This window comes from Paroedura picta, chromosome 7 (genome assembly GCF_049243985.1).
Source record: "Paroedura picta isolate Pp20150507F chromosome 7, Ppicta_v3.0, whole genome shotgun sequence".
In the NCBI taxonomy this organism is placed as follows: Eukaryota; Metazoa; Chordata; class Lepidosauria; order Squamata; family Gekkonidae; genus Paroedura; species Paroedura picta.
The window spans coordinates 69,875,788-70,019,966 of record NC_135375.1 but is presented as its reverse complement, the minus strand read 5'-3'; the positions used below and the strand labels follow the sequence as shown (position 1 = coordinate 70,019,966).

At 41.2% G+C, this 144,179-nt stretch overlaps 2 long non-coding RNA genes across 3 annotated transcripts; both read right to left on the bottom strand.

Moving 5' to 3' along the window:
- Positions 1–45,833: 45,833 nt before the first annotated feature.
- Positions 45,834–65,316, bottom strand: LOC143841823 (uncharacterized). 2 transcript variants are annotated; one of them, XR_013232870.1, is made up of 5 exons: positions 65,251–65,316; positions 62,247–62,347; positions 59,876–60,019; positions 58,288–58,414; positions 45,834–46,748 (listed from the first exon to the last, which is right to left on the bottom strand). It is a non-coding gene; the product is annotated as an uncharacterized LOC143841823 (long non-coding RNA). The 2 variants fall into 2 exon arrangements; XR_013232871.1 differs by lacking the exon at positions 59,876–60,019.
- A 3,221-nt stretch (positions 65,317–68,537) lies between these two features.
- On the bottom strand, positions 68,538–122,635 carry LOC143841822 (uncharacterized). Its single transcript, XR_013232869.1, has 3 exons — positions 122,515–122,635; positions 84,662–84,722; positions 68,538–68,574 (listed from the first exon to the last, which is right to left on the bottom strand). It is a non-coding gene; the product is annotated as an uncharacterized LOC143841822 (long non-coding RNA).
- Between the last annotated feature and the right edge of the window lie 21,544 nt (positions 122,636–144,179).

Below are 144,179 nucleotides of genomic sequence, written 5' to 3'. Positions count from 1 at the left end.
ATTTTTAAAATTAAGTTTGTAGTCAGTTTAATAATTGATTTCTAAGCTTTTACCAAGATCTGTATTTGTTGTTCATATCAGTTTGTTCTAAATGGAATTACATTTTTGGCCTTAACATCTTCCCAAAGCTTTTTGAGATAAATTTTCCCATGAATTATACAGCACACTGAAGAATCCTGAAGGAACCTCTCTCCCAAACTTTAAGCATTTTAGAGACAACTAAAACTTCATCATTAACACACAATCATTGGGGTCCAGTTACCATGGCCAGTCTATTACAAATCTACCTGAAGATAAAGAGACACCATTATACAAAGAATCCCAAAAAGGGATCTAAGGGAATGTTATATTGTTATGATGTGATCCTGAAGCAACGCAGAAGTACATATTTTGGAGTAAGTTTATTGCAGAAATTATACAAGATGTGCCATGTTGACAAAATTATGTTAACTATATTTAACCAAAATTTACAAGCCACTGCATTTCCAAAGGATGCCTTTCCTGTCACATAAGATGATCAGTTTCGCCACTGGTTATTCCAAAATAAGATTTATACTGAAGTCAAGCTTTAGAACTATGCCATACCTTTTACAGTTTTACAGTTCTCCTCTCCTTTCTGTCACTAAAATAGAGAGGATTCAGAAGAAAAAATGGGGAATGGAATAAAAAGTAAAGATTCAGATTAGTTTCTAAGTTTTCCCCCAAGTTATCAGTCAAAATTTCTCAATTGGCTGACACTGTGTCAGTACAATGGCCTTTCTTTTATCTGATTGTACAGGAATTGCTAATGATATAGACATGAGTCGCTATCATTTTATTTCAGTGATAGGTAGAATAATAAACACAGTTCTTTGTGCAATTTAAGATGTACAGAATAGTTTGTGGTAGCAGAAAGAAGACATTTATGGTGGCTTTTTTGTTAGAGGCAAAAAGATTCTATGCGGTTAATAAAATTACCAATTAGATTTCCATTTGTATTGTATTCACTCCCCCCCCTCCACAAGTGCAGAATCAGTTCAGCAGAATCACTTGTGGGAAAGAACTTTGACAGCTTTGTAACTGCCAACAATCACATCTGTAAGAGAGCTAAGGAAAGACTTAATAAGAAAGGCCCCATTAAAATAGTTCTCAAGGCCTATTAATAAATGTCAAACAGCAGGTAGGATGCACCTGTGTACTGGACAAAAGGTTTCTCAAAGGAGGAATAAGAAAAGGCTAAGAAAGTCTTATAACAACATATTTAAATTGTATTTAAAATAGGATTGAAACAAGTAGCATACTTAAGCTGAATGCGAACTTTGAATCAAACTTTTCCGGGTTTTGTCTACAATGTCTTCATAATCTTCTTTGCAGTTTGGTAATCTGCAGTTATTTCTTTGCAGAATAGAGAAAGTCATGTCAATTCTCTCATAATTTTGTCTAATGTTATGTTACTCCAGCCGACAACAGTGGAGGGGCTTTGGTAGAGCACATGCTTTGCATAGAGATGCTTCCAGAATCTTTCTCTAGCATCTTCTGGTCCTCAGGAGACAGATGCTGGAAAAGATCCTTCTCTATCTGTGGACCTCGGGGGCCACCTCCAATCAAACTGTACAATACTGAACTAGGTAGACCAATGGTCTGGTGGTACAATAAGTAATTACTCATATCTTACCCTTCATATCTTGCTTCTTTTCCCTGGCATTAGTCAACAAAACAGAGTGACCTTTCAGAGAAAATGTTTTTTTATATGGTTTGTCTTTTCACTTCTGTCTTTCCATTTCAATATACATGGGATATATCTGACATATTATATTCAAGTGCTGGTACCTGAGTATGAATACAATTTATTAAATGTAAAGTTTAAATGTATAAGTTGAACAATTTCCTATAAAAATACACATTTGGGGGCAATCTGGACATGATATTGAAAGTTATTCTCTTAATATTTCAATTGATATTAGAATATTTTATATTATTTTGTATTATTGTGGTTAACCAAGTACTTATATTTATTAAGATCATTTTATCCTGCCTTTCTCCCAAACCAAACTTAAGGTGGGTTATGTTGATGGTGAAAATAACGTGTCTGGCCTCTGATGGTAGCCATGGCAAAAAAGGGAATGCTGAAAAATCGGCATTCCCTTGCCATGGGCCATTGGAGGCCCTACCAACAGCCAGGGCTAGGAGGGGGAAGAGCTGATGGCAACTTCATGCATAAGCAGGGATTAGCACCTCTGCCATGTCGCCACCAGCCTGGCCTTTACACCCTGTGCATAATTGGTCTAGGGCAGTACCTATGGTCAATGAAGTCCTGCTTTAACTTCTCTTAAGTATACTTCACAGGTATGTGCATGTCCCTCAGTATCTGCCTCTCATTGTATCTGAAGTGATTTGGATGGTTCTTCCTCTGTCATTGGTCAATTTAAAGCTCTTACAAGATAATTTCTAGAAACTGATCCTGGGTTCTTCAAGTCACGATTCGGTAATAATATATCAATGAGACAAACATATGAGTGCAACATTTTTAAATCACATCCAGTCTGCTTCCTACAATGTTCATTTTTTTCCAAATTTGAGAGAAATGATAAATCAGAAACATCCTGCACATGCCAGAAATACAATGGTTTCTAACATATATTAAAATATGGTATAAACCAAATTATTTAGCTAGCAGATTCCCAAATGCTTGTGAGTAGGTTATACAAACCTTCCATTTTATTTCCATTAAATTTTCATCCTATGCTTTCAGATATCAGTGAAAAGTCTGCAATTTCTTTTGCATGAAGTATTCTTATTCCCCCCCACCCCCACCCCCACCCCAGTAAAAGAAGGGCTGGCACATGCATGCTCATATTTTAAATGCACAAATGCATGTACAGCATATTGCTGATTGCAGCACAATTTCCATTCTGTGTTACTGCACTGCCTTGATGTGCCAGCATATGTGTAATTTGAGAAAGAGAGAACAACAAAGTGGCATTTGCAAAGACATGCATATAGATTATCCTGAAAAAAATGCTGGCTACAGCTCTTTAACAAGATAATTTTGTTCCTCTGTATTGCACTTAGGATTTTCTCAGTAATACCCACCTCCAGTTCTAGCTGCATATCAGTATATAACTAGTTGCACTAGTAGGCATTTGAATTCAAATCTGAATGCATTGCCCATGGAGAGCAGTGTAGCCTTGACAGATATTTGCACTTGGATGCACAGTGTGATGTGCATTCAGCCTTTATTATTTGTCTAACCAGCTGTTAATTATTCTTTCCACAACAGAAAGTAAATGAGACATAATCAGGCATAAGGAAATTTTAGAATAATTGTACTCACAAAAACATGCCCATGTCATAAACTGAATCTAGGGAATTACCTTGGCATCTCTAGGATCGCTCTGGATCATGCAAGATGAGTTGGGAAGCCACTTCCCTTGTCAACATGTGACAGCTCCCAGACTAGATGTGTTAACAAAATACTCGTAATAATAATAACAAAAAAACTGAGCAGCCTTTCAGCACATGCTGTGAAAATACAATGTTGATAATAATAAGATTGATAGCATGATAAAACAGCCCCAGCATATGTGCCTGGAATGGGAATGCACCAAATGCCATCCTTTTCAGTTTAACTGATTTTCTTCCTTTGTGCCAGGTGGGGGCATAATTTCGTTGACAATTTACAGGTTTGTAATCCTCACAAAGATTTTTTTTTTAAAGCAGTCTGCATTTCTGGAAAAAGAAGTGACTACCCCCCCCCAAAAAAAAAAGTAATAATAAACATTAATCATAGATATCATCACCATGCTTTCTACAAAACAAGGCTGGAAAGATTCTGCAAAAAGTGCTTTTCTCTCCCTCTCCCCTTAACTTGCTCTCGAGAGGTTTAATGCATACCACATTCCAGATGATTATTCCACTACCAGGATACCAAAAACAGTTTTTCAACTACTGTTGTTAAGCACTGCTTATGAATTCTGTCTTTTCAGATTCTAGCCTGCAATGTCCAGAGAGTGATTGGCTTTGATTAACTTTTGCTCATACAGCTTGTGAAAATGAAAGGTTAGGGGTAAAGTTTGGGTTCTCCCCCTCCCAATTTCTCTCCCCTTTTTAAATACCTTGCTTGAGCAGGAAGCCTCGTTATCACTGAAATGAATGGACTTGTAATGGTGCATAATCTGACAGATGACGGCAGGAGGTGGAACTAAGGAAGCTGATTCTTAGAATTAAAAACTGCCCAATCCTGCTTCAATAACAGTGTAATTAATCAGCTGGGCCTCACATTTAATCTGATTAAAACTTCCTTTTTATAGAACTGCATGAGCAAACTTCGAATGAAACTGAAATATAGAACAGGAAAAGAACAGAGAGTGTAGGCCATGGTGGCATTAGTTCATGTTTCTCTATCATTTACTCTAGTGGAAAAGAAGGAGATATTACTTACCTCACCAGAGGAATTAAAAATAGATTTTAAGCAAAATCCATTCTGTTTATACATCCCTGTACTGGATTACGGCTCCCTGGGACTAGTGATTGATGGATTACACTTAATTGTCTGTGGTGCAGAGAAACTTGGGGGGTACACTCATTATACAGGGAAAAGGATCACTCTTGTTGGGAAAGTGCTAGTTTCTGTAGAGCTTCCTGCCATATCAAAAACTGTGTGTGGTTTACTTTGGGTTTGCTTCTGTTTAGGAACTCACTTCCTAAAACAAATATTATGCTCAAGAGCTTGGTACGCTGCTTACAAGGTGGCTGGTGTGCCCTATCAAAAAGCAAAACATCATAGATGCCTCCATGATGGTGTAGAGGCTTATTGGCAGTTTTGAATGCCCTTTAGCCTCCCTACACGAAATGCAGGCGCTGGGGTGGTGAAATAAAATTGAACAGTGGGCATTTTAAAAAACAGAACATAGACTTTACATTTAAACTATTTGGCTGATGGATTCAAAACCATTAAGCTGACAACCAGTAGAGTCTAATGACCAGAACACAGGACCAAGGAACAAAGAGGACCAAGGAACAAATAGTCATTCTACCGTGAAGCTTATTCCCCCAGAGATATTTTGAGATTAAAATGGAAGACGGGAGAATTATGTATGTCACCCAAGTTCCTTGGAGGAATGCTGGGATAAAAGCCTGCTCAAGTTAAATATATTGATTAGTGTGCATAGATTGTTGTGATGTCTAGGCTTTTACACTATGACAGATACATTTATAGAAATGTTTGTTTAGGTCATGTTCCAAAATTTAGGAATTTCTGAATGGTGAAAAACTAGAAGCTTGTGTGGTTTTTACATTTTAGACAAAGTCCAGTTATCAAGGGTATTTTAGCAGGAATATTTTCCAGTTCACTTTATTTGTGAGTGATTTCATGCTGTTTGTAAAAGTACTTTACATACTTTATTATAAGGTGGCCAGATGTTCCGTCTTTGGTGGGACAATCCTGCCTTTGGGGCATCTGCCCTGCATCCTTCAGGATTCTCCAGATGTCCAGTGGCATTTTCCTAATTTTTTTTTTGGGGGGGGGCGTACTCTACATTTGGTTTTGGCCACGCAGGCAGCCAGCAGGCAAGCCACTGGGGAGGGAGCGGGAGGAGGGAGCCTGCTGCTGCCACCACCACCGCCACCACCACCACCACCACCACTGCCACTGCTGCTGGGGAGGGGGTGGGGGGAGGGGGCGGGCGGCTGCCGCATCCTGCCTTTCGGTAGGCACAATCTGGTCACTTTATTATAAACAGGAAGCACTTTTACCTACTATGGTAGGGACACAACTGAACACCATGCCTCTAGCCAGAAATTTTGTGGTAACACTGGATACCTCATTATCTATGGAGGTACATATCATGAAGGTATACATCCAGGTGTTTTATCATCTCTACCAGGTAAGGCTTCTAGTGCCTTACCTGTCTTCTGATCACCTAGCCTTGGTGATCCACATGATGGTCACCTCCAGAATTGACTTCTATAACTTGCTGTACATGGGCTTGCCCTTGTCCCTGACACATAAATTGCAGCTGGTGCAAAATGCAGCTGCTAGGGTAATCACTGGGACACCTAGGAGGGCACATATCCAGACAGTGCTGAGGTAGCTGCATTGGCTACCAGTTGTAACCCAGAGCAGGTTCAAGGTTTTGGTCTTGACCTTTAAGGCCTTTTGTAATCTGGGACCCATGTATCTGAAGGACTGCCTATTGCTCTATGCCCCTTGCAGGGCTGTGGGTAGTAATTTGTTAGTGATTCCTAGCCCCCAAGAAGTTCACCTGGCCTCAACCAGGGCCAGGGCTTTTTTGGTCCTGGCACCAACCTAGTGGCATGAGCTCCTGTAACAGCAGAAACCAGGGGGATTCTGACAGAACGTAGCAACTGGTCCATGGCTGCACACTCAACTATCTTCCCTAGAAATGCAAGATGTGACACAGGGCAATATGTGTGTGTGTCAGAGAGGGGTGAGGGACAGAGATGAGGTCAGGGAAGCAATAGGTAAGGGGGAGAGGACAGGGAACAGTGGGGGAAGGAGTCTGTGTCTTCATGTGTGTGTGTGCGTGTGTGTCTGAGAGAGGAAAGGGGGAGGGACCAGGAAGGAAGTGAAAGGTAAGGGGGAGAGGCAAGGGAGGAGTAGGGGGAAAGGAGTCTGTGTCAGCACCCCCTTGTGTGGATGTGTTCCAAATAAGGGGTAAGAATCCTTGTCAGGAGATATTTTTAAAAAGCAGTGTTGCAATCTTGCACAACAGTGTTATAATGTTATAACCCAGCGTTGTTGTTTTTAAAGTTACATTCAGGACACTTTGGGGCAAGAGGGGAGGTGATCAAGGCTGCAGAATGGTGGGATTATGGGGTGTGATGAAAACAAAGGTGCAGCAGGCACCATTTTGCAAAAAACACATTTTTTGAAAAGAGGAAGGGAGCAATGCATTATGGGAGGCTGCCTCTGTTGGACTTAGTGTGGAAACCATGTTGCAAATTTCAGCCTGGGATATAAGGGGAGGAAAGCCCAAATGTGGAAATGCTAGAGTCGATTCGCAGCATCAAAAGGAAGTCCAAAGCAAGGCTAAAATGTCTCCTAATGTGGATACAATCTCAGGGAGAGGGCAGTGAGAGCTCAGTTTTGGCTCAGGAAACACAGTCCATATGAAGAAACACCGTTGGTTTCTTGTAGAAATACACCCAAAACAAACGAAATCAAAAGGCAAAAAGTTGTGTCTTCTTTAAATTTATTAAATGCAATCCTGAATAATTTTGCAACAAGCTCAGGAAACAAGCGTACAAAGTAAAGGGTAGCTCTGCTTGTCGTGTGGCAGAGTGGTTTGGCTCTACTTCTGACAGAGAATACAGTATTCAATTGTTAGGCCTGTCTCTGACAATGAGCAGACCTTGTACCGTTTACTCTGACTCTTGGGGAGAGGTCAGCTGGTGTGGGTGGAATCCTGTGTGTTTGTTAGGATTCAGTCTACTGGCTAATTGATAAAAAGCCTGTTTATGCCTGGAAGAATTAAAGAAACTACTAACAATTAATGTGCTTCAGTCAGGTTTCTCTTTTGTCTATCTGAAAACCTGTGCTGCTCATTTGTTCCTTGAAACCAACTTGTGAATAAATAAATCTCTGTTGTTGATATATAACTCCTGCCCCAATGACCTCCATATTCTGCTTGTTCACTACAGAATTTACTTCACAGCAGGGAGCGCAAAGCCTAGACATTCACCACAGTTAGAACACCTGATATCTGAATGGCAGGTTTATAGTTTAAAATAAACTTAATTCCCCCAAAATCATAACAGGTTGTGTGGGTCACCACAGTTGATAGAAATGGACTGTCACTCTTTTTGAAAGTATAAATTATGTGGGTTTCTCTTTCTAGCATTTGTGAGAATGTACAAGCCCCTTGCAAGATAGAATGATAAAGTAGTTCAACTCACTCATGTAAAAGTGTACAAATTCTAGGTTACTTTCACAACATGGAACATATGTTCTTTATTATACATCAGTAGATTAACCCAAGTACAATCTGTCAAAGTCCACATGGAGAGAAGAGCAATATTTCCGCAGCTTGCTTACAATAAATGTGTAGTTTGAAGTGTGTGTATGTACCCATACAGGCACCTGAAGACATTCAATATGAATCTTTAGACAGTGAGAATTTGTAATGTATATATCCCTCCCAATCACGATGGAAAGGAAAGTTTTAATTCCCACCACATAATGGTCCGTTTGCCTCGAGTGTTTCAGAATGGTTCAATAATCACTAGCCATGTGTGCAGTTTGTTGAATTATTTAAGCTTATTTCCAGGGGGGAAAAAGACAGGGAGGAAGGCAACTGATTCAATGCAAATGAAAAGCTTTTGAAGCTCCCTATGGTGAAGATGTGATTACAGTCAGACTGTTAATAACCTAGACTTAGAAAAATCTGAAGGTTTTAAAACTGTCTGGCCAGTCAGTAAATGAGGTTTTTCCACACTATCGACCAACTGCCATGTGTCGTAATGGCTTCAGATTTGTTTAGAGTGTTGGTGGACCCACAAATGAAGAAAAGACCCCCTGCTTCACGATTAAGAAAAGTGGTTGATAAACCTCAGAGGTTTTTCTTTTGGATTTTGAATCAGGCCTTTAGTCTGTGCTATAGCATACTTTAAACTCTTTTAGTCGTTGTGAGGGATCATCCTTTTGTGGGAGGGGGTTTATTCTGTACTAATTTTTCTCATGGTCTTTCAGTACTGTCCCCCTCCACACATACACATACCTCATTATCCTGAAAGACATAGTTAGCAACTCATCCATCCTTCTTGGCACATCTACTCCTTGTCACCTATGATCCTCAGAATTGAAAAGATGCTAAGGGAAATCTGAAGTTAGCACTTTCAATGGACTCTCTGTATGTTTATGCCAGGACTTCAAAGCTTCCAAACTTCTACAGTTGGCTAAATGTCCTTCAGTCACACTTTGTTACAGGATTGGGGGGAAATGTTGCTGGACTGAGAGGGTTTATCTACTATTTTCTGTGTTTTCCCTTGTATTCCATTCCCTCACTACCCATTCCAGACAGCTTACGCTGACCGTCCTTAGTGATGAACAGCAGTGTGGAAGGATGTAAAGATGTGCCATCTGTGCAAAATGATAGCATGTAATGCAGATAAACATCCTTCCATATGTTTACTTTCATATTGCAGGCCTTGTAATGTTGTGCTGAACTTTTAAAAGTTAGGCAACATGCAATATCAATCCTAGTGATAAAGTCAAAATTAAAATTAAGGCGTTCAAATTATAAACATAGCTTGTGTGAAAAATATTACCATTTATGAGTCAAGCCCATAAATTCAGGTCCTGCTCACATCCTCCAATAATAATCATCTTCTTGTGACTTTTCCACCCATTTTTGATAACACAAATATGAGTCACAGGAGAAGCAGGAGGGGACTACTGGAAGGACTGTACAAAAATACAATTTTTAATTGTTTTAACTGATTGATTGATTTAAACTATCTTATCTTCTTGATCAGTTAAAAGTTCAGCAGCCAAGATACAAGGACATACATAATATTTATGTTTCTGTTTTTATTCTTCCTCTACTCAAAAAGACTCAGGCTGGATTATGATGTTGATAAAATATATATCTAAAAATATACAAAAATAAAACTTAAAATCAGTTGAATACAATTAAAACATTTTAAAATTACATAGTTAATATTGTCTTCAGTATGGGAAAGGGGGTCCATTTAATGTAGCTCTCACTGGGGAGTACAGCCTGATGGCTACAGGTGGAATACTTGGTGGCTAGATGTTACTTTAGTCCTTAACAATAGGCTTGGTGGAATAGCTATTTTACAGGCACTGTGGAACTTTCCTGCAGGACCTTGATCTCTTGTGGCATAGCATGCCACCAGGCAAGGACTGCCTCTTCCAATATGATACCCAGAGACAGTTGGGATCTAATTATCAGAATCTGCATAGGATCCCTGGCCCAAGAAGAAGAAGAAGAAGAAGAAGAAGAAGAAGAAGAAGAAGAAGAAGAAGAAGAATTAGTTCTTATATGCTGCTTTTCTCTACCTGAAGGAGGCTCAAAGTGGCTTACAGTCGCCTTCCCTTTCCTCTACCCACAACAGATACCCTGTGAGGTGGGTGAGGCTGAGAGAGCCCTGATATCATTTCTTGGTCAGATCAGTTTTATCAGCGCTGTGGTGAGCCCAAGGTGACCCAGCTGGCTGCATGTGGGGAGTGCAGAATCAAACCTGGCATGCCAGATTAGAAGTCTGCACTCCTAACTGTAAGGTATCCCCTGTGCAAGCACCAAGTCATGTCTGACCCTTGGGGTGACGCCCTCTAGCGTTTTCTTGGCAGACTCAATACGGGGTGGTTTGCCAGTGCCTTCCCCAGTCATTACCGTTTACCCCCCAGCAAGCTGGGTACTCATTTTACCGACCTCGGAAGGATGGAAGGCTGAGTCAACCTTGAGCCGGCTGCTGGGATTGAACTCCCAGCCTCATGGGCAAAGCTTTCAGACGGCTGCCTTACCACTCTGCACCACAAGAGGCTCTTTTACTCCTAACTGTAACCCATGTCATAACCACTACACCAAGCTGGCTCTCAAGGGAAGTCAGATTGGTCTCAACTAGAGCCAGAGCTTTCTCAGCCTTGACCCCAGTCTAATGGAATGAGTTCAAACCTGGCTCAGGGTGTTAACTTCCTCACAGAACTCGCCATGCCAGTTTTACATTTTTTTGCATTTGAAAAGCTTATGTTTTTAAAATGGCTGTATGTTTTTAAAAGAAAACAAAAAATGTTATATGTACAGAGTCCTTCTAATTCTCCACTTATGTCCCCAATAGAAGCTTATCATTTTTTAAATGTATGGCAATATGGTAAATTTCAGGGTAAATTTAAGTCCTGGCAAGATATTAGAGACAACAAATTAATATTCAGTGGCTACTATATTATCAGTCAGTTTCGAGATTTAAGAACATCTGTATGGAAAATCTAGTTTTAAGAGTGATGACCAAGTTTGAACAGCTGCTTACAAAAGAAAAAGATTATGATGGATGTATGTTATTAATTCAGCTAGCAACTGAAGAACAAGTGGAAAAAGTATGATTACAAGGATGCAGAATTTTAGAGAGCAAATACCTATGCATCAAAGGGAATGGTTCTGTGAAAAAGAAATTAAATTTACAGCCAGTCAGGCATTAAGAGCAAATTGGTACAAAATGTTTTACAGATGGTATATTAGTGTAAAGGACATTTTTTAAAAGACAAAAAATATACAGGAGGATATTGAAAATATTGAGATATAGATGGAATATTTTATCAAATGAGGTGAATTTCTGAAAAAAGCAAAAGCAAATGAAAAAATTTCTGGAAAAATGCAGAATATATTAACATTTAAATTCTCTATGGAAGCTAAGAGTAAGTTATTAGGAATATTGCCAAATTAATTACCCAAAGCTTTGTATGAGATATATGAATATATGCAGCGAAATGGGAATCAGATGTCCATCCAAGTTTAGAAGAATGGGAAAATAAATATGCAATAATCAAAATAACTAATTTGAGAAATAAATTTCATAATATGAAGAGCATTGGAGTGTTTATTATACAAGCAGGAGATAAACCTAGAATGAGAAACAGTTTAAAAATTATATATAATGTATAAGGCATATGAATGTATTATATTGCAGAAACAGATTGAAAACACATTTTGAATGTAAAGGTATAAGAATAATACATTTTGAACAAAAATATCCTTTTTTCCTATATGAGATTCTTTGTTAACTGTATATTTGACATTGTGGCATATATGGAAAAAAGAAGAAATGTGGATGTGTAGTAATTATGAAAGTAATAACATAACTGTAAAACATATTAGAAATATAAATTTGAAATTTAAAATGCCTAAACGAAAGAAATATTGTATTTTGTATAGAATCTTTTGGTGCATAAATGGTCTAACTGAGCAGCCTGGATATAAAAGAAGATGATGTTAAATGTGGAGGTTAATCCTTTTACCATATTTTTTATTAAACATTTAAATTCCCCCAGCCAGAGTACATGTAGGAATGGTGAGTGCTGCTTTTAGGGAAACAGGGCTTAGATGAAATGCTATACCTTCCCTCATTTAGCAGCCAAAATGTTACCCAAATCAGAGAAGTTGAAATTAGCTTTAATAAGGATGCTAGAAATGAAAAACACAGGACCTTGTCGTCTGTTTATATCAGTTGAGATTTTGTCTTGCAGGGGGATATTGACTGCCTAATGAGGACACTGACAACCATAATTTGGTGTAAAATATTTGGCCACAGCCTTTATTCAACACTGAGCGTAGTAAGCATGGGAAGAGAAATTTGCCCTCTTGTGGTCAGCTGACCACAAGGCAGCCCATTACAGCCTGCCCCTCAACAGGTTGCATTGGCTATCCAGCCCAGAATCCTGGACATAATGGCAGGCTGAAAAGGGGGGGGGGAGGCAACATGGAGTGACCCCTCCGGGCGTCAGCCTCTGCTGGGTTCTCCTGCCTCCCGGAAATGCAAGCCTTCAACCAGGCTCTACATCCACACAGTCCCTTAAGGCCCCCCCCCCAAATCTAGGGGAGGCCAGCGCACAAGCTTGGCTGCCCCAAAATTGATCCTTCCTTGCTACACTTCTGCCGGCTGTGACAATTAAACAACAATACAATCCAACATCTAACAAATAGTCCAACAATTCATAAATAGGGAGGGAGGGTGGGTTTCACGTCTTTGGGCGCCCTGATGGGGAAAAGAGGCCGAGCAATGTCAGGCCATCCGTTTAACTGACACCTAGCTCAGCCACGCCCCCTGTTGCCATGCCAACACACACCCTGCCCAGAGAATGCCAGTGCTGGGAGTTCTCTCCCACCAGCCAGGTCCCTGTCGGTGTTCCTCCCCCACAGCAGCAATGGCCCCCTTTAGATGAGTCTTGGGTGGGGACACCTCAATGAGTGGGGACACCTCAAAATAAAATTGTGAAGAAAGAAAAAGAGGGTGAGTGATTGTAAACACAAATAACCAACTTTATCTTATCTTATCTTATACAAAATAAAACAAAATAAATAAAAATGTAAAATCTATACTTGGCACCTTAGAACTAATTCCTTAAATAACCTCACATGCACACGCACACACACCAACAACTATGAATTTTTAAATTCATAGTTCTCTGTTTAAACACCTATGAAACTAATCATAGATGCATAATGCTTTTTGAATGCCACCCCTTATGGAATCATGAGTCTTGATACTTTTAAAAATTAATCTTGTTCCTGATTGGGGGAGGGAGGACTTTAGAGAGGTGTGCTTTATGTTAAAGGTATGGTATTTGCCAGTTTATCATCCTTAGTGACTCCCTCCGAGCAAGTCAGTTTTCCCTCCCACGGAAGAAGCGAATGCTGTCTTTGCAAAACGTGCATACCTTTAAAACTTTAGGGAAAATTTATTTCTGGAATTGCCTGCATGCTTGTCCAGCTCTTGGTTGCTCCAGGATGTGAGCCATTTTTAAAAAGACATTCCCGTCCCTGGGAAAAAGGGAGAGGGAGTCAGGTGTAAAGGCAAGACAAGGCAGGTGCCCTTAGCACATTTGAGCCTCCACACCTTTCCTCTGCTGGTTGCTTTCCTGTAGCTTGTGCAAAATAGGTTGGGGAATCCACTTTATGCGATTCCCCAACTAGCACTCTAAAATGGAGGATGTAGCCAGCTGGTTACTGCCCAGACGCTGGATGTTGGTGACGTCATATGGAGGGGCAGGAATATAACAACTACATAAGGTAAGCATTTCACTACATTTAACAGGTGTGGAAATGCCCCCGGTGCCTGATTTACAGTTAAATGCTGTTAGACTTTGCTGGGAAGGAGTGGCAAAAATACTTTGATTGGGCTATTGTGAGCCAAATCCGCATGGGCAACATCATTAACATAGTTTAATTAGGTCAAAGGGAGCCAGATAAGTTTGGGTTAGTCAAGATAGTTCCTGAAACAGGATGGAGGGCAAATTAATAACTAGAGAGTCCTTTATGGAGTAAAAAAGGAAGAAGAGGATCCAGACATTGGTTAATCATGAAATAGCAACTTCCTTGTGCTGGGCAGACACTTCTGGGGTATGCCAGAATATTCCAGTGCTAAAAAGTTTTCATTATCGAAGATTATATTATTCTGAAACAGGGGGAAATTGGACTTAGTTTCTGATTGCCAGCACATCCTTCCTCTTCTTCCCTGAGATTATTCAGTGTCATGGCTGTATCCAGGTGCCTTTCAGGCCCACTTGACACTTAGGGTGTAAAAGGGGTGCCTATGAGCACAACTAAGTCTAAAATAAGAAGAGAATTCCACTAACTGAAGAGGTCTCAGCTGGAGGAGAGGGTGGGGTCCTCACAGAGCCTATTGGGATCTCAATAGTGTCTTTATTGGGATGATTCGGGGATTCCTTGTATGTGGTGTAGAAAAAAGAATTGCTATAGAAGTCTAGGCAATATTTATCAGCCATTCTGAAGACTTAGAAGTGGGAATTTAATGACCTGGAGGATAATATTTTGTGCATATATACCAGATATTTGTTGGGTATTTATTCAAAGCAATATAATCATGTTGATAATATAATAATAGTTATATAAAATAAAACTTCAAACCTCAAAGAACATTCCTGACCCACGTGCAACCTTGAAATCTCCTGGAATTGGAGATCATCTGCAGACTATAGAGATCAGCTCCCCTGGGGAAAATGTCTCTTTTGGAGGGGAGTCTCTGCAATGACAACTCATATAACTAATAATAGTTATATAAAATATTATTTAACCAATGTTTACATGACCACATATTCACCCAATGTTTTATCAAATGTAAAATTAAATATGGAGAAATTCCTTATCGCAACATTTTTTCATCAATTGGAAGCATTCACTGTCTTATTCTCATTGAAGTTAGTTTAAGGTAATTATAACTCAGAACGATAATCTGGTCCTGGGGTTAGCATGTTGGACTAGGATTTGGAAGGCCAAGGTTTGAATCCCCACTCTGCTGTGGATGCTTGTTGAGCACACATTCTTGAGCCAATCACACATTTTCAGCCCAGCCTGCCTCACAGAAGTGTTGTGTGAATAGAATGGAGGCGAGAAGAACAATATAAATTGCTATGCATTCCCTTTGGGGAGAAAGCTTGGATATAAATGAAGTAACTAAATAAATTTCAGCATATTTATGGCCAGGAAGTAGAGTACTACAGACAGATAAAATAGACTTTGCAGTATAAATCTGAAGCTGCCCTGTAGCCAAAGTAGATGATTATATGTATATTAGGAATGAAAACTGCTGTTAATATACCTCTGCTTTCTCAAAGATCTTTCGAACTACTTTCCATTGCTTCTTTGCCAGTGTTTGTGGCATGTAACAGTTTGCATGTGCTGTATCTGCAGGTGGGGCTGCTGCCTCATCCTAGTTGCTGTACCATCACCTTGTCCTGGTTTAATTTGTCACAGTTATACAAAGTCAAACGTGGTGACACTGGAATTTTTGTTGCATTCATAATTATGCCTTACCAGAGGCAGAGCCAGTTGCACCCAGGGAAACAATGGGTGCTAGGGTGCACACCTGCATTGTGGCCTTCCTGGGGGCTGGCTACATAGCAGAAGCTCCTGCCCATCCCTGACTCTTGAGGCCCCAACTTCAAACCTCAAAGAACATTCCTGACCCAGGTGCAACTTTGAAATCTCCTGGAATTGGAGATCATCTGCAGACTAGATCAGCGCCCCAGGGGAAAATGTCTCTTTTGGAGGGGAGTCTCTGCAATGACAACTCATCTCCAGCCTCCTAGAAATGAAAGGGCTTGCTTGGGAGAGGGGAACTGCAGCCCTGTGCTCCAGAGAGGTTGCAGGATGCCAATCTCCAGTTGGGCCCTGGGAGTCTGCTGGAATTGCAGGTAATTTCCAGGAAACTGATCTTTGATCCCTCCCTTTTGACGGAGGATCAGGTCACAAAGGCAGCCCGAATGGCATTTTTCCATCTTCGCCAAGCGCAGCTACTAGCGCCTACCTGTCCTCTGACCACTTGGCCACAATGAGGGCCTGCACTTGGTTTTGATCTGCAAACTTCAGCTGGTACAGAATGTGGCTGCTAGGGTCCTCACTAAAACACCATGCAGAGCCCATATCTAGCTGGTGCTTTGCTATCTGCATTAGTTGCCAGTCTGCTTCTGGGTCAAGTTCAAGGTATTGGTATTGATCTTTAAGGCTATACAGTACTTGGGTCCCACTTAACTATGGGACCACTTGGTTGCTTATGCCCCGCACAGGGCTCTTCACTCTGTGGGTATGAATTTACTGGTGGTCCTGGGCCCCCAGGATGTTCGCCTGGCCTTGACCCAAACCAGGGCCTTTGCAATCATGGCCCCAATGTGGTGGAGTGAGTTCCTGGAAGAGCTGAGGGCCCTACCAGAGCTGTCAACTTTCCACAGGGCCTGCAAGATGGAGCTCTTCCGCGAAGCATATGGTTGAAGCCAGGGTGGAGTCCTGGTGTTTACATTGGAGGATCCCCCCTCGATGCCTATCAAATCTGGTTCCTCACTCCCAGCGGAAGATGGATTGGCCTTCTGGCTGAACAGGGGAAGGGATGGATATTAAATAAGTTGAGTGAGAGGTCACCATCTATTTTGTTATTTGCTACTGTGCTGTAAGGAGTGTTTTATGGCAGTGGTCCCCAACCTTTCTGAGGCTGGGGACCGGCAGGGCAACTGCCCCGCCTGTGCATCGCGCATGCGTGGCCAAAAGTGCGCATGTGTGGCACTTTCACACATGCGCACATGCGCAAAAGTGCAGTACATGCGCGATTTTGGCCGCGCATGGCTCATGTGTGCATGCGCAGTGCACGGCGCAGCCCTGGTTCTCTCTCCCCGCCCTCCCGCAGTAAGAAGCTTCCCGGGCCGCAAGCTTGCGGCCCGGGAAGTTTTTTACTGCGAGGGGGGCGGGGAGAGGGAGCCGCAGCCCGGCGCCATGGCCTTCGCGGCCCAGCACCGGGCTGCGGCCCGCAGGTTGGGGACCACTGTTTTATGGGGTTTTATTGTATTTTTACTGTTTTTATCTCGTGTAAACTTCCGCAAGAAGAGTGGCAGTATATAAATAAATAAATAAACAAACAAATAAATAAAATATTTTAACTATTTTGTAATAAAAAACATTTCTTCATATTTGCAGCAAATTATAATTATGTTTTCGCTCTCTTTCCCTATCTCACCCTCTCCAACTTTCTCCCTTTACAATTTTGTCACAACAGGTAGTCAATACATCAATGGACTTCTGAATCATTTAAGACATTATTTGGGTTGAGGTTTCAGTTTTGAGTTAACAAGTGTGTACTCATCAAGATCTAACATAAATCCTGTCCATTTGTAAATATAGTATTACAAAAAGAATCATTTTAAAATCTCAGAATAATCAGATATCTTCCATTCCTTTGGTCTGAGTAGAGAAGGGTATAGAGTCATTTAGCAAACATATGCCATGTGGGGACATTTTCCAACCAGAAAAATTAACTGAACTTTCTACTGAACAGGATGATCTCAACTCATGCTTCTTTTCACATATTGCACCATTGTATTGTCTTGCGGACTTTCAAATGACATTCTGATTTTATAAAACACAGATCTTATTTGCACAAGCTAGTTCATGCTATGTAGGTATAAAAGGTTTTCTTGCATGTGCTGGCTCAGGATTTGCAGACTTCACATTAAACATGTTTGGTTGTCAAACTAATGCTGTCCAGCTGTCTCAGTCAGATGCGAGGCAATCACACAATCTGTTTGGTTCACCACCAAATGATCAGGCTTGCATCAGTTCCCCCCCCAAACTGTGCTTATGAAAAAAGCACCAATCCAAACATATGACTAATGTCACTAAGAATCCTTAGACCAACACAGAACTGTTGGATTTTAATGCACTTATTTATAATTTTCTATTATTTTTTAAACAAATTTAATTGTTTGTTTAAACAATTGCTTCCTGAGCTGAGTGGAAAGGCAGTAAGGATGAGGCAAGGAGAACTCATTTGGTCTGTATAAAAATGAGCATGTGTGAAAAGTTGAAAAGCTCAATTAAAAAGGAACACAGTGAAATGACCTGGCAAACAGCCTTAAATGGGTTGACAAAAAATTGGCTCCCAGGTTGCAAGTTGCATATAGTATGGGTGCCAAACTGGTGGGTGGGCGAGTGTCCCTAGTGCTGACAACCAAATTGAGGGAGATAAATTTAAAGGCTAAGGCTTCCTCTCAGTACTTCCCACAGGATGCTGGGGGATGTACAGGAGCAGACAGAGATGAGGAAAAGATGCAAAAGTTACAGGCTTGGTCCCCTTGCCTGTTGTAGGTGGCCAGCTCATCTGTCATGCTGGCTGGTAGACAATCTTGTAGAGGTCAAGGGGAATAGAGGCAGAAGCTCAGGTTTTGATCCTCCTCTGAGCTGGAGGGAGGGAGACAAGAGGCAGTGGCTTAAGGACCCAAGTAAAGTACAACTATGCAACCATTGTTTGAACTGCATTTTCCAGAGTCTGGTGCTGCAATTCATAACCAAATGAGCAGCCTGCTTCATAGGGTGCCAGCTGCCTAAAGAAAAGCATACCTTCCCTCTAATGAGATGTTGTTTACCACATTAAGTCTCTATTAAACAGACAGGACATTTTCCTCCAGATCAGTTGGCAACTCTACTGTTTAGCATCCTTCAGGGAATGATGAATTGCTTAAAAGCACCCATGCTTTCACTTTTGGCAATGGAAAGCAAATGATCCCCATATAATGAATATATATATATATATATATATATATATATATATATATATATATATATATATATATATATATATCCCTTTTCCAAGACTAACAATAAAAAATCTGTATAGTTATGGCGCAGTGTTGTAGCCTAGGATTTTCCATATAGAAGTCTTGTATGCTATAAAAACTTTAGTCCAATATTCTTGAATAGATTCTTCTCCTATCAGATTCCATGTTAAGTAATCTGGAAGAACTGCACATGCTGAGGCATCCCTCATTTGTTCACAATGACTAATAAAATAAGAAGGAAGAGAAGCTCTTTAATAAAATATGGAGGAAAAGAAACTCTGATATGGTAGTTAAAAAAGGTTGTCAATCTGATTAAGATTGAAATTCTAACTATATTGCAAATGCTATTGAAAATCAAATGTATTCTGAATAAATATATTAATGGTTTATATAAGATTGACAACCTATGATCTGGGGTACAAACCATAAAGGGAATAGTTGTAGGGATAATCTATCAGGTAAAGAAGCAGAAGTAAGGCAAAAGCAGTGATCCATTTCAGGAAAAAAAAGAAGATAAAAGGCCCCCATTTTGGAGAAGGGATTTGAACCCCCATTTGTTTTTGTTTTTTAAAATTAGGGTTGGTTTGACCCAAATTAATTTAGTATATAGTTAATTACCCAAATCCCGGTATCGGTATAGGGATTTCATTTGAGTGATTTGGCTTTTTCAAATTGATTCAGCATCATTATAGCCTATGTAACCATTAAAGTCTATGCTAAATTCAGTGGCCTGGTCAGGAGTGTGTGTGTGTGTGGGGGGGAGCGGTGGTGATGTAAAGGTACTAAATTTGCAGCATAACTGCTGGAGCCTCTCCCCTAAAGAACCCCCAAGTTTCAAAAAGATCGGACCAGGAATCGAATTCTATGAGCACCAACAAGTGGTGTACCCATCCTCTATTGTTTCTTATGGTAGAGAAAATAGCAAGCCTAACAAACCCAACAAAATGTGCCAGAGAATCTCTGCAGTGAAAATGTAGGTGGCCAGCCCAGCAGCAGGATCACTGCAATACTGCTCACCAGAGCCACTGCCACTGTGATAGTGCCAACCCAAAAGGATTAGGTTCACATCTGAGAATCTCTGAAATAGAAACTGAGGTGGGGGACAGAAGAACCCCCGCAATCAATGAACGTCCAAGTGCCCAGTGCCCAGCAGCAAAACCCAGTGCCAGCAAACTAATGCCCAGCAGCAGAACCCTGTGACCTACTGTGGCAAATGCCAGCCCAATAGGAGTCACAATCCCAGCACAGGGGAAGGGGCTTGCAATGACAGCAGACCAACCAGTGCAGAAGTGCTCACCCAGGCCAGCAGCACCAAAATAACCCACAACATAATCCCAGAAGCCAAGAAGGCCTTTGCACTTCCCACTGCCTGCCCCACAGCACCAAGCAGCACCCTCCCAACAGACCCAATTAAAAAATTAAAACCCACAAGAAAATAACAAAAGCTAAGACAAAGTGCAAAGGACTGAGCCTCAGGTCCTTGCCCACAGAGCCCTCCTCTCCCGATTAACACCACGCAGCAGTTCCCAGCCACCAACCCCAAACAATAGTGACTAGAGAAGGAGAAGAAGAAAAAAAGAACACTTGTTTTAAAAAGACCAGTCCCACCAGTAGAAGCCTTGTCCAGTGATGATCAGAACCAGTCCTGAAGTTCACACCACACAGCAGGGTCTCTCAAGCAAGCCAAGCAGCAAAGGCAGCAAAGGTAGGCTCAGAGCAGCAGGGAGCAAAAGCTGCCAGCCACACATCTCCAGCAGCAGCCTCAAACAGCAAAGTATTATTAGCTGCACCCTTACTTGTATTCCCTCTGACCATGCTTGGAAGGATGAAAAAAGATCCGTTTTCACTTACAAAGAAAACATTAGACACCATTGACTGGGGGGGGGGGGTTCTTGATTAAAAATTTGGTCTACATGGAGCAACAAAAAGTTTCATAGAATGCATAGAACGCAAAAATAGTATTGTCCCAAAAGTGGGACAATCTGGTCACCTTACATTAGAGAGACAAACTTCTTCTCAAACTGGAAACACTATCAAGAGCATCAACCTTCTACTCCTGCAGAAATGCATTGAATGCACAGATTTGTTTCACGTAGCCAATTATCACATTCTGATATCAGGCTGAATGTGATACAGATAGTAGCTAGGAGAAAGGCTAATTACAAATACCTGCAAGCTGAAGCAGACCCACTATTATTCATGTTTGCCCTTGGTGGGAGGAGTGAGCCAGGAGCAAGTTGCATTATATTGTGGAAGGATCCAGTGAACAAGCATTCTGACAGGATTCCAAAGACTGCCTGATGTCAGACAAGACACTATAACTGGGCTTCAGACAAGAGGCTAACTTTTGATCCTGTGGGCCAGACACATAAGTTTCTAGCCTGGACACCATAATGTGGATGGTGCACCAGCTAATGCCAGTTATCAGAAAGAAAACTTAGCTGTTCTTGCTGTTTTTCTTTTTTCCTAATTAACTCTAGAGACTATGTGGCCTAGGAATATTCTCAGTTTTATTGGTTCAGTAAATTTTTGCAATTTTGAAAAATTGTAAGTCTCTTTGTGAACATCTAACCTCAGGAACCTATGAGTTTATAGAATCATAGAGTTGGAAGGGGCCATACAGGCCATCTAGTCCAACCCCCTGCTCTATGCAGGATCAGCCCTAAGCATCCTAAAGCATCCTAAGCATCCTAAAGTAGTTTAAGCACTACTTATTAGTTTGAGGGGCAGTGGCTCAGAGATCCCTAGGCTTTGGTTCTAGTGCTAGGTTCCTTTGCCCCATATAAATCTCTGCTCCACACCTCTATCAGTGTGAGAGGCAAGCACTTTGTTAGCATATAACCAATCAGACTGGATTTACCAAATGGATGCTGCAATTGATAGTCATATAATATCTCAGTCAAAAACATCCCTATGGTTTAAATCCTTTAAAATAGATGCCAGAAGAACACCTTATCTAGCTGACTTTACCTCCATGCTATTCTGTATAACTCTTACCTTTTTAAGGTTCCAAGCTCTGGCCACAGCCTTACAGTTTGGCCATTTCTCACGTATACCAAGGGGCTTTTCGCATGCCTTCAAAATCGCACAATGGTTGCCAATTGAAAACGCTATTGATTTGCCGTTATGCACAACGTCGTTGACAATCTGCCACACACCTGAAACCCATCCGCAAAAAGCGCTTCCTTGTAGCGCTTTCAGGGAAATCCCCAAAAGTGGATTCACCCTCCGGAAAGCGCTACACTCCTGCAACCAATCTGCAACACTAGCGGGAAAGTTCTGTGCGTTACCATTGTTGTGGTTTCTACAAAGTCCCTCCCCCTGGCTCTCTCCTCTGATCTTCCGGCGAAGCGATCGCCATTTTTTTTTTCTCCAAGCGAGCGAAGTTCAACCCACCAGCAAGCCTGTTTAAAGGCTTCCCCGGCTTCAGTCCCTCCCCAGAGCTGTTTAGTCACTTAGCACAAACAACAGAGAAGCCCGTTTGCTGATGTATTTTCCCTTTATTTTTTACACTGTTTTCAGCCGAAAATCGGGCCCGTGCGGGGGGGGGAATTTTTTTTTCACTTGGGGGGAGCGTGGCAACGATGAAACGACAGCTCAAACACACCTGCCAGCTGATGGGTCTCTCCGTTGCAACGAATCAACACATATTTGTTGCAATGGGTGTGTGTGTGTTTTTTTTAAATCTTTCTTAAAGGGAAAGGGGCTGTTTGGGAGCATGCTAACGGCTGCCCATTGGCTGCTTGACGGCCAGGGGCGGGACGAGCTCGGCAATAGCGCTTCCTTTCTAGCGATTTTTGCTGAGACCGGAAGCTTGTGGGAAACGATAGAAACGCAACTGGATTCCACTACAAAGTCAGGTATGCATAATGACGAATTGCACTATTTTAAATGGCGATTTTTCATTCAGCAAACAATTTGCTACAAGGATCCCGGTGCGGAAAGCCCCCAAGATTCCAGTGTCTATGTAGATGTAGGAACTTGGAACTTGCGGATCTCTCCCATTACATCTTATCTTGTCCATTATACAGCAAGCCAAAGAAGAAGTTTATTTTAAGGTTAATTCCTGATGTGCCCACAATGTCTGAGAAGGAGAAATAGATGTTTTTATTGTCTGACACTGATCCCTACATTTCCAGCAAATTAGCTCTTTATGCCCTTGCAGCCAGGGAAATAAGAGCCATAATGAGCAAGGAAAATATGGTACCCTAAGAGTTTTAAATTCTCAATACCATACCTGAATCACTAATGGAATTTTATCTGTTATTGTTTTTTTAGCTGAATTATATATCCGTGTATATGTATTTTAACTTCATTGTGAAGGCCTTAGGCCAATACAATAAAATCTTGGGTAATAATAAGAAACCGTTTCATGCATGCATCTTGATAAATGTGTGGGGGATTGCGTATCTATGACACTCTACAATGCAGACACATTTTTTTCAAAAAAAGAATTCCCTTCATCAGAGCTCTTCTCTGCAGCATTGGAAGGAAACACTGGAAAGATGGTGGAAAGGCAAACCACACATGCCTCCACCTAAGATTATGTGACTGTGGTTCTAATAAGCCCTTTCTCTGTCCTCTACCACCTCATAGCTACTGACAGTACAGGACAGAACTATGTTCTGTGTAGTTCTGTGATTACAATCCCTGAGGTGTTCTGAAACACAATATAGCCACAGGCCCTATGATTTAAAGGGAGACTGGGAAGAGGAAGGGGCTGACTAACGCTTTCCTTTTGCAGATAGATTCTGGTGGGTAGCTGTGTTAGTCTGAAGCAGCAAAATGAAGCCTGAGCCCAGCAGCACCTTTAAGACCAAATGTCTCTTGCCTGACTGCCAGGTAATCCTCGGATCGCCTGGTCACACGACACACAACTTATAATAAATAAATATTAATTGCCAGGTCAACATTGTTTTAAAAATCACTGAGGACAATTTATGTGGAAATCAGCATTGCATTAACCCTATAATATAGTTTATTTTGTCTTCTAGGGCAAATTGCAGGGAGGTGTAAATCACACTGAGGAAAAAGAACTTAAAGGAACAGTGTTAGAAATAGTTATCCTGACCAGTAGAGGGAGCTGCAACAAAGACTGTATCTAATCAGTAAGGACCTGGACATGCAGTTTCTGGTCAAAGTGCTAAGGGAAATGCTTGGAATAAAGCTAGACTTCTGTTGTCTTTGAGCAATCTATTAAAATAAAAAGTAAGAATCACCCAGGTCGGGCAGCTGGGACTGTTGCAATCTCAATCTCTTTGCTATTTTTTTTGAGGACAGCGATATTTCTTTAAAGGTGGAGGGGAAAAAAGGAACAAAAAGAAGTCTGGCTATAGTTCTGGCTTCTATTTTGTATGTATGTATAATTTTGGAGGGGAGCGGGGAAGGTAACATTTATATCACAACAAAAATCCCAGCACCAGCACAAATAACAAAGATTAAACCATTCCAGAGATTCGGGGCCATGAATGAAAACGACTGCAGTCTTCCAAGACTGAAAGTAATACCCATTGAGAGATGCGAAGCTGTAGCACGGAATGGCTTACAGTGAATTATGAATGCCATTCTTAACTGAGTTTTTGAGAGAGAGAGAAAGAGAGAACATGGTTTAACTGATAGCAGTACTTTCACTGTATCTGCTAGACACTGTTGAGATGCCAAATCCTTAAAAGAACTTGTTTTAAAACATGAAAAAATCACAATGAAACCCGCACTGTTCTTGATGTACTTTTCAGTTTACTGTCTAGCCCAATGTCTTTGTGCTATTATATTATGCATCAGTACTTATTTAATATTTTACAGTTTTAAGCTAAAGATATCCCTTTGGGGTATGCATTGTTCTCCCTCCCCCACCCCTTCCTCATGCTTAGTGCATTACTGAGACACTTTAGATTAAGCCAAAGGTTAAGCTTCTGCTCTCCAGCAATGGCAACATCAACAGCAACACAATATGTCTCCAGCATATATTGCAACATTTACTCCAAATAGGCCAAGCAAGACTGGAAATACCAGTGCATGATAGGGAGCATGTGAAGAAAGAATATAGACAGCAAATATATGAAAGAGGAGACGGTAACAAGGAGAGGATTGGTTCTTGGGGGTGAGAGCAATCAGGCATTCAAATCCTAAACCCATACCTTGGATAAAAAGAAAGTTACCACCATAATGTGGAATTATTACTGCAGACAATGTATTAACAGCCCTAATCCTTTAAGCAGGATTGAATGTAAAGATTTTTTTTTTAATCAGTGAAGATTGGCTAAGTCGATATATGTACACACACATGGAACATGCTTTGTGACACAGAGCATAACAGTGTGTTGTCTCATTTGGTCGTAAAATAAATTCAGAGTCCGGGTAGTTTGCGTGCACAGTTCAGCCATGAGGTAAGCATGGACGTAGAACCAGCCGGAGATTCCCAAAGAGAAGGTCTTTTTTTATTAGCTAGTAATTAAATAATAGTTCATGTTGGTTTCTTTCACTGGGAATTACATCCTTTTCACCTCTTCTTTGCTACAGCAGAGACATCCATTACGATGAGAAGATACAACACTTGTCAGATCTGATCAGTGCCAAATGGCTGAAGGCCAACTGACTGCGTACTCTCTTAAAGCATGGCTTCTCTTCCCCCCAAAGCCCACTGTCCTTTCACGTGCATGTAACAGTCAGAAGAGATCACATCACACAATGAAGAAAAACAGAAGCATATGGTACTAAGAGGCCCTCTGCAAGAAATGGCTGAAATGGGAAGGCTCACACATCTCAAATTGTGTGTGTTTCAAAAAGACTGGTCTGTGGTCGAAAAAACAGTAAAAAGAAGACTGGGTTTCACAAAGGTGGCAGTGACCCATGAGTCTGGATTTTAGTTTACATGTTTTTTGCGGTATTGAATGATACGCAAGAACCTGCCAGTTCCAAGCTGTTAATTACACATCAGCAAAGTTCAGCTTTGTTGCTGAATCTCAGGTACAAAGTCTTTGCTGCTTTTACACTCTTGCGTCTGTGTGGGCTAGTGCATGGTGACGGTTGCAAAACTCAAGTGGTTTCTTAATTCTATTAATATTTTTAAAGTATATATCAAAGCTAAAGCCCATAGGTTTGAGAAATGATCTTATTCATAATTGACATGCAGTTCTTTAATTCTGACAAGCTGCAATCCTGAGGATACTTTCCTGGAACTAAGCCCAGGAATTACTTCTGAGTAGGCCTGCTTAGGCTTACTGCGTTATGGTAAAAATGGTACCAAATTGCATTTTCTACACTGAAAACTTGTTCTGTGTTTGTTCTCTTGTTATGTCTGATTGTTCCAAGTACCAGAATCAAGGGTATGTGCTTATGTAGTGGTCAAATTACTAGGTATACAGACCAAAAGAGCTGGAAGGCTCATCAGTTTACAAGTCAACTAGAACCCTTAAAATATGACAAAGACTGTTTTTGTTTCTTGTTCTAAGTATAGCATATTTCAGAAAGGAGGGGATTTGTGCAAACAGAATTCTCTAACACAGATGTTCTTTGATCCATAAAATGTAAAACAACAACCCTAAAACTTGAATTCCTAGATATACCAATAGAAATGAGTAACATAAACCCATAGACCTCAGATTAGATCCTTTCATGTCATTTTGAAGTATGCTACAAAATGAATGGCCTGTGGTTCACAACCAATTTGTTTCCTTGAAGTATATAATTTTTGCTACACCTAGTTTTGTTGTTGCTTTTAAAGCACAATCTTTGTATTGACTGAAGTTTGCAGTGATCAACTGCGGGAAAGAAACAATCAAATGTCTGAAATCTTTCAAGTACAGTTCTTTACAACACAGTTTCATCTTGATTTGCCTCTTGAAAAATTTATCCTTTTTTATACATTAGATAGATAATATGTGTATTTTTGTCATGATCTTTTTGGAATATATTTTAATTGAATACACAGAATTAAGTCAGCATATTGCAAAATAGGCTTGTATCGCTTTAGTTATCCTGAAGGAGATTTTCCTTCTTGCAAAAGACATATAGAATTCTATCCCAAAATAGGTTTGCAGCAAAAACACTCAGTGGGTTCATTCTGTTCAGAAAACATCTGGTTAAAAGGCACAAGCCATTATAAGAGAGATGAGCATGGGCAAAACAACTGGCCACATCAGAGTCCTCTTATCATTTTATGATATTGCGAAAATATAAATTTAGATGCAGGAGCACAAGAGCAATTTCTTAATAAGATGTTGATCCTTCCCAATGTAAAGTGGTCGATAATGTCAAAGGGAAATGTTTAACATCAAAAATAATTTGGGCTCCTGTTATGGCTGCTTTTCAGCCATCGTGTATTTAATTTTCAATCTGGTTCAGAGTGCTTTCTGCTTGATGACACGAAGGGTTGGATTTCTTTCCATGAACTGGGCAGCTTTATGCTGTTGGTCAGGTAAGATGTATCTGATGAAGTGGGCTCTTTGGGGTTTATGATATTTTATGCCACCATATATTTTTTGCAGAACATTCTCCTGTTTGACTGAGATCAGAAATGGGGGGGGGGAACTGTTGGGCTCGGCCAGGATTTGACAGTCCAAGGGCTCATGGATTGGGCTACAAGCCTCTTACCATGAAACCAATCAACTTATCACATTTTAGAGATAAAATAAGTATTTTCTTTCAAAACATATAGGGTTGCCAACTCCAGGTTAGACAATTGCTGGAGATTTGGGAAAGGAAATTCTTGGAGAGAGGCGGGACCTTAGTGAGGGTGATGCCATTCAGTTCATCCTCCAAAGGCAGCCATTTTCCCTAGGGAAATGGAGCTCTGTAGTCTGGAGATCAGTTGTAATTCTGGGGGGGGGGGTGTCAGGGCCCACCTTACTCATAGGATTATGTATGCAGGATGGAATCATATGCATACAAGCTTGTATAAAGTTCTGAGATACTATGTTGAACTTTGGTTGCTGCAGACAAACAGCAATAATGTTATACATTTTTAGTTCATTTATATATGGACATAATTTCTGAAGGTTTGGGCAACATTTCTTTGCCTGAAAACTTAATGTTTTGATTACTGAAATTTTGCTGAAAATTATGAAGACGATAATTCTCTTCCCAAGGTTGTGATAATGGGGTGTAGTGGGAGTCCTTTCCAAGGTGAAATGATGAAATTATAAGCCCAGAATAGTCAAGACCCAACTCACGGGTCTCCACGAACCCACAAAATTGGGTGGTTCGTGGCTTGTGAACTTGGCTTGTATGGCCACGTCCCTGAAGACCACGGATGACCGCATATGGATTTTACTTCCCTGTGTGTGTTTGGGGGCTTTTGGGGGCAGAGCTTCCCCCCTCACCACATGTGCATTGAGTGTGTAAAGTGTGCAAAAATCTCTCTTCTGGCATAGATGGGGCTTGCGAGGGTTGTTTTTTGGTTTCCGTGGCAACTCCAACGATTACCTGTTTTGCTTGATTGGCATCCCCATTAGCAAAGAGTACTGCTCCCCTTAGTTTCAATGGGAATTCCTTGGTATATGTAGTCCCTGAGGCCACATGAGAGAGCATTGTGTTCTTTTGCTCTCAGTGGGACTGGGTGGTGGAGAGAGAGAGAGAGGTGCGTAGCTATTTGAAGGGAGATAATTTTATGGGATAGATGGAGTGGTTCTAGAAAGAAGGAGCACCTTCAGCTTTATTTTGGGTTCTTTGGCTGCTCATTTCTGGCTTGCATTCAATCATCCCCCCCAATTTGGATCCCAGTTGGCTTTTGATCAGAGCCTTGCTGTGCCTGTGGCACTGGCTAAACTTCCACAGGCTGCAGGCAGACATCTTGTATTTTCTGGCTTACCTTTCCTAATTTTCTCTCTTAAAGTGGGATGAAGGATCTCCCACAAATCCAGATTTCTAAAAAGTCACATGGGCACTATCAATGAAATGGCTGTATTTGTATTGATGACCTGTTCTAGTCCAGCTCTTCATTTCTGATACTATATTTAAGAGTAAATGGAGTATCAGTTACAAAAACAGCAATCTAGATTGTCCACAGAGAAGGTAGAGGAGTTTACATGCTTGAAGGAGTTCCTAAGGTATGCCAGTTAGGCAGAAGCAAAAAATAATACTGACGAACAGGCAAGAGTTGGTGGATGAGGTGAAGGAGGTGGGGACCCTAGGGGGAAGTGACCATGTCCTCATAGAATTCCTTTTGAGATGGGGAGCCAAGGAAGCTTGTAGCCAGACGCGGATGTTGGATTTTCGTAGGGCAAACTTTAATAAACTCAGAGACATGATGAGTGTCATACCATGGACGAGAATGCTGGAAGGGAAGGGAGCATGTGAAGGGTGGGCGCTACTCAAACAAGAGCTATTGCATGCTCAATCAATGACTATTCCAGAAAGACGAAAACACTGCAGGAGCTCTAAGAAGCCTATTTGGATGAACAGAGAACTTCAAGAGGAACTAAGAAAGAAAAGGAAAATGTTCAGGAAATGGAGGGAAGGACAGAGCTCTAAAGAAGAGTACCTACAGGTTACTAGGCACTGTAGATCAATCATCAGAAAGGCCAAAGCTGAGAGTGAGCTAAGATTGGCCAGGGAAGCCCATTGTAACAAGAAAAGATTTTTCAGTTATGTGAGGAGCAAACGTAAAGTAAAGGAGGCAATAGGCCCACTGTTGGGTGTGGATGGACAAACTCTAACGAAAGATGCAGAGAAAGCAGAAAGGCTTAGTGCCTATTTTACATCTGTTTTTTCCCACAGGTCAAAGTGTTTAGGCACATCTAGAGATGGCCATAGCCAAAGGATAGTGTCTGGGTGGCAGGTTAACGTGGATAGAGAGGTTATCGAGAGGCGTTTAGCTGCACTGGATGAGTTCAAATCCCCTGGTCCAAATGAAATGCACCCGAGAGTGCTCAAAGAACTTTCCAGAGAACTTGCACAGCCCTTGTCCATCATCTTCGGAACCTCTTTAAGGACTGGAGATATCCCGGAGGACTGGAAAAGAGCAAACGTTATTCCGATCTTCAAAAAAGGGAGGAAGGATGACCCAGGAAACTACAGACCAGTGAGTCTGACCTCTGTTGTGGGGAAGAAAATGGAGCAGATATTAAAGGGAGTGATCTGCAAACATCTGGAGGACAATTTGGTGATCCAAAGAAGTCAGCATGGATTTGTCTCCAACAGGTCCTGTCAGACCAACCTGGTTTCCTTTTTTGACCAAGTAACAGGTTTGCTGGATCGGGGAAATTCGGTTGATGTCATTTACTTGGATTTTAGTAAAGCTTTTGACAAGGTTCCCCATAATGTTCTGATGGATAAGTTGAAGGACTGCAATCTGGATTTTCAGACAGTTAGGTGGATAGGGAATTGGTTAGAGAACCGCACTCAGAGTTGTTGTCAATGGTGTTTCATCAGACTGGAGAGATGTGAGTAGCGGGGTACCTCAGGGCTCGGTGCTCAGCCCGGTACTTTTTAACATATTTATTAATGATCTAGATGAGGGGGTGGAGGGACTACTCATCAAGTTTGCAGATGACACCAAATTGGGAGGACTGGCAAATACTCTGGAAGATAGAGACAGAGTTCAACGAGATCTGAACACAATGGAAAAATGGGCAAATGAGAACAAGATGCAATTTAATAAAGATAAGTGTAAAGTTCTGCATCTGGGTCAGAAAAATGAAAAGCATGCCTACTGGATGGGGGATACGCTTCTAGGTAGCACTGTGTGTGAACGAGACCTTGGGGTACTTGTGGATTGTAAACTAAACATGAGCAGGCAGTGTGATGCAGCGGTAAAAAAGGCAAATGCCATTTGGGGCTGTATCAACAGGGGCATCACATCAAAATCACAAGATGTCATAGTCCCATTGTATACGGCACTGGTCAGACCACACCTGGAGTACTGTGTGCAGTTCTGGAGGCCTCACTTCAAGAAGGACGTAGATAAAATTGAAAGGGTACAGAGGAGAGCGACGAAGATGATCTGGGGCCAATGGACCAAGCCCTATGAAGATAGGTTGAGGGACTTGGGAATGTTCAGCCTGGAGAAAAGGAGGTTGAGAGGGGACATGATAGCCCTCTTTAAGTATTTGAAAGGTTGTCACTTGGAGGAGGGCAGGATGCTGTTTCTGTTGGCTGCAGAGGAGAGGACACGCAGTAATGGGTTTAAACTTCAAGTACAACGATATAGGCTAGATATCAGGAAAACGTTTTTCACAGTCAGAGTAGTTCAGCAGTGGAATAGGCTGCCTAAGGAGGTGGTGAGCTCCCCCTCACTGGAAGTCTTCAAGCAAAGGTTGGATACACACTTTTCTTGGATGCTTCAGGATGCTTAGGGCTAATCCTGTGTTGAGCAGGGGGTTGGACTAGATGGCCTGTATGGCCCCTTCCAACTCTATGATTCTATGATTCTATGATAAAATGACCTGATGATGAAGGATGCTCTAAGAGGCATGGAATGCAAGACCTATTAAGGGGGAGACACAGAGGGCAAGGAAAATTGCCCTTCTGAAGGCTCCAAGAGGTTACAAAATCTTAAATGGAAATTTTGATTGCATTCTGGAAATAAATTTCTAATTGTTCCTATTCCACACCACTCTTGATTCCTTGTGAGCCTTGGTTTTCATATAAAGGCAAAGATATAATCTCTGGGGATGACATGAAGCAAACAGCAGTGGTCCAGTTATTTTTGCTGACCAGTTAGAGGTATGTCAAGTACCTAACACAATACAATATATGGCATACGGGCAAGATTCTGCTATGTAGTTGTCAAGTTGTGCAGCCCTGTTCTGTTGTGTTCTTTTGCCACTTTGGCTGTATCTTGCTCCTATATACTTGCCTTAGTACTGTGACTGTAGCTGTTTGTCAAAAATAGTCAATTAATGTCAAATATAAGTTTCTCATTTGCTCCATCAAATATGGGATTGGGTAAGAAGAAGATTAATGATGGTAGAGAAACGGCTTTACAGAAATCAGACAGAAAGCAAGCTATAGCTTTTGCTAAAGTCTTTGTAATTATACATCTTGAAGATCCTGATGAAACTATGCAGATCTAAGCATAATATTTTGACAGCATTCTGGCTTATCAAAAGCTTCCCACGTATTTAATTAAGTTGTTAACATGCTATAATTTCCAAAAAATTGCTTTGAGTTCCCAATGGGGATAAAAGCACTGTGTAAAAGAATAAGTACATATGGCACATGTTATGGGCCTCTGGAAGAAACCATATTTCTCTAGTATCTTTCTTTCATAGGGTTCTTATATAAACGTTTCATAGACCCATTATGCATGGGCTGGAATGCCTACATTGGCGGCAGCAGGGCAGCGGGGAAAATCCCTGATTATGCATGCCCCCACTGCCAGTGCGGGCATGGCCTAGCCCAGGGCCACAGAAGGCCTGCGTTATGCGAACACGGGAAATTGAGTCGCTTCTGGGATACCACGGGTGCCTGCAGGGGCTGGGGAAGGCTGGCGCTGTGCATATTTGACAAGGTGGACCTTTCAGCCTACCCGGCCCTGACCTACGGTCTCCCTGTAGGGACACTGCACACCCCTGCTGGCTCCGTGGAGCTGGCAGGGGCATCCCCCTGCCCCCGCCATAGCGTGTGAAGGGGGCCCAGGCTCTCCCCACCTCCCCCCCCAGCTGCTGCCACTTACTCTGCCTGGCAGCGTCTTGGGCTTTTTGGCCCTGGCACAAAGCACATGTGCGCACGCTATGCCGGGGCAGCCCCATACGCCCCACCTCCATGCGTACACGGGGAACAATAGGGCATGCTGCCCTGCCGCAGTGGCACAAAGGCAGCGTGGAGTAGCTGCCGCCGTGCATAATGGGCTATAGGGTTCTTATATTAGCTACTTGATTGACCACATTCATCATGACAGAACAGTAATTACATTATAATTGGACAATGTGTGGCTGAGACTCACCGGGCCCACTGGTTGATGGTGCAAAGGGCCAGCTGGAAAGTGGATGTGACCATCCCAGCATTCTGTTCACAGCATGTGCTGCATGCTGGCTTCTCACACACTGTTAGGGATGAGATGGGACCCATATCACCTATAAATGGTGCTATGTGCATGGGTCCAGCCTCTTTTGTCCTGGGATGCCATGAGAACAGCTTCCCTCCTACGCACCCTGTTATGTTGGTTTGAAATAGTTTTTGTTATGGTGTCTGAGTTGGAAGTTTCACAGTTAAACAGTTGATGACAGCTGTGGGTTAGCATGGGATGGCGCCTATTTGAGGGCATCCAGTCTGTGTATCAGACTCCCTGAGGTTTGGGGCCTCCATAAGAGGTGGCATGTAAACAAGTGGGGCCAACCCAGATGGGAAGGCATGGGGCTCATTTTGCCAGGTGGCCTGGAGTGAGACAAATAAGGTTGGCACCCTTTGGCCCTCCACATAGGTCACTTCCCTTAATAAGAAGATTCCACTTGGGAAGGGGATCCATGTTCCTGGCTGGGAACTGGTGCTGATCACTACATGAGAATAGCTGTGTTTCACATGCATACATCTCCCAGACTAACCCGATCTTGTCAGATCTCAGAAACTAAGCAGGGTTGTCCCTAGTTAGTACTTGGATGGGAGACTACCAAGGATGTCCAGGGTTGATATGCTGAGGCAGCCAATAGCAAACAATCTCTGAACATTTCTTGTCTTGAAACCCCATGGGATCACATGAGTTGACTAGTGAACTGACAGTACTTTCCATCACCATCTATATATGTGTTGTCCAAGTGCACAGTGAACTGAGAATGAGTAATGTTGTTTGGCTAAAGAAATCCGGATACTCCCTGCCCATTTAAACAAGGATCAGCAATATAGGATTACAAATAAGAATTAGTAACCTGCAAATCAAATCTATCGATGTCTAATCTGTAAACAAGCCCTGAGCTCTCTGTAGGAAGAAATCCCAGAACTAGTTACTCTGTTGTATAATTCTATAATAAATGTCCTAGTGAGTATGGAATTCATTTACATTTTTAATGGTATAAAGTATGGAGTTCTTTTAAATTTGTCTTTATCATACCAGTTATTTTGAAGAACAAGTAAATGTTCCTTGTTTTAGTAACAAATCTCTTGCAGTGTTCTGCAAATAAATAGTCTTTATTTAGATTGAAGGTGCCAAAATATTGATAATCTGTGAACCTAATTTAATGTGCTACTTTAAGAGAGTTTGTGGGTAGGAAGAGCAGTGAAGTGATATGATTTATACACATACACATATTTTAATGAGAGGAAAAAATCTGTAAAAAGTATGGACTAAAATTAGTTGCATTGAAATTAAAACACACACTGAAAAAGAATAGCATTTACTTTTTCAACATAAGATGTCTACAATATTCTAAAGTAGTATGCTGTAGTAATGACTGGTACAAAATTATAGTAAGCCAGCCTTGATTCTCCAGCCTCTCCTCAAGCCTGGTCCAAGTTCAGCTGAACATCCCTTCTATGTAGTTTCTAACTACATTGATGGAATCATCTGATAGAGTTGTAGGGAAACTGCCAGGAATTCTTCATCAGTTTTGATGTGGTTGACCATAAGTTGTTAGTGCTTCACCTTACTCAAACTTGGATTTGGGGAACAGCCTCATAATGTCTGATCTCCTTTCTCCAGAACCAGACACAGGGAGTGACCATGGGGGAAGAACTGTCATGCCCCTGCAAACTCCCTTGAGGAGTGCCACCGGGGGCAAGGCTTTCCCCCAAATTTTTCAACAACTACATGTGCCTTCTGGCTCCCTAGGGGCGGGGGGGGGGTCTATGAATTTCTATCCAAGAAGCCATGTCCCACCTCAAAACTATTTATCAGAACAATAACATGACACTAGTAGTGAGTAATAACTCATTTTCTTCATACTGGATCAAGAAGAAGATGAGAATGGAACATGGAGAATTCATAATAATATCCTGGGTCACCCTTAGTACTTGTTTTGTTTTGGAGATTAGTCTTGTTTGAAGCCAGTCTTGGGCCCTGTGCACTGCATTCCTTAACTTCAGGTGTAGGAAACCGATCTGACAGTAAGCCAAGGGTTCTCCACAAGCATTCACTGTTAGTCTCAACCTGAGCACTGTTAAGGCTCCTTGAGTAATTTGTGCCGAAGTCAGCATTTTTGGATATGTGGAAAGCCAGGGACTTAAAGCTATATTAAAGAGGGGTCATTGCCTCACTCCTTAGTTTCTCCATATGCAGAATGGGATAGTGAAATTTCCCAATATTGGCAAAAAAAAATGCATTTCCATTCCACCCAGCTCTGCTGAACTCAGAGTTCACCTGGGATAGTACTAGCTGGGTGTGCAATAGATGCTGCAAAGGTTTTGCATAGACTTCTGAGGCCTGGGTTTTGTCCCCTAGTGAGATCAAGATGCACAGATGAAAAGTCTGATGTATAATTATAACATATCGTTGTAGTTCCTAATAGTTATGAAATATTTAGAGACTGCTTGCCTTTTATCAATAAAATAAATGAAATTAAGGGATCTAGTCTAATTAATTATGTACCTTTCTTGCCATTTCCCCCACCCCTGCTGCTCTCACTTGACAGGTAAATTGTTGAAGACTGAAGACTTATTATAGATTTTATCTCTAGCCTATGAGGATTTGGACTGATTCCACTGAGCAGGTTCAGGTCAACTCAGTCCTTGCCTTCAAAGCATCATGGGTGTCTCTGAGCATCACTGGAAGCTTGTTCTGGCAGAGAGCCAGGCTTCAAAAGCCTTTTCAGTGTGCAGTCAGTGATTCACTAATGGGCAACTGCAGGCTTTCTGATTTCTTCCTCGTTTCATGTGTTCATTTGACATAAATTTAATTAAACCAAATCTGGTGTTAAAGCACGGAGAGATAAAAGTGATAGGGCACAAATTAAAGAACTGCAAAAGATATAGGAAACATGATGCCCACCCCCACGCCACCCCCGGTTATTTAAAATATTGTCAGTTTTAGTAGGTTTGCTACTTTCTGCCTAAGGAAAAAAAATGCATGGCTATGCATTATTAATAATAATGCACATCCAGGGTTAGATGAAGGTCTTTGCCCCTTATTCTCTGTAGTAAAACCTTTCAGAAAATTCTTAGGTTTCCTTTCATAGCCACACTTCAGGTAGTCACCTCTTCCCAGGATATGAGACAAGTTTGCCCTCTCTCTCATTTGCCCTATCCATAGTTGTTAGCCAGCTCAAAAGCAAGCAACAGCAGACACATGAAAAGAGCATACATTAAATCTTTTTAAAAATCAGCATTTTTGAAAGGTTCCTTTTAGGGTGTTTTTTTTTTAACATGTAAGGCTACAGAGGTGAGCAAGAAAATGAAAAAGCTCGTGCTGCTAAAGAGGTTTCGTTTAATTGCTTTGAATGTTGCATTAAGCTGAAACATCCAACTTGCTCCCCCCATACACATTTTAAACATTTTCATGCATTGTTATTAAAAAAGAAAGCTCTGTCTAGAAACATACAAATGTGAACTGAAAGGGTATTTGTGAGCCACACAGAGCTATTCGGAATCGATAATGCTCAAAGGGCTCCAATGCTATCACTTCATAAGCACTATATTTAAGTTGCTGGTATAAAAGATTTAAGCACCACAGGGACAAGTACTGGAATGAGCCTTTAGCATCACATGTATGGGGTGTTTGATTACACAATTTGGATATTTCCCATCTGTTCCCTAGGACTTGATTCACCTATAGTTAGTAATAAAGGGTGTCTTTTCCTGAACTCCCATGATGTTATTCTGGAACTCCAAATACGGCTTTGATTTATCATGCTTTTCTTCTGCAGCCTCAGGGCAGTGTTAATAGTCCTTGCATCTACCATTCTGCCCTCCTTGGAAATATATGAAGATTACCAGGAGGAACTCATTACCTGCACTTACACATGCCCCTATGACCAATGATGTTGGTTTCTGAACGTTATTGATCATGCTGAAGAGGCATTAATGTGGGCACTTCACCTGTTCAAACTATGCAGAAGAGTTTGTACACAGAAGGGGGCTAACATCCTGATGCCTGCTCTTCCTCCGTGCTCAGTGAGTCAATGTGTGGATGGCTCAACTGTATATGGCTACTGTAACTTAGTATACTGCACGCATTCTATCTCAGTATAGAGCAGACCAGGAAGGTCCTGATCTGTCTTTGTAACTCTGCTGCCCTCCCTTGGGTTTGCGCTATGTAGGGATGTCAGCCTGCATGTTGAGCCTTGGGATCGCCAGACTTATGGCTGATCTCCAGACTACAGAGATCAGTTCCCCTGGAGAAAATGGCTCCTTTGGAGAGTGAACTCTATGGCATTATGCTCCACTGCTCCACATTATGCCCTCACCACCAAATGGTCCTTTACCCCTCACCACCAAATGGTCCATCCTCAAATCTTTGGGAATTTCCCAATCCAGAGCTGGCAACATTAGTACATGACACAGGCTATTTTTTCAAACAGAACCCAGCATTGATTAAAACACACACACAATCAAAAACAGGATTTGAGAAAATCATCTGGAAGTGATTCTGGTTTCTACAATCCATGGTTTCACGTTCATATCTGAACCAAGTGTTATTCTCATTGGTTAGCAGGTAGGCAGTTTTGCCAATGAAGACTTGACATGCTCTTTGACATAAATATGGGTGCAGTCATTTATTATTGTGCCATCCTCCATCGAAGGGTTGGCCCTGCACAGTAAGTAGCCATCCAGCTGCTTAACACAAGGGTCCTTGGACACCTTGGGGCCTTCTCTATCCCAGCTGGGAGAGCAGATCCTCTGCATTCAGAATCCCTCACAGGAAAGAGACCCCATCAAGGCCCACCAGGCGTCCACCTCACTTTGGTGCCCTGTAGGTTGTTTGGCTACGAACCCCTGGCCTCCAAGCCAAGTAGGCCATGCTTGTATGTCTGCCGGTCTTGTTAAGGAGACCCCCACCCCCCCAGGGAGTCCAGTGCACAAACTGGACTCCCTGACAACAGGCTCCTACTGTGCCTAAACTGACTGCGATGAATACACTGAACCACAACAACTCAACCCCAAAACAAGGCCCCAAAACATGGGGTGGGAGGAAGGGAAGCAGTTTGGCTGCGTAGCACGAAGAAGGGCGAGGAGGAAGCACATGGCGCCCATAAAGGCACCTGCGCTCCTGTCTCCTGCACACGCCAAGTGTGGGCCCATCTTCATCTCCTTGGCTGCCCACCTGCATCACCAATGGCAGCCACAGTGAGTCATGGCCGCTAATTATAGTGAATCAATGTTAGGGAGTCTGGGCAGTATAGCTGTGACTGAACACACCAACATTTAGCTGAAAACCCTGAATTAGGACTTGCCGATCGGCACTCCATGAGCAGATATCCTGGTTCAGTATACCATCCTGCACTCCTGTGGGGATCCAGCAAATTTGAGTTGCAACACCCAGTTTGGAATGAGTCCTGTGCATGGACCACCCTTGGTTGGTTGGAATAAATATTTAACATCAAACGTTGAAACCTGTAAATTATGCGGCACTTCATACTACTCTCAAGTAATAATGGGACTACGTTCGTTCATTCATTGATTAACAGTCGTTCTCAGTCTAGCTTGTGGCAGTTTACAACAGTAGCCATAAAAATAAATAAATAACATCCCCAACATTCCCATACAACTTCCACAGACCCATAATCCCACCCGCCAACAGGGCCTTTTTGATGGCCCTCTTAACTGAATGCCTCTGGGAGGGTTTTTAGAGGAGGAACCCAGCAGATCTTCCTTGCCCTGGTGGAAGAGCTGTTGTGCAGAACCTGTAGAACTGTGATAGCTCTGGCAGGGCCCTAAACTCTTCTGGGAGCTCAGTTCATCAGGTAGGGTTGAGGTTTCTATCAATAGAGAAGGCAGTTCTGGTTGACTATTCACCTTTTTATGTACTGTCGCAATTCCTTATCACATGTGGAGTGCTTGAGCATAGGGGTGCTAAACCAACTCCATTCTCATGCTGAGACCCTTGTAGCCCCTTCCCCTCAAGCACCTTTTTCCTCCCTAACCTTACTTCTAGTACCAAACTTCTAAGTGACAAACTTTAGGGAGTCAAGTAATTGGTGTAGTTCTGCTCACCTCTTTCATGCTTTTTGACCTCCATCCTTTATTCATGACTGAGGCAGGACCATATAAAAATAAACAGACGAGTCTGTTATCAGCACCTCAATATCTCTGTGTACAGCTTTATTCAGTGATTTTGAACCAAAATTGGGCTCTCTTGGACTGGGCCACAAAAAACAAAAAAACAAAAAAAAAATCAAAGGGAACCTTAATCAGTAGTTAAAAACAAGGAAAGCTGTTGCAAATGCCAATAGTGAGAAGGAAGAAGAAAAGTTTTCTCCTTGAAAAAAATAGTGTAATGCAGTTCCCAGAACATATGGAAAGTACTGAAAGTACTGAGCTCATTCTGCTCAGTCCATCAGGTAGGGGTGAGGACTGAAAAGGCCCTGGCCCTGGTTGATGCCAGGATCATTAACTTATTCAGATTCGCAGAGAGAAGAGTTCTGCAAGGGACACAAGAAGTTAGATAGTCCCTCAGATGCACTGGGTCGAGACTGTGAATGGCCTTAAAGGTCAGTACCTTCAACCTAATCTGGAATGCAACTGGCAACCAATGCAGCTTCTGCAGCACTGGCTGAATGTGGGTTCCCCAGGATGTCCTCTTGAGAACTCTTGAAGCTATATTTTGTACTAGCTGTCATTTCCAGGTCAAGGACCTTATAGAGTGAGTTACAGAAATCTGGTCTGGAGGTGACCATCACATGGATCACTTTGACCAGGTCTTCTGGCATTAGTAGCCTCACTTGGCAAAGATGGAAAAATGCCAACTAGACTACCTTTGTAACTTATGCATCCGTAAGCATCAAAAGTCACCCCCAGGTTTTTGGCCAAAGGCAAGATCTCCAATGGCACCTCGTCCAGGCAGGGAAGGTGCTTCCTGAAGGCAGTTTCCCCTTCCTATCCAGTCTCAGAACCTCCATCTTGGAAGGGTTGAGTTTCAGGCAACTCTGCTTCAGCCAGACACCGTGTGGATGAGTTGGAGCAGCTGTCCCTTAGGCAATAGAGGGTGTCATCAGTGTACTGATGATGACACAGTCCAAAGCTTTGGGCCAGCTGGGGCAGAATGTGCCTGTAGATATCGGAGGCAGCCCAACCGGCAAGGCCAGCTCATAGGGAACCAAAAGTAAAAGGATTCAGATGTCTTTATACTAACGCCCGAAGCATGGGCAATAAAAAGGAAGAGCTGGAAGTTCTCATGCTGATGGAAAGGTATGATCTAGTAGGCATCACAGAAACTTGGTGGAATGATTCTCATGACTGGAATGTAATGGTGGATGGATATGAACTGTTCAGAAAAAACAGAATAGATCGAAGAGGTGGAGGAGTGGCACTGTATGTGAGGAAAGGGCTTACCTGTCAGGAAATTCTAGTGGAGGAGAGCATATCTACAGTGGAAAGCATCTGGGTGAAAATAAGCGAGGGGAAAACAAACAGTGTGGTGGTTGGTGTCTGCTACCGACCGCCTGACCAACGAGAAGATGTGGATGCTGCACTTTGTGAGCAGCTTGAGAAAATATCCAAACGGCAGGACCTTGTCATCATGGGTGACTTCAATTTCCCAGATGTGTGCTGGGAAACAAACTCTGCGAAGCGTCCTCAGTCATGCAAGTTTCTGACCTGCCTGGCTGACAATTTCATTTATCAAATGGTAGATGAACCCACAAGAGGTTCAGCCATACTGGACTTAATACTGACCAACAGGCAAGAGTTGGTGGATGAGGTGAAGGAGGTGGGGACCCTAGGGGGAAGTGACCATGTCCTCATAGAATTCCTTTTGAGATGGGGAGCCAAGGAAGCTTGTAGCCAGACGCGGATGTTGGATTTTCGTAGGGCAAACTTTAATAAACTCAGAGACATGATGAGTGTCATACCATGGACGAGAATGCTGGAAGGGAAGGGAGCATGTGAAGGGTGGGCGCTACTCAAACAAGAGCTATTGCATGCTCAATCAATGACTATTCCAGAAAGACGAAAACACTGCAGGAGCTCTAAGAAGCCTATTTGGATGAACAGAGAACTTCAAGAGGAACTAAGAAAGAAAAGGAAAATGTTCAGGAAATGGAGGGAAGGACAGAGCTCTAAAGAAGAGTACCTACAGGTTACTAGGCACTGTAGATCAACCATCAGAAAGGCCAAAGCTGAGAGTGAGCTAAGATTGGCCAGGGAAGCCCATTGTAACAAGAAAAGATTTTTCAGTTATGTGAGGAGGCAACAGGCCCGCTGTTGGGTGCGGATGGACAAACTCTAACGAAAGATGCAGAGAAAGCAGAAAGGCTTAGTGCCTATTTTACATCTGTTTTTTCCCACAGGTCTAAGTGTTTAGGCACATCTAGAGATGGCTGTAGCCAAAGGATAGTGTCTGGGTGGCAGGTTAACATGGATAGAGAGGTGGTCGAGAGGCATTTAGCTGCACTGGATGAGTTCAAATCCCCTGGTCCAGATGAAATGCACCCGAGAGTACTCAAAGAACTTTCCAGAGAACTTGCACAGCCCTTGTCCATCATCTTTAAGGACTGGAGATGTCCCGGAGGACTGGAAAAGAGCAAACGTTATTCCGATCTTCAAAAAAGGGAAGAAGGATGACCCGGGAAACTACAGACCAGTGAGTCTGACCTCTGTTGTGGGGAAGATAATGGAGCAGATATTAAAGGGAGCGATCTGCAAACATCTGGAGGACAATTTGGTGATCCAAGGAAGTCAGCATGGATTTGTCTCCAACAGGTCCTGCCAGACCAACCTAGTTTCCTTTTTTGACCAAGTAACAGGTTTGCTGGATCGGGGAAATTTGGTTGATGTCATTTACTTGGATTTTAGTAAAGCTTTTGACAAGGTTCCCCATGTTGTTCTGATGGATAAGTTGAAGGACTGCAATCTGGATTTTCAGATCGTTAGGTGGATAGGGAATTGGTTAGAGAACCGCACTCAAAGAGTTGTTGTCAATGGTGTTTCATCAGACTGGAGAGAGGTGAGTAGCGGGGTACCTCAGGGTTCGGTGCTCGGCCCGGTACTTTTTAACATATTTATTAATGATCTAGATGAGGGGGTGGAGGGACTACTCATCAAGTTTGCAGATGACACCAAATTGGGAGGACTGGCAAATACTCCGGAAGATAGAGACAGAGTTCAACGAGATCTGAACACAATGGAAAAATGGGCAAATGAGAACAAGATGCAATTTAATAAAGATAAGTGTAAAGTTCTGCATCTGGGTCAGAAAAATGAAAAGCATGCCTACTGGATGGGGGATACGCTTCTAGGTAGCACTGTGTGTGAACGAGACCTTGGGGTACTTGTGGATTGTAAACTAAACATGAGCAGGCAGTGTGATGCAGCGGTAAAAAAGGCAAATGCCATTTTGGGCTGTATCAACAGAGGCATCACATCAAAATCACAAGATGTCATAGTCCCATTGTATACGGCACTGGTCAGACCACACCTGGAGTACTGTGTGCAGTTCTGGAGGCCTCACTTCAAGAAGGACATCGATAAAATTGAAAGGGTACAGAGGAGAGCGACGAAGATGATCTGGGGCCAAGGGACCAAGCCCTATGAAGATAGGTTGAGGGACTTGGGAATGTTCAGCCTGGAGAAAAGGAGGTTGAGAGGGGACATGATAGTCCTCTTTAAGTATTTGAAAGGTTGTCACTTGGAGGAGGGCAGGATGCTGTTTCTGCTGGCTGCAGAGGAAAGGACACGCAGTAATGGGTTTAAACTTCAAGTACAACGATATAGGCTAGATATCAGGAAAAAGTTTTTCTCAGTCAGAGTCGTTCAGCAGTGGAATAGGCTGCCTAAGGAGGTGGTGAGTGCCCCCTCACTGGAAGTCTTCAAGCAAAGGTTGGATACACACTTTTCTTGGATGCTTTAGGATGCTTAGGGCTAATCCTGCGTTGAGCAGGGGGTTGGACTAGATGGCCTGTATGGCCCCTTCCAACTCTATGATTCTATGATTCTATGATTCTATATGCAACTGTGTGGGAGAGAGTACCACCCCTTGCGGCACTCTGCACAAAAGTTGGTAACCGTGCAAATGATTTTCCCCCATTGCCACCCTCTGTCTACAGTTCTGGAGGAAAAAGATCATCCATTGTAGGGAAGTCCCTCAAACTCCAGCCCCAGAGAGACAGTGGCCTAGCAACTCATGGCTGACAATGTCAAATGCTGCTAAACCACCTCTGTTCAGCTAGTGCTGGAGGTCATCCATTAGGGTGACCAACACTGTCTCTTCCCCATGGCCAGAACAAAACCCAGATGGAATGGATCAAGTGCTGAAGTATCTTCCAAGTATGTCAGGAGTTGTGGCCCTAGGAGCAGTGGCCCTATTGATCACCTGCTCTAGAAACGTGAGGTGTGAAATGGGGCAATTATTGATTGGGTCCTGTGGATCAAGTGATGGCTTTTTCAGTAGAGGGTGAATGACCACTTCCTTTAGCGACCACTTCCATTACAAATATAGTGGTTACATGGGCAGTATTCTATAGTGGTTAATAAAGTTGGACTAGAATCTTGGAGTCCTGGGTTCAAATCCTCAGTTATGTCATGGGCTCTTGCTGGGTGACCTTGAATCAGTCAAACTGTCTTAGCCTAACTCATCTCATGCAGTTGTTGTGAGGATAAAATGGAAAAGGAGAGAACAATGTAATCTGTTTTGGGTCTCCAATGGGGAGAAAGGCAGCACATATAAATAAATAAACAAATAAGGTGGTGGACTGGAGTCCTAAATTCAAGGATTCATTTAGCTCTGGAGCTCAGTTTTGCAACCTTGGGCCTTATTAACTCTTAGCCAAATCCATTGTAAAGGGTTGTTGTAAGTATTACAGGGGGAACTACAGACACCAATGTGAGCTCCTTGAGTAAGAAGAGGATAAAAAGGTGATTGATTGCAACCAACCAGCCTCAAATAGAGTTTGTGTTTCCAGAGTGTATTCTAGTCAGGGTAGAGTTCTATCTTATCCTTTGCAGGAAACATCAGGTGACTTTGTGATACCAGTGCCAAACATTTGAATTGCCAAAGTGTCACTTGAAAATGTTATTTAACAAAACAGACACACACATTCTCTTAGTGCTCAACATGACTGACTATAAAAAACTGCTAGGAGTTTGTTCTGCTGAAACAGAGGCCGATGTTTTCTGAAAGGATTATTCATTGTCAATCATTTACACAGCTTACAGCATCACCCCCACCATCAAGAGTGTATTGCACGTATTTGAATCTGGTCTTGGGGATGCACCCATCTGACAGATGAAGTAGTTGAACTGTGCTGATGAGCTCCAGAAAGAGCCAAACATCTGTCCACATTTTGCTGCTGCCTGTTCCCTCCAGACATTTATGCATTAAGTCTGTTTATCAGACAATACTTGTCTAAGCCAAGATACAGTCAGCCATCATAATAGGATATATCACTAATATGGGAATATGAATGAATGTTGCTTTGATAAAGACTTTCATAGCAGAATGCAAACACCATTGTTTGGCCTAAATTCCTTGTTAGATATTTTTCATATATTTTATGCAACAATAATATATTTGATGGCCTGCAGAATTAAGAATCCTATAGTATAAAATGTGCTTTCTTCTGTTTCAAACTCAAATTACAGCAATCCTCTTTGATAAATGGCAATGGATTTTTTTTGTATAAAACATTCTGGAACACTAGCTATGTCAACAATACAACAGCACATCATTAAAAAGAAATCTTCCAGAGAATAGATAAATAATTGTAATGCTCTTGTAGTAAAACAGGTTGACTGAGTAATTTTGATTGTAGTTGCAGTAGAAGAAGAAGAAGAAGAAGAGTTGGTTCTTATATGCCGCTTTTCCCTACCCGAAGGAGGCTCAAAGCGGCTTACAGTCGCCTTCCCATTCCTCTCCCCACAACAGACACCCTGTGGGGTGGGTGAGGCTGAGAGAGCCCTGATATCACTGCCCGGTCAGAACAGTTTTATCAGTGCCGTGACGAGCCCAAGGCCACCCAGCTGGCTGCATGTGGGGGAGTGCAGAATCGAACCCGACATGCCAGATTAGAAGTCCGCACTCCTAACCACTACACCAAACTGGCTCTCTAGGGATCATAATCCTGCCACTACTTTAGAAACCTTTTCTCTGGTTGAGGACAGTTGGAAGTCATGGTCCTTTGGAAGATTTCTAACTACCCAGACCTGAGTGTATTCAACCTCACTTTGGCCTGACCCAGCAAAACCAAGGTCTGTGTGGAAACTTTTTTAATGTACAGAAGGGTCAGTCTTAAGCATGTTGTCTCAGAAGGGGAATGAAAGGAGAGAAATTACAAGAAACTTCTGAGCACTTGGTGCTAGAGAATTTTTAAATTCAATTTGCAATTTAACAAATGAAAGAAAGAAAGAAAGAAAGAAAGAAAGAAAGAAAGAAAGAAAGAAAGAAAGAAAGAAAGAAAGAAAGAAAGAAAGAAAGAAAGAAAGAAAGAAGTGGAAGAGGCTATCATGTTCTTGCAATTTTAGGGTCCTTTCACCTCTGTGATTCCTGGAAACTCTATGGTTTTGCTGTACAGTGATTCCTTGAATAGTGTGACATGCTTTGTGAGTTTTCCCTAGACGTGATGTCATGCTGTCACAGACAGGTACCCCCCCTGCCCCTTTGCTGGCTGCCAGGCTTGGCAGGCCTGCTTCTAAAGCATAAAGTTCAATGGGATGTTACCATGTTTTTAAAAATATCTTTTAGAACCAAGCCATTCTTCAAAAAAAAATACTTTGTGCAAACGTTATAAGTGTGCCTGCAGGGTAATGAAATTCCATCTGAATATGAAAACACTCTTATAATAACTTGCTGTATTCAACTAATTTTGTATTGGTTTTGAATAATGTTTTCACAGTTTTCAAACACTTTAAATGTCATGCAAAAATCCCACAGATGTATCAAGAAATCTGCATTTGAATAATATTATAGCGGAATTATTTGATGTGAGAGAGCTTTGAAACAATGAGCCTATTATTGAAACTTATGGTTCAAAGTGTTCAGAGCATGTTGTTACATAGGGCTTATTTTGCCTTTTTATAATTAATAGTGGTTGGTTAATAACGAATAATTGGACATTTTAATGGACATTTTCATATGCCATAATGTGACTTAAGTCTTTATTCCTTGTTTGGTTTTACAGAATTGGTAAGTGGTTTCATGTATTACAAACACATTTTTGGTAGGTATATATGAAATAGCTCAAATTACAAAAGTATGAACCATGTAACACATTTTTTTTAAGTGCAAAAGGCAAGTTCAGATAGCTCTTGCAATCTCTCAATGCTTTTCCAAATTGTCTTGTACTGGATTAACTAGGTATTTTTAAAAAGGTACAGTATGTTATGAATGCCCTAGCTTAAAAAAAAATACCTATTTTAAAATTTCACACAAATACATGATTCTGGCAAATTACAGCCCAGCAACTGGCGTTTCCCCTCCAGGGCAATCTCTGCATCTTTTTAACACAAACACTCTCAGATGGGCTTGTCTTGAAACACTAAAAGCACTTGGGCTAAGAATGTTAGCATTAAAAATACAGCAGTGGCTGGAAATGCTGTTGTGTGTCAACCTTTATTTGTCCTTTAAACCAAGAAAAAAGAACCAATGCATGCCTGAAGGCCAAACGAACAGTGTTTTTACCCTGCTCTCCAACTTCTATGAGATTGGTACAATGAATTCTAATGGAAGGTTTGGATGACAAAAATTACAGTGGTGGGTTCAAGGAAAATATCCATAGGCCTTTTAGCCTCCCTTGTGCCAGCCTTGAACTATCAGATCAGCCTTCTGGACTCAAAAGCAGCACTGTCAATAGGAATACATCATCTTTTTTGTGGTGTAGAAGAGCTGTCGGTTGTAATTCCCATTATTCCAAAGCCAGGATTTTCCATTAGCGTAGCCACCTGCTGGGTTTCTCTACTCAGGTTTAATGGAGTCTGAATTTGAATTTATCACCATCTGTGGGAAGACAGGAAATGAGAGGAGCATCACTAATTCCTTTCTTCATTTACTAAGCATAAGCATAATCTTTATAAGGGGACAGGCAGAAGCAGCAGCAATCGGGGAGGGAGAGGGAGAGAGTATTTTAACTGGTATTGACATCCTTGTTCCAGACCAAGAAAAATGCTGTCTGTTCCTCTGCCAATTCCAGCAACAAAAAGAATGTTTTAATTTCCTATGTATTGTTGTACAAAAACATACCGATATGGGATCTTATTTCTCTTTTGCTTCCAGGAAGATTTCATAATTTATGTACATTTATGATATGATATGAAGTAGAGGCTTGGAAGGTGCATAGGATGTAAGCAAGACACAAAGCACCAAGCTACAGGGTAAATCAGAGAATTTTAAACTGTGCAATTGCACTTTCTAAGAGATCCAACCACCCCCCCCCCCATTCCCCCAAATGAGTTGTTGAAGAATTGGGATTACCCTCTCAGGGATTAGGGGAAGAAAGGGCTCACATACTGTTTTGTACATGTTGCAATTCCAACCATTTATGAATTTATTCAGCAATACTGAGTAAACCGGAGTAAAAATGTTTGTCATTTATTTATTAGTGCTTTTGCATTGTTTTGTAAACGGCCACCAAAGGACACACTGAAAACCTTCTTAGGGACTTTCCCATTGCCCTAGAGTATTATTGATCATTCAGCAGCAGATCATAATAAGAAATGTTAGTCTTTTAACTTAGCATGAAATAATACTTAATAATCCATATGGAGGCATATTGTTTCCCCCATTCCCACTAATTTTTCTTTCCCTTCTGATAAAGCTCCCAATAGCCTCTCCTCTTTCCCTACTTCCTTCCCTCCCACACATACTTACTTTTAACTGCTCTCCTGTCTTCAAATTTCACCACCTGGCACCCTCTATCCAGGAAAACTATGGCTCAGTCTCATGGTGACAGCTACCAGGCCAGAACAAGTTCCCAGGGGGAACCTGCAAGGACTTGCAGGAGGCTCTTCACTTTCCCTTGCCTCTTTCCACCTCCTGGCAACCCTTCTATCTTTACCTTTCTTGGAAAATGTCTATCCCTCTGCCCTTGCATTGTACTGACAGAACCCCAGACTTGAAGGCTAGCAGTTGTCTTGGGGTTGCACAGCAGTGGCCTCTAAAGATTCATTTCTTAAAGCCACAAGTGCTTTACAATTTCTGATTTTTCTGAAAACCTTAGGTTATTTTCTTGCGTGTAGAAAGATCTAACTTGTCAGTTCATAGTTCCAGTTGGGTCACACTGAGAATTAGAGATATTGATATAACCATTATAAGAGTTTGTTTTCTTATAAGCAACAACTTCTGGGACAAATAATGAAGCCTTTTTTTAATTTAAAAGGTATTTCAAGCTTGTACATCATTACTCTGCTTTTAGAGAAGGTTGGCTGGAGTTCAGCCCTTTCTCATGAATTTTCTTCCATATGTATAATGCTTGGGTTTATAATCATGAGCTTCCAGACTGCTTTTTGGTCATGTGGGTCAACCAAAATCTCATGGATAATTAGAGGAAATATTATTTGTTACAGTCAGGAGGAAGGAGGAAGAAAAGCAAACAAGGAGGAAGAAAAGCAAACACATTTTACTAGTAGATTTGACTGTGATATTGGGACTGTGATATTGGGACTGTGATATTGGGATATTGGGACAAAACAAAGAGCCTTAGGGATTTGATTTTTATGGTATGGTGCACTGCATGCTTGTTCTATCAATAGAGAAGGCAGTTCTGGTTGACTATTCACCTTTTTATGTACTGTCGCAATTCCTTATCACATGTGGAGTGCTTGAGTATAGGGGTGCTAAACCAACTCCATTCTCATGCTGAGACCCTTGTAGCCCCTTCCCCTCAAGCACCTTTTTCCTCCCTAACCTTACTTCTAGTACCAAACTTCTAAGTGACAAACTTTAGGGAGTCAAGTAATTGGTGTAGTTCTGCTCACCTCTTTCATACTTTTTAACCTCCATCCTTTATTCATGACTGAGGCAAGACCATATATAAATAAACAGATGAGTATGTTATCAGCACCTCAATATCTCTGTGTACAGCTTTATTCAGTGATTTTGAACCAAAATTGGGCTCTCTTGGACTGGGCCACAAAAAACAAAAAAACAAAAAAAAAATCAAAGGGAACCTTAATCAGTAGTTAAAAACAAGGAAAGCTGTTGCAAATGCCAATAGTGAGAAGGAAGAAGAAAAGTTTTCTCCTTGAAAAAAATGGTGTAATGCAGTTCCCAGAACATATGGAAAGTACTGAAAGTACTGAGCTCATTCTGCTCTGAAAGAAGCAGTCTTCAATTGGCCATCGCATGGACCGTTTATGCACTGGGAACTTCACTGCCCCACCCCCCTGTAAGGAGCACAGATCGGGGGCTGATGAGGTGCACCAGGCCAAATGCTCCCCCATATGGGTGCAGGAAGAGGTGGGGCAACCTGCCATGACTAAAACTCCAGCCTGCAGCCCAGCATGAAACCTCCAGTGCATAAACGGTCATGGGGAGTTCACCCTCTCCTACTGACTTCTAAGCAAGGGACCTTGCAAACCAATGCCAAAAAATGCACTTAACTGTTAAGTGGCCACTGGGGAGGCTACTGAAAAATGCGGCAGGCATGACATTTAAAGTTCTTAGGGTTGCCAACCTCCAGGTGAGGTCTTGGAATTCTCCTGGAATTGCAACTGATCTCCAGACCATAGAGGTCAATTCGCTGGAGAAAATGGCTACTTGGTAAGTTGAGCTGTATGACATTGTACCCAGACTGAGGTACCTCCCCCTCCATTCCCAAACCTCCAGGAATTTCTCAGTCTGGAGTTGGCAGTTTTATCTCTATGAGCAAATATGGAAAATTCCGCATGTTCTAGGTGTAGTTTGGACAGTTTATTATAGAAGTAACAAAATCCCACACCTTATTAGATGTTGATGTCTGATGACAAATATGCAATGAAAATTACTTCTTTTTTAAAATTATATGCAGTGGCTTATGGAAACACCAGTGGTTCTGGTATTTGGTACAGAACATGGTGATGTCAACTTTTTTGTCATCAATGCAAGATATACAAGCAGCCATTAAAGTAGCTTTTGCTTTGTCAGATCTAGCCCTTTTCCTGTACAAAATACTGTGACTCTAGGCTACAAGGCTGCTAAATCTTAATCAGAGCACACTGTATTAATTAATGCCAAAGTACTCCTGTGACAGTGTGAGTGAGCAGTGTGAGGCTGCTGACCAGGAGTCGTAGCAATGGAAGATGTGTTTCTCTATGTCTCTTCTAGATTTGTACTCACTGAAGCTTTACAATGAAGTTTGGTAAAAGGTAATTGAAGAAATGCACCTGATTTACTTGCCTTCAATTACATTAAATGAGGTGCAACTTTTCGCTCCTCTTGCATGGATGATGGTTAAGAAGAAGAGCTGTTTATTACACCCCACCTTTCCTTTCTTCTGCTTACAACAGACACCCTGTGAGAGAGCTCTAATAGAACTTCTCTGTGAAAACAATTCTAAAAGAACAGTGACTAGCCTATGGTCACCCAACTAGCTGAATGTGGAGGAATGAGGAAATCAAACACAGTTCTTCAGATTAGAGTCTATTAGTCTTTAACCACTATATCATGTTGGCTTGCTCAATCATAAATCATAAATGTTATTTTCCCCCAAATAGCTTATCAAGTTAAAACTTTGGTGAATATTCTTGGCAAGCAGGGATCTACTCGTGTTTATTATGTGATAGCATATTTTTGATACCATATTTTTCAGGTCTTCTGTGGGTGTGCTAAGTACAAAGAAAAATAGTTACAACAAAAACAACAGCTCTTATTGGAGATACCTGATTTTAGAAGAGAGAGGACTTTTAATCCTTGAACATGCTTGGACAATCCCAAGTAATATATAGCACAGTTCATTTTGTAGAGCTATGTACATGGATGGGGATACTCATGGATCGATGTGAAACCTGTTTTTCATACCCCTTGTTGAGAAGAGCAGCCAGTGCATTCAAGAGCAGAAGTATTCAAGAGCAGAAGGAATGCTGCATACCGCACAATGACCCATGATGCAGGGGCCGCAATGCCCGTGATGGCGGCGACAGGGCTTTGAGGGATATGCATAACGTTGCCGCCATCTTAGGCCTGGCCCGACCCAGGCCCTTGAAAGACCCATGTTAATGAAATGTGGATTCTTCCGGAGGTCTAGGTCTCCTGAGGGCACAGGTGAAGCCTAAGTCAGGCTAGCCCTGTGCATAATTAGAGGATTTCCCCCTGACCTACAGCATTCCTGCAGGGACACCTATCGCCCCTGCCAGCTCTGCGGGTCCATGGAGCATGCTGCTTCCTACCATCATGCAGTGGGGGCCCCATGCTTCTGATCCCTGCCGCCGCCACTTCAAACCGCTCCCAGCACTTCCAGACCTATGTTGCATGCATGGGACCATTGCGTCGGGGCAGCCAGCATGTGCGAGGGAAGCTCCACCCCCGTGCATACACAGGGGATGGCAGGGCTTTGTGACCCCATCGCAATGGCACGACAGAAGCCCAGCATAGCTACCGCCGTGCATAATGTGTCTATGAGGACTATGCATTGACTTCCTATCCAAGTAATTGCCATGCAGCTATTATGATAATGTGTGCACAACCAAGGACCAGTGCAGGAGGTGGAGGACACAGGTGCTCTATGTCCTATGGAAATTTCTTCCATGTATTCAGTTTTGTGAACATAGGTGTACAGGTTTTGCCCATAACCATAGGATGCTACATTATATGCCATAAAATAAAATATTTTATAAAAGGTAAAGCACACCAAAAAAGGTAATTGTGGTTTGACTGTTTCTGTGATGTCATACATATGGCAATTTATACCAAGGGTGAAACTTTACTGGGTCCAGACTCTAGAGCAGTACAAGAAAATCTGTCAGTTCTGGTTAAAGGAATATGGTTATTACCTGAGGTCAAGCAGATGGAGGGCAAACTTCTCTGCTGGATTCTGCTGCTCTTTAATTAATGTCCACATTTGTTATGTCAACATGATGTATTGCGTTTTGTTTAAAGTTTGGTCCTGTTCTCCAATACAAATGACTATATTACTGAGTTTACTATATTCTTATATTTCAGTGCTATAAATAATTGATTTTAAGGAAGCTCTAGAATGTCCCATGCAGTGCAATTTTAATTGGCTGATTGGCAAAAATGGTGGCCGTAATACTCTCATGAGTAAAATATTAACTATTGACGGTCAAAGTAAAAAAAAAGAAAAAAGAGGACATCAGCTATCATCAGCTGAAAAGTAGAATCATAAAGGAATATGCAGCCACTGAAGGAAAACTGGGAACACAAATACCTGAACTTTAGCCTGAACTTTATTACCTAAATGGTGAAAATGGTGGAGGCTGAGTTGTAGGAAATACCTACCCTGCACACTGACTGAAAAGTCGTCAGCTCTCACCAGGGAGTCCTGAATGCCATGCGGGTCAAAAGCAATGTTAGAACATTAGAATTTTTAACACTCTCTCCAAACTACAATATCCAAGGTGTCATGATAATAGAACTGGTGCAAATTCAATATATATGTGCAGCTTAGATGTACTGGAGCAGAATTATATTTCCAGAAACAACTCCAATTTTGCTTCAAGTATTTAAGGGAAATGCAGTTCAAATCAGTTGTCAGACCAGATGGCTTTTGAAATTCTGAAACTTCAAGACTGTCAGACTAGCTTCCTTTGGCTGAAAATCTATGAAAGTATAATTAGCAGTGGTATACTTTAAAAAAATGTGGATAAACATCCAATGCTGAACAACAGCAACAAAATGTCTTCTGGATGAGAAATCGGCCTGCCTGTACAAATTCCTTAAGGTGGTTGTATCGTTGTTGATCATTATTTTGCTGATCCTGCTACGAACAACTAAGCTATTTTATATTATGGGACTGCAAACTTTGCAGTGCAATACTAAGCAGAATCACAGCCTTCTATATCTATTGAGTTCACTGGGCATAGAAGGGCATTACTCTGAATTGCACTGCAGGTTTCTCAATTTGATTTCATGTTTAATCTTAATCTGCATATGTTGCTTCTATAAATGCGCTCATCATTTCTCAAAGTCAAAAGCAGGACATCGCTTTATTTATATTTCAACCTATTTACGCCCTACCTTGTGCCCTCAGATTCACAAGGTACATATGTATGAATGATCCATCTGGGAAATAAAGTGATTTTAAAACAAACAAACAAAACAAAAAAACTTCACTATGGTCATGATCTTGCTTCCTTCTCACAGGTGTGTGGCACTTCCCGTTCTGTAATAAATCTAGAGTTGAAATTATTGCCCAGTGTTTAGAAAACTTTTAATTCTGCATCTTGCATTCATTTTGCGTAGAGTCCCGTGGTCAGAAAGACTTAAAGAGATGGGAGTCCAAGAGGGCTGGGAGTTTCTTAAAAGTGAAATACTGAAGGCTCAATCACAAACAATTCCCTTGAGAAGAAAAGATGAAAGGAGCCTAAGGAAGCCAAGTTGGCTCCATAAGCAGTTGTCAAAAGATTTGAGGAATAAAAAAGAGTCATTCAGGAAATGGAAGGAAGGCCTTATTACCAAGGATGAGTATAAACAAATAACCAATAATTGTAGGGGGAGTGTTAAAAAAACTAAAGCTCAATATGAGCTTAGGCTAGCAAGAAATGCTAAACATAACAAAAACGGCTTCTTTAGTTATATTTCAAGCAAGAAAAAGGATAGGGACACCATAGGACCACTGTGAGGACAAGAAAGTGAAATTATAACAGATGATGAAGAGAGGGCTGAACTGCTTAACTCCTATTTCTCCTCAGTATTCTCTTGTGAGGGAAATAGTGATCAATGTGGCAAAAACATAACACAACATGGGGGACGGGAATGGTCGCCTAGGATCACTGTTGGAGCAGTCCACAAACAACTAGTTTCTTTAAATGAAACAAAGTCTTCTGGGCCAGATGAACTGAATCCAAGGAGACGAAAAGAATTTGCAGATGTCATCTCTGAACCTCTGTCCATTATTATTGACACTTCTTGGAGAACAGGTGAGGTGCCAGACAATTGGAGGCGGGCAAATGTTGTCCCCATCTTCAAGAAAGGGAAAAAGGAGGACCCGGGTAATTATAGACCAATCAGCTTGACATCTGTAGCTGGCAAAATTTTGGAACAAATAATCAAACATTTAGTCCTTGAGCAGCTGGAACTGAAAGCTGTGATTTCTAAGACTCATGATGGGTTTCGCAAGAACGAGTCATGTCGGACCGACCTTATCTCTTTTTATGAGAAAGTGACTACCTTGCTGGATCAGGGGATTGCCGTGGACATAGTTTATCTGGATTTCAGTAAAGCTTTTGATAAGGTTCCACATGATATTCTTGTTCATAGGTTGGTAAAATGCAGTATGGATCCTAATTCTGTCAAGTGGATCAATAACTGGTTGACAAATCATACCCAGAGGGTATTTGTTAATGGTTCAGCATCTTCTTGAAAAGAGTGACAAGTGGAGTACCCCAAGGATCCGTCCTGGGGCCTGTGTTGTTCAATATATTTATAAATGGTTTGGATGAGGAATTAAAGGGGACACTTATTAAATTTGCAGATGATACTAAACTGGGAGGGGTAGCAAATACAAATGAAGACAGCAACAGAATACAGGATGAACTTGATAGGCTTGAGAAGTGGGCTAAAATGAATAAAATGAAGTTCAATAGGGACAAATGTAAAGTTCTGCATTTAGGTAGGAAAAACCAAATACACCAGTATAAGATGGGGGAGACTTGTCTTGGCAGTAGCATGTGCGAAAAGGATCTAGGATTCTTAGTAGACCATACATTGAATATGAGTCAGCAGTGGCTAAAATGGCAAATGGGATTTTGGGCTGTATCCAACGGAGTATCGTGTCCAGATCATGGGAGGTGATGGTACTGCTTTACTCTGCTCTAGTTCGGCCTCACTTGGAGTACTGTGTTCAGTTTGGGGCACCCCAGTTGAAGAGTGACATTGACAAACTGGAACGTGTCCAGAGGAGAGCAACAAAGATGGTGAGGGGTTTGGAGACCAAGACATATGAAGAAAGGTTGGGAGAGCTTGGTCTGTTTACCCTACAGAGGAGATGATTGAGTGGGGATCTGATAACCATCTTCAAGTATTTAAAAGGGTGCCATATGGAGGATGGAGCAGAATTGTTCTCTCTTTCCCCAGAGGGACAGACCAGAATGAATGGGATGAAATTAATTCAAAAGAAATTCCATCTAATCATCTGGAAGAAGTTCCTGACAGTTAGAGCGGTTTCTCAGTGGAACAGGCTTCCTTGGGAGGTGGTGGGTTCTCCATCTTTGGATATTTTAAAACAGAGGCTAGATAGCCATCTGATGGAGAGGCTGATTCTGTGAAGGCAAAGGGGTGACAGGTTACAGTAGATGAGCGATTGGGATGTGAGTGTCCTGCATAGTGCAAGGGGTTGGACTAGATGACCCATGAGGTTCCTTCCAACTCTATAATTCTATGATTCTATTTCCAAACTACAATATCCAAGGTTTCCTGATAACAAAACTGGTACAAATTTTATATATATGTGCAGCTTAGATGTACTGGGGGGCAGAATTCCATATTGCTTTATATAGACTGGCATTATAGCATCTTGGCAATTTGTTTTTTTCTGAGATTTAGCTATACCCTAGACAGAAAAGACTCTTTCACGCATCCATTTAATTTAATAGGATAAAAAAATAATTGATTTTGTAGGTATTTTATAACGCTGATTTAACCTAAAGTGAAATTCCATGCATTGAATTCATGAACATATGCTTATGTAGTCATTCAGTGTGCTATCTGTTTCCAAGAGAATTTGCTCATTTGCAGCTTTCTATGCCAGGTATGCCTTCTCCCAAAACTAAGTATTGTCAAGCTAAGTAACTACCATGTTAAATGTGAAGAGAAATCTCAGAATGTTTCCTTTCAAGCTTTCCAAATTACTCTGGGGTTCAAAAATATTCTATCGCATTCTGAGAGTTGGTAACTCTATCAATAAACAGCCTGGGGTGAGAAACTGGGATCTGAGATAAGTGCATTATTTGGACCTGGAGTTAGACGTTCCCAGCTTAAAGAAGAAATCTAAAAGCTTGTGGAACAAAAATTGTTAGGGAAAGAAATTATTGCCTGGAGATACAGGAGGAGTATAACAGGAAAAGATCAGAGTATGCAAAAAAGAGGGAGTAAGAAATTGAAAAAAAAATATTATGTGCCTGGGGAGAAATGCTGGACTTCCACAAAGTAAGGGAACTATGGAGCAGTACATTTCACACATTAACAAGTAGGATGTTAAGAAACCCAAATCAAACAACTCTCCCTCAATCACTATAATTTATAAGACGAATGCTAGTTGATCAGAGGATAGCACATGGCTAGTTTCAGATTTTATTTTTAAAGATCCACATATTTACTCCCTCTCTCATCTTTCTTCAATACACTCATACCTAAAACTCATTCAGATTTCATTTTCATCAAACTTTGCTCCTTAGGTGAGGATTAGGTTAAAAGCAGAATTCTACTTTCAGACTTATGGTTTTATCATACTTACAGTGCAGTCCTAAACAGAATTACACACTTCTAAATTCATTGATGTTTGTTGGGTTAGAAGGATGCAACTATGGCAAGGATTGCACTGCTATTGTCTTAAGTACTGTGAAGCTGTTTAACATAAGTGTGTGTGAGAGAAAGAGGAGACATTTGCTCCAAATGTGACAATTCAAGATCTGCAACAGGAAAGAATATTGAAACTATTCACTGCACTTATACACGTAGATTGAGGCAGGCAACATTTTAGTTTCTAGGGAGAGTTTAGATCTGATTTTTTGTAGAGCAACTCTCATCTTTCATCTCTACTATGCTAACTTATGCAAATCACAACACCTATTCAGCTGAATGCCAGTCCACCATGCTGACAGACCCCAAGGGAACACATTCAAGGGGCAGAAGAGGTCTGATTGCCAAATGACACAAACAAGGTACAATAGGAACACTGTAGTACTCAGTGAGGTCTAGGGTTGCCAGCCAGTGTTTGGTAATGAGCAGGATGTGGGGAGAGGGATTTGTGGCTGGGGCACAATCAGGAAAATCCAGACCTCTTTGGATTCAGATGAACCTGCCTTGGACCTTATAAGCTCAGCTGAAGCAGCTGCTTTGGCCAAAGCTTCAGCTGGAGCACTTTGGACTTCTCTGAAGCGCTTCACCCATTAAAGTCTCTCACCTCTCCCAGTCCCGCTCCACCGGGCAGGCTGAAGCCGTGCTGCTGAGGCAGGCCTAGCTTGCTTTAGGGAGCATGAAAAGCAAGGGCCTGCCTCCCCCTCCTTGAAGCCCGCCCTCTCTGGCTCTGGGGCAAGCGAGCTGGTACAGCTTCACCTGGGCAGCAGGCACGGTGATGCGCCTCGACGCATGGATGCTGCCCTCCACAGTGCACTTACCCTGTGGTGCTGGGGGGAGGTGGCAGCCATGTAGGCTGCTGCTTGCGTCACTCCTCCAGCAGGTGGGCAGAGACCCGGGAGCGCTTCCCTCCCGATCTGGGGTGGGGGGACCAGCTGCAGGTAAGTGAGGGAGTGAGTGGTGGCGGCAGCCCAGATAGGGAGCGGGCCAGAGTGGGACTCTAGCTCTCTTCCCTTCAGGGCATGCCTCATGAGAGGAACATCGCTCCAGGTGGGCAGGCAACGAGGCAAGCTGAAATGCACCAAAGTGTGCTGAAGCATGCTTCAGACAGCTGCTTTGTCTCCCTGTAGGATTTTACGCTCTGGACTGTATTCGGTCGATTTGTCTTGGAAGCAACCCTGCTTTGGAGATTTTTCAACCAAAGGAGTCCGAAGTGCACATCCCTAACAGCATCCCCAGTGCAAGGGGAAGTCAGAAACGTCTGGTGCTAAGTGAAAGTCAGATATTTCTGCCAGGGCTGAAACTCTAGCATAAAAAGGTTGGGGACCACTGCTCTAGCACTTACCCAAAGTTCTATAGTTTAAACATAGAGTTTGGGCAAATGCTACAGTGTCATATGGTACAATGATGCTGCTTACAGTTTTTGTCAGAAACAACCTCATCATGCCAGGGTTGCTGATCATGCCCTCCCTATTTTGGATTACCATTTCTTTTCCACCACCCAGATGAATGGTGGCAGGTAGAAGCTGGAAGTAGGAAATTGGCATCACATTACTTATCTATTGTACCAATACTGAGGGTCTAGGGATGGCCATGAACCGGCTCAAGAAGGGAAGTTCATGATTAATTTTGGCTGGTTTGTGGTTCCAGCTTTTTGTGGTGGTTCATGAATGGATACATTTCTAGACAGACTGTCTCCACTCAATCAAAATGTTTTGAAAACTTCAAAGCAACTGGGGAGGGGGCAGAACTTGAAAGGTATGTGGATGAGCATTTAGAGAATGTCTCCTGTGACTTTGATGTCTCTGTCTTGCAAAGTCTCTCTTATGGTTTATTGATTTAAAGCTGGAATTCGTTATGGAGTACTCACTATATATGTTCCAAGATAGCTCAGTGTTTCTGGTCTCCATCCAAAGGAATATACTCTTTGATGTGAAGTGTCCAAAGGCAGTTACTGCCATATCTTGCTGATTTGTTTTCAGAAGTACACCTTATGGCTAGAAAGAGACAAACTGGTTTTCAGTAAGGAGCTAGTTGCATGAACAATCTGGAAATATGTAATATGAAACAGTAATGTAGAACTCATTTAGATTATCATATGTTCACACAGTCTAAACCACTCTAAGTTCAAAACTGTATTGATATTGTGGACCAACGTTTTGAGACTTTGGGAAATGGTAATGGACACCGACACAAAATGGCTACATTGGGGAAGGGCAAGCCACAAATGTCTGCTGTTGGGGACGTCTATCATTAAAATCGTTCCCATTGGGAAGAGGATCAGCTCTTTGCATTGCTGTTTAGTATCAGTTCCTAAAGGTCCTCTACATAGCCACAGGGAGAGGTTGCCAAGCCCAGAAACATGAGGAAGTCTATTGTCTATGGCCAAGCCAAGTACACAGGCTGTAACTTGCCAAGATAAACGCAAAACTTTGCTGGTCAGTCTAGTGGTAAGGCACAATGTGAACTTCTTTTGCCCTTTTCTATGCTGTGGGTTTCCCCCCAAGGTTCAAAGACCCAGTGAATACCTGCAAGGATGAACTCCACACAGAGAATCACTGGTCTAAACTTTCCATTGGTTCTTCCATATAGTATTTAAATAGTTCCCATTTGAAAATAAAAGTATTTAATTGGTTATGCTGTTCTTGCAGTATTAATTTGCTATGGTCATCACTACGATTCTAGGGCATTTCTACCCTCTACCAAGTCCTATGTGAATGCTAACTTAAAGTGCAGGGGCTAAGATTCCAGGGTTCCTTGCACAACAACAGTACAACAAATCATGGTGTAATATTGGTACTGAGATTCCCAGCATAACTAATACTGGAGTTTAGATTTCTTACAACAGTGCTGCTAACAGTTATAAATCTGGTTTTGACCCATGAGTAGATTGCTGGTTTTGATTGCTGGTATCTTCTTACCAGGTTTGCTGAAGAAATTATGAGCATTTACTTGTCTGGAATCAAATATGCTCTATTTATGAACACTTAACATGATTTTCAAATTTGCATTTTCAGATAGCTCTTTCCAGATTCATTTTCGTCTGACAGCTTGTGTATAAGAGGAGGTTTAGGCTGTCAGAGGATTATGGGACATATTGTAGGGTAGACAATCAGTTCATAAGAGACATTGGCCAATCATGTTGAACTTCATTATTGCTCTGTTCCAATGTCCTCTGGAATAAAGCCAGCTCTTCACTATGGCTGTGCACTATCGGGAAGAATCTAAAGTAATGGACAAGCTGGTATTTGTCCAGTATTATTGCTAATTCCACTGAGGACCCACTGAGGAACTGCAAGGTTCCATTGAACACCTTTGAAAACCACTGGCTTTGTACTTTTTTAAAAGTGTGCTAAGAAACAAACAAAATTAACTTGTCACTTTGGACCTTTGTAAAGCTTAAGCGTTATAAAGGATAGCTATCCTAGGATCTTATACTTTCATTTGAAATTTCCTACCTTCAGCTGTTGTCCAGCTTTAATTACATCTCTTGCTGTTCCTCAGAGTACAGGGAATCCCTCTAGGTGCTCATTACTATTTTATAGGCTTTACTCCAACTTTGTATTTAGGGCTATCTGAGTTCTTATGCTCGGTTTGTGTCCCTGTAAGGTATCAGCAAAATTCTACATGTAAATGTAATCAGAAGGAAAACTCATATAAGCAAGGCAAACTTTCTCACTATGATTCAACAGAATTAACAAGGTTGTCCACTTAACTATACTTTTGCTCTTGCTGATTATGTTTGCTGCTTCCAATCGACCTCAACATCATTAAGATGGAATGCTCAGGCTGGCAATCAGGCAGAATAAAGTTCTCAAAATATCATGTTATTGCTACACAATAGTGAAAACCTCCTCCCTCCCTCCCTCCACATTTTTCCTCCTGTAGTTGCTTGTAAAGCACTGTTTTAGATAACTAAGCACTGTATTAACTTCCTGTTCTTGCCAGCAGGAAAAAATGGATATCTGAACTATTCAAAGACGTGCATAGACAAAACACTAGAAATGATGCGAAAATTCTTCCCCTCTTCCAAAACTTTTGCATTCCTACATTTATGCATCTTTCGCTTACATTGTGCATCAACAAGGGCAGCCAATTTAAGTAATTTTGCCTTTTTCTCTCAGCGTACAAGGTCATTAATTGCTATTGGGACCTTCGTAAACTCTACTCTGCTGATGGGGTGAGAACTCTATTGTTAAATGTATTATGGCAGGGCTGTCTTTGGAGATTGCCTGCTTGATTGCTTTGTAAAGGCCCAATGGCACACAGCAATTAAAATCCATAGACCTTTATAACCCTACTGATGTTTTATGGGCCTTTTTGTGTCCTTTGGTATAGTTTACCATTTGTGTGTTTCCCAATGGGTCTTCTTTTCAGAACTCAGAGTGGGATTTTCTTTTTCCAGAGTGATAAAGCTAGTTATACATCATGTGAAAGGTTAATGACTATTTTCAAAAAGAGCATATGCTTAAAGTCATAGGGTGAAAGTTATAGGAAATAACCATTATGTAAAATCATATACTACTTTCTAATATTCTGAATTATAGGGTACAGACGCTCGTCGCATGTGGAGCAGGTAAATTAAAGAGCTACATTTAAACAAATCAATAGTGGAAAAATGAGATGCAGCTACCAGCATCTTAGACAAACACAACATAATAAGCCCATTTTGAATGTATTGAATATGATCAGCATCATCTACATATTCATGTTGCCTTTGCTCAGGAAATTGTGATCGCTTGCAGTTTTTTTTTTTCTGGGTGGGGGTGTTTTCAGTGGACTTCCTAATAAAAGGGATTCTGCAGAACCAGAGGACTGGATCAAAGGTAAATAGAGTTGACAACCAGACTGTAAACAAATACTGAAAAGTCAGGAAAGTCCAGGTTATCCCATTGCTTCAATTCAGGGTCTATCAGTCAGTGGTAAAGCATGTTTTACATATCAAAGGCCTTGGGTTCAGTCCCTGGTATCTCTAATTAAAAGTTATGAAATATATTTCCCTGCCTGAGAGGCTGAAGAACCAAAACCAATCTGAATATGCTACACTGTACTAGGCTGATTCTGCACTTTGTTTTTTCCCGGTGTGAATCCTGCTGAATTCAGATCGATTTGAACTCAGTCTTCCTCTCTCCCCCCCAACATGGAAACAGAAAAGTGTTCAGCACTTGATTGGGAAAGCTCAGAAGGGAAGGGGGGGAGCCAAGCCCAGACAGAGCTTCTTTCTTTCTTTTTTTCTTTTCTTGTATGGGGGGGGGGAGAGAAGATTGAAGACAACAGAGAAGGGAGAGAAAAAAAAACATGAGGCAAATCTCTATCCACAGAAGTGAGGGCTTCTGCAGTTTCTACAGAAAGAAAATTAGGGCTTCCTCTTTAAGAAAAGCTAACAGCCTTGGCTGGCTTGGCAGGTTTGGCCAATCAGGGCTTCTGTACCATGGAGTCAGCTGTCCAATTAGAACTGCTCTACCACGGAGTCAGCTGTCCAATCAGAATTGCTCTACCACGGAGTCAGCTGTCCAATCAGTGCTTCTCTACCACGGAGGGAGTGCTTTCTCATCCCGAATCTTCGAATATCAAGGATTAAAAGCACTCCTGGATATCACGAAGAAATGGTAGGGTAACTCCAGATCAATCCTGCTTTGTGCAGAGGGAAAATTAAAATCGTCCAAAATCAAAACGGAAATCGCATTCTGTGTAGACGGCAGGGACTGAATCGACCTGGGATTGGAATAAAAGCTCCATGCAGTTTACACCCTAGATGGACTGCTGTATAGGCTCCACCCAGTACTTACAGGGCATTTCCATACATCATAAATGCAGCTTAATGCTTACCTAATGAAGACTCTATATTTCGGCCCCTCCACATGATGTCACCCACATCCAGCATCCAGGAAGCAAACTGCTTGCTACTTCCTCCATTTTAAAGAAATTCTCTGGAAATTCCAAAAAGTGGATTCACCACGCTAAAAATTGCTAGCTTACAGAAGAGAGCAACCAACAGGCAACCAGCAGAAGGAAGGTATGGAGGCATCTGCAGCATCCCGCCCTCACTCCCGCCTCCCTATCCCTTGTTCCCAGAGAGGAGAATTACTTTTTAAAAAATGGCAAACTTCCTGAGGCAACAAATAGACAGACCCGCATGTAAGTGGTGCCAGAAATAAAAGAATATTTAATTCAACAAAGCAGGCCTCTCAAAAGTTTTCTTCCCCCCAAAAATCAGGAACTATATTAATTTACTCATTTATCAAAGGACTCAGCCGCCTCGGCTTCGGCACCCATGAAAGTCAAAGGCACCATAGACTATAATGAGAATTTTGCCATTCCTGCCTTCCCGGGGCCTGGGGGGTGGGGGTTTGTGGTACAGCCTCCAAACTTTCAGGGTAGCTCTGGAAGGCTCTTCCAGAATGATTGGTCCAAGGGGTCTACATCTAGGGGTTCCTGAACAGGGTGCCCCCTCCGCTCCATTATGTCCTTTGGGCCAGACTCTCCATTGGATATAATGGAGGGATGGGGGCACCTTGTTTGGGAGCACCTAGAAGTGGAACCCTTGGACTAATCATTTTGAAATTTGGAGGGGAGTCAGGGAAGAGCCTCTTAGAGCGCTCCTGAAAGGTTGAAGGCTGTACCTCAAACCCACAGCCCCCCAGGCCCTGGGAAAGGCAGGAAAGCCAAAATTCCCATTATGGTCTATGGTGCCATTGACTTTTACGGGCACTGAAGCCGAGACAGATGAATCAGGCCCTTGGTGCACAAGCCTACTTGTGATCCCATAAGGGGTTGCATTCAAAAGCACTATGCATCTATGATTATATGCATGGGCATTGCAACGGATCAGTATGATTTTAAAAATAATAGCGGGCATCGCGGGACCTTTAAATGGTTGGAGAAAGGGGATTGGTTGCTTGAATTGATTGACAGGCAGAAGTGCGACATGAATAAGGCTCATTGCTCTCTTCCACCTCTTCCAGCAGCAGGTGAGGAGGGTAAGATGTGCAAAAAGAAAGCAGACAAAGGTGAGACAGCAAAAAGGTGAGGAAGGCGATATAATGTCATATTTTGCCATTCTGCAGGTATGGCACTATTTTTACTAATCTGCAGAAATGCCCACAGTTTCAACTTTCATTCTGCCACCTTCATTAAAGGAGCCAATACCTAACTTCAAAAGTTGCCAGTTACAATACTGTAGAGAATATATTTTGTGGATATATGGGTTGAGAATCACAGGGACTATGAGCACAGGGACTATGAGCACTTGTTTGGGTTAATAAAGAGATTAAATTCTTCATGTGTGAGAAATATGGATAAAGGGCCACAGCAGCAGGAGGGAGATTTTTTAATGTTTTATCCACATTCTAAAAGGCATAAAGAAGAATGATTGTGTGGACAGGAATTAGAGTAGACATAGGATATTCATAGAGGGCTTTAGGGTTGCCAAATGCCTGCTAGGGAAGGGCAAACTCCTGCCCCCATCATGCCAGCAAGAGAAACAAAAATAAGTGCTATTGGTGATAGCATGACATAATTTCCAAGAAAACCTGGAAGTGATGTCATGACTCTGTATGAATTATCTATGATAAAAAAACAGAGTCCTCTCTAGAAGACAAAGAAGAGTTGGTTCTTATATGCCACTTTTCTCTACCAGGAGTCTCAAGGCAGCTTACAATCACCATCCCTTTCTTCTCCCCACAACATACACTTTGTGAGGTAGGTGAGGTTGAGAGAGCCCTGATATTACTGCTCAGTCAGAACAGTGCTGTGATGACCTCAAGATCTCGGAAGCATCAAAAATATTACAATTTTACCACAGAGTTTCTGGCAATTCCTACAGAGACATGTAACACTAGTGATTCCTTGCTTTATACTCTTTGATTAGTTTAATGATCCAAATGATCATGATCCTGCAGAATATTGCCTTTTCTCTAATAAATGAGATGGGTGAATTTTTGGGCTTCGCAAAAGCAGACACAGGCTGCAATGCCAAAGTAGCTGCTCTGCAGACAGAGTATTGATTAGCATGGTACTGTGCTCCCAACAAACTCAACAGAAAACACTGAGCCATTAAGTCAAGAGGTTATTTTGCATATAACTAAAAGAGATCAAAGGATGATGACTTGGACCTATTATGCACGGTGGCCACTACACCGGGTGGCTACTATGTTGTTGTTCCCCGTGCATGGGGGCAGGGCTCTCCAGCATACACCAACACCCCAGTGTAGTGCATGCATATGTGCTGCGCTGGGGCCTGGAAGCTGCCCTCAGTGTCAGTGGCCATGGGGGAGTACGAAGGGGCTGGGCCCCCACAACACTCTACGGTGGGGGCAGGGAGATGCCCCTGCTGGCTCTGCGGATCCACAGAGATCACAGGGGCATGCAGTGTCCCTACACGGACACCATAGGTCAGGACCGGGTGGGCTGAAAGGACTGGCGCTGGTGAATATGCATGGCGCTGGCCTGCCCCAGCCCCTGTTGGTGCCTGTGGTATGCCAGGACCACAGAAGTTCTCACATTCAGATAATGTGGGCATTCCGTGGCCCTGGGCCAGGCCATGCCTGTGCTGATGGCGGGGTGTGTGTGCATAATTGGGGATTTTCCCCGCTGCCCTGCCGCTGCCAGTGCAGGTATTCTGGCCCGTGCATAATGGGTCTTGGTGAACATATTCACTATGGTGTTTTAGCATGTCCATCTGGTACTGGCTGCAGCGATTCAGGAACTTTGCCTGTCACATATGCATAAATTTTCTGGCTTTCTATAACAAATTAATTCTAATCATTAACCCAACATTTCAACTTGCTTTTAATAGAAAATATAGTTATCATCTAGTGCCGTATATACTCACATATAAGCCGAGGGAGACAAGTATACTTGCTTGAAGAGCAGAAGCAGAAACAAAGGAGAGACACAGCAAGCCCGGGAGGGAAAGAATAGTCTCCGCCTCCTCCTCTCCCTGCCTTAAGGGGGCCAGCAGGAGGCTAGCATGTGCAGGAAGCTGCAGGAAGCTCTGAAGCTCTCTGAACAGAGAGTAGAAGGTGGAAATGCCCCTAGAGAAAGGCATGGAAAGTGGAGAAAACAGAACTCTGAGCTAAGAAGAAGGAAAGTAGCACAGGATGGGATATCAAAAGGCAAGACTGTTCAGAGGGAAAGAGGGAGGAGGAAGGTGGGAAGAGAAGGGGGGGGGAGATCTTGCCCAAAACAGGGGCGAGGGGAGGAAAAGAGGAAAAAACCACTATCCAAACACCACCCTCAGCTTATATGCGAGTTAATACATTTTCCAGCATTTTGGGGCGTAATTAGGTGCCTTGGTTTTTATGCGAGTATATACGGTATGTTAGAGAATTGTGGGTTACACTTGGATAGAAGATCTTCTGAGAATGAGATGTTATGTAAGCCTTGAAGGGACAGGAGAGTATAAGTGTAATACATTAAAGAATCATTTTAATTCCCTTGGGATCAAGCATGAAGCTGGCTTATACTAAATCAGACCATAGGATCATCAAGGTCAACATTGTGTACTCAGACTGGCCACGATTCTCCGTTGTCTCAGCCAGAGGTCCTTCACCCTGTTTCTTTCAATGTAGATGCTAGGGATAAAACTTGGGACCTTGTGCATGCAAGGCAAATGTTCTACCACTGAAATACTATCCATCCTTAAAGTAAGATTTTTATGTTTATCCACAAATCTCTTAATTGATGTGCCTTTGGTAAATAAATAAATTATAATGATTTATCATAGTGTCAAAAATTCAGAAAGTAAACAAAAGTAAGAAAGCATTACATCCTTTCATTTTCAAAGCAGAATAATACAATAAAAGAACAAGTGTTCCTTTTGTCATGAATTCATGGGAACAAAAGGCAATCTTAGTTATTGTGCACTACTGAGAAGCAAATAGGTTATTCCCATCTAACAAACCAAAACAATCTTTTAAAGGGAGTTCTTTTTTGAAAAGTGACTTTGTGAAAGTGGCGTCATACAGTTCCACATTTATTGAGTTGCAATGATTTCCATATGAGATTTTTATTGTTTGCAAGGAAATAATAAATGTTGTCTCCCTAAATGTCAAATATATAACCCAACTTGGACATTGTAGGCCCAGCTGAGATCTGCCTGTTTTATGAATCAACTTCTGTAAAAGATGTTCTGGTTAGATTAGTTTCTAAGATAAACATTCCCACTGAATTTACTAACGCAAAGTATATTCCTACAAAAAGCATATTCTAAAGGCAATGACATTGGTAATGTGTAACCAAAAGGCAGTATGCAATTGTATAAGACCCCCAAATAAGGACATAAGAACTGATATGTAGGCTAACTAGGAAAACAGGTGTGGTGTAGTAGAGTCAGAAAGAATTCTGTAATCCACTTTAGATCTCCAGGGTTACAAACAAAGTAAGTACATAAACTGGATTATTAATGGGTGATGATCTACATCAAGTAAAGATTTGTGAATTAATCTGCTATTGAACATTGTACTGCTGTGACCATCATTTTGAGAAAACACAAGTTTGGCTTCAAATTTTGCTAGAGTTACCACTGGCTTCATTTTTCCTGACCTGCATGTCAAACAATGTAAAGAGATATTAAGCCTTATCCCCCCTTCTCTTAGTAGAGAATACTGCCACTAATGAGGATACTATGGAACAGGTAGAGAACAGCCCTATTCCAAGCCAATTTGAAGGAGGCCACAAAATTCCTCCCTAGGCCCTCAAGCAGGCCCTCAAGCCAACTCCATGTCTTTGGGATAACTCATCTCCTCTAGACCCTTTTCAGTCTGACCAGGCTATGGGACAGAGATGGCTCTGCTAGCTTTAGTTGACAACCTCCATATGAGTCTAGAAATGATCATGACTCATTGTTGTTCTTGTTGGACCTATCTACAGCCTTTGATTTAGTAGGTCAATTCATCTTGCTGAGGCATTTGGAGGCAGAAGTAGGTATCAGTTGATACACCACTTCAGTAACTGGTTAAAATAATTTCTTATGGATCAGACTAAAAAACCTGGTGTTGAAGATCAGTTGTCATCAGTGTGGAACCTTTCCTGTGGGGTTCCATAGGTGCAATTCTATCCCCCATGCTTTTCAATCTCCATATAAAGCCTTTAGGATAAATTATATATACAGTATTTGCTGGCGTATAAGACTACTTTCCCCCCTGAAAACATGCCTCCAAGTGGGGGGGTCATCTTATACGCCAGGTGCACTTCAGGTGGGATAGACATAGCTGCCCATAGTGGCCCATAATACTGTATTTTGAGTGGAAATGTTGGGGGGTCGTCTTATACGCCCAGTCGTCTTATACGCCAGCAAATACAGCAGCTTTGGGGTTGGATGCCATCAACCTATGGATGATATCCAGCTCTATAGTTCCTTATCCAAATCCCCTGGTGGTATGGTAGAATTCAGAATTGCTGCCTGCTTGCTTTGGTTAGCTAAGAGTTAATAAACTGAAACAAAATCCTGAAAAGATATATTTATTTTTTTATATTTATAGGCTACCTGTATTGAACCAGACATTTTGGGGTGGCTTTCAACAATATGCTCAATAAAACCATAAAATCTGTAAATAGATTAAAGTTCAATTAAAGCAACCATTAAGTTGGTTAAAATACAGTTATTTTCAAAAGTTGCTTTACATAAGGAGGTTAGAAGGAGAGCCCAAGACTGAAAGGGGAGGCCTGTATGGTGTTCTAGTTTGACTATACATACTGGCCTCAACCATATGCCTGGTGGTAGAGCTCCCTCTTGCAGGCCCTCCAGAACTATGCCAGCTTCATCAGGACCCTGATGTTCTTCAGGGATTAATTATACTAGGCAGGGGCTAGGGCAAGTCACATTTCTTTGGGGCTGGGGACTACCAATTGTTTGGGGGACATATTCAGACAGGCAGTCTCCTGCAGGTTGGGAAGGTGGAGAACATTATGCCCCCCACTTTTGATGGACCATCTGACCCTTACTGACTTTGTTAAGGAACTTTGTGTTACGTTGGACTCAACTTTTTTACTGCAAAAACAAAAAGGCTTTCTTCCAATTCATCCTAGCCCAAAAAATGTTCCCTTACCTCGATATGTCTGATTTGGTTATCTGGATCCATGCTGCAGGAACCTTGAGACAAGACTACTGCAATGCACTGTACATTGGTTTACGCTCGAAATCATTTGGAAACTCCTGTTGGTGCAGAATAGAGCTGGTTAAAATAATTTCTTATGGATCAGACTAAAAACCTGGTGTTGAACCAGCAATCATTGTGAGCTAGAGGAAGCATTCATATGACTCCTATCCTTCAGGCACTACACCGACTGTCCATCAGCAACTGGGCTCAATGTAAGGTAGTGGTTATCGCCTAAAAAGCCCTTTCATGGCCTTGGTCCATATTTGTGAGACCGCCTCTCTTCCTATACATCACTCATTGGAACAGGCTCTTCTGCAAGTGCCTACATGCAAATGGACAAAATTAACAACTGCCTGTACATGTATCTTCTCCATTGTGGCCCCTACTTTGACCTACCTGAGGAGGCCAGGAAAGCCCCCACTCACCTGGCTTTCTGCAAATAATGCAAAACTAAATTATTCAAGAGGCCACTGTACTAAGTGTTTCACAAAGTTTCTTGGATAATTTGTTAGGGACTGTGATCTGTACTTCTGTATATAGCTTGCTGAAACTCGGATTCTACTACAGAATTTCTGTATCATTAATGTGTCATGATAAAACTTATGCTTTGCTTCAGAGTTCTTTTTGATGTGCAGGAAAGGATTTTGGCCTGGAATAAGATGCAACACACAGTTGTTGGATATAAACAAGGGCACAGCTTTATTACCTCGCGATGGAAGGGTTGGTGCAGCATGGGAGAGGGAGACTGACCTAGCAGTCAGCAGATTGCACCAGATTGACTCACATGAGAATGCACTGGTGACTGAGAGCCGTGCAAAAGGAGACAGTGGTGGACTCCAAATCAGATACCTTTACATTAGAGCAGCTTTTTACCAGATTTTTGCCACCCAGCAAGGCTTTTGATTTTGATTTGATACATGAGTACATTCCTCACAATAATTTGACCACTGAGAAAGACCCCTATGTTGGTCTATTCCATGTACAGTTACAAATGTGATTTAAAAAAACATTATGATGAATATGTTCTTAATTAGTTAAATCAGCACACTTTATGAAATAAATATTTGTAAACATTTTTTTAAAAAATTGCAGCTCAACCTTTGGGTTCCTAACTTCTGGTTAGGTTGGGTTTTGGTTTCCCTTTTTGGTTCTGCACTGAGAAATATTAACCATGAAACATCTACCTCAGACACAACCTCAAGGCTGTTTAGATATCACAAGGGTAGGAGGGAGGAAAGCTGCTTCATGGCATGCAGGATGAAGAGGCTTGGACCCATTTATAGGCCCTGTGGGTCCCATGAGAGCCAGTTGGGTGTAGTGGTTAGGAGTGCGGACTTCTAATCCGGCATGCTGGGTTCGATTCCGCGCTCCCCCACATGCAGCCAGCTGGATGACCTTGGGCTCGCCATGGCACTGATAAAGCTGTTCTGACCGAGCAGTGATATCAGGGCTCTCTCAGCCTCACCCTTCTCACAGGATGTCTGTTGTGGGGAGAGGAATGGGAAGGCGACTGTAAGCCTCTTTGAGCCTCCTTCGGGTAGGGAAAAGTGGCATATAAGAACCAACTCTTCTTCTTCTTCTTCTTCTTCTTCTTCTTCTTCTTCTTCTTCTTCTTCTTCTTCTTCACGTGCCTTTTACCACATTGTGCGTGCTGCATAAGCACAGTTGAGGTTGAGAGAGCCCTAATATAATTCCATGGAACATCAGCACAACAGGTATTGTGCCTCAGTGCCCCCCTCACACCACCTGATGCACAGGTGGCCAGGTGAGGGGAGGAAAAGAAAAGGGGGGCACCCGCCATGCCTCCTGCCCCCTTCTCCCATGGGCCTGAGCCCCAGCCTTGTGGGAAAGCCAGCAGTTGTTAAATTTTGCTTGCCCTCTGGGCCCGCCCTGTGAAGCTGGGAGTGTGCTGTGTCTTGGAGCGATCCCTGAACCACATCACAATGAGCAGGGAGGTCTGCCCATAGTCCACCATTCCTGCCTCCCTGACACTGGGGCCCTGACTGTGGGCAGGGAGGAAGCAAGCTGCCCCCAAGAATCAGTTGCTGGAGCCACCCCTCTTCCCTGTTTTTTTCAGCTCTTCCCAGTCCACCTTTCTACGCAACTCCATGTATGAGAGCCACCTGCTAGCCAGATCCAGGACTGACTTGAATACAGCTCTGGGCATGCATGGTTCCCCTTACCCGCTGCAGCTGGTCACTCCCCCCCCCCCAACAGAAAAACCTTTCCTGCTGCTTCAGCCACACATGGGAGTGGGAAGTCAGTGCACCACCAAGCTGCAATTTCACCTCCATCCTGGCAAGTACACAGTGGAGGAGATTCAGCCAGTGGGCTCAGCCTGCTGGGCTCACTGCATGCCAGCCACAGCTACCAGCTGGGCTTGCTGATGCTCAGTCCTGGCTCTTTGCTCTGGAGGCCTGCAAGCCACTGATTGCCAATGTGGGTAGGGGAAAGGGGCTGGCCTCTTGTCCCAGGTGCCATGGAGACAAGCTGTTCCATAGCATGCATGGTAAAGAGGCCAGGACCCACATGCATGGTGCCTTTATAGGCAATGTGGGTCCTGTGTGCCTCTTACCACATTGTACATGCTGCATAAGTGCAGCACACATACTGCATGTACCACTGGGGTGGTCATGTCTGCATCCAGACCGCCCTCCACAGTGTCAACCAGAAGCTCTGCTCGTTGTTTGCCATGCATTTCGCTTCCAATGGTAATGTTAATTAAATATCCCATCTTGTTATTTCTACTGACTCGTTATGTTGCACTCTGTATTGAGTCCAAGTGAGAGAGGCAAACTCTAATGCAAGGAAATAAATAAATAACCCTATATTATTGATAGGAACAATAAGCAGCAAAATCCTACTGCAGAGAGCAGGGCAGAGGCCAAATATCTCCCCCAGTCACCATTCAACTGGCTGCTCTACACAATGTTGCAGTCAATTGGGACTGGCACAAATCAGTACTCTAGAAACTAAATGCTGTAGAACTTGTATTTTATGGTTCATTTTTTTAAAAAAACTTGCAAATTGGGACAAGTTGAGGTAGGACTCAGGTAGTCTGTGAATAAGAACGATGCTTTGTGATCCTTACAAACTGACTTTTGTGATTCAGAGGTCACAAATGAAGATCCTGAGACAACCAAAAGGTTACCTGGGATCAAATTTAGCTCAATGTGCTTTTGAAAAGCTTTAGTTCTGTGACCCTCAGCATGCAGTCAAGTGTCCAAGTCACCTCTGTCTTTCTTTTAGCTGTTATTATTCAAAGTGAAGTCAGCTGGTGAGGATGCTTCCTAGAGCCAATATATTTCAGGATTGTGGATTTTGCAAAGCGGAGCAGTGGCCTCTAGCCCCTTCCTGAAGCAAGCCTTTCTTAACAGCATTTAGGTCTCTGGGCTTGACCAACATATAGTAGTAATTGGGTCCATGCAAGGAAAGAAACTCTATTGACCCTCAAATGCAATATGGCTTTTGGCCCTGACAAGCTTTTGTAATTCAGATCTACTCTCTGAAGCCTGAGAAGGAGTCATCTGCCCATGTTCTAGTCAGAAAGGTTTAGCCAGAAATTCAGCACTTCATTAGCAATCCGTCTTCTGCAGATAATATAAGTGGGTGGGTTGTAGGACAATTGGATTAACACATTTCTCTCCAAGGATAGTGTGACTGAGAGATACAATTTAAATGTACTAGGAATACTGGAAATTTGAAAATACCAGAAGAGGTGAGCACTGTGAATCTTTTTAGTTTTATGGAAACTAGCATTCAGATCTTTTTGAAAAAAAATAATTAGGTTGAATTAAGGTGTTCAGCAGAGCTGTGTAAAGATACTGAGACTTAGATTCCACAATCAGTAAAGAGGAATGATTTTGCTAGTGTGTTTGTAGAAGTAAGATTTATGTGTATATGACCACAGGTCTTTACAAAATAACAGTGTAAATGATTTTGCTAGTGTCTACCTGCCTCCGGTTGCACAGTATTGACTACTTCTAGTTTCCTTTCATCAACATTTTAGGAATCAGTGAACTAAAATGGACAGGAATGGGTGAATTTAATTCAGATAACCATCAGGTATACTACTGTGGACAAGAATCTCGCAGAAGAAATGGAGTAGCCTTCATAATCAATAAGAGAGTAGGAAAAGCAGTCTTGGGATACAATCCCCAAAATGACAGAATGTTCTCAGTTCAAATCCAAGGCAAACCATTCAACATCACAGTAATCCAGGTCTATGCCCCAACCACTGCTGCTGAAGAGGATGAAGTCAACCAACGCCAAAAAATGATGTGCTTATCATCATGGGGGATTGGAATGCCAAAGTAGGAAGCCAAAAGATAACCAGGATAACAGGCAAGTTTGGCCTTGGAGTACAAAATGAAGCAGGCACAGGCTGGTAGACTTTTGTCAAGAGAATACAATGGTCATAGCAAACACTCTTCTCCAACAACCCAAGAGACAACTCTACACATGGACATCACCAGACGGTCAACACAGAAATCAGATTGACTATGTGCTCTGCAGCCAAAGATGGAAAAGTTCTATCCAGTCAATAAAAATAAAACCAGGGCTGATTGTGGTTCAGATCATCAGCTTCTTGTTGCAAAATTTAGGCTTAAATTGAAGAAAGTAGGGAAAAGCACTAGGCCACTCAGGTATGAACTAAATCATATCCCCGACGAATTTACAGTAGAGGTGACAAATAGATTTAAGGAATTAGATCTGATAGACAGAGTGCCTGAAGAACTATGGACGGAGGTTCACAACATTGTACAAGAGGTAGCAACTAAAACCATCCCAAAGAAAAAGAAATGCAAGAAATCAAAATGGCTTTCTGAGGAAGCTTTACAAATAGCTAAGGAGAGAAGGGAAGTGAAAGGCAAGGGAGAAAGAGAAAGATACACCCAATTGAATGCAGAATTCCAGAGAAAAGCTAGAAGAGATAAGAATGTCTTCTTAAATGAACAGTGTAAACAAATAGAAGAAAACAATAGAATGGGGAGGACCAGAGATATTTTCAAGAAAATTGGAGATATGAAGAGAATATTTGATGCAAAGATAGGTATGATAAGGGACCAAAATGGTAGGGACCTCACAGAAGCAGAAGAGATTTTTAAAAAGTGGCAACATTATACAGAGGAACTATACAAGAGTGAGCTTAACATCCCTGATAACCACAATGGGGTAGTTACTGACCTGGAGCCAGACATCCTGGAATGTAAAGTCAAATGGGCCTTAGGAAGTTTGAGCAACAATAAAGCTAGTGGTGGTGACAGCATTCCAGTTGAACTATTCAAAATCTTAAAAGACAATGCAGTAAAAGTGCTACACTCAATATGCCAGCAAATTTGGAAAACTCAACAATGGCCACAGGATTGGAAAAGGTCAGTTTACATTCCAATCCCAAAGAAGGGCAACTACCGCACCATTACACTCATTTTTCATGCTAGCAAAGTTATGCTCAAAATCCTACAACCTAGGGTCCAGCAATATGTGGACCAAGAAATTCCAGAAGTACAGGCAGGATTTCGAAGAGGCAGAGGAACTAGACATCAAATTGCCAACTTACGCTGGATCATGGAGAAAGCTAGGGAGTTCCAGAAGAACATCTACTTCTGCTTCCTTGACTATGCTAAAGCCTTTGATTGTGTGGAGCACAACAAATTGTGGCAAGTTCTCAAAGAGATGGGAATACCAGAGCATCTTATTTGTCTCTTGAGAAACCTATATGCAGGTCAAGAAGCAACAGTGAGAACCGGGCATGGAATCACTGATTGGTTCAAAATTGAGAAAGGAGTTCGGCAAGGCTGAATACTGTCACCTTGCCTATTAACTTGTATGCGGAGAACATCATGGGAAAGGCGGGGTTAGATGAGTCAGAAATTGGGATCAAGATTGCAGGGAGAAATATCAACAACCTCAGATATGCAGATGATACCACGCTAATGGCAGAAAGCGAAGAAGAACTAAAGAGCCTCTTGATGCAGGTGAAGGAGGAGAGTGCAAAAGTTGGATTGAAACTCAACATCAAGAAAATGAAGATCATGTCATCCAGCCCTCTCAAATCCTGGCAAATAGATGGGGAAGAAATGAAGGTAGTGATAGATTTTATTTTCCTGGGCTGCAAGATCACTGCAGATGGGGACTGCAGCAAAGAAATTAAAAGATGCTTGCTCCTGGGGAGGAAAGCTATGACAAATCTAGAGCATCCAAAAAAGCAGAGACATCACCCTGCCAACAAAAGTGTGTCTAGTCAAGGCTATGGTATTCCCAGTTGCAATGTATGGCTGCGAAAGTTGGACCATAAGGAAGGCTGAGCGTCAAAGAATTGAGGCTTTTGAACTCTGGTGCTGGAGAAGACTCTTGCGAGTCCCTTGGACTGCAAGGCGAACAAACCGGTCAGTCCTAGAGGAGATCAGCCCTGACTGCTCCTTAGAAAGCCAGATCCTGAAGATGAAACTCAAATACTTTGGCCACCTCATGAGAAGGAAGGACTCCCTGGACAAGAGCCTAATGCTGGGAGCAAGGGGACAACAGAGAATGAGGTGGCTGGATGGAGTCACTGAAGCAGTAGGTGCAAACTTAAATGGACTCTGGGGAATGGTAGAGGACAGGAAGGCCTAGAGGATTATTGTCCATGAGGTTGCGATGGGTCGGACACAACTTTGCACCTAACAACAACAACAAAGTTTCCTTTCTTCTGGTACTCCTATGTCCCTCTAGCACTATTTTATGCCATACATGCTTTCTGAGAGAGTTAAAGCTCCCAATCTGTTCCACTTAATATTTCTGGTAAAGCCTAGGAGGAGGAGTGGGTGGTTTGCCACTCAGCACTAAACACCCACTCAGGGCAGCTGTCCTATCCCTGAGGGCCACCTCCTCCAACCGGCTTGCCTGTCAATTCAACAGCCAGCCAATTGCCTTCCATCCCCCACCCCTGACCACCCCCTCCTCCTTCCACTTCCCTCCAAGGTTCAGAGACTGCAGATCCCTGCTGTGTGAGAGCTGCCCCTGCCAGTGAGTTCCATGCCTGGGGGCCTCCAGCCTGCAGCCTTTCCAGGTCCTGGGGGGAGGAAGGGACCATCTGCAAAGTTCTTCTACCACACCCCACCCAATCTAGCACCCATTGTATTACTGAATGCAATGGGCTTTGCCCCTAGTGTCAGATATGAGGAGAGTTTTGACGCTTAAGTATCTTCTTGATCTCTAAATACTACTGGATCCAAAATAGCTCTGTCTCTGACAGAACATTAATTCACCAAACAGGGAATTCAAATCAACAGTCAATCAATTAAATAATAAACATATTTTATACTGCCTATATAGTCTTTGGCTATCTTGCTGGCTCACAGTGCTATAAACATAGTAATTTAAGAGTTCTTGCTCTCCCAAGAAAGTATACCTTACCATTTGAGTATCATTACTCACATATCTGGAGGACATGGTAAAGGATCCTATATATCCTATATATCATTCTATGATATTGAAGAGGGACATCAGAGTGGCCTAGACTGGGCAGGGGAGGTAGATGGAGAGAAATACTCTATACTTCTCATTTTGAAAACAACAGACTTAGTATTATCTAAACTAAAAAGAAAAATAGGTAATGTCACGCCTGCCAGTGTTGATACAAGAGATCTATCAATTGTTTGCTTGCTTCATTTATATACCCCTTTTATACCAATGAGACCTAAATCAGTTTTTTATATTATCTCTTCCACTTATTCTCACAAAAACCCTGGGAGGCAGCTTAGACTGACAACATGTGACTAGCACAAGGTCATCCACTAAGTGTATATGGTGAGTAGGGATTCAAACTTGGTTCATCCATATCCTAATCATCAACCACTGTGGGTATAGGTATCACACTGCCATTCTTAAGCCCCATTCTTAAACCCCTACTGAATGACTGGTTTGGAAAATAAAAGATTAAGGCTGGTGGACAGAAATAGCAAATCTATGCTACTTCTCCAGTGTGATATGAATTTCAATGCTTTGAATGCCTTTAGGACCTAAAGAGCCATCAAATGAGCAAGAGGAAGGAAAAAGACATCATTAATAAATTTTCTTTGCCCAATTCATTCCTGAAATTTAAGAATGATATTTTTAGGACTTTGGAGTCTGGAAGTTCTACAAAATTTCAGAATTTTACTCTATATATGCTCAGAGGCAAGCAATCATTCTCAAATTTTCTTGTTTTCCTACTAGATCATTGCCCTGTGGTGTGATACATAAAATAACTGGAAGGGCTGAATTTACAAAAGGGCACATTGATTTCTCTACAAAGAGAAATGAAAGAGGAATTCTTCTTTTAAAAGAGGAAAAAAAGAATAAGAGGAATCAATGGCTATATCTTAAAAAATGAATTTCAGAAAAAGAAATTCCTTTCCCCATAACAATGCTAGAGACAAACAGGTTGGAAGAAAGGAAAGCAGCAGGTACAAATCATGGGGACCAAGAGCTATAAACACAGAGTTCTCAGGTAAGAATTGGAAGGTGATATTTATAAATGGACAAGGATCAATACAGAAGCCAGAGACAGGGTTATGTTAAGAGAAGAGGTCATTCAGCATCTAGTTTTCTGATCAGAGAATGTGCTAACAAAGGAAATGATCACCTGTGTCAAATTTGTTGGCTTTAACGCAGCAAGCCTTGATAGGCAAACTATCAGGCAGAGCATACACTGTTCTACCATGAACTGGGTCATTTGAAGAGGAACTTAGATATGCAAGATTGTCCTATAACTAAGGCTTTTTAGCATACTTGAACACATGGATTCTCTAGTGCAGCCAGTATATGTGATGAGACCAAGGACCCCAGCTGGCTGCATATAGAAAAGCAGGGAATCAAACCTGGCTCACCAGATTAGAAAACACTGCTCTTACCCACTATACCACGCTAGCTGTCTAACTAACCCCAAACTGCTGTTCTGAAAAACAAATCTTTAAACAATTGAATACTGACAGCTATACACTTGAACTGATAAAGAGGTTAACTTTATCAGCTATCATGCACTCATCAATAAATATATGGACAGAATATAAAACACTCTATTCCTATATACCTGATTCCCCCATGATGAGTCACTAGCTCTCAGTCACTATTGACCTTAAAATACTTCTCTGAAATTTAGAAAACCGAGCTTTTATAGCTCAGACACAATTGCATAAGCACAGTGAGAACCGCTTCCTAGATGCCAGGTGAAAATGTAACCTATCCTGCTAACTCTCAACATAGAATAAGTCCTGGGGAATCTAATATCCATCTACTAGAAAATAAGCCTTCTGTGGGATAAATACAGCGGGCGCTAGCTGGGGCATTGAGTGTGGTGGTGCGGATTACTGGCTCGGCGGGTCCCTCCATGGCTGCGGAGGACGTGCGTGGGGTGGCATCGGGCCGGTGTCCTGGTCTTCTGTCTGCTCTGTGGGGCCGCAGCGTGGTCCAGCCAGCGAGGTGTGGCGGGCACGGCCGGTTTGGGCGGCGGCGACGGCGAAGGCAATGTTGCTGGCGGTGGCGGGTGGTGGTGCGGGCCACTGCCGGCTGCGCGGGCGTGCGGGCCGGTGGCGAGGCCTGAAGTGAGTGGCCATCGGTGGAGGCGGTGGCGGCGGCACGGGCGCAGGGCCCTCCTGGGCGCGCGGGGGGAGGCAGCAATGTCCGGCGGCATGCGGGCAGATCGGGAGGTGGTTAGCGGCTCCAGCGTTGTTGGGGCAGCGGCAGAAGGCGGCCACTGATGTCGCGTCCGCCGCAATGGGCAGGCTCCCCGGGCTTCACGGCTCCTGATTGGGCCCTCTGAGTTTTTATCCCAGACAGGGCCCGCCCTAACTCCTCCCCAACAGCCCTTAGCCTTCTATTTAATCTGCTCCGCAGGAGCGGTTTAAAGATATTCTCTATCCTACATGCACCTGTTTCTCTCCAATCCTTTTCCTCAGTCTCCTTATTTATACTCACTGCTGCAGGACATTTAAGACTGACAATGCCATGTCAAACCTGTGAAGTACATCCACATCCTAAGCCAGAGAAACTGGGTTTGGTTTACTAGCCTGGGTCAGAATTTATAGGCACTGACTCTATTGTCATGTAATTTTCAGCAACCTGGATAGCTGACACCAAAGTTTTGGGTCAGCTGCCCATTATCTGCATCAACTGTCCCACCACTACCTTCTTGGCCACCTCAGAGGATGTGGTAGACATGCATGCAAAATGATCTATGCCTAAAAGAGTATACTTTCAGTACCATCATAAGCAATGGTCTTTAAAAAGTATATCTCTGCTTAGTATGGCACCATTAGAACACTAAACTCTAAACTGATACTATAAAATACTTTGGGCTGAGATCAAAAACTTATTGTCAATGTAACTTGCCAAAAAAATCTTTTGGATTAGGGCAAGTATCATAGTCTAGCCTCAAGGGACAGGATGCATAAATCACAAAGATATCCTGCAAAAAATGTTTCAAGAAAAGAAGGTAAAGTTAGACAACAATTTTGACAGGACATTTTGTACTGAAACAAAATGAAATAAAAACACCTGACATAGTTTATTTGTGAGTTCCATAACTCACTGTCAATAATCAAATACAAGTACCTAGTTTTAAAAATGCACTAATGCCTCAGGGACACTTTGGTTTTATAGAATACCTTGTAAAGAAATTCAGGTTTGTAGGCTAATGGACTGATATAAGTGAAGGAGCAGAATCCTTCATGAATTGAATGGGGGAACCAAGCACTACAGAGTAAGACTCAACATATGATCAAGACCCATCAGTATGCACATTATAAAATACTATCACTGGGTTAACCAGTGTTGTTATGCCACACTTTTTGCATTAATAAAGTTATTTTAATTATTTTTAAAATGCACATAGGTTCATTACAATTATTCAAGTACCCATGGAGATGTACACATCGTACACACAACATGCCATCCATATGTCCAATGTGAAGTGTATGGTCCCAAAAGCTCGGAACATCTCTGCCTCCATGTGGCACCTGGCTGCCCCATAAAGATAGGGCAACACTATCCTAGTAATCATGGTACGACTAGGAGGTGTGTACCAGGTGGATATGCAATGGCATATGCGGTGGTAGTAGAAATCATCGGCCAGACAAAAGGGGTACCCACCCACTGCCATGAGCATAGCCAGGTCATGGTTAATAGCCCTGCACCTGCCTCAAAATCCCCTTTAGGCATGCTGGCACCAGACTGAACAAGCATCTCCAACATGGTTGCTTGCCTTCCTCTCACTCCCCCCCCCCCCGCTTAGAACGCTTTGGGAGAACTCAAGAGGTAGAGGTCCCAGGGGGACTCTGCCTCCTGCTGAGAGCTGGTGGTGCCTCTTCAGGTGCTTCATGAGAGCACTCATTGAGTAATGATGCTCTTGTCTTCCTTAACTGACCCTTTACCTACACAGCTGGCACTCTATATAGTGGGTTCCCTCCACTATCTGGAAGTGCTCTCAGACCTTGGAGGTTTGGGACCCCCCAGGCTGCCTGGCAGCCTGGGGAGTCCTGTGAGCCACCTCCTGTGAGAAGCTCTAGGCAGACACAGTGTGTCCAGGGATGGGGTCAGAAGGAGGTAAAAGAGGGGAAAGGGGTCAAAATGGCAGGACAGGAGACTCCACCTCCTTCTCTTGTTCCACCTCTTCTCTCTGGTCCTGGTCCCCCCCCCCTGACTCAGGCCTGCTGGATCCTGAAGGAGAAAGGGGAGTTGACTGGTAGACCAGTCCCTCCCTAATCTCTGCCAGGGCTCTCTGTACCCCCAGGGTGATGGTCAGAGACATGAAGGACACACCACTCAGGTAGCCAAAACTCACCCTGAGGGCAATGTGCTTCAGTGGCAATGACAGCCACAGAAGGTGTTGCCTGATCAGCAGGCCCTGCAGCAGCACCAGCACTTGCACCTATCTGCCCCTTTGAAAGGGGTGCCCCAGCAGCTGCTTCAATAAAGAGACCCTTGCAGGCACTCTTTATTGCACCACTCCAGCCAGAGGTCAGAGTGGTGGAAGGTCGAGCAAAGACAGGCCTCTTCACAGGTGGGGGGGGAAGGAAATGGCCATCCGCCTCTCCCTCCCTTTAGTCTTCTTTGTGGCCTTGCCCCCAGGGCCCCTCTGGCCTTCCTGTCCACCTCTCAGCACTGCAACCATGGCCAAACTATGTCTAACTTTAGAAACAGGGAAATTATTGGCCCTGAACTAACTGCATTGACACCTGTGTCTAAAAGAACCCAGAAAACATATGACACCTCCCCCAATTTTTTTTCTTTTTGCTTGGTTAGAAAACCCTAACCTGACAAGACTTCTAAGGAGACATTTGCTCCTGTCTTCAGTTGAGGGTTTTAAACAACTAGAGGGTCCTGATGCTAAACCTGGCTAGCTTTAAATGACCCTAGCTAACCTTGAGCAGGAAAGAATGATGAAAATATTTTTAGAAAGTAAGTCTAAGGTTTCTAAAAACTGCACTGTTGCACAGCAGATCCCCATCTCTGCCCCTAAGAATCCCAGAAACCGGTAGCCTTGAACGAGTCCTTTCTTTACCCAAAAAGCTTGCATTCAATGGCACAATGAAGAGGTGATGCCTTTTCTTTTATAATTCCCAATCCTGAGCTGCCTAATTAGGAAAGGAACTGAAGGTCTGTCCTAAAACATTAGTAGGTAGGATGTTAAACTACTCTCTTTTACTGCCTATTTACAAAGTTATTCACAGAAGAGTAATAATGGTCCTGTTAGAGCTGTTATCACAGAGCAGTTTTGTCAAGAGTTCTCTCAGCCTCACCCACCTCACAGGGTGCCTGTTGTGAGGAGAGGAAGGGAAGGCGATTGTAAGCCACTTTGAAACTCCTTTGAAACCAATTATGCACGTGGCGATCCCGGCGCCGCTTCTGGTTGCGCCCCAGTCACCCGGAAGCTGCGCTTTCTTCTGCGTTTCACTAACGCGCCTTTTTTGGTGGCATGCACCGAAGCTACGGCCGGTTGCAGCCGGCACCGTGCGTTATCGGTGATTTTAGTCGCCGCCATTCCACCCCAAATGTGCGTTATTCCCCCCATGCATAATGGGTCTTAGTGAAAAGTGAGGTATAAAAAACAACTCTTCATCATCATCATCATCATCCAGGGCCCTGCATCTACTAATACTGCCTGGAGCCCATTGTGTTTCTTGCTGTCATAAGAATATAGGAAAGCCATGTTGGATCATGCCAATGGCCTATCCAGTCCAGCACTTTTGTTACATAGTGGTCAAGCCCAGGACCCACCAGAAGGTTCACCAGACCTTCCACTTTTGCCTCCCAAGCACCAGGAACCACTCCACCAGACATAGTGATTGATATAAAACTTTGCTCCATATATTTCTCCAGTACCCTCTTGAAGGTGTCTGTGCTTGTAGCCACTAACACACCTTGTGGCAGTGAATTCTACATTTTTAATTGTTCTTTGGGTGAAGTACTTCTTTTTATCTATTATAAATCTACTATTCATTCATTTCATTGAGTTCCATAAGTTCCTATATTTTCAAAAAGGGATAAAAGTGCTTATCTTCTTTATCCCAAGTATAATTTTGCAAACCCTTATCATCACCACATCAGTTATCATTTCTCCAAGCTAAAGACCCTAGTCTCTTCAACATTTCTTTATAGAGAAGGGGTTTTATCCCCTTCATCATTTCAGTTGTCCCTTCCTATACTTTTTCCAATGTTATAGTATCTTTTTTCAGGTGTGGTAACCAGAACTGTACATTGTATTCCAAATGAGGCTGCACCATAGATTTGTACAAGGGCATTATGATACTGTCTGATTTGTTTTCAGTCTTCTTCCTAATAATCCCCAGTTTAGCATTTTCCTTTTTTATTGCAGTTGAACAAAGAATCAACATTGTTAGGGAGATATCGACTACAACTCCAAGATCTCTCTGCTGTTCAGTTACTGCTGGTTTGGCCCCCATTAATGCATATTTATAGCTAGAAATTTTGGCTCCAACATGCATTGCTTTGCACTTGCCCACATTGAACCTCATTTGCTATTTTAATGGTAATTTGACTAATCCCTCTGGAGCTCCTCTTAGTCATCTCTGATTCTCACTGCTCTGAACAACTTAGTGTCCTCCAAAATCTTAGTCACATCATGACTTACTTCCAACTCCAAATCATTAATGAACAAATTAAAAAGCACCATACTTAATATCGAGCTCTGCTGTTACCAGAAACGTACACATATACATGTATCCTGTGACATGTAATGGGGAAGTAGTGGGGAATTTGCTTTGCGAGGGATAGCAACTTAGTGAAATGGATCGTTTGCCAATCATTTACGAGGTGATTACACCCTTAAGAACTCAAGGCAGACAACAGATAGTTATAGTAAAATAATAATCGTTATTGGAAGGAAAATAATAAACAGGAATAAGCAAAAATATCTCTAGCACACCAGCAGTCTAACGGATAAGAAACTAAAGTGGGAAAAGTTTTGTAAATATATTTACCAGTCTTGCAGAGGGTAGAAGTAAAGGAGACGACACGGCCAGTGTGTTGGATGATCTGGATGGATCCAAACCAGATGCACAATTTGGGCTTGGTATAGCCCCTGTTTATATATGTTTTGGGGGAGAGGAGGCTGCACTGTGGATGTGGCCGAAATATGATGGGATTATCCAGGGGCAGGATATTATTGGGGTTGGGGAACATATTCCCAGAGTCATGTTAGTTGGAATGTTGGCTCAGCATACTTCTATTATGAGTAAATCAAAAGTGTTTTCTTTTATCATGTCCTAGAAACTGATTGCAGTATTTATTTATTACATTTTTAGTCCACCTTCCTCCTTAGACTCAATGCGGATTATAGAATAAAACCCTATAAAACCCCAATCTTAAAAATCTTCATGGTGTACGGTACAAAGCCCTACTGAGACTGTTCTTTCACTGTTTGTTTGTTTTTTGCTCATTTCTTTTTTGCCCATGTAAACTGAGGCCAAGGTATTTGCCATATCATGGAAATACAATGGGCACTAGGAAGTGGTTCCAGGTGAGTCATCAAACCTTCCCTTTGGAAAAGTGGACAGGTAGATTGGCAGATAGTATGCCACGGTCAAGCAAGTCATAGGACTTATATGTTATTGTGTGTAATCTTGCCATACAATAAATCAAGAAAATCATCCTAATTTTATCCTGACAACATCCCTGCAAGGTAGATTAGGTTGAGCAATTGGTTGACCTAAGGTCAAAGTCCAGGAGATCTCCAGGCCTCACTTGGAGGTTGACAGAAAGGCTACAGAAGTTTATCAACAAGTTTCTCTTCTTCAAGCAAATAATTGAGTTATGCAAAAACACAGACTATATATTAAGCATGTTCAATGAAGTTTTCTTCAGTTACACAACTATGAATAAAACATTTCATGTATAAATTTAAAATAAAGATAAATTACAAAAAGCATTAATGGTCATTATTATGAGTTACTTACTCCAATCAATATGAAACAATCTAAAATAAATAAAGAGAACCAGTTACAAGGAATCAGAACAAGTTCATATGTATTACAAGCAAAAATAGTGTATGTACAGAAGCAAAAGCATTTTGTTATTAGACCATACCTTAACCCATTTATTCAGTAGACTCTTTCTCAATAGTGAATGGGGGGGGGATCAAGTAAACGTGGCTCCAGCCTACTATTCTGATATGTCCACCAAATTAAAAACAGTGAAGCAGCACTTAAATACAGAAATTTCTGAATCATTCTTAATGGAACACTTACAAAAAGAAAGTCAAATCCATAGTGAAATTCAAAACCTCATAATTCATATCTTAAGTAGTCTGGTGGAAATACCTACGTATACAAGCTGGCATTTACAAAAAATGTAATACATGACATTCTGAGTATTACAATTGATAAAAAATCAGTAATGCGTACTGATTTTGTACTGATAACATACTTAAAGTGTTAGGTATCAACTTCCATTAAAAGTTTACAGACCTGGTGTAAGGAAGTTGGCAACTTCCTTTAGGGCTTGACAGTTGTTGCAATGGGCACCCTGGAGTCTGAAAGTTGTGTAAGAATTCTCTTCCTGCCTACATGGGCTCTTTCAGACTGATTAGTAAAAAGTTCGGCACATTAGTAAAAATAGCTTTACGCCAGTTGAATGGCAAAGCGCTTCCCAGCCCATGCTCACCTTTTTGCTGTCTCGTCTTTGTCTGCTGCCTTTTTGTATGTCTCACCCTCCAAATCTGCTGCTGGAAATAGTAGAAAAGAGAAACATGCCTTATATGTGTCGCACTTCCGTCTGTCAATCAATTCAGGCAACCAATCCTCTTTCTCCATTGACTACAATGGGAATTTTGGCTTTTCTGCCTTTCCTGGGGCCTGGGGGGGGGATAAAAGAAAATTTTGAGATAAAGCCTCCAAATTTTCAGGGCACCTCCAGGAGGCTCTTCCCTAACTCCCCTGCAAATTTTAGAATGATTGGTCCAAGGGACCCACATCTATGGGCTCCCGAAGAGGGTGCCCCAACCCTCCATTATATCCTATGGAACAGACTCTTCATTGGATATAATGGAGGGATGGGGGAGAGAAGTATTTATTATGTATTTCCTGTGTTTTGCCTGACTAAATGTTACGGGTTTTCTTCATATGCCCTAGCATCCTCTCTCTTCTGAATAATTTTATGAAGTATATTGTAATCCTGTACCTGAAACTTTTCTTTTTATTAAGAGCTACATCACAGAGATGAAGGGACCCTAAAATTGCAAGAACAGGATAGCCTCTTCCACTTCTTTCTTTCTTTCTTTCTTTCTTTCTTTCTTTCTTTCTTTCTTTCTTTCTTTCTTTCTTTCTTTCTTTCTTTCTTTCTTTCTGGTACATGCAGGCCCCACAATCATCCATTATAACTTTACTGGGTGGTCAAAGGGAATCCCTCTTTTTCTCCAGTAAAAAGGATGGCTGGATCCAAACTGAATGATCATTTTATATTTCTCTGAGACCTCATGGATGTATACTTGTAGCTGAAACAAGAAGCTATTGCAAGTCTGTTTCTTATTCATGTACTACATAGGGACTGTCTTGATTACAATACAAATGGCCCATTTGTGTTTCCAGGGAAAGATGTCACTGTTAATAATTTTGTATTGTCTGTTTTCAGGAATGTGATGGTCTATTGCAATGTACATATGTAGGCATCAAAAGGCCTTAGACTGTTTGGGCTGTAAATTTAATAGTGGGGTGCTGCTCATTCTCCCATTTTACAAAAAACTCTGTGGCTAATTTGTCACTGAAAATTAAGAACATATTATCCAGAAACCATACAGAAAAATTACCAAAATGATAATACGGATTAATTTCTAAATTGCACGGTCAATTAAGTTCCAATTCCAACATAAATAAATTAGCAGCTACTTTATGACTTGTGAACATGATCATATAGGTTTAAGAGACTTTGATCTGAGGATAGTTTCTCACAAGATAAATCAGAAAACCAACATTGCTAAGATTGTGCTGTAACGCAAAGTGTTTTTAATTTTTCATTTGCATTCCTTAATACCTGGGGGTTTGAATATCATCCATCCATCCATGCATCTCACTAATTAGATGACAAGGCATTTGGCTATGTATACTAAGTCTTTCAAATTAAAGGTGTTGGTCAGATCCCGATGGTTGGCCCATCATATTTTAAAAATCATGACATCTTACTGATGATATCATGACTGTGATATTTTGCACAAGTTGGTATCTGCAATATCTATAGATATAATTATGAGACTCCCACCTACTGGGCTTATCCGCACACAATTTAATAATGAGGCTAATCTGCAGTGATTGCCAGTTAGCCCAATTAGAATTAAGCATGATCTTAATTAAAACATTTTAAACCTCATATTATAAAATTTAAAACAATGTAAAATTTATTAAACATATTATATAATATATACACTATATACAATTTGTGATTTAATATCTCAAAATAGTCAGTAGGTACAGTCAAGTTTTGCTACTCTGTATTCACCACTTTTATCGCCTTGCTATTTATTATCATAGACTGTACCATCACTCATGAATGAGTGAATCATATCTACTGAACTCTGTAGGGCCCCTGTACTAATTCTCTGAGCAATATTTTTCTGCTGCTTTTTGGGATATCCAAGATCTCCAATACTGTACAATTGTCCTCCAGCCAATTAGCATGAGTTCCCACAGGAAAGCCATAGAATTCCACTTCTTTGGTGTTGATCAGTAATTTTAACTGTTCTTCCAACTCTCCGAAATATTTTCTCTCTAGCTATCTTACTTAATCCTTCTTCCCTATACTCAAACCATACAGTGATATCCACTACTATTGCCTTTCTCTGCTGCACAAAAAACAAATCATGTTTTTGCAATTCTCCATCTATTTTCTTAAAATATGGATTCAGGATGAATTCATCCTGCCCTGCTTCTTAGCCTCATTTGCCAAAATATCACAGATTTCATTGTGTCTGTTGATTCTCATCTCTTGAAGGATCGGGCATTGACCTAAAATGTGAGAACATAACCCATATCTTGCTGGATATTTTCTACATGTTCTATTCACTTCCTTGATTTCTCTACCAAGAAACTATCTTGTAGGGATCACATTAGATCTTAACTTCAAATCTGTTATAAACTGTGTTTCAAAAAATCTAATCCTACCCATAATCCAGATATTACTAATAACATAATCTTTAAATGTCTCCATTTTGCTACCCTGACAAACTAATGACATCCATCTTTCAAATTCTGAATCACTATAATCTCAGGACCTTTTGTAATTTCTCTTTAACTCATTATTTATGCTACCTACTATCTTCACCAATCTCCTTACCCTCATCCTCCATTCTCTTCCATAAATCCAGTACCTTTTCTGGAATTCCTCCTAATTCTATCCATAACTCCTTATCTTTATTCTGCACTTTCCCAATTCTACACACTTCCTGCATCACATCATCATCTACGTGAGCTATTCTATGCAGTCTAGTCAATCTCATCCTAGGCACAACGTTTTCCAAACAAGCTATTTTGAGGCCTCCATCTTGCAAGTGACAATATAATAAACAATTGGTTGCTGATTCTGGCAAATCATCTCTTTAAACAGACTCAAATTTGTCTTGCAAATCTCAACTTGATTTGAGACATAGCATTCTATCCTTCATACATTTTACCTTCTGTCTAGGCTTTAAAGAAGCCCTCTCAGTCTTCTTCAACCAGTCATCCACCTGTTCAATAACACTTCCTCTAACTAATCCTTTCCATGGATCCATCTGTATCCCAATATACATTTCAGTCTATCTTGGATCAATCATGTGAAGCTTCTCCTCGCCAAATCTCCAAATTGGACAGTTATTAACCACAAATCTTACTACGCAAGCTGATATAAAATTCATAATTTTTAGCTTGCATCCTTAATCCAGTGATCATACCAAAAGCATTTACTACTATCATATTTTGTTCCAATCTTTGCTTAATTTCTCTAGGTCATCAGCAAAAGCTAAAGATAAAGGCTCCTGGATCCTAATTTATATCCAGTTTCTAATCTGTCAAATTTGTCAGTCAATGGATTCATAGTGATATTTAACAGTATAAGGGACAATGGATCTTCTTACTTAACTCCAGACCGCAACCTAATAGTGTCTGTCCTCATATCCTTCGTTTGGAACCTTGTGCTAGCTCCTTCTATTGTACTTCCTATTAATCCTAGTACATGATCATCTAATCTTCTTATCTAATTCTTAATGTCCATAAGGCATGGTCATGTGACACTGTTTCAATGGCCTTTGCAACACCAAGTTTACTAATTTTTTTCTTCACATCCTTAATAACAGTTCTTAATACTTTAAAATTTTTGGAGCAGCACAAAGGTGTAAAACCTCATTGCTTAAGATTAATAGGGCATGCTTCCTGTCATCATGAAGTTAAAATTCTAGAAAACAATCTAAGTACCACAGAACCAATAGCAAGTGGATGCCCATTTCCAGCTTCTAAAATCTTTCTCATCAGTCCTTAGGAACTAATATTGATTTACATTGTTTAACCACTGAGGGAATAAAACCCATAACAAACCATTTATTAAATAATTCAACTAACTTCTCCCCTGGTCCTTTTGGGGGGGGGGCTATCTTGATTTAATCTAGTCCTGCTGCATTTTTTTTTTGCATGTCTTCTAAATTTTGCCACACCTCTCCAGAACAAATCAGATCTCTAAAACAATATTATCATCTTTTCCAAATGGTTGAAACTGTCCTAAATCTCCAAACTAGTTAACACTCTTCTATTTTGTCCAATATGTTTAAAAATATCCACCATTGCTATCTGGCACTTGTGCACAGTAGTTCTATCCAACACATATTCAACTGCCTTTTCCCTATCTTTTGTATACAATCTTGCAGCTTATAACTGTATTTTCTACCAATCCTTCTCTTCTTCCAACTCTTTTCCCTACTCTTCCAGAACAAACACTGGGCCAACTAGATGCCTCAAATTTGCAGTGCCTCACCCAAGAATGCGAAGCTTCACAAGAAACTTGCTGAGCATCCACAGAAATGGTGCTGCAAGTAAGTTTTTTATGCCTGCATTTAGAGAACCAAAATATTGTTGTGGAGTCCCTTTAACATGTCCCACTGCATTTTGCAGCACCATTATTTGCTTAATATCTGTTCCACCCCATTCTGGGGTGTTCTAGACATATTTTGCCCTAGAAAGGCAAGTGTAGGAGTGGGAGTTCCATTTTTCATTTCTAAAATATTTTCCTTGAATGCTTGTGATGCATTCCCCTGATTTTTCCAGTACCCCTGTTTGTTTAATGCACATTCTGGGATGATCCAGGCATTTTGGTCTGGAACAGGTTAATAAATGGTGAGAGTTACACTATTTCATTTCTAGAATATTGTTCTTGAGTGTCTTTAATGCATCCCACTGGGGTTTTTGGTACTGACCTGGAACAGGTTAATAAAGGGGTGAATTCCATTTCTTCATTTCTAAAATATTGTTCTCAACTGTCTTCATACATCCCACTGTTTTTTATGGTATTCTTTTTTTGTTCAATGCCCATTCCAGCCTGTTCTGGGGTGTTCCCCAGGCTTTTTGGCCCAGAACAGGTTAATACAGGGGTGAGAGTTTGACTTTTTAATGTCTAAAATATTGTTTTCAACTGACTGTCATGCATTCAGTGTTTTTTATGGTACTCTAGTTTGTTTAATGCCTGTTCTGTGTTTTCTGGAGGCTTTTGGGGCTTGTAAGGGTTAATAAAGGTGTGGTATTTCTGTCTTTTCATTAGTAAAATATTATTCTGACTGTAATGCATCCCACTGTTTTTTTTTTTTTTTGTGGTACTCTTGCCTATTTAATGTCTGGTTCGGCCTGTTCCGGGCCATTCCAGCTTTTACCCTGTCCCCAGTGAAATAGAGGAGAGAGGGAGAATATTTTAATCATTAAAAAAAAAAAGCCCAAGAAGGATGGATATAAAAAAGAGAACATGGGCTCTAAAAAGATTTGGTCGCCCTAGTTACTGCAGCCTTGTGATGCACACTTCTTGTGAGAGACTTAACAAATCACAAGTCTACCCAGAATTTCTGCAGACATCATATAAATGGCAACATATTTTTTCTATTTGTTTTACTTTAAAAATGCAAAATCAACTTTCTGACTAAATAATAAATTTTGGACTATCCATGCAATTAAGCTACTCAGTAAAATAGCTTCTTCCCTCCCACATGCACACAATCTCTTGTCCCCTGGGGATTCTACAAGGTAAACTGTTTGTTGGGCTCCTGGGCTGGAGAGATTAATCATGATTATATAGCATGAAACTGAGCCATTTTCACCCTCTTAAGAGACTGAAACTGCCTCATTAAGCATTTTGTGCTCCTTTGCTCACCTCTGTTTCCAGTTTTTACACCTAGTGAGGTTACTGACTACATCATAACAGGAATTCCACTGAAGACCATGTTCAGAATCTCCTTTTGTCCTTTAAACTATTCCAAGCTTTCTGTTAAACCTAGCTGATGTAGCTGGTAGCCATTAGCTAATCAGAAATGTACTTCAGAATCAGGTAATGGTTCAATGCAGGACTAAGGGTACATCTGGACTGGCGTTTTTTCATGCATTTTGCTCAGAAAATCATGCAAAGTACAGGCCATACTGTGATCTGACACTGTATGCAATCCATTTCCTGCTTTCTTTGAGCAGAAATTCTTGTACCTCATTAGAGAGGCGCAAGCTTTTTGTGTGATTGATTTGTATCAAAAGTCTCACCGCTTTCCCACTTCCTATGCACCTCGACACCTTATTAATTTTGCCTGCTAATTTTTCTCAGCCAAAGATGAACCTAGCTATTTCATAACCTCAGCATTCATTTTACATTTTGTCCCCTCTGTGTATTCTATAGCACCCTCAACTAGGAATATTGAAAGTGGAAAAATTAGCTTGGTTTTTGTTTTTTACCAAGTCAGCCTTGTGCTCGACCTGGACTTGTATCCTTCATATTGCTTTGTTCTCTTTGTCATGGATTTTGTTATTGCAGTTGTGAGGTGCCTGTCTCCTCCCCCTGAAATGCACACAATCTAGGTAGGGAGTTGAGGCTTGAAAACAAGGCAGAAAGGTAGAGAGAGTTCTCATGTCAGTGGCTTTCCCAGAACATAAAAATTAAAAATGAAATGAATGCATTTTTCATGAAGCACTTTTCAAGCTTCTTAAATCTTACAGCCTGTTTATTACACTGTGGGTTGTGCTTGCATTCTGGGCAGGAATAAGAGACTGGCTGATGTTGAAACATCTACTGCTAATTAATACTTTCTCCTTTGGGACAGCTTGTTACTGTTAAGGTAGGGAGGGAGGGAATTTTTCTAAATAAATCTTTCTTCACAACTTGTGCATAAAGTTTCCTTTCTACCATAAACTATATGGCAGTATGCCCTGAAAAATTAGTTTGAATGCCATAATTTTGTACATAAACAGTGGAAGGGGTACAAAAAGGGAAAGGTAATAAATTAGACATGTACAGTGTTAGTATCATGCATATGATGGCCATTAATGTGTTGCTCATTTTGATGCTGGGAATGGATTTATTATTAAACAATTCATGTCAAAAACTAGTTCTTATCCCTGTGACCCTTTGGGTTTCATCTAACTGCTAGCATAGCCTGGTGACCCAAAGTAAAGACAGCACTTCCAATAAAAGCTGCATGTACTAAAAAAAGAGTAGTTGTCGGAATTTTACAGAGAACAGAGTAAACCATTCAATAGCAAAATGCCATTACATCTCTGACTTTTAGAAAGCTGGTTAGTTGTAAAAAAATCAGTGTGATTTATTTATGATGTTGAGTTAAAATATAAATAATTAACAGTGAAATTTCATTTTCACAGAATACAGTTTATACAGATAGAAGTCCATACAAAGCAGATTAGTTAGAGTATGCCTGATATAGACCTAGTGCATGTAAGTCAGTCTGGTCCATGAAAGTCTGTTTCAAAATGTTAAGATATTGTGCAATTATAGTAACCTCCTTTATGTAGCTGAGTAGCAGAATGGTTTATACACTTAAGCTAGGGAAAGGCAGAAAAGTATTAAATTGTCCACAAAGAGCCAATTGTTTTGGTGGAAAAGAACATGGGAGGATGTTAGGTAGAAGGGTTACAATAACTGATGTTACATGTGTGAGGCTATCACACATGCACTCTTGACTTGTGGTATGGCAATTTTTTATTTTTTGTTACAGCCCTAGACCAGTTAGATATAAAACTTATAGAGTCTGAAACAGTTTTCACAAAAATTATAAACTGAATAAAACAGATTAAATGATGTGAAATACAGTATAAAATAGTTATAAATCACAAAAAGGTTACAAGAAAATGTTTCCAGTCCTCCATATCATTTAGAATATTTACTATGAAAATATCTGCCACTTGTCACAATGTATGAGGGTCGTCAAGTTATAATATCTTACCTAAACAGATCTTGTCTGGACAACCTGACAGTTTTAATAGGAGGGGAAAGAGCATTCTATTGCTCTGTGTATTACAGAAGGGACAGCAGAAAGGCATGTTCCAATTGCTCCACCTCTCTTGTTGCACATGGACAAAGTCTCTCCCAAGATGGCTGATAACAATGCTACATATCTATTTAAGGCTTATGCTCATCTGATGCATGGAGCATCAAGCTGAAAAAGGTATGTTGCTGGCACCATTACATATCTGAATTTATTGGCCAACCCTCTGTTTTACAGTAGACCTTGCTTGATTCATATTTAGTATTAGAAGAGCGCTAGGAGAAAAGTCCAGTCTCATCAATTTATTCTTAAGTAATGCAATCCATTTAGGCATAAAGGAATCTTGAACGATCAATGGAAACAGACTTTTCTGAGAAGAATTTATGCGACGTCATTGGAGAACAGAATGTATGAAGACCTTCACCTCCATTTTCATTGTGCCTGTCTCCAAACCTATCTCCAAGTGTTGGAGAGGCAAGGCGGAGCCTGAAGATTTGCCCAGAGAAAATTAGATTACAGTTTCTCCAGATGGGCCCATTATGCACGGCCGCCGAAACGGCAATTTCGGGTCACATGGAAAACGTGGAGGGGGAAGACACAACGCACACCGGTTATGCACAGGGTGGGGCGCGACGGCGGCAAAACCCAGAATAACCGATTATGCACGCGGCGATCCCGGCGCCACTTCTGGTTGCGCCCTGGTCACCCGGAAGCTGCGCTTTCTTCCGCGTTTCGCGAACGTGGCTTTTTCGGCGGCATGCACCGAATCTGCGGCCGATTGCAGCCGGTACCGTGCATTATCGGTGATTTTAGTCGCCGCCATTTCACCCCGGATGTGCGCTAAAACCCCCGTGCATAATGGGTCATGGAGAAGACTAGATGTTGTGAGACCTGAATAAATAACATATAGTAACTGAGGCAGAATTTCGGTTATGACATAACTTCAGAGTAACTGGGACATAATGTCCTTTATTTTTTAAAACTGTTGTATGCACTCATGTGTTTGGAAAAGATATTGAGAAAATGGAGGAGACAATTTGATTTCAGTAATGTCTTTTATTGACTATAGAGGATAAGCAATCAAGTAGAGAAGAAAATGTGGTAGTCTACAGTGTAATCTGCTGCTATGCAAAAACAATATAGCAAACTGTTGGGGGCAGGGTTAAACCATTATTAAACTTGGTTCTTCGTAGAAGGCTGTGTCTAGTCTATGTTCCAAAAACTCTTTGTAACCTTTGTCCAGCTTACAATGTACCTCTGTCAACAAAGATATTGATGGGGTGGGGAAGAAGTAAATTCTAATGCATAGGCACCAGTAAGTAAATTATAATGAAATCACACCAGTAGCTGCTAGGGATAGTGGGATGTCCCTATTGAGTAAATAAAATTTCAACTATTATCATATAAAGAAAAGAAAAGGCTTACCAATATCTTTGGACCATGCAGCATTTTGGGAAGATGGTTGCCTTTGAGCTAAGCCAGGATCTTGGAGCAGATATGTTGAATACCCGTAAGTTCCATCTTCCTGAGTGTCTATGACTCTTTTACTCATGGGTTCCTTGGGTGCCCACTAGCCCCAAACAAGCTTGATAAAGCATCTGTTAAATTTTTACAGACAGTGACCAGTCACTATGACCCACAGCCTTCTATAACATTGCAAGTAGTTAAATTGATGTTCTAGAACCCAAGGAGAAATCATAGCTGTTTTGGGACAACACTTAAATACTTTGCATCCAGTTCATTTCAAACTATCTTGGATGACATTCCCTATTAACAGGGAAAGATGAATGAGGAGAGTTGTGTATGAATCTCTGGGTGGGGGGAATTCACACACTAATGTTACAATATAAGTAGGTGAGCTAGATGGGGGTTCTGCAGTCTGTAGTCCGCTCTAGAATTATACAGTTGGAAGGGACCTCCAAGGTCATCTAGTCCAAACCGCCCCACAGAATGCAGGGAATTCTCATCCAATTCAGATAGAAGAATTAGTTTCCATACCCTGCTTTTTTCTACCCTAAGAAAGCTCAAAGCAGCTTACATTCACCTTCCCTTCTACTCCCTACCTTGTGAGGTAGGTGGGACTGAGAGAACTGAGACTGGCCCCAGCTGGCTGCATGTGGGGGAGTGGGAAATCAAACCTGGTTCTCCAGATTAGTATCCACTGCTCTTAACCTCTGTACCATGCTACCTCTCATAACAGCCCCACATTCCAATTAAATATGGTATTAACTGGCATCGTATATTTTTTTAAATTCCGCCAATCCTGATTTCTTTTATTGCCAAACCTATATGTATGAAACCTGGCAAGGAAGGAAGATCCCTTGTGAAGAGTAGAAGTTTGAAGGATTCATTATCATGGAATAGTGGAACAAAGTTATATGTGAAACTAAGTTTCTTCTAGAACTGATGAAAATTAAAACCAAGTGAGTCAGTCATATCCCAGCGAATATGCCATTGGCCCTAAGGGTGACATTTGGTTATGCATCTCCCTTTGATGTTCTTTTCACGGGACAATTAAGCAACAAGGATTTCACGAGAAGCAGTGGCTAATATATTGTAGTTTGAACACCTGGGGACACGATGGCATCTTCAGAAACCTTATTTTGTGAATTTCTTAATCAGTACTTATTTTGTAAAGGTGATCACTTATTGTAGCTTTTGTATCTATGGTTTTTCCTCCTCCAGAGGTCAGGCCAGATTTTCTACTTTCTCTCTCAATATCCATCTTTTGAACTGAGACAAATCTTTTATGGATTGCATCCATTTTGTCACAGCGTTCTCCAAGGCAGCAATAAGTGAAAATTCTTCTACCATTTATATCAAGGCAGCTCTGTAGGAATGGCTAGATTTGTGTTATAGGAACAGGGAGAAGAGAATTTGGCCAAATGCCTTATCATGCTGTGCTTGGTGGGAACAAGACTGTTAAAACTTCAAGACTAAAAAAAAAAAAAAAGAATGGGAATCTATACTTACAACTGCTTATAGTTTAGGGACATTTGGTTTTCCCGACCTTCAGACTTCAGAGGTAGGTGAAATGTAAAATCAAAGACAAATTCCCCAGCATTTCTTCACTTTAAGTCCTTTCATGTTTCTGCAACACCATGAAGCTTACTAAAAATAAGGAAATTTGACTTTGCCTCTTTATCCACCTTTAATTTTTGTACCCAACATTGAAAATAATAGAGGCAGAAGTGAGACAGAGGCAGAAGTGAATGGTCAATACCTCCCCTACACACTACATAGTAGGTGTTATGTGAATGTAGACTTCACTCTGTCCTGTGCCTTCCTTTGAGCATATTTCTCTCCCAACCCTGCTGATTCTGAGCTAGGCTGGAAGAAAAATTATTTCAGCAAGGGAGTGATTGCAATTTGCAAGCAGGGTGCCAGCTAAACCCATGGGTGATACAGCGTCCTTGACTGAAACAAATAGAAATAAATAAAGAAGACAGAAAAAAGAATCCAAACCAGTAAAATAAATAAAGAATAAAAACAAAAATATTAAAGAACAAAAAATAATCATAAAAAGTTATGTGGGCATCCCTGCATCCTTCCTTAACTGCTACTGGTATTAAGCATCTTTTCTGGAGATGGTGAAATGGACTGGAAGACAAATTCAGTTGAAAGATCAACTTTCAGAAATGATGATGATTGGAAGATCAGCTTTAAACTCGTGTGACTCTCAATCAAAATAAAGACTAAGCAGTTCTTGCAGGTGGGACTGAGCCATACCTTTTGAAATAACTGTTGAAATAACTTATTCCCATCAAAGTAAAAGCAAGAATTATTAACAGTTCCCAAGCAAAGACACTATAGTCATTCTACCTGTTGTTTGGATCACAGCAATGGGAACACCCCAAACCCAAGCTCTTGACTTTTCACCAGCAGAGCATCCCTAATGAATCTTGCATCCATCTCTGTACTGTGGAGTAGAATCCTGAGTTTCTCAGAGTCTGACTTCTTCTGTGACCATACCTAGGCTGGCTTCTGCTAACAGTATAATAGGATTCATGTATGGCCTTGTACCATAACATTTAGCTGTTCCACTAGATTCTATGAGCTGTATGCCAGATTCTATGAGCTACTTATTCCAGGGTATGGTTGTTGGGCACGTGATACAGGCGCCCAAAGAGATCTAATGCTGATCAGTTCCTGGGTGGCAGACCCTTTAGAAAATCCTGTGGCAGGTCCCATGAGTTCAAGAGGGGAGGAATGGCAGTATAGAAATGCAATTAAAGATGCAATCCTAAGAACACTTTCCTGGGAGTAAGTCATATGAAATACAATGGGACTTTCTTCTGATTAGACCTGCATAGGATTGTTCTCCAAGTACCTTGATCTATAAATAAACACATTGATATGCAAAACAATTTTTTAAATGAAACCTCTCAGCTACAAAGGAGTGACCGTCACTCTTGAACTGTAGCACTTTGAGGCAGAGTGGCAAGCAAAAGCTGTGACATTTTCTTAAAATGCTAAAGAAGAATAAAGGAAACCGAAGCCTGCAATTGCTGCCATTTTCCTTCCTGAAACAGTAGAGCCTGTGTTGAGGCACAGCTCTGGCTCAAAACTGAACATTTCAGCATTTCTGGTGCCAATTACATTCACTTGCTTCCAGTTTCTATGTAAGAAAAAAAATCCCTGGCAGCTGTGTTTCCTCTATCCTACAATGTTCTTTGAAAGATCTAAATACGGCTGTGCTCAGATCTCCATATTCCTTTATCAAGGCATTGCTCCTGCTGTTGGGAATTTGAGTCCTGAAATGGTTATTACCACGTTGCTAAAGGCAGCTATTACTCTACTTATCTGAATACAAAGAAAGACAAGACCCTGCAAAAGAGATTATAATCACAATCACAAGTTTTATTTGATAGTGTGATTTTAATCAGTTGTCCCCCCAAGAGCCGTGATTTTATTGAACTACAACATATAGAAAGGGGCATGAATCCTGTTACAGGTTTTCTGGTTGAAATTTTTTCTCCATTTATATTTCAGAAACAGATACATATACACATTCAAAGCAATTAACATCCCTGCTCTTCCAACTGTTTCCCTAGCTCCTATTAATTGTTACAGCCGCCCTGCCCATATCTTACAGGAGTATATTTTCCCCCTCTTCCCTGAGCAATGTAAACTTCTGCATCCTGGAACGGAAAGAATGAATATTTGATTTTTTTTCTAAAAAAAATAGTCTTACTATTTTAGTACAGGAAGAAGAATCTTTCCTGAGACAACAAAGTATATAAACCAAAATATGCAGTGAATCCCAGATCAACAGGTTTTGAAAAATAGAAAAACTGATTATTTTTTTTGGCCAGGGGTTATAATTTTCAATGTATAATTTAAAGTATATCAAAAAGTTATTCAATTATTAAGCATTAAAACAAAATGTTATAAATCAAGCAACCTTTTCCAGATGAATATCCAGTGATAGCTGGATTACACATGGAGATATTGTCTTTACCAAACTTTTTTTTTGACCATGATGGATTGTGTTCAGTCCTTGGGTGCACCACAAACCTAATTGTATTTTCCTTGTTCTTGCTCACAACTAAGCCACAGAGTCCTGAAGGGCAAGGTAATAGTGGGCCTTTTGGCAGGTAGGAAGAGCAAAGGCAAAGTGCAACATTTTACAAATTGTTGAAGAAGGGACCATTTTACATTCCGGATGAAGAAGGAATCCATCATAGCTCAGGAGAGCGATTAGCATATGGTCTTTATAAAGTAGAGATGAGCTCTGAATATTGGAAACAAGGTAATGAATGAGCCTACATGACTGCAACTTTAACAATTAGACAATCTATCTCTTATCTGCAAGATGGAGCTTTTCAACCAGGCCTAAGGTTGAGGCTGGTGCACTAAGGAAGATCTTAGGCTAATTGATCCTGCTAGTGGCATGCCCCCCCCCCGGTGCCCCACCTCTGGAGGTGATAGGCAGTGGGGGGTTTAGTTGTTTTTTCCACCATAGTATTTTTTAGATGTTGTATTTTACATTTTTAGGTTAATTTTTATTGGGGATTTTATGTATACGGTAACCCGCCATGAGCCTCTGTGGGTGTGATGGGCTAGAAATTCAATAATAATAATAATAATAATAATAATAATAATAATAATAATAATAATAATAATAATAATAATAATAATAATAATAATGCTGTGTTTACCTATTCATGGTGTGCTTTTAAACTTCCTTTCATTATAAATGTAGTTAATCTGATCTCTATGAATCCCCCTTCCAACATGTTTTTTCCCAAGCAGGTCCCATGAATAGCTATTTGGTGTGGTCAGAGAGAAATGATTTCATTCACAGTGGAAAAGTTGCTTGGATCAAATTAACAAATAATTTGGGTTATGTCTTCCTTCAACAGAGATATATTTCTTTTGATGGCATTCTTCATCAGAAGATATCTCCAATGGCAGCAGTCTTTCCTGTCTGAGAATGACTTAATGGAAGGAAATTGCTGAGTCAGCTTTGGAGGAATTACTGAATTATGTATGAAATAAAATTATTAATTATAATATTTTAAAACATTATTTAGAAGGCATTAGATCATAGAAAATGCAAGACTGGTCCTGTTCATTACTATCTGAAACACTGTTTCAGTCTAATAAACAATTAGTAGTGTGTTCTTAACCAGAGTTTGATTTCAGTGGCCTAAAAATGGTAGAACTCTTTTCAGCACTGCATCACACTGTTGTTGTTTTTTTAGTGGTGATATTCTGTGGAAGCATGGCATATGCAAAGGGAATGCCAAGTTATTACAATATCTAAGGCCCTTCCATATGATAACCTCTGGTGCTGAGTTACACCCAACCTATAGATGATTAACTGATATAGAAATATGAACAATCCACAGTTTTTGTGTGGCACCTGCTTCAGGGCTTCTGACATTCCCTTACAAAAGTCATTGGACCAGGCAAATTTCTCTCATATGGCTGTGTACAGGCCAGGATTTCAACAAGTCCAAGGAATTTAATTCTGAGTACAACAGTGGTAATAACAGTCTCTTATTTACATCCCAATTTCTGCTAGATTGTGTTTAGTACTGTCAAGATCAAAGCAAAGCAAAACTATCCCCTTTTTACTACTTTGTCACTATCCTTTACCCTTATAGGCATGAAAATGGAAATTCTTTTCTGTTATACAGAGATAATGTTGCTATGGTTATAATTCTATAAAGGTAAAATAGATTTATCAAAATAATTGGAGGCATGTACTGCCACTAAGGTCAGTGATTGCAGAGACGGGCTGACATGAAATGACTTAACTTTTAATTTGCTTGCTCTCTTGTCCTCCTCCCCTTTTTCCCTTCTCTTTCTCCCCCGTATCTTCTTTCTGGAAAAGGAGAGAAGTAGCATGTACTGGAGAGGAGCTGAACACAGAAATTTTGACTTCAGAACTAAATCCGAAATACTAACACATCAATTTATTTGGCTGTTTGATTTTATGTTTTAAAAATATGTTTGCATACTTCTTGTGGGAAACGTTACTTGTTTGACTGAAGATGGGGGGTAAACGGTAATGATAGGGGAAGGCACTGGCAAATCACCCTGTATTGAGTCTGCCATGAAAACGCTAGAGGGCGTCACCCCAAGGGTCAGACATGACCCGGTGCTTGCACAGGGGATACCTTTGATCAGTACAAAATGTGAAAGGTAATGAGATGCTAGAAAAGATTTCTGGGGAATCATATATTCATCCCCGGCATTTTACTTTGTTTATGCACATGGTCAGGAAAACCATTTTTATCTCATCCTTTTTTTTGGCAATTTTTCTGACTTTTACAGCATTTTATGCACTTAAAAAAACATTTTTGCACCATTCATATGTAACTTATTCAAAAATAGCCATCAAAGTTAATGGAAATACATCATTCAAATTTTCTCAACATGGTAATGGGAAAGAAAGACTCCCCCCCCCCTTCATGTGTGAAGAATCAATGAGAGAAACTTGAACATTTAAATTAAAAGGAAGGTGTGATAAAATTTGGTGACTCTACCAAAACTGATGTTTTGGACTATCCGTGCATCTGAGCATTATCTCAGTCTACCTGAATATGTTTCAGTAATCAGTTTCTCACTTGAAACCCATTGAGATGAATAGATTAAAGGCTATATTAAAACAATATTGACTCTGGTAAATGACAGATATCATTTGGATTCTAAATCTTTCAGGGTTTTTGGTGTTCCTATTTATTTAATCTAAAACAATTCCCTTTTTAAAAAAAAGAATATGTGCCAAAAATGATTAATGTCTTTCTTATTTCTGTCTTGGATCCTATACCAACTGGCATTCTCTTCATCCATTGCAGACTCTGTCCTCTGCTGAGGAGCACATGTTCCTCTGCCACAAGTCACTTTCACTCTCCCGAGATCAGTGTCTTTAAAAGAGCCAAAAAGTACTATGGCAGAAGAATGACCTCCACAGAAGAGAATTGTCTCTATAGTGGAAGAAAAGTACAATTGAAAACCAGGTATAGTCTCCAAACTCACATTTTTGTTTTGAATGTCAGCAAACAATCATTCTCTTTCAATCTACAAATGTAAAGTCATAACAATTGAAGGCAGTCTTAAGTTTCTTAACACTAGTCCAAGTGCATTTATCAGCTCACTATTTGCTCTGCACATATGTTCTCTTGAAAAAAAAAATACTGGGTTGGCTCCCAGTTTTGCTCTTTCCCCTGCGCTCAAGCAGCCTGCTTTCCAATCCATTCTAATCAGAAAAATGGCACATACCCATTTATCTGGATATACATTCGTGTTTTACATTACAAAATTCAGTAACATTTTTAATGCGGCTTGAGATTGTTCTAGGGTCTGATCTCTTTTGAACTTTAGAGGTTAACACCAACACTTTGAATTGGCCCTAGAAACTCACTAGCAAGTGTAGTCATTTGAGAATAGAATTATATGGTCTTTGACTAGTTGCCTGTCAACAATGTTAATGTTTCCATGTGGATGAACTGCACTTTCCAGACAGTTCTCTGAGGGAGACCTACGTACACCAGAGCTCAGTAGTACTTTCATACACAGATTACTAAGTCATGTTTGTGATGGCTAAGGCCACATTATCTTGAAGTGACACCTTGGAGTACCACTTGCAATTGGGGGGAAATGCTCTGGGTCCAAATTGCTTCTTGAAAGTCAGAAAAGAAAGCTAATCACTTATCTCACCTGCAGAGAGAAAAGGGCGGGCGCTTAGCATGAGGCTTCTAAATAGCTCCACACTCATTGCCCCGCCCAAAATGACCAACTCACCACATCCTCCCTTGCCTGCCTGCCGCTGTATCAGCAGTGACTCAGGTACGTCCTGGCTGTGTTTTGTTCTGTAACTGTTTTTAATATGCATGTAATTTTTTTACTTTAATTGAACATTCATTTAATTTTAATTGAATAGCTTTTAAATTGTATGATGTACACCACCCTGAGCCAATTAGCTGGGAGGATGGTATAGAAATGAAATTATGATTATTGTTGTTATGTGCGAAGTCGTGTCCGACCCATCGCGACCCCATGGACAATGATCCTCCAGGCCTTCCTGTCCTCCACCATTCCCCGGAGTCCATTTAAGTTTGCACCTACTGCTTCAGTGACTCCATCCAGCCACCTCATTCTCTGTCGTCCCCTTCTTCTTTTGTCCTCGATCGCTCCCAACATTAGACTCTTCTCCAGGGAGTCCTTCCTTCTCATGAGGTGGCCAAAGTATTTGAGTTTCATCTGCAGGGTGATGTCTCTGCTTTTTAGGATGCTGTCTAGATTTGCCATAGCTTTCCTCCCCAGGAGCAAGCGTCTTTTAATTTCTTTGCTGCAGTCCCCATCTGCAGTGATCCTGGAGCCCAGGAAAATAAAATGTGTCACTATCTCCATTTCTTCCCCATCTATTTGCCAGGAATTGAGAGGGCCGGATGCCATGATCTTTGTTTTCTTGATGTTGAGTTTCAAGCCAACTTTTGCACTCTCCTCCTTCACCCGCATCAACAGGCTCTTTAGTTCCTCTTCACTTTCTGCCATTAGAGTGGTATCATCTGCGTATCTGAGGTTGTTGATATTTCTCCCTGCAATCTTGATCCCAATTTGTGACTCCTCTAATCCCGCATTTCTCATGATGTGCTCTGCATACAAGTTAAATAGGCAAGGCGACAGTATACAGCCTTGCTGAACTCCTTTCTCAATTTAGAACCAGTCAGTGATCCCATGTTCAGTTCTCACTGTTGCTTCTTGACCTGCATATAAATTTCTCAAGAGACAAATAAGATGCTCTGGTATTCCCATCTCTTTAAGAACTTGCCACAATTTGTTGTGCTCCACACAATCAAAGGCTTTACCATAGTCAATGAAGCAGAAGTAGACGTTCTTCTGGTACTCCCTAGCTTTCTCCATGATCCAGCGTATGTTGGCAATTTGATCTCTAGTTCCTCTGCCTCTTCGAAATCCTGCCTGTACTTCTGGAAGTTCTCGGTCCACATATTGCTGGAGCCTAGCTTGTAGGATTTTGAGCATAACTTTGCTAGCATGAGAAATGAGTGCAATGGTGCGGTAGTTTGAACATTCTTTGGCATTGCCCTTCTTTGGGATTGGAATGTAAACTGACCTTTTCCAATCCTGTGGCCATTGTTGAGTTTTCCAAATTTGCTGGCATATTGAGTGTAGCACTTTTACTGCATCATCCTTTAAGATTTTGAATAGTTCAACTGGAATGCTGTCACCACCACTAGCTTTATTATTGCTCAGACTTCCTAAGGCCCATTTGACTTCACATTCCAGGATGTCTGGCTCCAGGTCAGTAACTACCCCACTGTGGTCATCAGGGATATTAAGCTCGCTCTTGTATAGTTGTTCTGTATAATTTTGCCACCTTTGTTTAATCTCTTCTGCTTCTGTGAGGTCCCTACCATTTTGGTCCCTTATCATACCCAACTTTGCATGAAGCGTTCTCTTCATATCTCCAATTTTCTTGAAAAGATCTCTGGTCCTCCCCATTCTATTGTTTTCTTCTATTTGTTTGCACTGTTCATTTAAGAAGGCATTCTTATCTCTTCTAGCTTTTCTCTGGAATTCTGCATTCAGTTGGGTGTATCTTTCTCTTTCTCCCTTGCCTTTCACTTCCTTTCTCTCCTTAGCTATTTGTAAAGCTTCCTCAGACAGCCATTTTGATTTCTTGCATTTCTTTTTCTTTGGGATGGTTTTAGTTGCTACCTCTTGTACAATGTTGTGAACCTTCGTCCATAGTTCTTCAGGCACTCTGTCTATCAGATCTAATTCCTTAAATCTATTTGTCACCTCTACTGTGTATTCGTTGGGGATATGATTTAGTTCATACCTGAGTGGCCTAGTGCTTTTCCCTACTTTCTTCAATTTAAGCCTAAATTTTGCAACAAGAAGCTCATGATCTGAACCACAATCAGCTCCTGGTCTTGTTTTTATTGACTGGATAGAACTTTTCCATCTTTGGCTGCAGAGCACATAGTCAATCTGATTTCTGTGTTGACCGTCTGGTGATGTCCATGTGTAGAGTCGTCTCTTGGGTTGTTGTCACCTTTTGTCAGAGCTCTCAGCTATGACCTGTCCGTCTTGGGTGGCCCTGCACGGTATAGCTCATAGCTTCACTGAACTACGCAAGCCCCCTTGCCACAACAAGGCAGCGATCCTTGAAGGGGGCTATGATTATTATTAATTATAATTAATAATAATAGTAATAGTAAATAACACATGAAAAGAACAGAAGGACACACATTCATACACAGACTCAGACCATCATGCTTACCTACCCTTGCTGGGGGTGATCTACATGAGTGCCTGGAAAAAGAGACCCTGCTCCTTTGTAGTTTCTGAAGAGATAAATGATAGATAGATAGATAGATAGATAGATAGATAGATAGATAGATAGATAGATAGATAGATAGATAGATAGATAGATAGATAGAAATAGAGTTGTTATACATTATATACATGATATAGCTTATACACTTTATGATAAGGATATTTTAATAATAACCCCCTTCCAACATTTATTATCCTTTTAGATATTTCAAATAAGGACACCGTTGTTCTTGAAAGACTTCTTCAGATTTCCCATTGACCATCAGTGTCAATTTTGCCATCTTGGCCAAAGCTGCCAATTTGTCTAGCCAGTCTTCTATTGAGGGTAGTTCTTGCACTTTCCATTTTCTGGCCATGACTAATCTAGCCGCTGTCATTGCATAAAAGAATAAACTTCTGGTTTGCATTGGGAAGCACTGCGGTAACATATGGTTTCATTGGGAAGCTAAGACCCCACATTTTCTGCATGATAGTATGAACTTTAGCCCAATATTTGTATATTCTATCACATTTCCACCACATATGATAAAAAGAACCGACTTTATCTAGACATTTCTAACATTTGTTATTATACTTTTTTTGTAATTTTAGCAATCACTTTTGGTGTTAGTTACATACCACCTATAAAACATTTTGTACCAGTTTTCTCTAAGAATTTGACTGTTAGTGAGCTTAGGAATTCTAGACTATATATTCCCATTGTTCAACTGTCACATTAATATCAATATTTTGCATCCATTTAATCATTCACGGTTTGACTGTTCCATCTCAGTCTCATATTTTAATAACACTTTATATATTCATCATTGCAAATAAGGTTTCTCTTGGATAAATAATTCTCGAATTCTGGTATTGAAGCCCCTAAATCTAGGGGTTGGCGGAATTCAGCTTTAAACCTGGATAGCAATTGATTGGATTCTAGCCAATGAATTTCTACTCCTTTTTCTAGTACTTGTCTTTCTTTGACCTTGCAATTCTTGGCTGACAGATCTTTATAGCAAAGACAGGTGAGTCTTTTTTGTTGAGCTTTGCTGAAGTTTGTTTCAAATGGAGATTTTTATATAGATGGAGCCGGAGACAATCTTCTTCTAGACTTTCCCCACACCTTCAGTAATCCAGTAACCCAGGAATTTGGTTCTTGTTTTCCCACTGGCCACAATCTCTCATGAAGACTGCTCCCTATGGCCTCTTTTTCAAATATCAATTCTCTTGAAAGTGATTCCCGTATTTGGTCTGATATATACGTAAGTGCTGCTGCCTGATGATATAATTTTAGATTGGGCACGCCTTCCCCCCCTCCCTTCTTCTCATCTTGTAGAATCTTGAAAGCTATTCTTTGTCTTGTTCCGCTCCAAATAAATTTGTTAATTACAGATTGCCATTTTTTCCATACTCTCTGGGACTTCCACTGGTAGCATTTGGAATAAAAAATTAATTTTCAGCAATATACTCGTTGCTATTCGAGCTGGTCATGACAATTTTAGATCATCCCAATTCTTAATATCAGATTGAATTATACTCCACAGCCTTTTATAATTACCAGTGAAAAGTTTTTGGAATTCTTTGTCCAAGTAGATACCAAGGTATTTAACCTATTTAGGGTTAACTTCACAACTTGTGTTTTCTTTTATAATTTTTATCTCTGAGTCTGGAACACCTTGTAATAGAATTTTAGTTTTGACTTTGTTTATTTTATATCCTGAGTGTAAGTCCTTTAGTAGATCTAGTAGTAACGGGATCAATGTTGTCGGATTCTCTAGAGTACAAACTACATCATCTGCATAACATTTCAAGTTGAATTCTTCTCCTTCAATTTTGATTCCCGTTATCTCCTTTAAATTTTGGATCTTATTTGCCAACATTTCAACTACCAAATTAAATAATAGTGGGGAAAGTGGACATCCTTGTCTGGTGCCTTTATTTATCTTGATTGATTCCTTCATGAGCATTCTATTAACTAAGATTCTAGTTTCTTGGGCTGAGTATATATGCCTGATCATATCAAGAAAGATATCTCCACAGTCAATTGCTTTTAGGGTTTCAAATAAAAAATTCCAATAAACATTGTCAAAGGCTTACTCTGCATCTAGACAGATAAAAGCAGCTTTCAGTTTTCGCTGATGTACATATTCTGCAACATTTAAAACAAAGTGCATGTTGTTCCTCATTAGCCTTTTGGCATAAAACCTGTTTGGTCTTGATGTACTATATCCCCAATACACCTTTTCAGTCTTTCTGCTAGGATTTTCACAGAAATTTTATAGTCCACATTTAATAAAGAGATTGGTCTGTAAAAGTTAGGTTATGTCTTCTCTCCTCCTTCTTTATGGATCAACGTTATCGATTCTTGTTGCCATGATTTTGGTAAGAACTTTCCAGACTTGCCTATGACCTCATTTACAAGTTGGAGCAGGTAAGGAGAGATTACATGTCCCATCTTCTTATAGTATATTGCAGTCAATCCGTTGGGCCTGAGAGCTCTTTGTGCTTTTGTCATAGTTATGGCATCATTGATTTCTTGTGATTCTTTGGTTTAGAATTTTCCTGAGATGGCCCATAAATTTCTTTATCGGTATTTCTTGGCAGATCATCATAGACTCACTCTTTTGTTCCACTTTTTCATATATATTTTGGAAGAATTTAACAAAGCATGAGTGGATCTCTGCCTCTTTAGTATAGTCCTTCATAATTTAATTTGCTTATATTATGTTTTTGAAAGTTCTTCCTCAGTTTACTTGCCAGCCACTTCCCTGGTTTGTCTGTCCATTCAAAACTTTTCTGTTTGAGGTAATCAAGCTTCTTCCTCATCTCTTCCACCTCTATATTGTCTCTCTGTATTCTCAAAGATTTTATTTGCTTTGCTAATTTTCTTGTTTGTTGTTGTTGCCATTCCGCTTGTTGTAACATTTCTTTAACCTTCGCCAACCTTTTTTCTTTTATTTTTCTTGCCATTGTGTTTAGATGGATAAGTATGCCCCTCATGAATGCTTTACTGGTGTCCCAGACAGTAGCTAAGGAAACATCTGGGGTTATGTTTAATTGAAAAAAAAAACTCTTGTAGACTTGATTCACAGATTTGTTGGGCCTTTGGATCTTCCAAAAGGTAATCATTCATTCTCCACCTCTTCATTCCAACTGTTCTTAAAAATAGTTCAATTTGCAATGGATTATGATCTGCATAGGTGTTTGGTAATAGCTCCAAATGTAGCAGTTTCAAAAACATTTGTCTTGATGACCAACATTGATCCAATCTGGAATACACATTATGTCTATGCGAATGAAATGTATACTGGCGTAGTTTTGGGTGATGTTCCCTCGATACATCAACTAACTCCAATTGTTGAAAATTGGATCTTGCTGAAGATGGAAAAATTGAGCCTGCTTTTTCTGATGATTTATCCCAGCATGAATCTTGTACTACATTAAAATCCCCAATGATCATTACCTCATTCTCAAACAGGTCCAGGTATTGTACAAAAAATCTTTATAAAAAACCTCTTTAACATTATTAGGAGCATTATTAGATTCACCAACACAAAAATTTGGCCATCTGGTAGCTTAATCCTTAGAGAAATGTAGTGGCCATCAGGATCATTGGATGATTTCTGCATGTATATTCTGATTTTTGACACAGATCACCACCCCACTTTTCTTTATGTTGACTGATGCTACAAATACTGTTCCTAGATTTCTATTTTTAATAGATTCTGATGTTTCTTTGTGATATGATTTCCTGCAAACAAAGTATATCTGCCCTTAGCTTCTTTAATTGATTGAAGACTTTGGATCTTTTACTCAGCACATTTAATCCAATAATATTTACTGAGATTATCTTTAGTGATTCCATTTCTATTTCTTAGATATGGCTCCTGATCTGGATGCTCCTTGGTGGTCCTGTTGCCTTTGGTCTTTTGCTAGCTCAGATCCTTTGGCTAGTGTATCCGCCAATTCCTGTGCTTCATGGAAGGTAAATGACGTACTAATGGTGTCAAGTAAACTAGGAAGAATCCTCCGGCTTGCTTCATATTCCATGAGCCTTATATATAAGGTTTCAAGGTTTTTGGTTGCTTTGGAAAATGTCCTGTTTCCAGCTGGATTCAACGAGCTTAATTTGACTCAATATCTCATGTCACCCTTTGACCCCTTTAGGTGCACTCCAGCTTTTAGCCTTCTGTTCTGTTTGGTATTCCATCATAATTTGATAAACAGTTTTGCTTCTATCCACCTGGCCATAGTTTTCCATCTTATTGCTAAGCACATTTATTTAATAATGACTTTATTTGCTCACCTTGCTATTAATTCTCATACCACTCATGATATTCCAGGGATTTCATTCCATTTATTGTCATTTCATTTGAAATCTCCCAGAAATTTTAGCCTTTTAACTTTATCTCACTTTCATATGTCACAGTCCCTCTGGTCATGTTCCAATAAACACTGAATACATTTTAATCTGTATATAAATATAGTGATGATGATGAAGATCAAGTGGTTATCAGTTACACCCTCAAATGTCTAGAAATTTCCCCAAATGGACTTGGCAGCTTTAAATGCTTGATGTAGCTTGTAACTTGATGATGACAGTGGCATTCTTATTAATCATTCAGATTATATTTCAATGAAAAATGGCAGGAACTGACAACTGATTAGATTTAGAACAGCAGCAAATCAGCATTCCAGAAAAGTAAAATTTTAAAGGCCTTCCAGGAAACTTCTTATGGATCCCTCAACCTCCTTTCTTGTGTTTGGTAGAGAACGTTGCTGTTTATCCTTATTTACCAATACTATACATTTTTGGTTTAGCTAAGAAACAGCAGCCACTCTTCCCAAGAACGTTGTTGATTTTGCTGCTTGTCACTGGATTGGAATAATAGCTTTCTTGAAAAAACTAAAGACAGAATTCTTAATGGTGGCAATATGAAAAGCTGATATACCAAATTTGTCTACATCATTTTCCTGGAACATCAACACCTTGTCTTATGTGCTGCTTATGTGATGCAAACCATGAAAGTTAGTGAAAACTGGAACTCATACATTCATGTCTGCTCTGCACTAGCATTTTGGCAAGCTCAGAAACAGTCAGTAGAGGAATATTTATGAGCCAAACAATCCATACCGTTTAGCCTGCAGTTATCCCATTCAGTTGCATGAATACAGAAGAACTATGGTGATCTAGAAATCAGGGTTACTAGCCTCCAGGTGGGCCCTGGAGTTCTCCCACAGTTATAACAAAGGTCAGTTTTCCGGGAACAAATTGCTACTTCAGAGGTTGGAGTCTATGGTATCATATTTCCACTGAGCTCTCATTCCTCCCAAAGACCACACTCCATAGACACTGCCCCTAAATCTCCATCAGTTTCCTAGCCCAGAACAAGAAACCCTACTGCAATAACACATGATGGGAGGTCAGCAGTTCTGCTTGTTAGTGGATATGTATCAAGTTCTCAAGAATATGACCTTCATTTTGGAGCCAAACTCTGTTAGAAGTTGATGAATTGTTTGAATTGGCAGCACTTTGTACAACTGGTGTGTGTGTGGGGGGGGGGGGGAAATCTAGCACAAATATGTTCAATAAGCTTTTGGGTTATTTGGTGCCAAACTGAACAGTCCCTCTGATGAGTTTATATCTGATTGTCACAGTATGTGTGACATCATTCATGGTGGCTTCCTGTTGCTGAGACTACTGGTACTATTGTAAGCCTATCTTCTAAATTAAATCCTGTACCCATATGTAGATTCTGTACCAACATGATATCATTGCAGATCTGCAGAACTGATAGTGCCCTCCAGAGGAAGAATAGTTTTCTTCTCAAATTCACACTGATACAAAATTATCTCTGATTCGGAGAACAGACCTATTCACAGTATTGGGCATTTAGCATATGATCAGATCAGGTTGAGACAGAAGGGATGTCCTGTCCTCCTTTCTAGTTGGTTATTAAATACAAAGGATGTGGAGGTAAGAGGTCTTTCTATTACTGAGCCACTTGAAACTGACTGCCAATGCTGAATTACAGGAATAAATGTTGAACTAAGAGGTAGCTTTGCCATTCTCTCTGTGCAGGTCAGCACAGTGGCACGGATTAAACAGTCTCACAGGAAAGCCAAAAATAATTTTAATTGAGTCCAAGCCTCACAGCACAATATACCCTTCCTAAAATAGATACTTTCTTAATGTATAAAGGTCTCTAATAGTGCAGAAAGCATTGGCTCTTTCTAACCCTAGTTTTTTTAATAGCCTTCTCTCCTTAGTTGTATTTAATCTCCATCTCTCTAGGTTGTTACATACATTTCTTTGTCCCCTTATCCCCCTAAAATTCTGCTAGCAAAATTTTACCTCTTCATTTCAAATGGAAAAAAAATGTAGCAATAAGAAATAAAGTTAGGCAGAAAAAGTTTGATAAAGTTCCCCCCATATTTAAAAATGCAGCACAAATATATGTGCACCTTTACTAACACCTTTCTTTGTCACACACACCTTTATGGCATCTCTGTCAGTCATGGAGCATATATTTAATCCACATTGTTCATTGCATTCAGATAATGCCCAATATGTTACATGAGTATGATTCCCCCCCCCTTTTTGTTGTTTTTTGCTAGATGGGCAAAAGTTTCTGTCATGTCATTAATAGGATAATTTTGCAAGTTTGCTTCAAAAATTCATCATGCTGGCCTTTTCAGGACTTTGATTACATGGACCTGTGTTCCCTGGGTTACTTTATTAAACTCAATGACTAAACAACTTCTGATATGTGAGTACTAAGTGTATTTTTATTTGGAAGGTGGGCAATATGAGATAGATGGCCCAGTCCCTAGGTGGTATTTCCTCTGAGAATGCAATCACATTTTGAGTCACCTACCACCACCTTTTGCTACTGAAGATAAATTCTATCCATGACATTTGAAGGAGTTCTACCTACTTTTGCTGGATCCCACCCTAAAATCTCTTTTAAGTTTCAAAATCCTGGATTACACCCATGGAGCAGATCTAAAGTTCCAAACGTTCTTTAGAATTCTGTGCAAAGTTCCATTATTGTCTTGATCCTGAGACATATACTTTGTGCTTGTTAATATGAATATAATCTGCTTTCTAATTTGACCTCAAATCTATACTAGTCCAAGTATAAGGAGAAAATAGGGTAGGGTGGGGACCTTAACATCATACTCCTAAGAATTGCTGGCTCAGTTTTCACACTTGTCTTAACACCCAGTGTGGTATAGTGGTTAAAATGCTGGACTAGGATCTGGGAGACCCAGGATCAAATTCCTACTTTTCCATGGAAACTTACTTGGTGAACAAGGGCCAATCACACAGTTTTAACCCAAATTAAAGCCACTTTGGGTATCCATTGTGAGGAAAAGTGAAATATAATTGAATTCAACAGTGAGACATAACTACATGAATACAGGCATGATGATGTAGTACATTTTAACCAGTTAATTTAATATCTGTAACAACTTCCACTGTTAATATTTGAACAGAGGCCTCCTGGGTGGAGACTGTCTGGCCTTCACTTCCTGTCTGGCCATCACATCCTGTCTGCAGACCAATCAGGATGTGCACAGTATGTCCTGATTGGCTTGGCCCCATTGGCACCTGCCCCCTACAACCTGGTGATGGGCAATCTGGCACAGTCGTTGCCAGTCTGCCCCTGACCACCGCCGGGAGAGGATGTCAGTAGGGCTGCCAATGGGGGAGGAATGGAGGCTTGGACAGCCTGCACCAGCCCTTTTCGCCCCAGGGCTATCCTAACTGTCACGTCCAACAACTTCCCTCAATTTGCCTCAGATCACTGAAAGAGCTGTTAGGTGACTGGTGAGTGTTTTCCCTCCCCCTCCCTTCAGGCCTGCTGTGAGGGAAGCCTCTAACAGGCTCTGACAGAGGTGAGGGAGGCATTTCCAAGAGCAAAGCAGAGGAATCTGTGGGGTTACTTGTACTTTCCTTTTGAGGGGAGGGAAGTTTTCCCTTTCTGCCAAACAGTTGTCTGACAGGGAAGCCACAGTAAAGCCCCTTCTCACTTAAAATACTGCTCTGGCTGGCCTCACTGCTGGAGGAAAGAAACAGCCAAGCCATGTATATTTCTTCTTCATGACTCTCTGTAGATTTTAAGCCTACTGCACAGGGTTGTTGTGCAGCTGACACTGGGTTGGGCCATGCCTTGGATGGTGGTGACGTCATGCATAATCAGGCATTCTGGCCCATGCATAATCAGTCCTGGGAAAAATGCTAAACAAAGTCAAGACAAGGAAGGCTTCTGGGATGGGGGATATGCTGGAAGCAGTTGGTTTGGGGCTTTGCCAGGGAACTAGAATAGTCCCTCTTGAATTATTAAGACTCTAGGCAGGAAGCCTTTTTTTGGGAAACACTACTCTCTGCAACAAGTTATATTTGTGACTAAAAGCACTCTGATCAATCACTGAGCTGAATTCCTCATATGGAACCTTTGAGTTAACATCCGCAGAAAATTAAAAATGGAAGTATCAGAAGATTAACAAAATGCCAGCTAAGGGGATGTGCAATTTGAATTTCCTTCTGTGGTGGATTTTTATGTAGATACTCTTGCTTTGTTTGCATCCTTAAGAACATAGATGTGGAGGTTACAGAAGTGTGGAAATGGTCAGTGACTCTTCATTTAAATGTCTGTTGGCCATACACTGGACAGCATTGGGCTTTTCCCTGTGACATCCATTCTATGCTGGTCAGTTGCTAACAAAAGTGCAGTCCTGTTCCCTTCAGCTTTCCCCTTTTGCCATGGTAGATGCCAAGGTTCTGTTTACTGGCCAAATCCAAGAGGCATTCTGCACACCATAAATATAGTGAAATGCTTATCTTCTGCAAACGCCATATTTTTGGCATTTTACATGACGTCGTCAACATCCAGTGACCCAGCAGCAAACCAGTAGCTACATCCTCCATTTTAAAACCCTAGCTGGAGAATCGCATAAAGTGGATTCCCCAAGCTAAAAAGCGCAAAGCTAGAGGAGAGCACCCAGCAGGCCACATGGCAAGGAAATGTGTAGAGTTGAAATAGCTCTATCTCTGCCTCCAGTTCCCGCCCCCGCACCCATCTCCCTCTCCCTTCTCCCAGGGACGGGGTTTAAAAAAAACAACAACAGCAAACTGCCTAGAACAGAAACAGACAATCAATCATGCAGGCAAAGTAAAAAAAAAAATCCCCACAGTTTAAACACAAAGCATGCATCTCTAAAGTCCCCCCATAAAAAAAAATAAATCAGGAGGCTTGTGCAAGGGGCCGATTCGGCAGCTTTGGCTGCAGCTTCCATTTAAGTCAATGGCACCATTGACTAAAACAGGAATTTTTGGCTTTTCTGCCTTTCCAGGGGCCTGGAGGCGTGGGGGTTTGAGGTACAGCCTCCAGAATTTCAGGGTAGCTTTGGGAGGCATCTCCCTGACTGCCCTCCAAACCTCAAAAGGATTGGTCCAAGGGGTTGGCTTCTAGGGGATCCTGAATTGGGTGCCCCATCCCTCCATAAGATAGAATGGAGGGATGGGGGCATCCACTTCAGTAGCCCCTGGAAACCAACCCCGTAGACCAATCCTTTTGAAATGTTCAGGGGCCTCATGGAAGAGGCTCCCAGGGCTACCCTGAAATTTTGGAGACTGTACCTCAAGGCACCAGTCCTCCAGGCCCCTGGAAAGGTGGAAAAGCCAAAAAAAAAATCAATTTTGGTCAACGCAGGAAGTGGTTTGGCTGCCTGGCATGATTGACAGGCAGAAGAGAGTCGCTTGTAAAGTGCGTTACTCTTTTCAGCCATTTCAAGCAGGCATGCAGAATGTTAGAGGCAGCAGACCGCAGCAAAACAGCAAAAATGTGAGGAATGGCTGGATAATTTTTAACGTTACACCACTCAGCTCGTGTAATGCTATTTTTAGTGATGTGCAGAAATGACCTAAGTTTATGAGTTGCATGGCATAGCCAGGAAAAGGAAGAACTGCTGCAGCAGCTATTCCAATGATATTTGCAAGGAAAGAAGAAAAGCTAGGTTATTTGCTTTAGGTTATTTATATGCCTCCTTTCCATTTAGAAATGCTCAGTTTCCCATTTTAGCATGTGTCTTGTGCCCTTAATTCAGCAGTTGCATTACAGACCAAATGTGCTGTTATTGGTAGCATCCTAAATAGTGCTGAGAGGAATTTTCTTTACTCAGTTTCTCTTTGAAATTCAGCAATTCATTTTACCCTCTTTTTAGGAATTTGGAGCATGTGTTGAATCAACTGTGTTTTGGTGAAAAGGAAATTAGAAGACAGGAAGGACGAGGGGGTGTGTGTTCTACCAAACTCATAATTTAATTCTGTAGATTGCTGTTCAGAGGTACACAGAGTATCCTCGTACTTTTGTACCCTCCTGCTGGAACACCCTGTTGTAATTTAAAAAAAAAAATCTTGTAAGGGCTAAATTGACAAAAAGGTGTAACAAACACGTAAGAGAAATGGAAGAGAAATTCTTCTTTTGAAAGTGAAAAAGAGAGTAAGAGTAAACCATGGCTATATCTTTACAAAGTGACTATCATAAAAAGAACTTTCATGATCCATAACTATGTTAAACGCAAAGGAATTGGCCATCAGAACCAAGGTACAGGTAAACATGAAATTCCAAAGTGGTTCATGTGTGGCACAGAACCTTGAGGAAATGATGTGTTTGACCATATGTTCAAGTCTACGTGATTGCTAAAGATCAGCTCAGGGGTGACCCTTCCCTCCAATCAAATTGGCTGGTGACACTGAGGCTTTTGATTCCTTGCCTGTCTGCAGTGTATGTTTTTATTAACATTTGATTCCTGAACAATTAGACCTCTCCATGGAAACCAGACTTTTGATATGTCTAAGAGACAGGTATTTTGAGATCACCTTATATCAATATCTAGAGCTGTTATCAAACACTTTGTCAGTGGAGTCAGGATCTTGGAATACAGCATCACTGCATCATTCTACACATCTTTTCCAGTTAATAAAGAACCAGCATGAGTTGGCATTCTGGAAAGTATTCTGTCCCATTTGTTGTGGCCCCAGAATGTATTAGAGCCTCTTCTCTTCAGGGATAAAAATAAATCCTTTTGGAAGAGTGCAAAAGTAAGAGAGGTGGTAGATTAGAGCAAATATACTGTGTAGATGTGTAAAGACTATATTCCAGGATTTCCAGTTAAAAGATCACAAACAATAAGGTTGGGAAAGTCTTCTATCTGACACTCTGGTGAGCTAACTGTCAGTCAGAATAGACAATGCTGGTCTGTATTGGCCAGTGACATGATTCAACATGAGATAGCTTCATATGTTCACATAGTTTGAGATTATGGTTTTGTATCAAATACGAAAGGAACAGATGGTTTTAATGGCTGGCGTTTCTTTGCTCTTAAGATCAACCTCAATCCTTCTCCTTCCTTTTGTTTCAGCTTCTCTTGATATTGCACAGGCAGTTCTGAAGAAACAGTTTCATTTTGGATCCCAGCACCAAACTATGGTGCTGAATTTTCTTTTACAGGCAAGCAGAAAAGAAAAAGGTTGGGTTGTTTTCTTCTAGAATTGAGAAGCTATAGACCCAAGGGAAGGGAGGGAGGGGAAGGAACGAAACTGTCAGACCCCAAAGCACTTGATTAAACTTTTTAATATTTTCTTTTAGTTCTTTTTTTCCCCTTTTAAAGCTTTCAAGTTTTAATCACTACCTTATGGGATTTGGTAAGAAATTGTTAAAAAATAATTGCATACAATAATCACAGATGGAACCACACAAAAAGCCAATTCTAGGAAGCAGGGAATGCTAACTTTCTTTAAGTAAGGCTTAAGGGACTGGATTCCCCCCCCCCCCCGACAATATCAGAATTATTATTTATTAGTTGCATTGAAAAAGTTTTTAAAAAATTCCTGGAGTTAGTTTTTTTTGCTAAAAACAGTCTGGGGAAAATTCTTTGTGCTTTGACTGGGTAAGTTTCCTAAAGGAACGTTAAAATCTCCCATGGGATATTTATAGTTTTAGACTTGATTTTTTCAAAGCTATTGCAATAGCGACCTGCTCATTTTTATTAATTTTTATTAATTTTTATTAAACTATCTTTCAATCACAATCCTGTTTTTGAATCAGGCACTAATTATTCTGTTCGCACCTTTTCTGGTTATTCAGTTATTTAGATAGTCAATGATTTTGGGGATATTTAGCTATTTCTTTCATTGTTTGCTATTTTTCACTGGTAGTAATACAATGCAGATGCCAAGGAAATGGGGTAGAGCTGGGTATACACCTCAATCAGGACTTTCCAGGCCAGTTATACTCAGACATGGCCCTTTTGAGCACCCCACCTAGATGTCCAGAACTCTGATGGATAGGCCAGTTGGGATTGTACACCTGATCTGGTCAAGCCAGGACACAGAGAGGCCACCTTTTTGGCGATCCTGGCTCTGGCCCACTGTTGCCAGCAGATCCTGGAATGATGGGTCAACTGTTTAGATAACATAAGAAGCAGCACTCACAGGTAAAGGCTGACCCTGACCTTGCCACACCCTGTCAGCTGTGCCTCCCTCGTCACTTCCTGGGGCCAGTCCAAGGGAAGATGGCTGAGGAAAAGGGGACAGGGGCACCACAGGCAGTCTCATTAATGAGGTTCTGGAACACTAGCCTGGAAGAACATACCCCTGTCCTTCTCATTTGCTAACCAACAACAAGGGAGTTGTTGCACGAAGGAGGAAGACCCAGGTGGACACCTTTCAAGTCTAAGGCCTATTGATGCCTACATATGTACATTGCAATAGACCAGGGGTAGTCAAACTGCATCCCTCCAGATGTCCATGGACTACAATTCCCATGAGCCCCTGTCAAAGAATGCTGGCAGGGGCTCATGGAAATTGTAGTCCATGGACATCTGGAGGGCGGTAGTTTGACTACCCCTGCAATAGACCATTACATTCCTGAAAACAGATAATACAAAATTACTAACAGTGACATCTTCCACTGGAAACACAAATGGGCCATTTGTATTGTAATCAAGACAGATATGCAGATGATACCACTCTAATGGCAGAAAGTGAAGAGGAACTAAAGAGCCTGTTGATGCGGGTGAAGGAGGAGAGTGCAGAAGTTGGCTTGAAACTCAACATCAAGAAAACGAAGATCATGGCATCCGGCCCTCTCAATTCCTGGCAAATCGATGGGGAAGAAATGGAGATAGTGACACATTTTATTTTCCTGGGCTCCAAGATCACTGCAGATGGGGACTGCAGCAAAGAAATTAGAAGACACTTGCTCCTGGGGCAGAAAGCTATGGCAAATCTAGACAGCATCCTAAAAAGCAGAGACATCACCCTGCCAACAAAAGTGCATTTAGTCAAGGCTATGGTATTCCCAGTTGCAATGTATGGCTGTGAAAGTTGGACCATAAGGAAGGCCAAGCATCAAAGAATTGAGGCTTTTGAACTCTGGTGCTGGAGAAAACTCTTGCAAGTTCCTTGGACTGCAAGGCGAACAAACCGGTCAGTCCTAGAGGAGATCAGCCCTGACTGCTCCTTAGAAGGCCAGATCCTGCAGATGAAACTCAAATACTTTGGCCACCTCATGAGAAGGAAGGATTCCCAGGAGAAGAGCCTAATGCTGGGAGTGATCGAGGGCAAAAGAAGAAGGGGACGACAGAGAATGAGGTGGCTGGATGGAGTCACTGAAGCAGTAGGTGCAAACTTAAATGGATTCCGGAGAATGGTAGAGGACAGGAAGGCCTGGAGGATCATTGTCCACGGGGTCGCGATGGGTCAGACATGACTTCGCACCTAACAACAACATAAAGCCTGATATATCTCTGATGGGCAAAATCATGACACTCCAGCTCACTTACTTTGGCCATATAATATGATACAACTCAATGAAGAAAGCAATTATGCTAGGATTGGTCAGTGGTAAAAGAAAACTAGGCTACCAAAGAATGTGGTGGTTAGATACAATCAAAATGGACATTGGCCAGAACATTATACAACTAAAAGAAGTGGTGCAAGGTCAAAAATCATGGTGACAGTTGAGTCATAGGATAGTTAGGAGTTAGACTCGACTGAATGGCTAACATTATCATCATCTTGCATCCTAATCTAATTTAGTTCACAGTTCACAGTAACCCCAAAGTCGGTGAATCATAGAATCATAGAATCATAGAGTTGGAAGGGGCCATACAGGCCATCTAGCCTATATCGTTGTACTTGTACTATATCTAGCCTATATCGTTGTACTTGTAGTTTAAACCCATTACTGTGTGTCCTTTAATCTACAGCCAACGGAAACAGCATCCTGCCCTCCTTCAAGTGACAACCTTTCAAATACTTAAAGAGGGCTTTTTCTCCAGGCTGAACATTCCCAAGTCCCTCAACCTATCTTCATAGGGCTTGGTCCATTGGCCCCAGATCATCCTCGTCACTCTCCTCTGTACCCTTTCAATTTTATCTACGTCCTTCTTGAAGTGAGGCCTCCAGAACTGCACACAGTACTCCAGGTGTGGTCTGACCAGTGCCGTATACAATGGGACTATGACATCTTGTGATTTTGATGTGATGCCCCTGTTGATACAGCCCAAAATGGCATTCGCCTTTTTTACCGCTGCATCACACTGCCTGCTCATGTTTAGTTTACAATCCACAAGTACTCCAAGGTCTCGTTCACACACAGTGTTACCTAGAAGCATATCCCCCATCCAGTAGGCATGCTTTTCATTTTTCTGACCCAGATGCAGAACTTTACACTTATCTTTATTAAATTGTATCTTGTTCTCATTTGCTTTATTAAATTGTATCTTGTTCTCATTTGCCCATTTTTCCATTGTGATCAGATCTCATTGAACTCTGTCTCTATCTTCTGGAGTATTTGCCAGTCCTCCCAATTTGGTGTCATCTGCAAACTTGATGAGTAGTCCCTCCACCCCCCTCAGCTAGATCATTAATAAATATGTTTAAAAGTACCGGACCGAGCACCGAGCCCTGAGGTACCCCGCTACTCACCTCCCTCCAGTCTGATGAAACACCATTGACAACAACTTTTGTTGCATGCAAGGACTGCCTAAATAGGTACTTCCATTAATAATGGAACATAGAAATCCCCTAGTTTGTCGTTGCTTCCCCCTTTGTAGTGTTCATTATATACTGGTACCATAGGCCTCTCTCCACCATTTTTCACCAATTTCTGCCTTCCCCCAGCTTCTTTAAAATTCAAGTGTGCCAAATTCTTGCTCAGTTCCTGATATTCCCTGTTGGCAGGGACTTTGTTACCCTTTTACCAAGTTCATTGGCTGCATCCTTCTCTGGCTATTTCAGAGTTATTCCTCTTTATCTTGCCATACAGGCTATGTATAGGGGAGGGGGCAACTTCCAATTAAGATATGCTTAAGTTTAATGAGACAAGATATGGTCCTCAAATGTTAAAACCAGCACCTTTAATTGCCTGAAAGCCAACTGAGATCTTGCAAGACAAGCACAACGTGAACACTGTCAACACCCAAGCTGAAGCATTTTGCACCCACTGAAATTTCTAAGAGGTCTTCAGGGCCAGTCTTAAGTAGAGTGCCTTGCTGTAATCTAATATTCAAGTTACCATAGCATGGATAATGGTACCCAGACAATTTGTGTCTAGGAAATGGCAGATACTGAATTTGTGGTATTCAAAAGTGCATCCTACTAATTTATAAGAGTGTCCAGATAGCACAAGAGACTCTAGAAGGCATATTTAACATGAAATTGGAAAATTTCCAAAGATCATTGTAATTTCCCTGCTTTTGCAATGGCAGGAACTGAAACAAGAAAGTATGTTAATTAGACATTTAAAGCCTCAAACTACAGCTTCCAAACTACAAGTGCTGTTGATATACTCCCACAGTATTATGACATAATTGATTAAAATAATGCTTAAGGTCCTCTCATTAGGGGTATATTTGGTATTCATTAGAGTATCACTGATCATAATGACTTCATTTGGGATTCAAAAATGTCATATGTTTCTCCATAGGTTCTCATGGACACTTTAAAATGAATTGCTTCTTTCCTCTCTTGGACTCTTTGATGGCATGTTAATGCAAAATGCATTTGCACTAACATACTTTCCCTCAATTCACCTGGCGCCACAGGGGCAGATCTTCTATAGTGCCTGAATTATTCAAATAAAGGAGCTTTATTCATTTTTAAAGAAAACTAGAAAGGCTGTAGTACTATAACTACAGAAGAATAAGTCACATATAAACAAAATTGTTCACCTTTTAAAGAGATGTAGCATGGGAGTCTAGTCACTGACACGAAATGTAATCTTTGGTTTCTGTTTGGTTTCTGCATTTTCTAATGGCAGATTATTCTGAAAATTAATTTTCCCCTGTTGAAGAATTTTGTAAATAAAAATGAACATATCTTCCATCAGTTTTTATAATCATATGAGACATTATTTAGCATGTTAGAGCAAATTATACTTAAATCAATTGGCTTAGTTGTATGCTTCAGGAATGCTGTATCAAGAATTTTGGTAGCATCATCAGTACAAAAATCAGTTTGCTAAGAAATTTATATGTCAGGAGATAACAAAAGTTTTTAATAGTTCCCCCCTATTAATACCCTCTTAGAATCATAGAATTATAGAATCATAGAATAATAGAGTTGGAAGGAACCTCATGGGTCATCTAGTCCAACCACCTGCACTATGCAGGACCCTCACATCCCTATCACTCATCCACTGTAACCTGCCAGCCCCTAAAGCTTTCACAGAATTAGCCTCTCTGTCAGATGGCTATCCAGCCTCTGCTTAAAAATTTCCAAAGATGGAGAACCCACCACCTCCCGAGGAAACCTGTTCCACTGAGAAACCACTTTGTCAGGAACTTCTTCCGGATGTTGAGACGGAATTTCTTTTGAATTAATTCCATCCCATTCATTCTGGTCCATCCTTCCAGGGCAAGAGAAAACAACTCTGCTCCATGCTCTATATGGCAGCCTTTTAAATATTTGAAGATGGCTATAAAATCTCCTCTCAGTCGTCTCCTTTCCAGGCTAAACAGACCAAATTCCCCCAACCTTTCCTCATATGTCTTGGTCTCCAAACCCCTCACCATCTTTGTTGCCCTCCTCTGGACACGCTCCAGTTTGTCTACATCCCTCTTCAACTGTGGTGCCCAAAACTGAAAGTACTTCAACTGAGGCCGAACCAGAGCAGAGTAAAGTGATGCCATCACCTCCCACGATCTGGACATGATACTCTGTTTGATATAGCCCAAAATCTCATTTGCCATTTTAGCCACTGAATCACACAGTTGACTTATGTTCAATGTATGGTCTACTAAGACTCCTAGTTCCTTTTCGCACATGCTACTGCCAAGACAAGTCTCCCCATCCTATATTGGTGTGTTTGGTTTTCCTACCTAAATGCATAACTTTACACTTGTCCATATTGAATTTCATTTTATTCATTTTAGCTCACCATGTCTAATTACTAGAAAACTCACTCCATTGAAAATCTGTAGAAGTTGACATTACTCTGCTGAGAATACTAGACTCTTGGGGCAACTTGGAGTAGTATCAATTTAGTATCCCTGGAAATGTTCCAGCCTTTCTGCAACAGGTTCCTAGGTGGCTGGGGATCCATCAGAAATACCATTTCCATAGTATAGACATGCTTCTTTCCCCCTTCATTTTGAATTTTCATGGGATGCTTTGATTTGGCTCCAGGCATTCCACAGTAACACCTCAAATACAGGATGTAACCTGCCCCATAACTTCCTCATTAGCTTTGGTAAAATGGGCTGCCTCCATCATACATTTTCTTTTGGGGGTGGGGCACATGTGTACTAATATTGCTGAATATGTACCATGTCCTAATCACTGCGCCACCATCAGTTCAATTTCCTCTGCCTTGCCCTGCCATTTTGTTATCATTACTGTCACATCTTCAGTTGTACCCAACAGACTACCCAACCATTCATGAAATGGTTGAAATATGGGCAACACATAGACCGTTTATGCACTGGGAACTTCACTGCCCCAGGTCCCATGCAGGAGCACAAATCGGGGAGAGATGAGGCGCACCAGGCCAAATGCTCCCCTGTGTGGGTACAAGAAGAGGTGGAGCAACCTGCCATGACTAAAGCTCTAGCATGCAGACCCGCATGAAACCTCCAGTGCATAAACGGTCATAGTGTTGTAACACACTTTTGTATTAGACTTAAAAAGCATTGCCTGACTGGGCAGCACGGATCTGCATACCTGTTCAGGTAAGGGCACATTTCGGACAGTGGAAAGCCTGTAGTAGTGAGGGGTGATTGTGTGAAATAGTCCCTCTCTCCTCCTGCAATAAAAACTTGTACGTGTTTCAGCCATTTCTTGAAGACGGTTCTGTAACAAGGGGAAACAAAAACCCATCATGAAAAACTAGTGAGAACCACAATGGTTAGGGATAGAGCCATATACAGAAAATATAATCAATTTATTATTAGAGCTCAAAAATGTTTTTAAACCATAAAAGAATGTCTCATCTGTTGGGCACACAGCAAACATTGCGGCGTGTACATCACAAATGCCAACAAGTTCAGACATTATGCATTTCGATCGAATTGATCTTCCTCAGAGGTCAATATACAGAAAAACACAGTTGAAACAGGGGGTAAAAACTTATGTAATCTCTTATGGCTGGTTCTGTTCCTGCAAAGTATTCATACTGGCAGAATCCTCAGCCAGCAAATATTTCTTATTCCTCCCCTGGGTAGTGAAAAATCATGATGTGTGCTTCTCTGCCAAAAGGTCTAAAATGAGAGGCAAACTGTCAGAAATGCACTAGAGAGATCTGCTACCACCTCTTCCCACAGATGAAAACTAAAAGGGGAGTCATTTCTCCAGTACCTTTTGGCATGGAGGATTCTCAGCTTGCCATGCCTGCTCCACTGCCTGCTTCTTCTTCTGAAGAATCATCCCCACACAACATCATATTGAGCAGGAGAACTCATGCGTGAGCTGCTTAGAAATGCATCATATAACAGAGATAAATCAGAGAGATCTGGCAGAGTTTCCATGCAGATAATTTTTTTTTGCAAGAATTGGATTTTGTGGAAGATAATGTGGAAACATCAAACATGTTTTAAAGCACTTCCTCTGTCAATCTTCTCTCCCTTCTCCATCACCCTCCTGCCTCTCCTGCATCTGTCTTCTCTTTCTTTCCTGTCAGTCCCTTCTCATTCCTCCATTCATATTCTTTTCTTCCTGGTCACTCCCTCCTCCTCCTTCCATCCTCACTCCTTTCTTCCTCACCTCCACCTTGCCCATCTCTCCTTCATTCTCCTTCCCAATCTCCTTCCCCAGCCATTTTTCTTTCTTCCCCATCCAGTTTCCCCCTTTCTTCTAACTGCTCCTCCTTTCCTCTCCCTCCCTCTACCTGTTTATGGCCACAGGACATGAGGATGTTGGCTATGTTGCTGGAGGGCAGCTGTCATCCCAAACTGACCTTGACCCGGCCCACAGATGCCGGCCCTGTGAAAAGGATGAAGAAGAGAAGAAGAGGAATCCCAGCTGCCCAAGATCCCCTCAGTGGCAGCTGCTCCCTTTTCCTGGGTATGCACAAAGCTGGGCCATCATCCAAGAACCTATTGGGCTTGCTGTGTTGCATTTGTGCCAGCCAGGCTCTCCTAGGCTGGCCATGGGGCATCTGCGCCAGTTCCAGGAGACCTCCAAGGAGACACTGGCTGTGACAGAGATGCCCACATTGAAAAAGGCCTCATCTGATGAGGCCACCTTCACTGTGGGCATCTGTTGTGATTATGGTCTCCTAGGTAGTATCCCAGATGTGGTCTGGAGAGGCTGGCCCAGATGCAATGTAGTGACCCCATTGGGTCCTGGAATGATGGGCCATCTTCATGCACACCCAGGCCAACAGGAGGTGGGAGAAGCTGCCTTTGAGGCAAGCTGGGCAGTCAGGCTTACTCCTCTCCTCCCTTTCATCCTCTTCGCAGGGCACAGTATCTACAGGCTGGGGTGACAGCTGCCTTCCATGCCATTAGCCATGGTGGAAGAAGGAAAGAGCCTCTGGCTGGGCTTGGCAGGACCCACCACCAAGGCAGGACCCACCAACAAGGCCACAATCTTCCTTCTCATCCTTTTTGCTCTGCTGGGTGGTTACTGCTCTGCTGCTTGGGTGTGGATGAGGTGTGTGTGAAATCAAGCATCACTTCCCTGAATACTTCTATTGCACTTCCCTCCAGGCTGTGGATATAGATGTAGTTCCACATCAAAAACATTTTTTAAAAGGACAGACATTATAGACATCTCTTACACAGTCAAAATAAGAAAAGACAAAAGCTACTTAAACATCTTAACATTGCTGCAATGGTTAAAATTGTGTTTTAATGAAATCAACATTTTTTTAAAATGGCAAATATCATGGGGACAAATTTAGGACAGGGTGGTAGGTGGGTCAACATACTTAGATGATGACACAAAAATGGTGGTACATTGGGAAAACAAATCCAAATCCTGGACTTCCTCACTTGAAAACTGTGTTCCAATCTGACTTTAAAAAACCTTTGCTGTAATGTAGACTTCAGAAAAAGTGGGGAAAGAGCAGGAAAATTGATATAGTCCTGAAGAGGCAGATTTTTATACAGAAATATATGGAACTTTAAGAACATCTGTATGGGAGTATGCTCTAGTGCAGAAGTGGTCCAATGTCATAACAGTATTCTACCAGTAGTTTAAATGATCAAATAAATCTCAGGTAGATGTGTTGAACTCATTTGTTATGAGAGCCAGATCTGACTTAAATGTCACTTCCTTGCTCCAGAGTATGAGTGCCATAATATATATTGCCAGGTATCAGAGATATAAACATTATAAATGTAATTTCAGATGCTGAATGACAATAACACATTTGATTGGATTTGCAGAGGGGTAGGTGTGATTTGCAGAGGGGTAGTAGACATGGAGATATCAACATTGGCAATGAGATAGGAAACCTAGATCTCAATTTGGTCCAGAAGGATTCAAATAATAAATGGACATAAGTCTGACATTAGAAAGCACAATACCAATGTGGGGAACATTTTAAACTTCCAGACCTTAGAATCATAGAATCATAGGGCCATTTCGCACGGCTTCAAAGTAGCAGAATGGTTGCTATTTGGAAACGCTACTAATTTGACATAACCCACGACGTCGTAGACAATCTGCAACAATCCTGAAACCAATCAGCAAAAAGCGCTTCGTTGTGGCGCTTTCAGGGGAATCCAGAAAAGTGGATTCACCCTCCGGATAGCGATACACTCCTGCAACCAATCTGCAACAGTAGCGCTAAAGATCTGTGCGTTACCATTGTTGCTGGTTCTTCAAAGTCCCTCCCCCTGGCTCTCTCCTCCAAACTTCCGGCGAAGCGATCGCCATTTTTTTTTCTCCGAGCGAGCGGGGATAAACGCACCGGCGAGCCTCTTTCTGTTTAGAGGCTTCCCTGGCTTCAGTCCTTCACCTTTAGTCACTAAGCACAAACAACTGAAAAGCCCGTTTGCTGAAATAAAGTCCCTTTATTTTTTACAAATAAATTCAGCCGAAAATCGTGCCCGTGAGAGGGGGGGGGGATTTTTTTTTTTATCACTCGAGGCAGTGTGCAAATGATCATACAATCAAACGACAGCTCACATTAGGCAGCTGGATGGGTCTCTCCGTAGCAACGAATCTACCTAGATTCATTGCTATGGGTCGTTTTTTTTAAAAAAAAAACCTTTCTTAAAGGGAAAGGGGCTGTTTGGGAGCATGCTAACGGCTGCCCATTGGCTGCTTGACGGCCAGGGGCGGGACGAGCTTGGCAATAGCGCTTCCTTTCTAGCGATTTCTGCTGAGACCGGAAGCCTGTGGGAAACGCTAAAAAACGCAACTGATTCCACTACAAAGGCAGGTATGCATAACGACGAATTCCACTATTTTAAATGGCGATTTTTCATTCCGCAAACAATTTGCAACAAAGATCCCTGTGCGAAAAGGCCCATAGAGTTGGAAGGGACCTCATGGGTCATCTAGTCCAACCCCCTGTACTATGCAGGACACTCACATCCCAGTCGCTCATCTACTGTAACCTGCCACCCCTTTGCCTTCACAGAATCAGCCTTTCCGTCAGACGGCTATCAAGCCTCTGTTTAAAAATTTCCAATGATGGAGAACCCACCACTTGCTGTGGAAGCCTGTTCCACTGAGAAACCATTCTAACTGTCAGGAACTTCTTCGGGATGTTTAGACAGAATTTCTTTTCAATTAATTTCATCCCATTCGTTCTGGTCTGTCCTTCCAGAAACAACTTTGCTCCATCCTCCATATGGGACCCTATTAAATACTTGAAGATGGTTATCAGATCCCCTCTTAATCGTCTCCTCTCTAGGCTAAACAGACCAAGCTCCCCCAACCTTTCTTCATATGTCTTGGTCTCCAAACCCCTCACCATCTTTGTTGCCCTCCTCTGGACATGTTCCCGTTTGTCTACATCCCTCTTCAATTGGGGTGCCCAAAACTGAACACAGTACTCCAAGTGAGGCCGAACTAGAGCAGAGTAAAGTGGTACCATCACCTCCCGTGATCTGGACATGATACTCCGTTTGATACAGCCCAAAATCCCATTTGCCTTTTTAGCCACTGAGTCACACTGCTGACTCATGTACAATGTATGGTCTACTAAGACTCCTACAGGGGAGGGTTTCTAGTTGATCCAACTCTAGAGTTCTTTGCAGCCAAGGTCATTCCTCACCTACTATATGGCATCGACATCTGGAGCTAGAAAGAACAAATAATCAATAGCTTGGAGCCCATTCAGAACTTTTTCTTCAGACGTATCCTGGCTCTTCCAAAAGGGTCTCCTGCAACCCTGATGAGGGCAGAGCTTGGTTTCCCCTCACTCAAAGCCTGTGCCCATTTAGCTATTCTGAAATCTTGGAAGAAAGACATCACAAGTAAATTAAATTCTTTAAGCCATCAACGTTTTAAGCTTCTATTGAGCAAAGACAGGACTCGGTCTGATTTTTTTAGCTCAATTCTTTCACGCTATACCATACCAGATGACTTACTGCATACATCAGTCAATATTTCCAATTTACATGATTGGATGATCAAAGCTGACTCACTGATTGACCACTCTTCAATTCAGCTATCACAATCAGCCCCATGGAATAAATCAATTAAAAAGACCATTCTAAAGCATCATATTTAATAAATATAACAACACGTAATCTTAGAATGGCCCTAACAATTTGGTGGTTTGAAATTATGTCATCAGCCATGTTCTCTAGGCGATATCCCCGAATACCCACAGCCCAACGCCTGTGTATATGTAGAAATCCATCCGTGGAGGATCTGCCCCACTACGTTTTGGCTTGTCCCCGGTACTCCGAACCCAGGGGCAAATTCCTTGCTAAGTTTCGAGCCAACTTGGCTTCCTTAGGCTCCTTCCATCTTTTCTTCTCAAGGGAATTGTTTGTGATTGAGCCTTCAGTATTTCACTTTTAAGAAACTCCCAGCCCTCTTGGACCTCAGCTACTTACTTATGTGTCACAGTTTTCTCACAAAGATTAGAGAGACTGCTGAATTTCAAAGAGCGATTAGAGAGACTGATAATGAAGCTCAAAATAATGCATCCTCCTGAACTGAACTGTGACCTAGGTTTCCTGTCTTATCACCAATACCTGATATTATCATTCAGCATCTGAGATCACTGCACTCTCCAAGATATACAGATAGACTCATATTAGCTGCATCTGAAGAAGTGAACAACAACTCACAAAAGCTTATGCCTTGCAACAAATGTTGTTAGTCTTTAAAGTGTGTCTGGACTCTTGCTCCCTTCCACTAATAACAATTGCAAGCTGTGCTGTCAAGTTTCTTTTTTTTTTTTCATCATCTGTTAGAACTGGAGAGGGGGATCTCTCCAAGTGATATAACGTGTTGATTTCAGACTGGGCAAAACCCATTCCACACTAATGATGCTAATCAAACAGTATAAAATGCAAATGGTGGGGGGGGGGGGGGTTAATGTGAAGAAGGGCGGCCAGCTAGATGAGAGAAAAACATGTTGAACTGAAACATTTCAAACCAAACATGTATTTTTAAATACTTTGTCATCTACTGCCAGTCATTAACAATGGAATCCAATTCAAGTGTTCCTAATTATGATCTTTTTGAAAGAAAATAGAATCACAGATAGACACAGAGAAATCCAAGCTTAAAAAAAAAAGATTTCCAGAACAAGCCAAAGCAATTTCCTTTTAATTCCTTTGCCCCTATCACAGTGCATCTCTTTCCCACACCCCCTTCCATTCATTTAACATGCACATGTGAGATCAGGTCTCAAAGTAAACAACAAAGCCGTGTGATCTCAATGTAAATTGTACCTTCCATGTAACCTCCACCTATGATTTTCTCACTTCCCTCACCTGCTGCAGCTCAAAATGCCCCCTGCTCTTGGGGCTCAGGGCACTTCCCTTGGAGCAGCATTGCAGGTGGCATTTTTGACCGCAGCAAGAGGGGGGAAGGTGAGAAAGATGCATACTTAACACAAATATCCTTCCATGTGTGCAAACACTCCAGTGGACGCAGCCAGCAGATTGCATTCGAGGTACAAACTCATCAGAACAGGATAAAATAGAAAGTACCCAAAGGAATTGCCAGGACTACCTGAGCCATCTGTCTGTGTGAGGAGCTGCTCACAAAGTATGTGTGTGGAAGAGTGGATGAGACAAAGGGAATGAAACATTAGCTGTTATGCATGCTTCTGTTAGCAGCGACTGACTTTGCGAGATGATCTGTCAATGGAGTTTTGTCCTTTTAAAAATGTTATCAGTCAGGTCGAACAGGCCAGGTGACTGACATAAACCCAGTCCATCACAGACGGTAACGAAGTATGAGATTAAGGAAGTTAATCAAGAAGGATGAAGGGCTGCTGCACAAGGTTTATTCCTGGGCGCTGTGAAGAGATTCTTTCACACAACTATCCGTTGATATTGCTTCAGTGCTGAGACAGTGCTCCCTAATATTTGTTACGTGTGTGCCTGCTGACCCTACAGTAAATGATCAAGATCCATATGCTTCCAAACGTGTCCATTTAACCTTGTAACCGTGTCATTATAGTCACCCAAAGGGGAGTGTAGAATCATGCAGTCCAAAACGGCTACAAGGTCAGTGATGGAACAAGCAGCAGCAGCTTGTTAGCAACATTCTCTAAGGGAAGTGAGTAACTATGGAATTATTTGTGCATCAGTGCATCCCACTCACATGCCTTGTATCCTTTTCTGTTTCTCAGAGGCCCTGAAAGCTAACTCAGCAATGTTAATATTGTGAAAGGAAAATGCATCAAAAATTCAAGGAGGAGGAAGAAAAGGAAAACAAATAGTTGAGGAGAGGTTAAAAACATCTTTAGCAAATATTTATTCCCAAGCCATCCTTTTTGCTGTGAAAACAGGTACTTCTTGTTGACAGCCAACCAAATCAGAGGGGAAAACAGAAGTTTTTTTTTTTTTAATAATCCACCATGAAGAACAACAGGAATAATTTTACCATTGGTACTTTATAGAGAATATCATTTTCATAAAGTTTATCTGACTTTAGAGCCTTTATTGTATATGATGCTAATTATAATGTTATAGAACTGATCATAGGTCCAGTGGTGGTTTAACTATTTGGCCTTTTATACTACTGTGGTGGGTCGGGGTGGCAGGAGATGGCACTAATAAATTTTTGGTGGGAAAAGCCCCCCATCAATACAATGCCATTGTCCTCTTGATAGTATGTGTTTTTTTATATACAAGTTTTTTTTTATTTTCATAAAGATAGAAATATAGAATGCAATACGAGTTATTAATACAAAGAACAGTAAAATATAAAATATAATCATCATTTGAAAATGTACGACCCCACATTAACTACACAATGATATAAACTTTTGCCCAAAACTGAGTCTAAGAGCCATCCACATTTCCACTACATTAAAAAAAGGCCTATTTAGATATACAAAAGAAAAGTTGTTAATAATCAACCTACTTGAGAGATCGTAGACCTCATGTTAACTGATAGTATGTGTTGATTTTGGGATTATGGGTTACAATCATTAACTGCAGACTACTGCTCATGTCACCTATCCTTATCATACTACCAAACTCAGCTGAGAAAAATAGACTAAAGAAATATTTATTTACTGGCCAGCCAGTGCTCAGAACTACGTAGAAAAATTACAGTAAACCCCCTCCCCCTTCATAGATCCTGTACACTTTAGAGTTACCATGAAGGAAAACTGAATGGAAAGAATGCCATTAATTGCCAAACTACATTTGCCTACAAAAGCTGTTAAGGAGGCCTTCCCCCCACCCTGGAAGCATGACCGTGGCCTCGAAGAGACTGCAGGTGTGCTTCTTGCTTGGGGGGAAGGCCAGGTCACTTCGGGTGGGGATGGGGGGCCAGGGAGGGAGGGGGCCGTGGATGAATTTCTCCCAGAGCACACCTGGGCCCTTCCTGGGCTGCTAGATGTGCTCGCCACCGGGGGGGGGGGGTTTCAAAGCCCTTTCTTATGAATGGGCTTTGAGTCTAGTCTTTCCACCATATTTTGCTAAGAGAGTGGGTGAGGCCAGTCCGGGTCAGGGGCCAAGCGGAAGGTGTGAAGTGCCTCCCGATTGAAGCCTCGCTGGTTTGTTGTTTTCCCCGCTTGCTCCGAGGAAAAAAAAATGGCGATTGCTTCGCTGGAAGTTTGGAGGAGAGAGCCAGGAGGAGGGACTTTGTTGGAACCGCAACAATGAGAACACACAGGTCTTTTTCACTAGTGTTGCAGATTATTCGCAAGAGTGTAGTACTTTTCGAAGGGTGAATCCACTTTTCCCGATTTCCCTAGAAGCACTACAACGAATCGCTTTTCGTGGAACTGTTGCAGGAGTGTCGCAGATTGTGTGAGACGTCTTGCAGAACTGCAAATTAGTAGCATTTGCAATATGAAAGCCTTCTGCTACATTAAACTCATGCGGAATGGCCCTTACAGTTCTCCAGGAAAAGATAATGAGGCACATTCAAAGATGGCCAAGGCTGACTTGGTAGCTGCTAAGTTTCATGCCTTCCTAAATCTGTCTCTAGACAAAACTGTTCCTGAAGAGCCATCCCACATCTAAAAACAATATTCTTCCCAAAGATGGAGTGTAGTACTAATAAAATCCCATGAAACTGTATAACCTGTTATCCAAGTTATTTCTTTCCCTGGAAGCGAAATTCAGATGGGTAGCCATGTTGGCCTGAAGTAGCAGAACAAACTTTGAGTCTAGTGGAACCTTAAAGACCAACAAAGTTGTCTTTGTATTCAAGGTGTGAGTTTTCATAGTCTGGTGATTTCCATTTCATTGTCTGAGGAAGTGTGCATGCACACAAAAGCTTACAGCTTGAATAAAACTTAATAGGACTTAAAGATGCCATTGGGATCAATCCTTATTTTTCTGGAAGTACTATTCCCAGCGTAAGATTCAAAAGGTCCCACTCACTACACAGATGTAGCCTGAAGATAATGCAAGTAAGGAAAAACAAAGGCATGGCCTGTGGCTATCTTAAGTTTGGAGCCAATTGAACTATAGACTGATTATGATTTGAGAGATATTATGCACCAATTTATCATATGTGCTATTCATACAGCGAATAAGGTTTACAACTATGAACACTTCACTGCCAATATTGATAGGCAGGAGCTAGTCAGGTCAGAAGTGGTTATGGTCCGTATAGGAGTTCTACCTCTGACTGGCTCAATGAGTATGATCACTAAAGTACCTGAACTTGGCTTACCTTTACCCCTTCTAATTCTTCTAATTCTTCAGCTAACTAATTCTTCATCTTCTAATTCTTCATCTAACAGTTCATTTAGTTATTTAGTTACCTTCAGAACTGAGCAATTTCATATAATATTTCTAGATTTTTTGGGCAGATATTGTGACAATAGGGACATAACTTCTTGTAATAATGACCAGAGGAAGTAGCAGAAAGGGTGGTGGCGACTGTTTATTTGAAAGAATGTAATATAAAGTAATTGTCAATAGCCTAAAAGCCAGCCTGTCTTCAAAATTTAGATTGTGGTGCTCATAGAATATTTTAACATTTATTCTCTGAACTACCCTTTCTCCATGAAATATGACCTTGCAAGCCATTTAGTATCCTCCCATATTAAGTTTTTGAAGTTTAGCAGCAGTTTAACAAATGCAGGTCTTTCATCTATGCTATTAAAATGCAACAAATGTTTCTCAGACTTCCTCTGTTTGGGGATTTTCATACCTCTGTTGAACCTAAAGCACTTATATCTCTTTCTATGGGTTCATTTTCATTCTTAGTTTTCAACAGTTTTTGTTGTCTTCACCATAAGAAAGCATATTCTTCACAATTTGTAATTAATTTTGAGGGATAAACTTTTGGAAATATTTCTTAGATAGCAAGATAATAATCTTTATAGAAAATTCAGGACTTTCTTAAACTTTATGTATTAGAATTTTTACTAATGAGTCGAAAAACCCAATGGACCTTTATCCAGTTTGGTGCGGACTTCTAATCTGGCCTTCCAGGTTTGATTCTCCACTCCCCCCTGTGCAGCCAGCTGGGTGACCTTGGGCTCGCCTCGACACTGATAAAATTGTTCTGACCGAGCAGTAATATCAGGGCTCTCTCAGCCTCACCCACCTCACAGGGTGTCTGTTGTGGGGAGAGAAAAGGGAAGGCAACTGTAAGCTGCTTTGAGCCTCCTTCAGGTACAGAAAAGCAGAATATAGAATCATAGAATCAGAATCATAGAGTTGGAAGGGGCCATACAGGCCATCTAGTCCAACCCCCTGCTCTACGCAGGATCAGCCCAAAGCATCCTAAAGCATCAAAGAAAAGTGTGTATCCAACCTTTGTTTGAAGACTGCCAGTGAGGGGGAGTTCATCACCTCCTTAGGCAGCCTATTCCACTGCTGAACTACTCTGACTGTGAATTTTTTTTCCTGATATCAAGCCTATATCGTAGTTTAAACCTATTACTGCATGTTCTCTCCTCTGCAGCCAATGGAAACAGCATCGTGCCCTCCTCCAAGTGACAACCTTTCAAATACTTGTCATATAACCTTCTTCTTCTTCCAAAATAACATGATGGAATATTGTCCGGGCAAAAATAGCCCAGATAAGTAAAGAAACTACTGTGTTATTGATCATAAATTGGTTAAGAGAGAGAGGGAAGAAATAATTGAGAAGACAATAGGAGAGAGGCTTGGCCTGTTAGTAAGAAAGACTAGTAGGCCCCAATAGACATGACAAAAACATTCATTCTTCAGGAGAATGTCACCATATTGTAGCTGGATTAGATGTATGCCTTAAGTTTATCAAAACTGTTTAATGTTTGCAAAGCTAATATAAAAAGAACAATACCATGTTGGGCACCTGCCATACCAATGTTCCTGAAAGCATTTGTATGGGATTTTATTCTGTGTGGATGGAGAAAAATCAAGCTAGTTGCTTGTTCATGCTTTACTAAATCCTTCTCCAGACAAAAGTGTTTCTGAAGAGCCTTCCTACATCTAGAAACTAGGGAGGCACAATTTGGTTTGGAGAAACCTGAAACACTCAAATCAATGCTGATTTGTTTTTTTGTTTTGTTTTGTTTTTTCAGACTGAAATGAACCAAATCACAATTCCCATAAAATGGGCCAGATCAGAGAAGCCCAAATCGATTTGACCATTTAAATTGAATAGATTATATGGCTCATGGCTCAGATGTTCTTTTTAAATGACCTTTAGCCATTTAAACCTCAGGGAGGGATGTCAAAGGGACTGCTGGAATATCTTCGAGCCATTCCAGCCTTACAGCAGGCAAGCACTGGCTGTGGGTGGTACTCTTCCTATATTGGCTTTGGCTGTGTGGTGTGGCTGGAGATGGATCAACTGGCTGATGGGCTATGCAACTGGGTGTGTGGTTTTGATCTGCTCACCTCTGCACAACCCAAGCTGATACACAGATCATCTGCCTGTCAGGTGGTGGTTCAAAATGCCCCTCCTCCACATCACCCAAGCCAATCCAGGGACAGAAACCACTTGCCAGTCAGCTAGCTGCCATGATGTATGAGCGATGGCTTGATCCTTCTGGAACTGGCTGCAGAACAGGATCATGGGTAGACTCTTCAGTCCCATGCCCAGCCTCCCTGACCCTACACAACCTGGCTGGGGCCAGCTGCAGGCTAGAATTGGGGGTGGGTGCAGAGCTGACAAGTCAGTCCCCCACCCAGCATCCCTGATGCTGCTGGAGCCAACTGCTGGCCAGGATCGCCCATGGGTGCTTGCAGAGTTGATAAGTCAACCCCAGGTTCCCTAACATTGCTGGAACCAGCTGCAAGCTGGGATCAGGCTGGGTACAAATGGAGCTGACTTGTCAGTCCCATGCCCACCCTCCCCAACCCTGCTAGAGCTGACTGCAAGCTGGGATTAGGGGAGGAGCTGGCAAGTCAGCCCTATTCTCAGTCTCCCCAGTAATGCTGGAGCTGGCTGCAGGTCAGGATCCAGGTGGGTAGGCACAGACTTTTCAACTCTGCATTTGACCTCCCTGACCCTGCTGGGCAAGCTTCAGGATTGGATTTGGGATGGGTGGAAATGGAGCCGACAAGTAAACCCCATGACCAACCTCCCTGATCCTGCTGTGGCTGACTGCTGGCTGTAGATGGGGATATCAGCTCTGTGTCCAGGCTCCCTGGCCTTGCTGGGGCTGGCTCAGCAAACCTCAAGCCTGTCTGCTGCCCTCCCTGCACAGCTGGAGGCATTTTAAAAGACCTAGGAATAAACTTTTGTGTGCATGCACACTTCTTCAATTACACTGAAAGAGAATTTCCTCAACCATTACATATAGATAGAACATAAAGGGGAGCATGTTCATGTGAACATGTGCAGGGCCCTCAGCTCTTCTGGGAGCTCATTCCACCAGGTTGGGGCCAGGACTGAAAAAGCTCTGGCCAAGGTCAAGGCAAGGTGAATGTCTTGGGGGCCCAGGACAACCAGTATAATTAAGGCGAAGAGCTCTGGGGGGGGGGCATAAGTAACCAAGCGGTCCCGCAGGTAGGCAGGACCCAGGCCGCATATGGCCTTAAAGGTTAATATCAATACCTTAAACTTGACCCAGAAGCAGACTGGTAACCAGTGCAGATGATGGAGTACTGGCTGAATATGGGCCCTCCAAGGTGACCTAGTGAGGACCCCAGCAGCTGCATTTTGTAGAAAGCTGTTTCAAGCTACATGAAGCGGCATGTGTTCTGGGCAAAAATCCCCTGTCATGCCAGTTCCTTCTTGCTGTCCTTTTCTATCTGAAGGTGAGGAAAGCTTACTCTAATGCTTTCCTACTCATAGCACCAGACCTGTGGAATGGGCTGCCACTGGCAGTTTGGTCTGCAACATCCCTTTCTTGTAGAAAATTGTCCCACTCAAAAGACTTTCAATTCAAATTAGCAGTTGACTGGGCTGTTTGAATTCTTTTATATTGCCAGCCTTTATATTAGCAAGAGTTTAAATTAGTTCTATTCCTCTATTGTTGCAAAGTGCCCTGGATTTGCATTGTGCCAAGAAAAGGATTATAGAATGCATATGAATAAAATAAACCAAATAATAACTCTGACAGGATCATTTTTAGTTGTGCTGACAGAGTTGCAATCCTTCTGCATGGAAAGTTCTTCATCCACCAGAAAGTTCTTCATCCACCAGGAAGTTCCTTGCATTCCAAGAATGGGCTCTACAGAGCTGAGCCAGGTATCAGGATACAAACCATGTGAAATGGAATGTCTCTCTACCCAATGGCTTATTTTTAGAAAACTAAATGCTGAGGAACAGTTTTCACCTCTACGGTTCTGCCTTTCCAAGAATGTGGAGATACTATCTGAATTTATTATTTCTAAAATGGAAGTGGAAGGAAAACAGAAATTGTAGTCCTTTTCATGAAGGCTTGTTTTCCAACACTTTTGATGACTAGGACCTGTGTTATGTTAAGCTTCCTACATGACACTTGGAACTACTACACTGTCATATCTAGGTTGATCTAGCCCTTTATAGTCAATAATAACAATTGTAAGAAATATTTTCAGCTAAATGAGAGATTGGCCTTAAGTTAACCAGAGAGTTTCCATGGCATAGCAGGCATTTGAAATGAGGACTCCCAAATGATAGTCTGACATATTACCCACTTGACACAAACAGTGAGCTTTTTAAAGCTTAGAGAATAATGTCCACTAGAAATAGTATTCATACGGTGAAAAAATTACTTCAGTCCTTGGTGGTGTACATGAGGAACATTCCAATGGTCCCCGTCCACAATCTGTATTTAATTTTCCTTTATGCTTTACACACAGCTGTATCTTTCTCTTCACCAGCTTTCTCTATGGTTAAGAAAGAAAACTTGAGGGGCAGGAGGAAAACTGCACCTGCTGGATAAAAATCCCAAAGAGCCCAAAAATGAAAATAAATAAATAAATAAAATCAAGGTAGAACACAGCCAAGAGGGAAATGCAGGAGAAAAGAGGTAAGTTATGCATGTTTTTAAAAGGAGACAAATAAGAGATGTGACCTGTTCCTTAATACTGAATTTTCTGTGCAAGGGAGTTCCAAGAGAGCTGTAGCACAAGGAGAGAGATTTAGTAAGATTAGTGCTTGATGGATGAAGGATACATGGTAGAGAATAGAGGGAAAGCAAGGAAAATTGGCAAAAAAGAGCAAAATTGGAAGACATTTAAAATTAATATGAGACAACGGGGGAAGGTTGTGAAAAGAAAAATACAGAGATGAGACATGACTGAAGTATAAAAAAGACAAAGAAAATAAGATGAAAGTAAATCAGTTTACACAGAGGAAATCCAGTAAGCAAAATATTGCAATATAAGAGCACAGAAACCTTCACTAGAGGTGGGACATTCTCATAAAAAGAAAAGTTTGCATACATGTTTTCATACATGTTAAACTCAACGGTATAATAGAAAAGGAAAAATGTGCTGATTTGATGCCATTTTAAAAATTGCTGCAGCTTTATTACATAGTGTGCTGTTTTCCCATACTAGCTACCAAAAAGGCAACATTGGCATTAGGAAGTTCTACATCTCAGTGTATCTTAGACACACCAACTTAGAGCTGCTCAGGCAATTACTTGTCTGTATGTCACAAATGATACCTTCAAGTAGTTTGACATTTCATCTATTGAAATGACTATAGTGTGTGTGTCTCTAAGCAAGATAAAAGCCTTTCATCTTACAAATCCAACAGTAGTATGTCATTTTGGCAAATCTGATATGTCCCATTGTGAAAAGAGCTAGGTTTTCTCCAGCATAGCTTATGATTCCAAAAAAGGCATTATGCATTAAAGGATGAAAGTGAAAAATGCTAACAGGGTTACAGAAATCAAATTTGGGGTTTTCTCTCCTTTACCAGAAACCCATTCAGAATTTTTTTCACAATCGTTCCATATAGAAAGAAATTTTATTTTGGTTAAATCTTAGTGTTATCAAGAGCTACAAGATTATTCTCTCTCTTTTTTGGCTTTGTTTTTAAAAGATTATGGGTAAAATCCTTTTAACTGCATTAGGGTAACTTAGCTTTAATTGAGGGAAACATGGTTGAGCAAACCAGCTAATTTCCAGTTGTTTTCCAGTGTCTTAACTATTGAGTGTTCCACTTAATCCTTTCTCTGGTTCTTTTTACAAAAATATAAATTCAGGGGATTTTTCTCCCTGCTAGAATCACATCTTATATGCTCTCTTCTTTTGACATCTATTTTTAGTGGACTGCTTCTTTGTTGTCTATTGTGTGATACTGTCCCTCTTCCCTGAAGGGTGAAGGAGCTGTATACATTTCCTGGTTGTTTAGCCAACCCCTAGAAAAAGGACTGTTTGTCTTTCTTTTGGAAATCCATGAGGCTTAAACTCTGGTTTCTAGTGGGATTCATTTTTGCACTGCAGACTCCTTTCCCCACACAGAAGGGATATTTTCATGCCATTCATTCCCTGTTTCTTTTTACAGAAGACAAGCTAGTTAACAGCAACAGCTTTTGATGCTGGGATTTTCATGTTGGCACCATCTTGGGTATATTTTATTTCTCAAGCTGGAATCAAAAGTTTTTAATTGATCAGCATGATGTGATTAACTGTCAGTTATGCTTGCCAATGTTGGCTCCATTGTCTGTAATTAGTGGACAGCCATTTTTGTTTTTCAACAACAATTAGTGGTCCGGCAGGCCTCATGGCCTGGGCTGAAAATGGGATCCATAGAAGTGTGCACACCTACTTGGAGCCCCTCCCACCCCATACTGGCCCATCATTGGTCATTTTGGGAGGGGGGGTGGCAGGTTGACATGACCATATATGATCATATCATCCAGTAAATGTATAACCATGGTTGAGAAACTCTGATATATGCAACCATGTGAGAACAGGACCAGCTCAAAAGAATCATGTTTATATCCCAGTTGTGTAAATTTTAAATTTCTTATGTAAAGTTAGTAAGACCCTTTTCATGGGAGCACAGAAAAGAGAATAGCCAAGGAAATATCTTGCTAGCTGCACAATATCTCTGATATGGTTTTGTCTCCTTTATCTTTGCAGATAGTAAAAGCCTGGGTGTGATCACAGCATGAGCTTTTTGGAGTAAGCCAGAGAGCAAGGGCCAAAAGGCATTTGGTCCTTGGCTTTTAGCTCATGGTTCACAGCCTGTGGCAGTTGAATCAGCAGGACACCAAATTCAGGACCTGCCCAGGATATATTTTGTCCTTGTATTTGCTTGGCTATTTATTTACATTAGTTATTTTCAAAATTTCTTAGCAGTGAGAAGAGTGAGTTAGTTCTTAAATTAAAAAAAATCTTTGTAGAATTTCTGAGATAGGTATAACTAACATAACACAAATTTATTTCATAATGTGCACCTAAATTATTGAAATGGACAGTGATATACACTGGATTAAATGCTGGATTGAACCTAAATTCTTAATATGTTTCTTAGAAGTAAGCACAGTAGTAAGGAAGCAAAACATTTGTGAGGATCTGAAACAAGAAATTTATTTGGTGATTTAGAATCAATGAACTCCTGCAAGAATATTTAAATGTGAAACTCAAATATGCAAGTCTATTGACTGCTAATCTTAACGTTTAGGCTTCTTGTAATAATGACAATAATGAATATGTATGATGGTGTGTGCTGACATGACAATTGATAAGATAATTTAACCAAATAGGTTTATATTGTTACATTAATGTTTAAAATAGTTGGATGTATTCATTGGCAGGCACTATGGAACTGGAAGGTTGTCAGAAAGACTTTGAGGAGAATAACGCTTGACATCCATTAAATGAGAGTTTGTTCAGAAAAGGCAGGAGGGCATAAAGGAGGATGAAATGCTAAGGAACCAAGGCAAAGCATTTAGTACAATTCAGAGAATGGGGGTGGGAGAAAAGAAGAAGGCAGGAACGCTTCCTTATAAGTAAGAAAACAATGTAGTGCCACTGTGAAGAAGTGTAGCTAGTACAATACAGAAAGACAGAAAGTATTTCACTATCACAGTATATGAACAGAAGGCTGTATTTTGAATACTCTTGAACAATTATGGAGTATATTTTGACAGGAGAAATGGCAAACAGGTACCAGCAGTCAAGATAAAAAAAATGCCTCATTATTCAGATGGCATTTTAGAAGGATTGATGGAGAGGGAAAGGGTTTAGATTCAGGACATTACAAAATAGAGACTAGTAGTGAAATGATCAAGGATGGGACTGGGCCAAATACTTCAAAGAAAAGTCATGGATGCTCACCACCACCAACAAATACATTTTCCATTGGCTCGTGGTCTTTAAATGCACATATCCTTTTTTGTTGCAAGGAAGAGAAAATGTGCAAAATAATAAGCATTAAATCCTAGGTGCCACTCCTCTTCTACAAAGAGGGGCAATTTAAAATGGAAAAATGAAAAATAAATAGAAGAGTTTGTACTACTTTCTCCCTCACTGCTCCTCCCTAACCACTTTCTCCCAAGCCTAGCTTCTAGTTGCAGGGACTGAAACTCTTCCATATATCACAGGACAGAACACAGGACAGATCTGTACATGAGGAACATGGATAGCAATGCTCATCTGGCCCTTCCAGACTTTGCTGGAAGATTTCAGTCATGTGGGATATACCCACATGATAAGGCTCCATCTAAACAAAGTTTAAGTCCATTGGCAACAACAAAGTTTTATTTAGGGTATAAGCTTTCATGGGCACGGATGCAAAGATTTCCACATATAATGGTTGAGGGAATTCTTTTTCACTGTATCTGAAGAAAAGTACATCCACGTGAAAGTTTATACCTTGAATAAAACTTTGTTGGTCTTTAAAGTGCCACTAGACTCATACGTTGTTCTGCAGCTCCAGACCCACATAGCCACCTGAATCCGGATTCCTCCTAAGTTACCTACATTATACTAAGCAGAACTTAGAACCACAGCACTGAAAGCACATACATAAAAAGGCCAGAGTCAGAAGACACTGTTTTGAAGGAAGAGAGAACGACTACAAAGCTTTTAAAATTATTATTTAAACTTCCCTTGAATTTGTGTGGCTCTCTACTTTTCAGTGTACAATACAAATCAATGCTTTACAATCCTTAAGGAATTTCCCCCTCCAAATGAAGCTGGAGGGGTCTGCAAAGCATTAATCCTGCTAAGATGTTCCATTGTCATCCTTTTTGTGTTTTGGAGTTTTACAAACCCCATGCAGTGCCTTTAATGAGTCCTGGGTAAGTCTGTTTCTAAGATTGCATGCCAGCATGTGCATGTGTCACAGAAAAAAAATCATTCTCTTTTTCCGGTATATTCATGAGATCCATTAGGGAGAATTATAGACCCAGAGCAATGAGGCCTGCTGAATTGGTGCCTCTTGCATTAAAAAAAATGTAAAACTGCTCTCAAATGAACTGAAATTGTCATATTCCCAACTCTGCTTTCTGCCCAGATGAGCCTTATCCTTAATTCCCACGAGGTTTCATTCTGCAGTGGGATCATTGCCAATTAATTAGCCCAAGAGGAATCTTGCACCCAAGTTGTCAAAATAATATGGGTTCTCAATCTAATCTGATGCACCAATATTTTAAAATTAGCATCTACATTTCATGTGACATTACAATTAATATCTATTATTCTGCTCAATTTATCAGCTTCACACCAGCTAGTAATGACTATTTTGTTTAGAAGTTAGTAATTCATGCATAATAGATGAACAGTGATTCTTTCCAGGACTATAATTTCTCTACCATTTGTTTTATAATAAGGTAATTAGTTGCCATAATTAAAGAAGAAATATATAGACTGTTTATTAGCGTCCATACATGTCAAGTGAGAGTAAAAAGCTTGCTTTGGAATTTTCTAAGACACTTGCATCATTTAAACCCAAACAGACCGGTGCACCCAAGTTGTAAGTGTAACTGTAATATTTTAACTATCACTCTCATTTAAGTCCAGATGATTGGTAAGTGCTGATACTTGGTGTTCAAAGCAGTGTGGGCAGGGTTATGCCTTGCAGCTCCCATTGATCTTAACGGCAGCTGTCTGGCAATGGCAGAAAACTCTGTGAACCGCTTGAAAAAATTTCTCCTACATCAAATATTCTGCCATTAACATTACAGAGAGCCAATTCATGGGACATTGAAAGGCATCCATCATTCTGCCAAACTTTTTTGTAGAATGAGTAAAGAATAGTAAAGAAAATGATAATCTAATACTATGACTGATTTCTTATCGGTTGATTGCTTGTGGGAATGATTGATCAAGGTTGAGATCTGGCATGGATCTTCATCCTAATGCACATAACTGGCTGTCCTATGGAAGCCATTTTCTAATATAGTTGAACTAAGGCTTCACCACCTCTTCACCATACTTTTACATCAATAACTATCGAGAAATCTGATGCCTGATTGTCTCACTAATGTTGAAGCCGAGGGGGAAAAAACAAAGGAACTGAAAGACGTAGCAAACCACACATGCATACTGAAATCTGAAACATCTTAAACATGGAATAATTGAAGATTTCTATTGTACTTGTCTTGTTACAGAATAATCCAAGGTAATTTGAGACTACCAAACCCAGGTTGAAATGTGGAGAAGATTTAGGAAGCATTTCTACTTCTGAGCATTCTGTTTGTGAAGTTTGGGCCCAGTATCAGCTACTGACAGGCCACTCTGCATTTGATTAGCTGGTTCTATTCTTTACTTAAGTAGGAGTAGACAGGAACAGGCATATGCAAGGAAATGTTCAGACCATTTTTGATTCAGTTCAAATTGATTACTCAAATCACTATAGTTTAGTTTTGATTTGGCCAAATCAATTTGGTGTCATTGCAACCAATGGTGCCATTTAAGTCTCTGGAGATTTCCTCCTTTCTATCTTTTCTTGGCTTTGGGGATGGATGGGGTTTAAAGTAGAAGAATCAAATTTGCAGTGTAGCTGCAGGAGTCTTTCCTCAAATGAACCCCCTAGTTGCAAAAAGATTGGACTAGAGGATCCAATTCTAGAGACACCAAAAGAGGGTGCCCAGTCCAATCTCCATTATTTCCTATGGTGAAGAAACTCCCTCTTTTTGGGTGCCCCTAAAATTGGACTCTCTGGTCCAATCTTTTTTGAAACTAGGAGGATCTTTTGAGGAAAGGTTCCTGAAGCTACATTGCAAGTTTGGTGCTTCTACCTCAAACCCCCACCCACTAAGAGCCCAGGAAAGAAAAAAGAGCCCCCCCCTCAATCTCTTTCCCTTTATAGTTTAAACATCCACTTGCTTAAATCACTGACTTGTGCTGAATCATGATTCGGCAAATTGAGTAAGCTTGATTTGGCCATTTAAACTTATTGAGAAATGGCAGATAAGACTGGATTCAGCTGATCTGTGCCTTAATCAAGGCTAATTTGGGTACTTTTCAGCTGGATCAAATTGAATTGCTCGTGCCTAGACAGGAAGTAAAACTGACATGGTTCTATTTCACACAACAGTTCTGAATTTTGGATGTTATGGTATTGTCAGGATTGCTGTTGTATCCTGCCATGAATTAGCTTAAGTCTCTCCATGAATCTTTGTTTAACCTTTTTCTTTGCTTTGTACTTTAGGCCCCAGGCCCATATATTATGCTTGCATGCTTGCTTGAAACGGATACTATGTTGTGCGCCCTGTTATCTCAGAGAGCTGTGAATTATTTGTCTTTTGAACCTCTTGGCCGGGTCTGCCTTTTGTAACCATAACATCTTATCTTGTCTCTGGAGAAGACCAAGGACGTGCGAATTGTAACACTGTGTTTTATGACAGCTGTTGACTCCTTCCCCCCTCCCTTGGGAACTTTCAAGTTTTCGGCGGGAGAACCGCCTTGATAAGGGAAGGCAAATCTGTCCTCAGGCAGATTTGACTTTTCCAGTTTAGGTGTATGTAGTAACTTCTCAATAAGAAGCTTTCTTTATTAAAGAAGCTTGTTGTGAGTTCTTGCAACGCTTGACAGGTATGTTCTGTTTCCTGTGCAACAACTGTAGGTTTATTTATTTATTTTTCAATTTAGACTCCCACCCCTCCCAGTGTGCTGGCTCAGGGCAGGTTCCAACATTATTCTTGACTGCCTGGCATTTAAAAATGCATGCTTCTTGGTTCACTTTCTTTTTTTTTTAATATAATTTTATTATTTATTATTATATAAAGCATTTACAGAGAAATTGAGAAGAAAAAGCGACCAGCTGATATGGTTTGCCACCTCTTTTAACATACATATTCAGTTCCCATCACATATTATTCCTAATCTAGAAGTTCTTACCATTTTTCTTAGCCAAGTGATTGTTAATACATATGAGAGTATGATCTGTTATAAGAATACATTCTGTTATTATCTTAAATGATATTAGGTCAGTCTCCTTCA